General features: G+C 41.2%; 1 protein-coding gene and 1 pseudogene across 5 annotated transcripts; both read right to left on the reverse strand.

The window, feature by feature from the left end:
• Positions 1 to 33,644: 33,644 nt before the first annotated feature.
• On the reverse strand, positions 33,645 to 38,712 carry LOC147900865 (electron transfer flavoprotein subunit beta, mitochondrial-like; annotated as a pseudogene). The gene is made up of 5 exons (XR_015541157.1): positions 38,615 to 38,712; positions 38,172 to 38,456; positions 37,915 to 37,998; positions 37,502 to 37,593; positions 33,645 to 33,976 (listed from the first exon to the last, which is right to left on the reverse strand). The product of XR_015541157.1 is annotated as an electron transfer flavoprotein subunit beta, mitochondrial-like (transcript).
• A 6,242-nt stretch (positions 38,713 to 44,954) lies between these two features.
• On the reverse strand, positions 44,955 to 97,850 carry LOC147900866 (putative calcium-transporting ATPase 11, plasma membrane-type). Of its 4 annotated transcripts, XM_087375561.1 has the most exons (8): positions 97,247 to 97,696; positions 96,340 to 96,403; positions 95,947 to 96,261; positions 94,385 to 95,619; positions 70,067 to 70,222; positions 46,151 to 46,322; positions 45,720 to 46,018; positions 44,955 to 45,598 (listed from the first exon to the last, which is right to left on the reverse strand). In XM_087375561.1, exons 1-8 carry the CDS (start codon positions 97,373 to 97,375, stop codon positions 45,251 to 45,253), a joined length of 2,718 nt encoding a protein of 905 aa, XP_087231687.1. In that variant the 5' UTR covers positions 97,376 to 97,696; the 3' UTR covers positions 44,955 to 45,250. The 4 variants fall into 4 exon arrangements, with proteins under 4 accessions (XP_087231687.1, XP_087231684.1, XP_087231683.1 ...); XM_087375558.1 differs by lacking the exon at positions 97,247 to 97,696 and adding an exon at positions 97,709 to 97,850 and having other exon boundaries at positions 94,385 to 96,261; XM_087375557.1 differs by having other exon boundaries at positions 94,385 to 96,261.
• Between the last annotated feature and the right edge of the window lie 46,329 nt (positions 97,851 to 144,179).

Raw genomic sequence — 144,179 nt, forward strand, 5'->3', positions numbered from 1 at the left:
AGCACAATGCATGTGTACTTGTTATTTCTTAATGTTATTCAATTGTTATCTTTCCATGTTCTTTACATATACTATACAATAGCAAAATCATATGTTATATTTTTGTTTTTGCTATGTGCTATGTTCATGTGCTATATAAAACAACTTCCACATAAATTTTGTCTCTTGTCTATGTTGTATAGCACAATGCATGTTTAGTTGTTATCTCCTAATATCATTCAATTGCTATATTTTTATGTTCTTTATCTATGCTATATAGCAAATAACATATCATATCCTAATATTATTCAATTGTTATCTTTTTATGTTCTTTGTCCATGCTATATAGCAAATTATATATCATATCCTATGTTCATGTGCTAGACAGCACAATATTTCACATGTATTTCTGTTCTTGTCTGTGGTATATAGCACAATGCATGCTCAATTGTCTCTTAATGTTATTCAATTGTTATCTTTTCATGGTCTTTGTCTATGTTAGGTAGCAAATCATATCTTATGTACTATGTTTATGTGCTATGCTGCAAATCTTTCACATGGACTTTTTTTCTTGACTATGCTATATAGCACAATCCATGTTCATTAGTTATCTCTTGATGTTGTGCATTTGTTATTTTTTCATGCTCTTTGTATGTGCTATATAGCGCAATGCATGTTCAATTGTTATCTTTTTATTAAGTTTTGATCCTTTTAGTGTTTGCAGCAGTGGTGGTTCAAATCTTGGCATTTTAATGGTTGTAGTTGTGGTTCTTTTTAGCTCTCCCTGGCTCCCTTTTCTCACTTGCTATCCCTTGGTATTGCTTCAAAAAGGATATCCATGTAATTGATTTCCAAGATTCCTTAGCTCTCTGGCTATTTGTGCAATACTTTACGATAATGCTGATGTTCAAGTTGTTTTATGATTATGAGATTGGGATAAGTTCATGGCTATTTTGTGCTTGGTCTTCTTCAGAAAAGAAGATGAAATGAAGTAGGAGGATGAGAATACTATGTTAATCCTATCGAGAATATAATTTTTTGGTTTCATTTTCTATAAAAAATGAAGACAAGTTACTCACTTTGCTCTTTTGAAGAAGATTGAAGAGAACAGTAGAACAAAACATGTCAAATTATAGTCAAAGACAAAAAATGAGAAGAGAGAATATATTGCACAACCATATGAACCATGTGCACTTATTGGGATTGGTTGCTAAAGAAAATGTTCATAAATCATGTTTGGCACACATTCAAGCCCCATTTAGGCATTGCACTACAAGACATGGGCCACATTTTGACACCAATGCCAACACCAAATACGAAGAATTTTTTTTGAAGAAGTGAAGAGTGTTAGAATATACATTAGTGTGTATGGAGTGTGTACGTTGCAAAGAAAGTGTCGGTGTCGATGTCAATAAGTTAAGACTAGTCAATGTCAGTATCCTTATCGATGTCAGTGTTGGTACATACCAACACTGCAGTGTCAATATATAGGACTATTAAGGAAATAAAACTTATTGAATTTCTCTCTTTGCTCATCTTTCTTTCAACCCCTTTGCCTTGGGAAACCTCTGCAATGACACGATCATCGTCCTTGATGTTTCAAGCATGTGGCATATTGGGATCCATGGATGTAAGAAATGCTATGATGTATACTAATGACTCTTGCACAAGCCATCCCTTTGCCATGCTTGCTTTGGGTCTAGCTCTTTGCCTTAAAAATCCCTTCAAAGTTTTCGAGGAAAAACATCCAACGACCATGAATGGTTCCTGCAATGGTGACCTCATCAGCTATGTGTACAAACAAGTGCACCTGAGTTGTCATAATTCTTGAGGGAAAGTGCTTCTCAAGCAAGAACCCAACTTCAATGGATTCCACCTTAGCCCTCTTAATGCTTAATACAAAGATCTCTCTCTGACAGATCCACCTATTCCACATGCACCCGTAAGATTCAATAAGGTCTGTCGATCCTTTAAAATTATATGAAATATAATGAAGGTGATATGATAGTAACCATATCTGACAATGCCACTGATATGATAGTAAGCATACCTGACAATGCCACTGATCTTGTAGATAGCTTTTTTAACATCTTCTGCTAAGCACCATCTCATTGTGATTGGGAGGATAAACTACCGAAGCAGCAAAGGAGTTATGACAACATATCACAATCATATAAGTTACATGAAAGCATCACAATCTTAGCTCTACTAATCATTCAAGCTAACATGTAGAATACTTGTAAGACCTTGTGCCAATCATGGGACTTGAGGCCACTAAGCTTATTGTCCATTGTAAATGCTCCCCTAAGGCAATGCATGTGTCTTGTGGGTGTCTAAAAAGATGCAATGTATGCCTTTACCCTTGCCTCCTCTACCTTGGAAAGGATCCATGTTGCCTTCGACAGAACGATTCTAGGAGGACGCTCTTGGGTTACTGAACCACCCGCTTGAGTTGTAGAACCACTCTAGATTCTATGCACACGCTCTTGGGGCCACAAATGAGGCATTCTACTCATCTTGTGCAAGTCTTTTGAACCCCCCTTGTGTCTTTGTCACCGACCACGTGTGCCTAAATAGAAGACCCCACATTCTTGCTCGGGGGGGTCACTATGTATAAACCCTCTATACCACGTGCGTTCAAGGCATATTTCTAAAATCCCTTATCTATAAATTTTTCATTAATAAAATGTACCCCTTTTCTAGACAAATCTGTAAATTTTTTCCAAAACTATTTAAAATAGTCCCTTATGTATATTTATTTATGTAAATTTTAGAAATAAAAAATATCCTTCTGTTGAACTCACGTGATAGGGTTACATATGATGAGTGACCCCCCCGAGCATTCTTGAAGATATGCATGGGATCCAATAGATGATTGATTTGTAACTCACCCCCATATGGAAGCTCATGAAACATCAACAGCCATTCCATACCAAGAGGAGGCTCCTCACCATTAGCTCTCCAATCCCAAATCTAGTCACTTGCCTTCCTATGGACCAATGGTGGATCAAGTTGACCTTCACGTGCACGATGATCAATCAGTAGGTATTGACCATGACCTTCATAAACCATCTTCCTCATATGTTTGTAGTGTCATGCATTCAAACTAGGGCCACAAATACGACAACTTGTGTTTTAAGTCCTATAATATGCATGCATAAATAGCTCATTAGACATGCATAGATCACACCATAATAAAGCATAAACTTATGAGTACGCATGCACTGAAATGTACCTGTGCATTCCCATATCCAAGATATTCATTCATGGTCCACATCAAAATTCCCCTGACGGAAATGTTTGTGGCCCCTCTCGTGACTCCAGAAATATCAAAGACACATATGTTCCTCCATAGGGTCTGCATCTCCTTGATCAAGGGTGCCATGTACACGTCCATATTTTTTGCCTCGTACTTCCTCGACACAAGTAGGGCAAGCATGAGACCTGTCCCTTCTTTATTGTTAGCCATGGCAAGATATTGTAGTTCACCAAGACTATGGGTCATGTCGGCCAAGATGTCGAGCTAATGTGAAAGGTTTTATGCCATCCATTGCGATCTTGAGATGTAACTTACGTGGCTTCCTTACAAAGTCTGGCCACATGTTGTCCCAAGAAGCACAATTTGCAGGGATCCTCAAAGTGTCATCGATGGATCAGTGTGCAGCATGCCACATCATTAGCTCCACAATGGACTTGCATCTGAACATGTGCGGTATTCTAGGTGTGTACCATGTTTGAGCATGATCATAAAAAGAGTTGGTATGCCAACAAGCACACCACAACAAATGCAAACTCGGTGACTCAAGAAGCCAAGACAAAGAACAAGTCCGAGGAAGAGGAAAATGACAAAGTGACAAAGGTTAATGCCAAAACTGAGGCCCACCCAAGATCAGATGTTTCTTTGTGAAAAAGATGGTCATACTAAGGCAAAATGTAAGCTATATCTAGAACCCATTAATATGCTTAAGATTAATTTTGGAAGATAAGAATTAGGCCTAGAGTGTGGAGTCTTTCTCGATGAGGTGTTAGGGACAATTAATGTCAATGCACTCACTTGGCCTATACATTTAGTTTCTAGTTTTGAGAAGGCACCACACCCAACCAGTGTCACTAATTAGAACAAGGAAATCTAGATGACCTTCAAAGTGGCTAAACAATTGAAGGGAAAGGACCCCATATTTGAGCTTTTGACTGAGTCGATTCTAGCCTCAAAAATGGTTACCAAGCTAGGCAAAGCATCAACAAGTACATTAAAGCCTAAACTAACCTAAGCTGATGGCCTAAGTTTTGAGGTCACAGAAGCATGGGAAACATTCCAAAAAATGAAAATAATGTTGATAATGGGTGATCATTATAGTTGGCCTCTTACTGGCAAGAATTTTTTGCCAACTAGCTCATCCCACAATACTAGGGAAAGGCCCAAGTGGTTTCAATCCTAGTCACCAGGAAAGATTAAGAAGCATTATAGGTGTCATTGTGGATGGAGGTTTAGGAGTAATTATCATCCCAAAATATTTGGTAAAACACTTAAATCTCAAGAATTTGAAGCCTCTCAAATTTGAGTATGTATGGCAAATCAAAGACCATAAGATCCCAAAGATGTGCACTTTGATGTGGTGAGTACCATTGGAGGGCTCTACTATCATCAATTTGATAGTCATTGCTATGGAAGAAAATGCCTGGACATATCGATAGCAAAACCTTCATTAAAAAGTGCAAAGTTACTACATGTTTAAGGTCCAAAAAATATGACAATTAAGACCAAGGACTCTGAGGTGAGAATTGCAACCTATGGGAGAAAAGTTCCAAAGCTACCAACCCAGGAGGTTGCTGACCAATTTCCATAGGGCATTGGACCTCTCATAATGAGGATACATCTTGCCTATTAGTGAGATTGACTATGTCAAAGTGTCTATTGAGTTAAAAAGGTCACAAAGGTTTAGCTTAAGGAACAGCAACATTTTTATCTCAAGCATTTCACTATAGACTTCACAAGAGAACAAGAGCTAGACAAGCATAAAGCAACAATCAGTTGTCTTGGTGAGCCTCAAATTTTGGTTCTCAAACAAATCTAGAAGTTGAACTTTAACTTTGGTACGATAGAAGATCCATGTAGAGTATTGGTAAGGAAGAATTATGTTGATGATCAACTCATTGCTATTAAATGTCTCTTCATGCAGTATAGGGATGCCTTTTCTTAGAGCTATACTGATCTCCAAGGAGTGCCACTAGCGATATCTCAACACTAGATCCTATTGATACCCAAAACCAATTCATCACTAGAGTTATTAGATGAATCCGAGTTATGCCAGGCCATTTCATCAATACAGGTACTGGATGAATCTGAGTTATGCCAAGTAGGTAAATCCAAGTTTAATCAATTGATCAAGGCCAAATACATCTATGCAATCAATTGGAGTGATTGGCTATTTTCCATCATGGTGGTACCCCAAAAAAATGGAAAGCTCCAGGTGTGAGTGGAATACTAGAAGCTAAATGCTTAGAGGAATATATCTCAACCTAGCTGAGTTTGTCCTTTGTGTTGGATTATGGGGACATTATTTCCAAGGAAGGGATCCAAATTGAGCCTTATAAGATTTGAGCAATAGAGCAAATGCTAGAACCCAAGAATTTGAAATAGCTTAGGTAATTTCTAGATTAACTAGCTTCTATAGGAGGCTTGTGAAGGCATTTGTCCAAATTGCAACACCTATTTATAAGATTACCAAGAAAGTTACCAAGAATTTCTACTAGAACGAGGAGGGAAGTAGCTTTTCCAAGATCTTAAGTAATGAACAACCATGACACCAATTCTGGGTATGTGAAATTCATGAGATGAGTCTTGAATCATCCTTTTTGCTTCAAAGAACCTTCAAAATGCCTCCAAAATGCTCAACAAAGTCCACATCCAGCTAATGGTCACACCCATGAGGTTCTCATGTGAGAAATCGGCTCACCCAGACAAAAAATTCATCACAGGCTCCAAAATTACCCAAATTTTCATTTTTGCTTAAAAAACCACTCAAAGCTTGGAAAAACCACTCGAGAGACTTGCAAAACCACCAACGGCGGGCTTCCACAAGGTTCAAATACCATTTGGGCAACTCAAACAAGCACCCACAAGCTTGCTCCACCCTCTCAAGAAGCTACAATAATAGGCTTTGGGCTCTAGGCACACACATAGGCTTAGCTAGACCACCCACACTCTGATACCAATTGAGAGATCTCAATAACGAAAGTAGAATGGAAGAAGATAAGAGAGAGGGAGAGCCACACAAGTTTTGCTAGATGCAGAACAACCTAATCTTCTATTATCCATATATATATATGTTCCTTCAACTTCACAAAAAATGGCTACATTGAGCATGCATTAGTCTCTCTCTCTCTCTCTCTCTCTCTCTCTCTCTCTCTCTCTCTCTCTCTCTCTCTCTCTCTCTCTCTCTCTCCAATCCTCCAACATTAAGAAGGATAATCGTAATTGATTATAAAATTGAGATCTATGTGGATGCTAAGCCTAGTCGTTTAGGGTTTTGAACTGGTTGAAACAAGCTTCATTATTCTAAGTATAGAGAATGTTGATCAGGTGTTTCTGGTAGTCGCTTCAAGGAAAATTGACAAATGGACCATGTGCATCAGTTAAAAAAAGTAAATGTCACAACCAAGCAAGATCATTTTCCACTCTCTTTCTAGGGCCATGAGATGTATATTGGGATGCACCTTTTGGTTTATATCAAACCACATTGAAGAAGATAACATCATGAGGACAAATTTTACCACACTTTGGGGCAAATTTTTCTTTAAGTTCATGCCATTAGGACTCATCAATGTCCTCACCATGTTCCTAGGCTAAAAAATAAATTATGAAAGAGCAACAGATGTGAAAACACTTTAAAAATGGAGTTGCCGATGTGCAGCTCTAAAAATTGCATGTAGCTTGTAGAATGGTTATGGAGTCTCAAGAAAACATGATGTGTGTTGTTGTTGAAGCTTCAATAAACTCTCTCTCTCTCTCTCTCTCTCTCTCTCACACACACACTCATACACAAACATAAAAGATTAAAACTTGAAGGAGGAGAGCGTAGACACCATTTTGTACTATAAACAAAAATGAATATATATATATATATATATACAAGTGCTATTCACACCTAGATAGTCGTCAAAGGAATCCTTTTTATTTATTCATTTTTATACACAGAAAGTGGGTGTTGTGTTGCTCTTCTTGAGTCAAATAAGGATCACTATAAATGGTCATCCTCTAATGGGATTAGGGGAACGCCTTGATGACCCTTGGGTTTGAGTTAAGGGAGGGCATTAGAACTAGTGAGAGGGATAAAGGTGTTAGAGGAGAGTAAGCATATGTACCTCTAGCCAAGCTAACTCCCACCCACACTCTTCAATGCCCCTTGACATTCTCAAACTTTGGTTTGGCTTCTAGCTTATTCTTGGTATAACCCAGTCAAAATCTAGCCAAGAATCCTCCTTCAAGGACTGTCTATGCATGTGTGGGTAAAATGCACAAAAGTTCTATTTATAAACATTTATCAACTAGTATGCTTAGGTAGCGGCTAGCCTACTTGAAGCCTATTGTGACCCCTCATTCCGTTTTGTCTCTTATCTCCATAGTTGTGACATGTATACTATTTGAACCTTTAGATCAATGCACACGAGGTCACAAAAGTGCCACTGGTGGGACTCTCAAGCCCAAGAGGTATTATTTTGTGTGAACCAAATCAATTTGTCATTAATGGATCTAATGGAGCTCGTGTGAGCTTTCAAGGCCATCAGGCAAGCTAAAGGGAGCTTTGTGTATGAGGCGCACAGTGTAGGTGGCCATTTTTCTTTGGTTGGATAGAGCAGGTTGTTACTATGTGGATTCCTGGAGGAACATTGAAGGCAATGCTCAGAGCCAGATGGCAAGTGCAGCTTGCTTGGAAGAGAAATGGCACACATATGCTAAAATTTGCACCCTCAAGAATGGAGCCGCCAATTTGAGCATTAATGGCACTTCAAGTCTACGTCAAATTTTGAGCCAATCTCCGAGGCAACCACCAATGGCACATTTCTCACCTCGTGTGGAGTGGACCTTAACAACAATGCTAGGAGAATTGATGTGATGATATTCGTGGGTGGTGATTCCTCTCACTTTCAATTAGTACATTTGACCATAAATTAATCTGGCTTCTTGTAAGAAAAAAGCACATGAAGATCGGAGGCCCCACACACTAATATATATATATATATATATATATCTCATGGCTGTATACGGTATTTTCCTTCATGTACGTTTGAGACAACTCCCGACTCGCCTCTCCAGATTCCTTTGAATGCTCCCACGACACCTGCAAAGTTGAGACCTTGATCAGTTGATGATCATCATTCATGACCGTAGCCTTCAAAGTGAACTGTGCTGGATTCTTTCTGTCCTTTCGAACTTTATGTCCCAGTAAACTTTAAAGCTACCTTCAAAAGTCCCAGTCCGGACTCGGAACTGGGCAAGTTGGCATTAAAAAAGTATGTTGGCCCTTGGCTACGAAACTTCGCCCCTTCGTTCACGTTTGCATGTTCGCCTAGGCTGGAGGCCAGAGCTTCAGAACGAAGTTTGAAGATGCTGGGCATTGCTGGCTGGCTGTAGACTCTGAAGTCTAGGGATTCGTGCTCTACATCTTGTCAACTTTCAAGCTCTGCACAGTGCATACAATCCAATGAACCCATGACCGTCAATAAAGAAATAGCATCTGCTCTACTGTTTTACTGAAGGAAGTACCACTGCTTCTGTGATCATTGGCCATCCTGAGACGCAAAACTGCAATCCGTGCACGATCGGTCACAGCAGTTTCTACCTGTCATTGAATCATCACTTTCGTTTTGAGCTCACGGATCAAATGAGGTATTTACGATGTACAAGGACAAGGAAATGCTGACGGAACGCCAGCTACATTGCGCAGGCAGTGGATCTCAGCCAGATTCTCAGGCTATCCTACAAAAGAAGACTGAACGCACCTGGTCGACTGTTTCACAGAAGAACTGGGCAAAACCAACAGACTTCCCAAAGACATAGGAGTCATAGGACCTGTTTCCACGCAGCGTGAAATGGTCCATTTCAAAGCTAGAAGGAGCAGATGGTGAGTTCCCACGTGAGAAAGGCAGTGGGCAGGAAATGGCCCATGGAGCAGACAGTGGTAGAATGGATCCACAGTTTTTCGATGGATCCTTTGGGTCTCCTGGGTGCTGCTTACATCGTAAGCTGGGCAAAGCATCCATCCAATTTGCTCGCGCAGGAGAAACAGTACAATTGCATGGAAGAACACCTTTTGCGTGTGAATTGGAAAGGGGGTGTTGGTTTGGCAACCTCATAGCCTTCGATGGTGTTGAGGGCAGGGACAAAAATTCAGCTACTCCCCTACTTGTAAGTTGAAAAATAAATTGATACACCAATTTTTCTCATGAAAAACCAAATAGAATATCCATTTTTCATTTGACAATAAAAATTATTTAATGAAAAATCCACATAAATAAATCTTTCATTGAAGAAATGTTTAGAAAAAGCACCAGCAAATAATATAGAAGTGATATATAGAAAAAGCACTAAACAAATAATATAGAAGTAAAATTGTTCACATCTTTATTTTTCTACTCTTTCCTTGCTCATTTTCCCATATATCCAAAACTCTAGACCAAGATACATTGGAAGGATCGACTTGGTTTGAAACAAGCATCATATGAGCATCTAATGTTTCCAACACTAGATTACTTCTAGCTATAGTTTTGATTTTATTTTGTCTTGAAAAGCCTCTTTCACACTCTGCTGTACTTGCTGGAATAACCCATATGGCTTGCCATAGTCGCATCAACTCTGGAAACTGCAAAAACCATTCATCCCCCCCACTGGACACACAAAATTCCCATGCTTTTGGCATCCGTTTATCAGACCCTGCTGCATATAGCTGCTCCACAAAGTCCTCTCGCTCACTAAGGCACAACTCTTTCTTTGCAACTGGGTGGTAACCGCTGCAGAATTTTTCAAGTAGCTTTCCAAGCCATTCTTGAGTCTTTGATTCTCGATCATCCACATCCTCTGGATAACTTCTGGGCTCAAAGAACTTAACAGCATTAAAAGTACCCAAATCTGTAAATCTGCTATTCAATGCATCAATTACAGCCTGTACAAATGTTCTCCCCAACAATATACTATCATCTATGCTTCCCGTATTATTATCATCATGTTGAGAAGGCACACTATGCTGCAATAGGATACCATCTTCTTGCTGCTCCTCTCCTTGAGTAGAGGTTGAGGCATTCTTTTGCTTTCTAGGGATTGGAACAAACCTTAAATTAAAAATTCTGATTGCATCATTTTTTGTATATTTCAAACCACCTGTAATTGCCATTTTCAAAAAAGGAGCTACATATGTACTCCCCTTTCCAAAAGGCTTGTTATGGCGTAAAAACATCTTCTTCAAAGTATTAATGGTGTTGTCCAGCTTGCGTCCTATTTCTGTAAGATCAACTACTTCATGTTGAAGGTTCTTACTCAGGATGTTCAATAATTCCAGCACATCTGCAAGAAGGTTAATAAGAAATTGCACTTGTTGGAATATAGTGGCTGTCTGATAGCCTTTTAAATTCTGAACTTTCCAAATTTCCAGAATTGCAGGCATAAGCTCAACAAGCCTCTTCATCACTTGACCTCTAGATAACCATCTAACATCATGGTATCGAAGTGCTTTTAACTCAACAATCTCAAAGGCATCCAACAACTCTTTGAATTCATTGTGACGCTTAGTTGACTTGCCTAACCATGTGTAAACACTTGCAGCCAGCTTATCAACCACATCCATTTGCCAAAAGCATTTGCTTGCATCCTTTATAACTAAAGCTTCCCGATGAGCTATACAATGTGTGGCCAATAGCCTTGGAAGAATACTTTGAAAGCGTGTAACAACTCCTATATTCGATCCTGTCATCACACTAGCACCATCGGTAGCAATAGAAACCATTCTCTTTATGTCAAGCTTCACTTCCTCCAAGAACTTCATCATTGCTTGAAATACAGATTCAGCATCACCATCGGACAAAAACACCAAGCGTGTAAACTTTGTGACCTGCTTATTCTTCTTTAAATATGTGATATAAATGATCAAGTGCTTCTCTAATGTGCGATCTGTACTTTCATCAACCATGACAGAAAAGAAAGAACTAGACAGCATTTCTGCACTTAATAGTTCTCGAAAGTAATTCCGAAGTGCCATCAGAAATTCTCTAGCTGAGACTGGATTTACATAAGAAGCATATTCATCCATTAATGAAATATTTGGCATTTCCATGTACGATTAAACTGGACTAGATGTGGATACTTCTCCAATGGAATATTGAAACAAGAGCAGAAATAAACACACTTCATGAGACATATAATTTGCTCCCTTGCTTTATCATGCAATGCATCAAATCGTTCCCTTATTGGACTTCTTTCTCGATCTTTCCAATCTCGAAAGCGTATCTCTGCATTTTGATGCTGCTCTGATTTAGAATGTGCCTTTAATGCACTTAACTGCAGTGATTGTGTTCCTTCCTTAGCATACACATTTTCTTTTATAAACTTTGTACAATATTCACACTTCACTAATACCTTCTCCCCTACTTGCACCTTGTATGCCCAAGGATATTGCAAGCGCCATTGACTTCGATACCTCCTAACTATCATCCCCTCTCTCTGTTGTGTTACATCATTGTGTCCCTCAAATTCTTGCATCCCATCCATTCTATCATCATGATCCTCATCTCCAAACAAATCTGCATACAACTCCCTATGTTTTTGCGACTGCTCACCATGGGTCTCATCACCTACTTTATTGAAAAAAGATAATAAATCACCCCCCTTTCCTTTCTTATTAACACTTCTAGCACTGCTTGAACCTTCCATAACAGTAAATTCGAAAGCAACCAACACCTATAGAGAAAAATATAAAACTGCATCAAAACACACTCTTTCGACTCCACAAAAGAGACACAAGTAATTGCATTAAGATTTCATAGCTTCACTCACCTTCTACATGTACACGATCTTGCCAGATCTGTTGAATGAGACTTGACAGATGTAATCGAAGACCTCCCATATGATTGCAAGTGTTGTGCACTTTGCCATTGATTTTGATATCCGCATCTGGACAGTTCATTTAATTTGAGCGATCTTAAGTGGAGTAGCATACCTCCCACGGTCCACCATTCCAGGGACTCCAGCTGCTGTCTCCAACATCATCGCTCGACACCCATACCGTTTCTGCATCCAAGATTCAACTGACTCACATACTGAAAAAGAGATCTTCAACAGCCCTGCAGCAGTAGAAAGGACATCTAGAAAAGCAGACAGGGATGGGCAGCTGGCTGAGCTTCCGCTACAAAGGGAGGAGTAGGAAGAAAGAGAGGCGGATTATGGGAAAAAGATGCAGGAGAGGACTTAGGTACGTCTGTTGCTTCAAGGTCACCATAAAATTCTGGAGTAATGATCTTCTCCAATTTTGAAGATTAACGTAAGAGTTTATTCCCCGTGTAGCACGCTACCTTTGGAAATATCCAAGCAAAAATTTCAATATGGAAAACTGGACCTATGCTTCAACCAAGACTGTACGTGTTCAAACGAGATTATTAATAAGCGTAAAAGTCGTCTGTACATATAGGGCAGCAGTGCGCAGTGAAGCGATCAGGATTCAGGCTGATCGCCAAGCGTTCATGCAGACGATACTAATTGGAGGTAGTGAATGTGACTGCTGAAAGAGACGAATGCTGCAATGGCGATATTGCGCAATGTGCATCAGATTCAATGCGACTAACTTACGGCGAGATGATGAAGAGCAAACAAATCGCGTTGCAGCTTCCACAGATGGGATGATTGTGAAATTTTCAATTCACTGGGCGAAGGACTGCGACTCCCTAAGCTTACTGAAGAGGAGAGAACGACTAACTGGCGGCTTCCATGGCCTCAAATTGAGGGACGAAGATGAGGAGTTGTAAACCGACCTAAGGTCCGAAGAATGGTTTTGACTCTGGATTCCCCTGCATTACCTTCTCGCTCCTGCAGGATCCTCTCATGCTTTCCAACAGTCATCTCCAGCGGCAACATTATAATACATATCATACCTTCCGTCAACGGACGAAAGGACAAAAGGCAAGCCACGGACGTCAATCTCACAGCTCCGTCCATCCGATTATCAACAGATTCAAGGTTCCAAAAGAAAAACATTACTCATACATGTAGTATTTCAGTCAAACAAAACAAAGGCGGCATGCCCGGGCAACCCTCGATCATCGATGACAGTGAAATACCAAAAACGACAAAGTAGAAAACCGAGATTCGAGAATCGAGACCAAAAAACACAACCTGTGAGTACCTGGAAAAACAAGTCTGTTGGCCATCGAAGCGCCTTCACTATCCACAAAGCAAACTTGTCTATCAACGTATCCGCCTCTTGAGATCGATTTTTGTGTCGGACAAGGAAGGGAGGAGGAGGAGGAGGACTCAGCAGACAAGTGAGGACTCAGGAGGAGGAGCAAGGAAGCGAAGACGAAGAAGAGAAAGGAAGCTCGGGGGGGTCACTCATCATATGTAACCCTATCACGTGAGTTCAACAGAAGGATATTTTTTATTTCTAAAATTTACAGAAATAAATATACATAAGGGACTATTTAAAATAGTTTTGGAAAAAATTTACAGATTTGTATAGAAAAGGGGTACATTTTATGAATGAAAAAATTTACAGATAAGGGATTTTAAATATAGGCCTTGAACGCACGTGATATAGAGGGTTTATACATAGTGACCCCCCTGAGAAAGGAAGAAGGCCCGATTTGGGGGCAGGGGGGGGATTCGGGAATCGATGGAGGTTTTATAGGGGGGAGGACTCCCTCCCCTTCACCCTCAAAGCCTTCAACACCTCCAGGCTCCCACCCCGATTCCTTCCTCTGCTCCCTCAATGAGGAACGCCTCCACCACCCTTTCCTCCCTACGCTGCACTGCTGCTTCCAGCACGGCTTTCACCGATTCCTCATGCTTGTATGTAATGCACCGCAGATTCTACGCTGTGGAGATTGTGCTCGCTTTGGAACACCTGCACCAGACTGGGATAATAGGAGATTGGAATGGATTGGACTGAATGATTCTAAGAGAGGGGGAAAGAGATGGATGGAAAACAGAGATAGAGGAGAGAGCTCAGAGGATATGGAGCGAAAGAACAGCAGGAGAGGTGAAAAATGCAAGCTTGGTTGGCTATGGCAGTTGGAGCCAAGGGCGGGACTAATTAAATTGGAGTGGGTGGCTCACACGAGCCACCACTCAAAATCATTCATGCTCTTTGGATTCCCTAAGATCGGAATCCGGATTTCATCTAAACATATGAAATTTTTTTTTAAAAACCAGTTTTTCATTTGACAATTAAAATAGATTGACGTTTTTCATGTGAAAATGACAAAAGCTATTTTGCATTGTCATTTGACAAAGAAATTCTAAATCAATGTGTAATTGACACAAAAAAGGGCTAATGACATAGATATCCTTGTCAAATTTTGTCCCTGGCTGAGGGGCACCTAGGTGTGGCTTTCACCCCTACGTGGAAACAGGTCGATAGACGTGAAGCATCGATCTAAAGAGACTGCAACTCTAGTACAATTGCTTGTGGCGCTGGCTGACGCTATCAAAACGGTTGCTCAGAAGCTCTAATTAACAATGTGCATGAACTTTAATGCACAATGCTCAACAACTCATTGCCCCATTATGCACCCTGCAATTCTAGGTTCCCAAAACTCGCACCTGTGCACCATTCTCAGTGACTGGAGATAGCCAATCGACCATAACTGCCTACGGGCACATGCCAGTCTCTTGGCTTATAAGCGGGTGTGCAGGAAGTACATAACCAGCACAACCGATTAGAACAGATTGAACTTTCAAAAGCCGCGTGAACAGAATAGGTTCCATTCAACATTGTCATGCAGCGCATCCAGTGCACCCTCAGACTGCACGTAGGCTGCGCTCTATCTGGTCCGTGTGCACTAACTCCCAGTGAGGTTATGAGAAGAATTTCGAATGAGTGGCCGTCCAATCCACGCACCTCGCATGGCTCCATAGCGGAGGAGTGGGCATGGGGACCCGGAATACCCCTAAGCAAGCTCACTACGAAACTAATGGATAAGCTCCTGGCCCAAAGGGAGGACTGGTTTCAAAGGCTAAATGACAAATGGCTAAGAATTGACTTGGAATTCATGAGGCAGCGCAGAGTAGCTCGGGCTTAGAAAGCTACCCCCTATAGTAAAGTGAACTTCTTCCTGTGGAGGATTGTTGGCGGGCACTTTCCAATCGACAGTCATGTTTCCTGGCTGCATGTGGACGATCGGTGCAAGATATGCAGATCATTTGCAAAAACCCTCACCCACCTGTTCTGGGGGTGCCCGTGGGTTCGAAACATTTATTATCAAATGTAGTGCTACCAACTGAAGCCAAGGACACAATGGTTGCCAACTAAATGCATGGGCCAAGAACAGACTAGATGTAATGGTTCCAATTGAAGTAACACCAGATGTACAAATTAAGAGGACCTAAGATGAGAACTTGAGGTGATGTGAGAAGAGCCTTGAGTTCCTACTGAAGTTACACTAGATGCTGAGCTTGAGAGGACTTGATATGAAAACTTAGGACTTGAGATGAGACTTGAGTTCCAACTCAAGTGACTCTAGATGCTAAGCATGGGAGGACTTGACACGAGAACTTGAGATGACTTGAGATGAGACTTGAGGTGAGAAGACAGGGTTCAAAGAACTCTCTTCCTATTTAGGCTACAAGGAAGAGAGGATGAAGAACACACTCTTGAATCTAATCTTTTTTTGCTTATTGACAAGGGTGATGGACTACCCCCGAACCTTCCAAGAACTATTATTTTGCCTGAAGGGTCTTTTGCAAGTGCTCAAGAGTGAAACAAATAAGGAGAAGAGAGAGGATCTAAGGTACAAGGAGGACCAACTTCAAACATGGTTGGGCAACCTAGTGGTGGAAGAGAGGGTATCTCCCTCATTTCCATTTTCACTTCTTGGATGCCCCAATTTTCTCAACTTGGATCTAACCATTTTCGTGTGCAAATGATGGTAGAAGCTCGAAGTTGTGTTGACCGTGTAGGTGGGGACAAGGAAGATGAGGCCCATAAAGAGGAGTTAGTTTGGCAACTCAAGGAATAAAAGAAGATAAGAAGCTGGGAACTTGCAAAAATCATGCTCTCCAAAGTTTGTTTTGGATGTGCGCTAGCGCACATCAAAATTTATCTCCTAAGAGTCCCAACTTGAGGCCACATTGAGCCAAGGGGACTCCATATTGCTTCCCATTAGGCCTCAAACAAAGGGGCTATGGGGCTTGATAGGGGTGCAAAGATTTGGCTCTCTGAATCCTGTCTTGGATGCGTGCTAGTGCACATCAAAATGGGGCTCCCAAGAGTCCAAATTTAAGGCCACTTTGTTTTGGGGGGGGACCCTAGAGTGTTCCCTATTGGGCCTTGAACAAAGGGCTTGTGGGCTTGAAGGGGGTGCAAAAATAGTGCTCTTCAAAGCCCATTTTGGATGTGCGCTAGCATACGTCAAAATGGGGCTCCTAAGAGTCCATGAATTGTTCCTCATCAGGCCTCAAACACAGGAGCCAAGAGGCTTTAGCATACATCAAAACGGAGCTCCCAAGAGTCCACAGATTGCTCCTCATGAGACCTAGAACATAGGGGCTATGAGGCTCTAAGGGGGTGCATAAACCAGGGTCTACAAAGACCATTTTGGATATGTGCTAGTGCACATCAAAACACGAATCCCAAGAGGCCCCATTTAACTTCATCACCATACCAAATGCAATGCAGCCAACTGAAATGACATTATTAAATGTAGTGATGCCAACTAAATCCAAGGACACACTGGATGCAATGCTACCAACAATTGAATCCAAGGAGACACTGGATGCAGTGCTATCAACTATAATGCATGGGTCAAGAATAGACTAGATGCAATGCTTCCAACTAAGAATTGACACTAAATGTAGATCTTCAGAGGATCTGAGATGAGAACTTGAGATGGGTGAGAAGAGACTTGAGTTTCGACTAAAGTGACACTAGACACTGATCTTGACACCGCACTCAACTAGCCATAGCCATGACTAGAGGAGTTGCAAGATGGGGAGCCAAGCTAAAGGTGCCTCTTTTGCTAGGCAGTTTTGGGGAGCCAAGCCTCCCATGGGTAGTAGAATTCTAGGCAGCCAAGCCCCATGACCCTGAACCCGGACCTCTGGCTACAATAGATGCCACTGAGAGCTTTGGCACAATAGGTCCTACTTCCCTGGGTGATCAATCCCATACAAGCTATCCTCCAGTCTAAAAAAGTATGCATCCCATTCGGGGAGACACATGCATACTATGCCGCATCACCCAGCAACCAAATCAATTCAAGTAGCCACTGTAGTAGCAATTGACATAAGGCCAACAAACTATCAAATTTCTTAATCCCCATAGCTAGCTTGCTCTTGTGTAGTGCAGTTACTCTGCTAGTGTGGAGTGCATCTACTCAAGCACTTTTGTAATGTATTGGCTCCACATAATTGAAGAAACTTATTTGGACAACAGACTCTCTCTCTCTCTCTCTCTCTCTCTCTCTCTCTCTCTCTCTCTCTCTCCCTCTCTCTCTCTCTCTCTTCCCACACACACACACACACATACAAGTTCAAAAATTAGTCACACTTAAAAATTAGTCTCACAAGTTCAAAAATTAGCAAGTTATAAACATTTGACAAATTGGCTATGTTCACATCAATCAAAAATTAGCACCAGCTAGATATTCACAAAATCTAACCCGGATTTAGTACGTGCAACGTTTGATATGAGTATTAAGTATCTATATTTTGATTACCAAACTCTATGCAGCATTTGATAAGCCAAATGAACTACATGCCACTAATCAATTTATTCATTGAGTCTATGTGCTGGCAAAGTCATGCTTTGATCTCACTTAATCTACTGTAAACTAAATGATCATTAGATTTTCATCTCTATCCTTAATTTGTGTAATTAGGTCAATATTTTTGTACAAACTTGTCAAAGTTTGGTAGTAGAATTTGTAAAAAAATTGCTTTTCTCTTCTAGCTCCACCATCACTTAATGTCATGAATCCATAGTATTTTTAAAAATGTGGAGCAGACCCATTGCTTCTTGATATTGGCCTGCCAATTCTGTGTGCTTGGCCTATGCATCATCATTTGATGCCTTCAAATTTGCTAACTCCAACTTTTTTTGTTGCTGCCAATAGTACATGAGCTCATCCAACTCATCATTAAAATCATGTGTGCCCCTAATGTCCCAGGTGTGCTCATCCTTCATGGAGAAACACTTGGGACCATGGAATTCAGTGTGTCACAATATGGTGTAGTGTCTGAGCGCAGCATCCAAGCTAGTCTCCATCAACTGCCACCAATTTGCAAAGATAGCATGCCAAGTCATAGGATTTTCAAAATAGAGCAAGTGATCTATTCCCTCACCTGGAAAAACATGCCTAGGAGCCAAAAGAAAAGGCACTTCCTATGCCAGGTAGGGCACATTTGCATCCCTTGTACAAATCATCCTCTTGCATCAAAGTAGTCCCAGTACCCGAGACTATCTAGGCCTTAGGGAGCTAGTTCACTTGCTTCACTCATTTGTGTTGGCACAATGTCCTTAAGAAGGGGCTACTCATGGGCACCCCCACGTTTATTTGCCATACGCTTTGTCTTTGCATTATCAAGAGGCTAGGTCATCAAAGAGTCCACTTTGTGTTTTGCTCCCATGGCTAATATGGGGGGGGATGGGTTAAGCAAAAGAAAAGTGATTATATTTATCTCAAAATGATATTTACAATTTCAAATTTCATATCCTTGTAGTTGTAGGGGTCCATAGTAGGACATAAATCCTCACAAAAAGGATAGCATAATACTCCCTATTTTCAGGACATACTAGTCCCTTATTGTCCATTCAAATAAATAAAAAATAGCAGAACCTGCTTGCAAGAAAAGCACTTCATAAACTCTTGTGACCATATGATGTAACCTAGAAAGAGAAGCTCTTTTCAGCCTCATCCCTAGCATCATTTCTCTGTGAGGAAGAATCTATAGCAGCTTGCATGGGAACTCCCTGCATAGGATCCAATGAGATGTCCTGAGAAAAATCCTTTAACCCTATCTATGGAGAAGGGTATTGTTCAACTCCAGTCTTAGAATCTTAGTGACCAAATCCCTCATAAGTTGGAGGTTTTCTAAGAGATAGGGTGGTATCTTAACATGTTCATCATCAATGCCACACTTGCTCGTGGATAGCCAACTCAGCACACAACCTAGAATGTTCCATATTGTAAGCAGTTATTTGGAAATCAAGCCTCCTTTTTTCATGTTCCTCCATTAAGCAAAAGGGGCATCAGTACAAATTTCAACTTCACTAGATCAGAAGCTACTCCTAGAGAACCATATAAACCGTAAAGCATGTGCCCTTATGTGAAACCAAAGCTCCTATTTATTTTTGTAAGCAACACCTAAAAGTATGGCCTTCCAATTTATTGGCTCCCCACACTCAATCTAAATATACTTCCAAACGTTCCTAGCATGTGGATAAGCAACAAACAAATGAAAGATGTCCTTCAGCACTCTTGGGCATCTTCTACACTTTCCATCCCCCTTGCTCCCCCATTGCCAATTCTAAATCCTCTAGCATTGTTCCAAACTGCTTTGTGAAGTATAAGCCATGTAAGGAAGGACATTTTCTTAGGAACCTGTTTAATCCAAAGCCTGCAAAATCTCCCATACCACTTTCTCTACTGTCTTGCAATGACCATCTTTAGGGTCTTAAATAGCTTTCCCATGTCCTCATCTAGTGTGGGAATAGGAAAAACAGATGAACTACCTATCCAGTTAAACTCTCTATGAAACAGTATCACTATACCACCCTTCCAACTGACATCTCCAATCTACTCAAAATTAAATGCTTGACTTTGGTTGTTTAGAGAAAACTCCCTCCTAATAATCTCTTGCTAGGTCTTCTGCCTAAACTGTGATCTTTGCACCATAATTGCCCCCATGTTTGCAGTCCTTTTTTAAACAGAGTGTTAGCTAGTACAAGTTGTTCCTCAGTGAGTTGGGCCTTACTATAAATAGAGGACACCCACATGGAATCTCTAGCCATAAAGGCATCTTTACCATGAAAATGTAAGAAGGCCTTGATCTCCTCAAAGGCCTTCTAGATAGATTGCTAGAGGGAACTACCCTCAGTTTTACAAGGCTCAGGATTACAAATAGCATAGAACAGAGGGTAGTTTTTCCATTTGGAAGCTCTCATTGGCCTAACATGTTTCATATTTCTTAACAAAAGTTGGGCCCAATCATTCTTTAGGTTTAGAATAGCCTTAATAACCCAAGTGGCAGAGAGCTTTCCAGCTACAATAGCTATATCAATAACTCCTAGACCTTATTTCTTAGGCTTGGTGCAATAAGACCATCGAAGCTTGGAAATTTTGGAGTGCCCTCGCCACATAAAGTATCTACATCCTCTAATGAATCTATCTACATAGGATTGGGAAGGATCCCAACAAGACAAATAAAATATGGATATAGGGTAAATGCAATGTTGAGTCCGACCTTCTCCTTGCCAGGTTTGCTTGTGATCCTCTCCACTTATCAATCTTTTTCTAAAATCTTTCCATAAACCATTCCCCCCTCTGCTTCATGGTTATTTCAAATCCCATAGGTATCACCAATATTCTAAAAATAGTACCCTTTTTTATTCTATGACAATCAAGGCTCTTTAGTACACAATGTTCCTTACTACTAAGGGTGTCATACCCTATTGTTGCATGATTAATCTTTGACCCAGATGCTTGAAAAATATGTCCAGACAATGCATTATGCATCCCACATCATGCTCAGTGTTTCTAGGGGTAAGTGTTGTGTCATCATCAAATTGTTAACACACCAAGTACTTACTAGACATTAGTTCAATCCCTCTGAGATGTCCTTCCTAGATCTAACTCTTAAGTAGCTAGCCAGCCAAGGGAATCAATAGCAATTGCAAAAGGAAGAGGGGCAAGGGGATAGCCTTGTCTAATTGACCTCCTTAGAGGAAAAGGATGGTTTATTACTCCATTAACACAAACTTTGGCTGAGGCATTTATAAGAGTAATTGAACAAAGGAGACAAAAGAAGATGCCAAGCCCATATCCTATAGAGATTATATAAGGAAGTCCCACTCAAGCCTGTCGTAAGCTTTATCAGAGTCTAGGCAAAGTCTACCTTTAGAAAGCAGATGTCTTATTTTGTCTCTTTGGCATATTCACACCCCTCCCAAATTTCTATAATGGTCTCAAGGAGATGGCGACCCTTTATGAATCTTTCTGTTCTAGCCAAGTCCAATCTTTCATCTTCCCTTGTATTCTAAGGGCTAAAGCTTTAGCAAATATTTTGCATATGAAATTAAGCATTGTGAGGGGTCTCCAATTTTTTAGTCTTCTTTTAAACCCTCCTTAGGTATGAGTTTGATAATTCCTCCATTAATATGAGAGGGTAGAGCTCCATTGTGTAGGCTTTCTTACCATGGTAAAAGAAAATAAGGCCCAACAATGTCCCAAAAAGCACTATAAAATTCCACAAGCAGCCCATCCTCTCCTGGTGTTTTCCCATTAGCCATTACTATTACCGCCTCCTTTTGTTCTTCAAGAGGTAAAGGCTTCTCAAGATAAGCCATATAAAATCCATTCACAAATCTATTTCTAACCACATGGCAAATTTCTCTATAGAGGAGACTGTAGTATGATCATCCTTCTTAAGGAGCAGGACTTCCTCATTTTCTCTCTTCCTCCTCATAGATTTAAAAGTTTCCTTAGTGGGTCTATCAATCTTTCCTGCCTATCAATCTCTGTAATACACTTTAGATTCATTTAGTCTTATCTATTCTTAAATTCTAAGATCCTTTTTAGCAATCAGAAGATCCCTTTGGGCATCTTCATCTCCTAGCCTGGCATGTTCCTCTAGTCTTTTAATTCTGACTTGGATGTTGTCCATTCTTTGAGCTCTGATTTTAGCCCTGTTCTTCGGGGTATTTTCTATTGCCAATAGTGAGTCATGAAAAATGACAACGAGTCATGAGTTGTCATTTGCAATAGGCTATTATGATTTTTCCCTAGTCTTAAATATTGATCAATTTTACAATCTTTTGGAGACATTAATGAGAACTATTTTCACAACTTTTACAAAATAAGCATAGTTTCAAACTTCTTTTGAAAAATGTACATATTGCTAATTGAAAGATGAAAAAGTTTCCACTTTTCACATCAAATGACAAATTGAAAAAAACAAGATCAATGATACAATCTAATATTCTTTGAAACTACTAATAATTCATGCATGTCTACATAAAGTATAGTACATTATTTACTTAGAATTACAAAAATGTGCTTTATCTTCTATGACAAATTCATCCCAATCATTGAAGTCCATCCTTATCATTGAATTAGAGAATATATGTGGTGTTAAGATAAGTAGGTATATGTCATCCATAGACAAAGAAGAGACTTGTTGATATAAAATTTTTCGATAGATGTAGGAAAAAAATCAAATATTTGAATGGTCAAATTTTAGACGATTGTGAGTAGTACAATTTAGTGGTTTATTTTATTTTGATCTAAGTATGAATTATGAAGATGAAAACAATTGTCCTTTTTAAAAATGATGTTTATCTAAATTCAAGAATCCACTTTGTTGTGATAAAGTTGAATGGATAAAAATTTCCGTCAATGAAACAAAATTTCCATCTGGAAAAAGGAAAATTTCTAACATGAATGAATGTAAATGTCATTCTAGTAGAAGGAAAAAAGTTTCATCACATAAAACTTTCATCGATGAAAAATTTCTTCCATAAGTATCAATTTACGAATTATCAATTTGTGGATAGCATGCTATGTACAACAAGTATTCTAGAAATGTGTACTTTATCCAATGAGGCAATGCAACTGTTACTTATGTAGAAGTCAATTCACCAATGGACTTCAAGGAACATATCATCTAGAGGTGCTTCAACAACGCAATAAAAGAAAAAAAAATGGGATTCATCGATGTGTGGACATGCTTGATTCATAGGATGTAGAAATCCTTGTATATCGATTTGAGTTTAAAATATATGGGCACTTGCATGAAAAACAATTGGTATTTTAAAGCAAAAGCTCTAACGACTCTTTTAGTAGAATGAAGGAGTTTCTTCTTCTTTGTAATTTGTCGTGTTTTTCAAATTAAAGAAGAGAACACTTTTTTCAATTGATAATACTATACATTTTTAGGTTCTCGAAGTAAAATATAAGTAATATTTAATGCATTCTTTTTTCATAAAAGTACTAGTTTTTAAAAATGTTTGACATGAAGTGTATATTTTGTCCCTCTAATTTTGACAAAATGCACATCTTTTGGGCTCTTTTCCAAAAAGGGGGAAATCTTTTGGCGAGCTTTTTAATGTGAGCTTTTTTACCATTTCCTTAGTTTTTGCGAGCTTTTTTTAGAAATCCATACATGTTTTTGTTATAAGAAAGATGGGGAGGTTAGAAAGAGGGGGAGAGAATATAGGATATGTTCATTTTCATAGCATGTGGGAGGGGTGGAAGAGTGTATACTATGCACAAGGGGGGGGAGGATATGAGTGGCAGTAGGAGGCAAAAAATTATGGAAGATATGTCCATATTCAAAGTAGAAGTATGGGAGATATGTACATTTTCAAAGTGTATAATTTGACAGATTTGACCTCATATTTGGATTCCTCGTCGAATTCCGGTCATTTTGAGTACCAACATGACCATATTCTGATAAAAATTGGAAAAATGGTGTTTTTGTCATTTTGGCCTGTTTGGGGCCTGTTTTGAGTCTGGCGCAGACTCAAAACAGGCCCCAAACAGGCCAAAATGACAAAAACACCATTTTTCCAATTTTTATCAGAATATGGTCATGTTGGTACTCAAAATGACCGGAATTCGACGAGGAATCCAAATATGAGGTCAAATCTGTCAAATTATACACTTTGAAAATAAAAAGATTTCCCACATGCTCTCCCTTCCCCTTTACATTTAGTAGATGAACATAACTTTCACATTCCTCATCCTCTCTCTTCTCCTTGCACTCCTCTTTGCATACCTTATAAGTTCCCCCTCTACGTTCTCCACTATGAGAATGAATATATGTTCCAACTCCCCTCCCCTCCCTTCTCCATGCCACCTTACCCATGCGCCCGTCCCTCCCCCTTTCCTTTATCTCCCCTCCCCCCCCTCTCTCCTCTTAACTGCAACCACAACCCAAACTTTTAACTCACCCCACTCCATGACCCCCCCCCCCTCTCTCTCTCTCAGGTGAATGAAAAGCTCGCAATATTCATGAAAATTGAAAAAAAGCTCATGACAAAAGGCTCACCAAAAAATCACACCCAAAAAAAATGGAGTTAACTTGTTGTTTGCATGATTTTGTTATCGTTTTTTATGACTTGGTGTTTGCCATAGCCCAAGCCTCTACAATAGTTCTACCCTCACCAAAAGCAACCTCCCAAATTGTTCTCACCATGCATTGTACACTCTTCATTGCAAACAATTTTGGGTCTACTTTAAACCATGAAGACACTCTATGGCCATAAGAAGGAACGGTTTGTGGTCGGAAAAAGTAAGATAGAAAAGGTTTGAGTCTTCATAGAGCTAATGTTATCCAATAGACCTTGAGAAAGATAGATTCTGTCTAATCTAGCTTCTCTTTTGAATTCTCCCATTTGACTATTGCACTAAGTAAAGTCACCATCTCAACAGGCATCCACCAACAGTTGCCATTTGTTCTTTGAGATCTTCCCAAGATGTTAACTCAGTCCCTCTAATTACATTGCCCTTTCTAGCCATCTGTCACATTTCCTTTCTACCATGTTGAAGTCCTCGATGGCAAAACAATTGCCTTCTACACACGTTAGTGAATCCCACATTAATTTTCTTTCAGCTACTATGTTTGGGGTATATAGAGAGCACACTGAAAATTCATTACCTTTGATGAGACATTTGAGTAGCACCCATCTATTCATGATATTAGTCACTACTTGAGTGACTCCTCCCTAATAATGGGAAAGTATTCCAATATCAGCCCCTCCATTCCCTTCTGCATGGGAAATAAAGTACCAAGTTCTCCTTCTGCCCTTAACCAATGAGTTATCTCCTCTCCTCTACCAAGGTTCATCAACCCTCTAACATTGAGAGTCTGGAAGGAGATATTTTTTGTCTTCTCCACTGATATCCTCCCCTTCCATTGCATCATCTATGTTAACTTCCTCTTCAAACTCCTTGGACCAACTAGCCTCTATCATCATTTGATCATCAGGATCCTGGTTGTTACTCACCTCCTTGTCCTCCTCTTGTTCTCTAAGAACTTTAAATGATTTCTTAGTTATAGGAGAGGAGGTAACAATTTCCTTCCCTTTATCCAATGTTTTTTTGGAAGTATGGACCTCCTGCTTAGAAGTATCAAGGGCAACAGGAGTCTTAAGGACCCATTTTTCATATGAAGCATCCTAATTTTGGGCTGCAAGAGCAACCTCTCTAGGCTTTCCCCTTTTCAAACGGTAGTTTTTAACCACACGTGTGGACAATTCACACAGGAAATAAAAGTTGGGCAATTTTTATACACAAAGGCTTTCTTCCTAAAGATGCTGCCATTTCTACCAAGGTCTTAGGGAGTTCTTCACAACAATGAAGAGGAATGTCTAACTTAATACACACCAAAGGATTACCTCTAGGGTTGATAAAATTTTCATGTTCTACACCCGTGACTTCTCCAAGGCACACACCAAAAGAAATTCAATTGATTATACAAAGGAAATATAAAGGAAGGTTAAGGAGCTCCACCCACATAAGAATTCTTGTGGATCTAGGGGCATCAAGATATAACTCCTTAGTCCACCATTCCAAGTACAAGGGTTGATTTCTAATGGTCCAAAGACCATATTATAAAGCTCTAGCTGCCACTTTTGGTTCCTCAAAAATAAAGGCAAAGAAGCCTTTTTTGAGAAATCTTACATTCAAAACATTCATTCCCTTTCTCACCCAGTTTGTCCTAATCTAAGTTTCAAGAAAAGCCCTGGGAGGTCTAACTCTAGGAAGGAAGCCAACTAGTGCTATCACCTACTGTGATTGTATTAACAAAAAGTGGTAAGATGGAACTAAAAAACTGACTAGAAGAGGTCTAAGTAGTCCAGGTGAAACAAGAGCCATTGCCAATGCTATTGAGAGCAAAGTCCTCGCTACTCTTGGTGAAGGAAGAAATAGAGGAAATGGCCCTACAGGAGACGTTAGACACAGCCATGGCCTAGATGGTGGGATACTCCTTGGTGAAGCAAGAATTGGTGAAGCTTGCAAGAAAACTGGAAATGGTGGGACAATAGTAGACAACTCCCCAACAAGCGAAGGAGGTGCCGATAGAAGAATCTCAAGAGAGGACTTTCTAGATGTTAGGAAGATTTCAAGCGAGCAGAGGATTCCCTCCTTCAGCAAGACAAAAGAGAAAGCTACATCTCACTTTGATCAAGGAGAAATTGAAATATCGGATTTGTGGTATTTTGATGTTTTGACACCAAAGATCTCAGGCGCACACTCTATTCATCTACATACATGTCGCTCTTTGGGTTGTTTTCCGTGAGGAGGCTGCAATGTTAGTTGTTGCAATGGTGAAAAAGGATTGGAATACTTTTGTGAGGGAGGGTTGTCAATAGGGGGAGGCAAATGTGATTCATGGATGGGAGTGGGTTAATGGGACCATAAAGTGTAGCGCTCTATAGAGGATTTGGTCCAAAGATAGAGGGGCCTTGGGTGTAGAGGAGGACTTCACAATATGCACCTCTTCATCTACGTGCTGCTCATCAGAGCCCATGACTGTTGAGCCTTCAAATCACCCAGCCAATTTTGGTGGGCAAGAGCCAAGGAGCCAGCCTTCTACTTGGAGTGTCGACCACTTCACCTCTCTTGAAAGAAATATATGCCAATTCATGTGCAAAGCGGCCTAAACTTGTAGTGTGCCTGTCCACTCTCCCAAAAGACCTAAAGTTGTGCATCAAATTGTTTCTAAAAACCCCCAAGCCATTCGATACTGACATGGTCTTTGTATGTAAAGAGGGCGTTCATGAAATAGCTATGAGGGATATATCCTATTCTCTTCTTCAACTATTGTGATGTACTCTGACAAAAATTTGAAGAAGGGATGCATATCATGTATGGCTTTGTATAAGGTACCCTATAAGTGAGAGAATGTATCTGGCTAGAAAAAACGGTCTCACAGTGGGCATTACTTGGCACCTGTGTAGTTTTGGAACTACCCATCACTACTGGAGGAAATCTAAATATTTCAGCCTAAAGCCATTTATCAAGATGAACCTGCTTATTATTGATGGTGATGTTGTATGCATCTGCATCATACACATCGAGTATTTCTTATGCGACCTTGTCATCCCAAGCTTCTTGCCATGGTAGGTTTGCAAATGGGAGTAGGTCATTCCTTTACAAAATCTTCTTTGTGGTCTATAGTACTCGATGAGGTAAGGAGACGATACCTTCAAAGTGAATTTGTGATGCTTGGTAGATCGCTCTTCACGTTGAGGACAACTACAAATGGTATGAATGATGCTCTAATCCCAAACACATGTGAAGACAAATGGTATGAGTTAGATAACAAATAGCATCCAATGTGAAGGCAATGAAACTTCATAAATAGAGGCGATGGAAATAAAGAGGACAAATGGGAATTAGAAAGCTATGGACAAAGACAAGGGTGAAAAGAGGTTGAATGTCCTAAAGTTGGGAGTACTATTTTGGACATGCAATCGGCCATTGCTAGCAGGCATGCACTATCAAACGTACTCACGTGGTTGTAAAGTACTCTCCATGTCCACTGCTTCATGACCCAGTTAAGGCGAGATTAAGAGACTTGTCCTCATGACACAGGAATCACTACTACCCATAGTTCAGGAATCAATTGTCTTGATAAGTCTAGAATCACTTGTGCCGATATCTAACTCAAAAATATTTGCTCAAATTTCTTCCACTTTATTTGATCCTAATTGGTCTATGTTTAAGTTTGAGTGGGAAAAAATATAATGTCCAATTACACTCAAAATAGGGGCTTCTCGGAGGCCCATTTTGATGTGTGCTAGTCCACATCCAAAATGGTCTTTGGGCTTTGGACTTTGAACTTCAAGGACCAATTTGATGTGCACTAATACACATCCAAAATGAGTGTCAAATTCCACTATTTTCCATTAGGCTATGATCCCATGTTGCCCTTATTTGTGCACGGATCAATTCAAGGTCCCTCCAAAATAGAGTTCCATCCAAAAAAAAATTTAAGGATCCCTATTTTCCACCCTTTGATCCCATCTCACCCTCTATTGGACAGGGGCTCTTTGGAGGCCGCACATACAAAACGAGTTTTGGAGAGCACTTGTTTGAAGCCAAAGGGGAACAAATAAGAATCGAAAAAAATCATCTAAAGAGCCACACCATTGGGCTGCTTAAAACATGTTGTACCGAGTGCCCCTCATTGTATTATCCCCTTGGCCACTCCCTCTCAACCAGGTTTGACTAACACACAAGTAGTCTACAATCTATAGCAGGTACTACTTAGATGTAAATAGATATGGGCATGGAAAGAACAAAGGATCACTAGTCTGTACCTGTAAGTACTATGCCAAATTTATGTCTCACAAAATGATTTTAGGTCTAGAATGTATCAGGCTAGAATGATCAAATGTAATAATTAGAAGGTGGGCTAGGTAGATTTAGATGGCTAAATGCCATTTTGATAATGTATTGGATATGTTAATTGATTAATATAAATGGAGCACTCACACATGTAGGTCCTAGGATAGGAATGGGTAGGAATGCATGGGTGAATTAATAAATGGTAGACATAAAGTGTCATAGGCTAAGGGTTAGAATAATGGGGTATGCCCAAGGGATGGACCCCAAGAGGCATGAGAGGTTGTGACCTCTCGTATGCATGGAATGTGTGCATGAGCCATTATGCATTCAGATGTGGTATGTGGATTGCATGAGCACGCTAGTTGTTGTCAATAGTAAAAATACACTCACATGGGCTCTCCTTCCACCCCATTTGGAGGGCCAATGCTTCTCAATTTATGCATCCTTCTTTCACACATGTGCATCCTCCAACCAATTCGTGACAAGTGGTATCAGAGCCACTTCATGACAACCAGTTCGTGTAAGTGTGAGTTTTCTTGGCAGGAGATGTTAACATTTTGATTAATTTATCGGGGAGTCCACGAGCCTATACTCTGCGCTCTAGGAGAATTGATTGCAAAATGATATGCGATGAAGCTACTTCAAATAACTAGGCAATGTTGAGGCCATCAAATAGACATGATCTATCTCAACACGGGTGCGTGTGTGTGTGTGTGTGTGTGTGTGTGTGTGTACTAAAACTATCATTGAGGCCAAAGAGAAGGAAGATTTTTTTTAGGATAGATATGTTGGAAACCAACCCCATAGTGAGAGAATGTGAACAGACATGGATGGAGACAAGAATGGATGGGTGAAGGAGATAAACAAGAAGAGGATAAATAGGAAGGAGACTGGGTATTACAAATTCCAGTGGGACCACAGCTTCAAGGCTGTACACCAATCGAAAAGGTGTATTTCCTAAACTGACCTTGAGTGTGGTTTGGTATGCTCATAAGGCTGCATTTAGTTTCTCTACCCAATCAGAACACTTTGGTTCTACTACCTTGGTGAGGACAATGCATAGAATTTTGTTGGTGGATTCGGTTGTCCATTCCCTTGAGGGTAGTAAGGAAGCATCTAAGTCAAAGGCAAGTGATGGAGAGGCCCATATGGATGATTATGTTCAAGCAACCCCAAATGAGACCATTACCATGGATAAATTGAGCAGAAAACAAGTTGCCAAAACCTACCACAGGGTGTTGGGCAAGGAAATTGAACTTGGCCTAATGCAAGATGTTTTAGCAAGATTCTTTATCCACAAACAAACACAGCCCCCTCCTAATATCACTCTACAAACTTCTCCCCCTAGGCATAAGCACAATAAGAGCCCTTTATGATCTAGAAAAATCATCAACTAGCCAGCTTAACTCTATACTATTCACACAATTTTCCAATTTACAAGCTCTATAATAATAGAAAAACATGAGCATCAAGGCTAAGGCTTGCCTTAGTATTGTAATTAATTTGCATTACAATGAGTTTTCATTGCGTTTACACAAGATGATCTTCTGTTATAGCATTTCATATTTAATAAAAATTCTTTGCTAATCTAATTCTATACTAATTGTTCAATGCAAGCTTGAGTATATCCATTTTTGGTGAGATTTAGGGCATTTATTATATATAGAATACTTGCTTGACCCATAACTTCTTGTATATAAAATACTTGCTTGACCCATAACTTCTGCATTGCCAATGGAGGTTGATATTTATTGTATATAGAATACTTGCTTGGTCCCTAACTTTTGCATTGCCAATGGAGGTTGATAAACTTGGTCTCCAAGAATTGAATATGGGACCCCAAAAATGTGGAGTTAATATTTTTAATGAGATCATTAATCATTACCAGTGCTATGTTGCATGTGAATCATGTATCCTAAACAATATATGATACAAAAATCTATTCAAAACCATTAAAGATTTATTCTACACATACATGCAACCTTTTAATCATTCAAAATTGCACTTAGTCTACTTGAGCTTCCCCTCAACCAAATGACACACCTAATTAAGAACATTTCATATGGTTCAAGGGGCCTCCAATGTTGTGCAAAAATTATGCACACCTATTCGAGGCATGCTCCATAACTTTTTTCTTGATTTGTTGAAAACCTGAAAAGTATTGAAGAAATGGAATCCAAACTTATGGAGCTAGTGCAAACGTGGTCTTAAAATTTTTAACTTTGGCCATATTGGTTATTCACCCTAGAATTGATAAATTAGAAAATATTCAATTCATGCATGTGTAGAGATCTTTGAATAAATCCAACACTATTTATTATTTTACATTGCTTCTTTTTCCATGAATTTTCTTGCTATAAGGCCCATAATCATGTCAAAGTTCACTGAATTTTATAATCCACCACGTCAAACATGCTAGCATCCCCTTTGGCATTTTTGTTTTTTTTTTTAACATTTGAGGCCATGTTGCAGTCAACATCTTCCTCAAAGGGTTGCCCAACAGCATCTACGAGGGCTGGGCAAAATTTGTCTCCAGTAGGGAGGATTTAACAAGAGGTCTTCGGGCATAGTAAGTGTCAACACTGGCAAGAAAGAGGATATTTCTCTAATTCCTCTAAGCCAAAGGTGCACCCTTAAGGGGCACATTGGTGAGATTCTTGGATTCCATTTCGCAAGCGTGTCCCTGATAGATCAGTCTCCATAGTAGTAGATTCAGTCTAAGGGAGGGTGTTGCCTTCCACACTTTGATTAGTCTCATTCTCAATATTTTCAGGTCATTGTGCGGTGCTTGCTTTATCCAACTCATTACTTGGCAGTCAATCAAGGGGAAACTATAGCTAAAAGGGCTCAAGAAATGGTGCAGAAACGAGGGAGAACAAGCTTAAGCAAAATTTGGGGCAAAAGAGGAGAGAAAATATGAAGAAGGAGAGAGATGGGAAGAAGATGATGATGTGGCAACTAGGGGGCTAAAGGACCTCGAGCTCTGATACCACATGTTGGGAAGTCGTGGGAGAGAAGAGATGCATCATGACAAGAGTTGAGAGCACAAGAAGAATCCAAAAGTGTGTTCTATTGATTGTGAGAGAGAAGCCTCTCATTTATACAGTGGGAAAGAGGGTGGCCTAGATCATAGGCACCTCTCCTACATCAAAGGCAATCAACCCTACATAATAGGGGCTTCCTAAGTCATTGGAACCTCTTGAAGAGGGCTCCTTCTACTACATCATCACCTGTGTCGTGATGGTCTTAGATAGCACTAAGTGTGCTTCACTGCATGCACACACACACACGCACACACAAACATGTGATTGCCTACTAGATGCACACATGCACCTTAGAGCAAGCCCTTGATCACAAATGTCCCAATAGAGTGGATTCAATCATTCTTCACTTGTCATGGTGGTCACTAACACACTCAAGCTCCAGTCAAGCTCCTTAGAAGCTTCCTAATTATGATAAATGCCAATTGATTATTGTTCCCTTATTTGAGCAAAAGCATACTCGAGTCTATCTCATCCACATAAATCTTTCACATGGTGTTGATTTAAGTTTCAAATCCATTTAACTCTCCAAATCAACCAAATATGGTATTTTCCCACAATTTCCAACGATTAAAGCCACTTTTCATTGATTCCCACAAAATGGCTTAAGGCCCTTGAGATGGTCAAGGACCACACAAGGTCTTTATACTCATAGGACGTGAAGGCTATTTAATTTTTTTTATCCAAATTTTCCATACAAAATGACCATATATGGTCATGTCTTATACTTTCCTGGCCTTCAAAGCAAGTATGGTAGGTAAAGGCCCTTGATTCCAACATGTATAAAAGGGTATGGAACGGATAAAGTCCCTTGCGTCCAATAATAAGCATGTGAGCGATTAACTTTTGAAGGGTTTGAGATTTTGGAAAGGCTATTCAAGTTTTCAAATTCATGTGGACCTTCAAATCAACCATATATGGTCTTGGTTCGAACTTTCCTAATGGTTGGAACCATTCAATGATTTGGATGTGTTAGAGAATGGGTAAAGCCCCTTGATTGAGGAACGAGGTCGTTTACTATGCTGAATGCATTTTTCTCTTCAAATCAAGCATTTTGTTCTTGGTTCAAACTTTCTTAGAGGTTAGAGCCATTTTTTAAGGATTAGGATTGGGGGTAGGTTCAATAAAAGGATAGGGGGAATCTTTCTAGTAGCAAAGTCCATAAATATTTATATTGACTTTCTAGTATATGTTTTGATACTTCAATCGATAGTTTTTCCATTATCCCTTGTTCTTGGTTTAAACCTTATTTCAAAGCAAGTCCTCATCTAAGGTGTTCTTTTTTATTCAAGAGTGGACATCAAATCAATTTGGAATTCATTTCTTGCCTTGCAAGTACCTTTTTAAATGTTTACATCATCCTTGGGAGTCAAATGGTGAACTTGTCCCAAGGTTGAGAGATGGTAAGAGAATACCAATGTAATGTCCATGTCGTAAGGTACGAGGCAAACATTTGACAATGGATCATATTCATAACTACAATCTATTTGAGACACTTTGAATTCCTTAATCCTCACTAAAGCAAAACTAGGCAATGTTTGATGCTTTTTGTAAACTCTTCATTCGTAAATTTGATGGACATCAAAATAAGCATTAGTAAGTTTGTTGGAACTGTATCAATATAAGCATCAAAAGTAGCTTTAGATATCAGTTCTTTTTTTGGAATAATATATCTTTCTTTTTTCTTTCTGTGCACAAAGATCACAAACAAGAGCGCGTACAATATGGTATGACAGACAAATTACAACAAATGGAAACTGAGAAGAGACTACCATAGTAAATCCATTGGGGTGCAACATAGTGTATCTTACAAGAAGTTATTTTGAATCATTTAACAAATTGTGCAATGTGAAGGGCACTGAATAGTGCAATTTTCCTTCCCTTATCAAACAAAATAATCAATGTTCCCAAACAATCAATGTATAAGCCTGTGTAAACGCTTTACAAAGATTCAAGACTACAGCACATGAGAATCATTCTTTAACTTGTCCAAAAGTTCATCAACAGAGGATAACATTACCCCAGATGTCCATTTTGGGGGTTCCACAACTTCCACAATATCTAGGTCATCTGCAATGTCCACCTGGAGTTCCTCTGGTGTAACTTTGACTATAGGTTTTTTCTTAGCCTTCATAATGTTTGGTAGTGTTGCATATCGTGGCTGATTCAATCACAGGTCAGTTCTGGAAGTTTGAAAAGCATAAACATCATTATAATCCTTCTCGTTAGATTTGAAAATAACTCCAATTAATGCATCATGCAAGAAAGAAAAAAATACATGACGCATTATTAGCTGTGTTTCAGACCTCTTTCAGGAACATACAAGAGCAGGCGTAACAGACATAAGCTCTAGCTGCTTGCCAGTTTTAGCACCAAATTGTCTATTTTTTCATTTCAAGTAACTGATGCGTAAAAGCCCAAAAAAAACTATCAAAAAGTGATTACAGCATGATTAAGCCACTGCTGATCTGAACATTCAAAAAATCAGAGAGAGAGAGACTGCTGCTTGAGACTGACTTCTAAATCTGCAGGCCCCAGGGTGGGACCTCGGGACATGAGAGAGCAGCACCTTGCCTTTTGTGGCCACTTTGGAGGTACAGGTAGCCTCCCACCACCTTGGAGAAGTTCTAGGAATACAGGTTGCTGTGACATCACTACCCTTGAGCAATGGGCTCTTCAACATCTCAAGGATTACCTATTTGCACAGGCAGCTGGACAGTGTGAAGTGGACAAAGGGGACCACATGGATGCCTAACTCACACACAGGCCAAGGAGTTTAGAGAGCAGCACATCAATTTTGATAAGATTGTGCCATACGGCTCATTTTTCTGTCTGTGATCATCTCCACGCTCTGATTGCAGGCTGTACAGATCAGCTGCACACATCCCGAGACTCCTTTTGCTGATTGTATGGTTTTCCTTGCATGAAATCCAAGGCACATTGATTGGTTGCTCAGATAGTATGGATCTGTTTGCACACATTTCGATGCTAATTGCTAGCTGAACAGCTCATTTGCACGGACCCCAACGCTCATTGCTGGCTGTATGGATCCCCCTCTCCTGCCCGTGATCATTTTCCACTCTCTCTCTCCTACTGGTGATCCTCTCCACACTGAGTTCTATCTCTCTCTCCCTCCAAGCTGCCAATTTCTCCTGCTAGCCCTTGCTTGGTGAGAGGTGTTCTAGCCTGGAACAAAGTACCTGGGAGCTAGTTTGACGCTCATGGAAGCTGATTCGATCCCGTTTGCTGCTGTTCCTTCATTTGCTCGTGACTGAGGATCATCCGTGCACTGCTGGGGGCTTGGACAAAGGGTAAGTGTGCGAGGCCAAAGCTCGTCCCTCTTCCATGGACACAGGGTATGGTCGTTCTGACCTTCGTTTGGATTCCAGTTGTCATTTTTTAGGCTTGTTGCTGCTCTTTTATTGTTCGAAGTTCTCTCTTCGCCATTCAGGCTGTGGACAGACACCCAGATACAGAGGGTGTGCCTAAATTGGTGCCAGAGGAACAGTGTTGTGGATTTCTTCTTGCCTTGAGGTCACTTGCACAGCTTGGGATTTGTGTTGTTGCATTGTCGCCCTGAGAGGCTGGACATTGGCTTGTGGGACTGCCAAACCCTCTAAAGCAAGCTGGATGCCTTGTGGAATGCATAGTCAGCTTTCAGTTAGTCACAGACACTTGGGGAATGCCTTAGCCTTGCCTTGGCAGTTGGGTCTAGTGTGTACTTGGGATGGGATGCCTATTGAAAACCAGGAATTGACTTGGACAGTGGAATTGCCAGTGAGGCAGAGTGCAAGGGTGAGCCCTTGTTGTAAAAGCATTTTCCATTGCTAGAAGAAATAAATAAATACCGAAAGGGGTGCCAAAGCATTTGGGGCCATTGTGTTCTGAGCAGGGGCGTTCTAGCCTGCATTTCAGTGTTCTTAAAGTTTGCTTCTCCGTGGTTCTCACTAAAGAAGTGGCTGAAAGTGATGCATTTGTGGTTGTGATTAATGTGGATGTTAAGTTAGTTACCAATTACTGCCCTTTAGCTTGCTAGAGACCGGTTTCATCTTGCTTCTATGCCCATATCTTAAACTGGGGGGGGGGGACGATGCTTGACGTCAATAGCAAGCCTAGAAGCCAGCCAAGGGCAAGATGGAACTTCTTTGGTACCACATCTAGGAAAGGTTGGTAGTGAGCCTCCAAGAGTGACTCCTGAGCTGCCACATCAGGATTCCACCTCAAAGGTGGCTCCTCCTTCCTCCCCAATGAGCCAGTCACTCTGCAGATCTCTCATTTTGAGGCAGCCTCCTTCCATCCCCCCTCCAGTGATGGTGATCTCTAGTCCATCTGGACCACCTGGCACCATTCACCTACCATGGTGCTCCCTATAGCCTCGACCACTCTTCCCCCATCACCCTTTAGCAGGAGCAGCTAATGCAGCAGTAGCAGATCAGCATGGATTGTGTAACATGACAATGGCCACCAGCAGCAGTGCGGCATTGGAGGAGCATATATGAGCCTCCAGAATTGTAGCAGTTTGGGGGTCTATCGTCTATTGAGCAAGTAGCCATCTAAGGAAGAAGAGAAACCCTCTTACAAAGGGGCCATCACATTGAAATTTGAATCTAATTCAACATTGTGCGCTGAAGCTTGCAGCCATTTTGGCTCCACTATGCAGTTCATCCCGTTGCATTAGTTAAGCAAGGTCAGACTGAAGTATAGGAACGCTTGTAGTCGTTCGGAACTTCCTATGCTTGTTACATCTGTAAAGCCTCTCCTGCTTATGATCACGTAATCGCTCACCCTTGACCCTTGGGAATTTTTGCATGTATAGTCTTCCGTATCTCTGAAAAATGCAGTTCTCCCCATGTCAGGGCTGAAGACCAAGACACTCCCTATTATGTGCATGCTATCATACAGACCATAGCTGGCAATCGGCATGGCATGTTCAAGAAAGGCATGCACATGACAAACACCAAGTTTGTGTGATCGCCAAGAAAACCATGGTGTTTGGCATTATGCACATAACTTGTTCGTTTCTGCTCACAAATATTCCATCCTCAACTTTGGCAGAAGAAAGGTCAGGCTTCAATTCTTAAACCCAAGGCAGATATCAGTACTACGTAGTGAATGACAGAAACCCCGAGTGCCCCAGCTTTTCTTCCATCAATTGCCCCATTAATTTCTTGAACTCCTAATCAAATTATCAACTCCATAGTCCATTGACAAGCCCTTGTCCTCGGAGGACATATGTCAAAAGACATGTGTGTGTCTTCTCAAGACTGTTGTACTGCAGAATGCTGGTTTCCACTCACAAATATTTTATCCTCATCTTTGGCAGAAGAAAGGTCAGGCTAAATTCTTAAACCGAAGGCAGATATCAGTAGTTATTGACAAGAACAGTAACCTCAAACTGTGCCCCAGCTTTTGTTCCATCGATTCCCCCATCTAATTTCTTTACCTCCTAATCAAGTTATAATCTCCATAGGCTGTTGACAGTCCTTCCTTGAAGGCCGTATCTCAAAAGACATGTGACTTCCAAATGATGGAACCCCCAAGAGTGGCTACATGAGCACTGGCACAAGCACTGAATTTCTAGTGTTTACAAGTTACCAATTAGATCGATCATCCCTATATCTGATGGCCTCTTTAATAATCATTGTTTGGCCCGCTTCATGTATTGCCCAAGCTATGTATTGACAAGAATAGCAGACAGAAATTGTTACGTTATGACAGCAGGGAGACGTAAATTCACTCTTTCGAGCCCTCCATCTACCTCCCGCTCAACCATTGCAAGTTTTTTGTCTTTCTCAACCACAACTTGCACTCATAAACAACACGTGGTGGCAATCAGGGTTGGATTCAAACCAGCCAACACAAAAAGCTCCGCTTATACTGCAAATAGACGACAATTAAGGTCCTCCAGTATTTGAGCTTGAATAATTTAGCTTAGAAATATGATATGAAAATCATCCAATTCTAAATATAATGTTTTAACTATTGTGAAGGTCTAGGGACGCCTCCATGACTTCGACAGTATAGGCACACAGGAACTTATGACAGATATGAGAGGTCGGCACGATCGCATCCTTGAGAGAAACCCGGCAGAATGGCAAAAGAAAACGGAATGACCATGTCAAACCTTTGATGCGAAGGTTCCTTGTGGCCAGCGCAATAATCCAGCGACCATTTGCCCTGTCTGGTTACAGTCATCATCTATTGCCTACAAGGATGGCACGATCACTGAACACGGCAGTTTTAGAAAATATGTTCATTTAGGAGTTTAAGTAGTTGAAGCACAATCACAAAAACAAACTGCATAACTTTTCAATCTACTTGTAACCACCTCATAATACTTTGAAACGCACACAGGTGAGATGGACAAAAAGGATAGACCTGTTTGCCCATTAGCAGAAGACCAGGTTTCTCAGAGGCCACGAGAGCTTGAGGGAGCTTGGCAACTGATAGTGGATAAAGAGACGCATCAGTCGCAACATCAACTGCACGATCGGCACCCATGGCGAGGCCGGTGCGCAGGGTGTCTGTACACTTATCACTTCACATGCTAACCACAATCACTTCAGAAGCGATACCAGAGTCGTTGATGCGCAGAGCTTCTTCCAACGCGATCTCGCAGAAAGGATTCATGGACTTCTTGACATTGGCGGTTTCCACGCCGGTCTGGTGCAAAAAAGAAAGAATTTCTTTGATCTCCATCCTAAAATTGAGCTTCCGGAGCTTGAAACGCAATTCCAAAATGCATGGAAGAACGCAGAAAAACAAAATTTTCGGAAGAGACGAAAGAATCCAGAAAAGAAAGCAGCAGATGAATGGCAAACCTTGTCGGATTTGACGCGTTTGACAGCAACAAGAATCTTCATGGGTTTTTCTGAAATCAAGCGGTGTGGAAGCCTGAATTCAAAGCTTTCCGGTCTTCTCCGATTACCACCAAACACAGGCGTGGTGCGATCACACCAGCTGTAATACACCGGATCCCATCAGAACTCCGCACTTACTCCATACCCAAGGGGTTGCCCAACTTTTGGGCAGCCAAGAAAAGCTTTGGAGAGTCTTCAATGGACACTTCCCAAGCAACAATCTTTATAAAAAGGGAGCATTTAATGGGAAATGATTCTGCATTTGAATTTGATTGGTTGAAACATTAAACTTGGGCAGCCAAAGTTGCCTACCCAAGAAATGTCTTATCATGGGCACGAGGTGGTAGCTGACTCAGCTTTTGGACTCCCATAAATTTTTGCTCTGTGTAAAGGGGGGGGCGCCCATCCACACCAATGGAGCATCTTGATTGGCTCCTCCCATTTATGATGGGCACACACTCTTTCGTGTGTGAAGGGCCTCAGTATTGGGATGGGTTACCTCCACGCACCCTTAAAAGTTTTGATGGCATAGCCGATGACTCATGACTCACTTGAGAGTAACAAGAATCTTCATGGTTTTTCTTAAATCAAGCGGTGTGGAAGCCTCTCTGGAATTTACAAATGCCTGAGCCGGTGAATGGGTAGAACGTATTAAAGAACAAGGGTGCATGTATGCACGCAAGCACTTGGCTCCAACTTGTGGGTTTTACGGGTCTTTAGATACTATCGATTGTTTAGTAAGAAATAAGGTTCTATAGTTATTTGCATGCTCTCACACTGATTGCAAAGCCACTGCCTTTGTTTTGAAAAAAACTATAATTTAAAACGAAAAGGTAAACCGGCATTATTTTTCCTTGAAGGTTTTACGAATGATATCTGCAAAGTTTTGATGTCAACTTTATGAGGCTTTTTTTTTGCTTTATTTTTATAAACAGATCCAGTAGACGACAATCTCTTCACCTGCAGGCATCAAGCCCATTAGGCAAGCATATATCCCGTTTGGCTGGCATAAAGCCCTTTCAACAGAAAAATGGATTTTTTTTTACAGGCGAACCTACTTTTCTGGCAAACGGCTTTCTAGATAGCATTTTTTTTTTCCAAGCAACAGCTTCAGCAATTAACAGGCGAATCGACTTTAGAACCTTGCTCACAAACGAACACGCGAGACCTAGATGAGCGACCGAAAAGCTGGAAGTGACTTGAAGACTTGTAGCTGGAGGAAGCCAAGGCAATCGTCTAGGGAGAGCTCAAGCATAGAGGGAGAGTGGAACCCTTGAATCGATTTATAGCCATGTTGGAGGGGGGTAAAAAGCACACACAAGCTAAAAGTTGAAAAGCCAACAACCACACACAAGCTAAAAGCTGAAAAGGCAACATCCATCTAAAAGTAGAGGTTAAGAATTTTAGAAATTTCTAATAAAAATTCCTTAAAAACTAAGAATAATCACAAAACTCCCACTCAACTCAATCATCTACGGAGAGCTCAAGCATGGAGGGAGAGTGGAGCCCCGAAATTGATTTATAGCCATGTTGGAGGGGGATAAAAAGCATACACAAGCTAAAAGCTGAAAAGCTAACAACCACACACAAGCTAAAAGCTGAAAAGGCAATAGCCATTTAAAAGTAGAGGTTAAGAATTCTAAAATTTTCTAATAAAAATTCCTAAAAAACTAAGAATAATCACAAAACTCCCACTCAACTCAATCCTAAAACACTGTCTCTAGGAGAGCCATTGCTAATAAATGAAGAGAAATATTTACAATACATTTTGAAGCGTCTTACAAAATATATAATACTCTATCTTTTGGCACCCAAAGGCCTTACAAAACTATAGAATATCATTTTGAACTAGTGAATGGGTTTTGCTTGAAACCATATGTTAAAGTCCAGTCGGGTATAATGCCATTGACCGCTTGGACCAGGTGTTTGGTTGTCATAAGACATGGCACATTTTGCCATTTTTGTTTGAATGACTATTGACACATTGGAGTTTTCAAACTAGATGTTTGAGTTTGAATGCCTTTCAAGTTCATCGTCTACTTTGATGCTGACATGTTCTCGCTTTTTCTTTTAAGGTGCAAACTATCGAATCTTCACTGCCGCTGTTGTTTGTCACGTGAGGTGCCATCAAGATGTTACTTGGTGCAAAAAATCCTAGTGACAGAGATGCTTGCAGAACTTCATCAAGTCTACAATTCCTATTAAATTCAAGAATGCAAACATAGTCGATGAGAATGGGGAAGAGGAAGGTTTCATTTTTCGTTCACAAAAATCCCATGACAGCAAGTTGATCCAACAAGTGATGAGGAGGAATACCATGGAGTAGCCATCTAAGATGGTGGCTCATGGTACTTCTATGCAATTTAAGTTCCATACGATTATTCTACTGCAAAAACTCTACTTTGGTTGGAGAGAATCGGTCTATACAAGTACAATTGTCGATCGTGGTAGATTTGCGCTATGAATATGAATGCAACAGCATAGTTTTGCAAACCTCGCATTCATAGGGGTATTTAGCTGCTAATATGTTCATTACAATGAAACTTGTTGCAAGTTTGTTGAACTGCCACTAATTTTGGATGCTCCTAATCAAGGTGCCTACCAGGTGCCTTGATGATCTCATGATCAAGGAGTTTGGTAAGCCAATGATTGCATAGACTTATTTTGTGGTAAAGAACTACGTGGATGCCAATAGAAGAAAATAGTTATGCTAGTTTTTGGAACATACTCTATTGTTGTTGAAATATGATTACATGTCCAAAGAAAATTACTCTTTGTTGTACACCATAAAACTTATAGAATATAGATGAAGTATCCTTGTCATTTTTTGTTCACTCTGTATCCATACTTTTCTATAGTTCCCTCAACAACCTAATTTGATGGAACTACATAACTTGTCAATGGCTAAGCTTTGATTGCAAAAGCTTCCACCCTTATGGTGACTAGCAAGGCTAAGCTTTGATTCCACCCTTGTGGTGATGAATATTTTTAACTAGATTTGCAGCAAGCAGACTTTCCATCTTGGAGCACATAACTACTAACTCAAAACTAGACTTGAATCCTAGGACTTTATCAAATTGTTAAAGGAAAAAAAGAGAATGAGTAAAATAGTGGACATGAGATGCAACATAGGGTCCGTTAGGACCCAATCCTCCCTACAAATGTGAAGGGAGGTGATTTATTATTGACTTTGTGATGTCCAAATTTTGCAAGCTAAACCCCAAGAAATATATGAATAAGGCAATACAATAAGTGATCTTCGTTGCAATTTTTACAATATTGTCACATGGACTACAACCATATAAATAAAGGTGTCGACATCTTTCGATCTTGCATCCAGCTTGGATTTCCTTGCTCCCTCACATCAATAACATGCATCAAAAGAGAGGAATGTTGTAAGAATTCATATTAAAAACAAGAAATTTTGAATGGACTAGTAATTGAAAATATTTATATTATAATATATAATATATAATTATCATAACCACACATAGTGTGGGCGGGGAGGCAGCGCGCTTCATTTCCCAAAGAGTTATAATCCAAGGGAACGGGCCCTTCCTTAGGTGCCGAGAATATTAATGCCGTGAATATTAACACTGATAATATTAGCGCAGAGGATAAGTCTCGCGAATGGATAAGATATTGGCATATTACCTAAATGTTAATAGTCGTAATCCTAGTCGAACGCTGGAAAAATCACTATGAGTAGTGCGATAGGCGAAATCCAAATTCTTGTCGTATGTGTCCCTTGTTCTAAGGAAACATGAGAGGAGATCGAAGATGAGAAGAAGAATAGCACACGCCATCACCAAGAGTTTGGTTGCCACAAGCAAATTTTTGCTTCAAGCTCCATCATTCTTCAATTCCTCCTTGCATGCCACAAATCCTTGGGTCCCCTTCATCTCTCCCATCAACGCCTGTCGATTTAAAGCTACCTTGGCTTTACTCCGTGATCCATCCTGCAATTCCAAACATGCCACCAACATTGGCCTTCTCACGTAAGCCTGTTGTCATGACTCACCCTACTTTCTGAGACGACTCACCCAGCTTTCTCTTGCCACCGCGGACCCTTTCTACTGCTATTGCTCTTCCATCACATCCCACAACACACAGGTTTCATCTTATTCTCTATAGCTTTTCGTTGATTGCCCTATACCCTCCTCTTGTTTTTACAACTTCTAGAAGTCCAAGTTGCGACCTTTCGAAGAACGGGCTTCGAAGAATCTTTCAGTGTGAAAGTGCATGGATTCCATACTTTGTTACCTACAGTGCACTGCATTTGCACCCTTTGAGTGGACCTTCTTCTTCAACCTCACAGTCTCCGGCCCCCTCCATCAAATGCCTACTTTTTGAAAGAATGGGTTTGGCTACATGGAAGCTCCAAGCTCCGGTGTCCTCATCTCTCGGTTAGTGAAATAGCAATTGTCAAAAAGTGTAGGTATAAACCCAATGTTGCCAAAAAGGACAAGCAACTACTACTTCAACTGAGCTACTCATGGGCCACAAGAAGCTACAATGGGAAAGCATAAGTCTATCAAAATAGGATGGAGAGACTAGAGCTTGAGAATATAGACTTTACATGGTTAGAATTTTTTTAGTGTTGTGCAAATATAACAAGTTAGTTCTGTCGATGTAAGAAGTTCCTGCACCAATCTCCAACTGGCCTTCTTCACGTCTCTAACAGAGTAGAGGAAAGATGTTCAAACTTCGAGGAGATTCGGCAAATTTCTAAAGCCTAGCGCTGAGAATGAAAACATAGCCGGGGATTACCGATCCAAAGATAGAAAGAAAACCTTATTAGGTAAGCTCATCTCATGTGCTTTGACTCCAAATAAAAAAACCTGGAAGCGATTGCTAGAGCGCAACATTCTCCGAGATATTAATACCCTATGGGAATACTTGATAGTCCTCATTCAAATGGATCTTATCATAGCTTCCAATAGAATCACACCCAAATCATAATGAGGGGGTGACTTGATAATCCTCATTCAAATGGACCTTATCATAGCTTCCCATATGATCATCCCTTGCTGCAAATCATAATGAGGATTTGGCTATGCCTACAATGTGTCTTTCAAGCCAACCCAAGAGATTCCCTCCTTTCGCATCCGCAGGTTCAAGATCCAATAGAGATATGATTAGAAGCTTGTAAATATATTAATTAGGCTCACTTGGATGCATAGGCCGATTACTTCTTTGGTGCCAAACTATGATAGCCAAGATTAAGACACCCTTCTTGGCTGCATGGTGACAAGAGCCTCCAATGAATCTGCACCCTTGTGATGGTAAAGCAACTCTCTCAAAAAAATCTCGGAGTGGGATGTACCTTTTCCTTTCTACTCATGTGGGCCTACCTATTGACCCTTGGTTGGAGCAAATGAGACAAGAAACCGCTTGCAACTGCTGCACTAGTAGCTATCAAACTAACATCTAACATGCCTTTAGAGCTACCACGAAATCTCATGACACAACCAAGGGATCCCTGCTCAGTTGTGCAAGAACAATTGTCCAATACTCCTAAGGAGTGACATGGGGGGGGCCGTGAGTGACAGGGAAATTTAAATAGAGCAAGTTTCTAATTTGAGGCCATGGGTAGCCCCACGACTTACGTTATCTAGGATGCCTCTATGATCTAGCATGTCAATGGAAAGCCTACTTTCTCCCTAGGGATACTATCTAGGAGACCATACCTGGTATCTTTGCCTGGCCTATCTGGGTCGCCTGCTGCAATCTTGTGATGGGTAATCAACAGACTTGACCTACGGCCATCTAGGTTGACGTGACCTATCCCTTGTAGACTATCTAGGAGCATATTTAAGTGCACAAGGCATCCTCAAGGCATCTTTTACAATACCAGACACACAGGTTATATAGTCCTCAACTCGCTCCTTGCAGCTGCACATCAATTCTTACGGACAAGGAACCGAAAGTCTTGTGAAGCAGCTGGAAGGGCACTGATCCGCACAGCGCTCACATGAACAGCTGATTTGTATCTCTTTTCAGAGCTTAATAAAGAGTTCTTATTCAATAAAAAAGAGATGTGTACCAATATAACCTCCCTATGGAGAATGCTAAATAGCAGATTGCACATGTGCCTTTTTTCCATGTCTTGCTACAGATCGCTGTTTGAGAATAGCAACCTTTCCAACAAATTCTATGTGGTGTTGAGTAAACACCTTTGTCACTTTTGTTATAGACTTAATATGCTTTCTAAGCACATTCACAAATGTTTGCTAGCCATACAGTTTGGTGCTGAGGCATTCTGTTTAAGATAGAAGTTTATATGATCAACCTTTGTCACTTCTGTTAAAAACTTAATATGCTTTCTAAGCACATTCACAAATGTTTGCTAGCAATACCGTTTGAAACTTCCATTTTTGGGGGCTGAGGCATTCTGTTTAAGGTAGAAGTTTATACGATCACTAAACTTCAAAATCCTTGAATCCATAATCATCAAGAATGTATTTGTTACATGCAGAGCGATATCCATCAGCTTTTTACATGCAAAGCCCGGAGACAACTTAGTTGTATTTGTAGACGCTGCTAAGTGTATTTTCACATGCATCCTTCTTTGATTTTCTTCCTGCTAGTTGTCTCTCAGTAATTCCTCTTTTCTGGTTGTGATCCCAATTGTTCATAGCCATCACTAAATCCATTTTCTCCCCTGTTGTTCCCCTTAGAGAAAATTTCGATGAAAGGCCTTGATGGCACGGGTATCAGCTTCACAGGAATTGCTACAAAGAGACTGAAAAACCCTATCATGACACTGATTGCCCATTGCTCAGCACTGAGGGGTACAGTATCAGCTAGCTCCCCAAGAAACTCTACCATAATAATTTGAAACACGACTGTGAACAAAAGGACTGACATAAAAACTTTGTTGTTCAGAATATTCTTGAATACGTTCAGCTTATCCATCTCTCTTGAGTTGATCTCGTTGAAAACCTGTCATAAGTCAGCCAAGGCACTTAGAAACAAAGATATAAACAAAAAAGTAGGAGTCAAATTCCAACCAGACCATATATTTTTAATAAGTTTTCAAAATATGACACTCTGCTAGTCTAACCTGTAGGAAAACAAAAGAATTGAAAATGAGTGTATTCAGCACAGCATCTGCATCATCACCCGTGAGACGCAACACTTTTTCTCCTTGAAATTGCAGGATCCAAAGAGCAATTAATTGATACACTGCCTGACCCACAATATTCCTCCACATCACATTCGTAATAAAACTGCCTTTCCGCCCCACGGGTTGCTTTTCCATTAAGGCATCATGTGGAGGTTCAGTTGCTAGTGCCAATGCTCCCAATGTGTCCATGATAAGATTAACCCAAAGTAATTGGACTGCAGTAAGTGGTGCATCACCTATGCGCAAAGAGAGAGATCAACTAAACAATGCCCAAAAAACTTTCAAAATAATGACAAAACCTCTTCCTTGGATAGAGATCACAACAGAATTGAAAATGCAGAGGGTTTTGAAGAGATTATAAGGGATACCTGTAATGCAGGCAGAAAAAAAATTTATGGTCAAAGCTACAAGATTCACTGTGAGTTGAAACTGCACAAACTTCTGGATATTGGTGTATACAGAACGGCCCCACTTAACAATATTGACAATTGTTGAGAAGTTGTCATCCAAAATTATTGCATCGGCACTTGATTTAGCGACCTGCATTTTGAAAGAGGGCCCATTTGGAGAAGTAGGCTCAATCAACTCATAATCATCATCATGAAATTCTTATCAGTTCCTATATGACAGCGTGAAAGCATGCAGGTATACAGGAATTGGGGCCAAACATTCTTCCAAATAGAAACTTGATAGCAAATTCTAAGCCAGGTCAAGTCACAAATTCTTCATTCCAACGGAAATCATTGAGAGAAAAAAAAATGCTGCACTGTGAACAATTTATCACTCCATAAGGAGTCATCATGTGTGAAGAGTGTCAAACACCTACTCCTGAGAAATTGTGCAATATTTTCATGTCTTAGAGATGCCTGAAAGTCCTATTCCTTAGTAAACGCCCCATAGGTTAAAAACAGCAAAAGTAAGAGTGGACACACACTAGAATATTACATTTAACTACACAAGGGAAACTATAATTATTTATCCTTCTTGCGTTGACAGAATGGCATCATATGGTAGTTCATTTGCATGCGTGACCTGCATCCTGATGATGCATATCTCAGAACATGACTAAATCTTCTGAATTACATATATGTCTTTATATGCTAGAATCTATCTAGCTAATAAATTGAGAACACACGTTCTTAAATCTCTAAGTTGTTCTAATTATGTTTGAAGCCTGCAAATGCACATGACGACCTTTTGCAAACCAAAAAGTCACAGAGGTCCTTGAAAAATCAACAGAAGAAAATTATGCTGGTGAGATTTGTGTTAGAAGTCCTTTTGTTTTGTAATCTTCGACAACAGGTGGTGGGGAGAACTGTGAGATAAGCCCTTTATTTTCTGAGCATCGTAAAGGCATTAGGTGAGGATAGCTACAACATATCTTCCCAAAGGGCTATACATTTTGTGAGAAAGTCTCCATTTCTTCAGTTTGACATCAACACAATGTTGGTGAAGATTCTATCATAGACCTTGTGTATGAAGAACAGCTAAGAAAACTGCAAAGCAATCTAGACCGCACCATTGGAGTGCAAGATGCACTAAAGCCAAGAATCGACCACAACCATAGCAGACGAGCCAAAGAAAATCTACTTCCTTGATATAATAATGATTTTGAATAAGCAAGCCTCTCCAATCTCTATATCTGAGTCGGCTCTATGCCGTGCATTGAAAAAAGAGCAAGTTGACTTCGAAGACCGAATCCAAGACCTCAAACAAATAGCAGACATGGGGACATCTCATTGTTCTCTCTTTGATAAAGCTTTTTGCTTTACAATTTCTGAAAAAATATCATTTTATAATGACGAGTCCAGAGAGACAAAGAATATCTTCTGAGAGTGAGGAAAGGGCAAGGAAAGGAAAGGCTAGTTTTGCAAATTACAATAGGATACACATGAGGAGACCGGTGATTACGGAATTTCTTATCGCAATTCACAAAACTAGAGAAATCGAATGCGAAATATAGAAACTCGGTTGGAGTCTATTAGTGAGACTCACTAAGAACTTTAACTAAAGCCATATCTAGGTTATCTGATTAGCGATCACTAGCTCCTATTATAAAATCACCAAATGCTCCATGTCAATTTCAGGTGTCTACCTCTCCACTTCGGGAATGAATATTTTGAAGGACTTAAAGCCACCACTATACAATGGGGAAGAAAAAAGAAAGAAAGAAGGATGCTGTAAACACATTCTTGCAAAAATTTGAAAACTTCTATCGATTCAAAAATACCCTTCGTGAAAATCAAATCATGGAAGCCGGTCGTTCCCTTGGAAATAAAGCATATAAATGGTGGATGAGCCTTAGAGAAACTGACAAAAGTATTGCAATAAGGTCGAATAAGCTTTTCTAAAAGAGTTTTTTCCTAAAATAAATTAGAAAGGACAAAGAAAGCTTAGGATAATTTTAATATGGGTAAAACTACTTTAATCCAATACATACCCAACTATAGGGAGGTCTTCCTTAAGTTAAAGGGGATTGATGAGTTCCAAAAATGAAGAGGATCATGAGGGATTTCAAAGACAATTGAGCTCGAGGTGGAAAGAAATTCTCCCAAAACCTTTGAAAAAACTATCAAGTATGCCTACGATACAACGGAAATATCCAGAGTTGAACTTCAAAACAAACCAGTTTTGTTCTGAGATTCGATAATTTTTCAATTTAAAATAAAAGGGGTAATTTAAGGAGGAGGCTTCTCAAGCACATCCCAATAAACTTCAAACAAAAAGATATCATCTTTTAAAAAGAGAGGATTATGAGAAGGCTAAGCAAGAAAATCCTTGCTTTTAATATTTACGTAAAAATCATTCTGCTTGGAACTGTCCTAGAAATAAATAGGTGGGAGCTAAAGCCCCAAATAAACCTCCATAAAAACAAGTACATGCGATACATGTATTATCGTTTAAAGGTACTAAAAAGTATAACAAAGTAGAGGTTTATCATGAGGATAGCACCCATATATATTGCCTATCATCGACGATGGCAAAAAGTAAGGATTATGGTCGATGATAGCATCAGACAGTTTTTCTTAAACTATTCGTTAGTTAAGAAATTGAAGTTGCCCTGAGAGTCCAAGCGTCCATAAATATGTGGTCTCTCTCGCAAAGGGCAATGATAGGAAAGTTTGGGACACCATCGGTGTAGAGGTAGATATTCAAGGCTATCAGGATGCCTTCGATTTTCAAATTATGCATCCTGATAGAACACATGTTGTACTTGGTCAAGAATGATTATATAGACTTGGGCACAACATGCAATGGATTTATTTAATTAATCCATCATTTTCGAAAAACATGGTAAAGGCTTTTAGGAACATGATGTACAGAATTTTCACTTACTGTTTCAATGGAATTGGAACGAGTTCTGCAACAATAAGAATGCAAGGTATATATTCGTGAACTTACTTTTGTTGGTGATTTTATTTTTTGTCGACAAGCATAAAGCTTCTCTCTTTTTGTTAAAGAATCCAAGTGTGAATTCTTTGCAAAAGAAGTGAGGTACTTGAGACAGATTATATTCCAAGAAAGGATTCGTATGGATCCCAATAAGGTGAGGACCATATTGGAATGGCCACATCCTACAAACCTATAAGAATTACATATATTCTTAGGTTTGTCTAGATTTTAGAGGAAACTCATCCAAGGCTATGCTAAAATTGCTATTCTAATGACAGATCAGCTTAACGAAAATGGAAGCACCTTCATATGGGATGAGTTTCAAAAAAGTTAAAAGTAGCTATAGCGGCAGCTCTTGTCTAGTGAATCCTATTGAACCATTCGTGACTGAAAAAAATGCCAGTGATTTGCTGCTGGGACGATACTTTTACAAAAGGGTCGACCAATGGTTTTTGAAAGCAAAAAGTTAGACGGTGCTCAATGGATTTACTGGGCATATGATAAGGATCCATATGCTATGGTTTGTGCTTTAAAGAAATGGAGTTTGAGATTATTTTTTATCAAGAAAGTATCAAGTGGATTTGCAATTAGCCAGAGCTTAAAGGAAGGAAAGCCAAGTGGGCTGAAATTTAAACCTCCATCATTATCAAATGAACCAGAAATTTTTTAGAAAGACAAGAAAAAGAACAAGGTATACGATATATCAAGAATTCTAGCTAAGTGAAAACATAACCTGAAAAGAGTTTAATATGGAAAAACGGTAAGTAATCACTAGAGGAGGACTGAATTCTGTTTTCAAGGGTGTAAACCATTCTTAAGAGGAAGGGAATGCTATGTAAGCCATAATTACAAAAGCCTATGGCCTGGTTATGATGAGCGGGAGATCGGAGGGCTTCACAGTGCTTGCACAATCGAGGGCTAAGACCTAGGGGGATCCTATGTCTAGACATTGATGTAAGGGTACATTGATAGGCCCATGAGAGGGGCTAAGAACATAAGGTCCTTCATAGGACATATGGCACCATGGGAGAAAGCACTAGGCTTGGAAGGAGAAAGAAAGAAACAAACAAAATTTAGCAAAGTCTTCGAAAGACCGATGGGTCTATGAGACTGTAAGAAATCTGGTACAATAAGCTGAAAGGGTGGAGCTAGTAGACCAACATCATCACCCATGCTAAATGCTAAGTACTACATAGTCTTAACATCATCATCATCATCATCATATCAAATCAGATCCATTGTCAAGTCTGGTTAGATACATCAAAGGCCCCAAGAAGGGTGGGATATCATGGTGGATCCGGTGGTGGATGGAGACTATGCTAGCATGAGGTTAGAGATAGAATGCTAGCAGCTCGCTATGGATGTGATCCGTTGTGGCTTCCTAGCAATGGCTCTATGTCTGACAAGAGCCACAGTAACCCCTGTCGATCGTGCTCCAGTCGTGGATATGGATGGGATGTCCCCAAGCGTGATCTATGTGTCCGTCATTTGTCGAGTGTGTCATGTCACTGGCTCTGGATCTCTAGCTCACCAATCACTCGTGGTCTATATGCTCTGACTGAAAGAAATATGTGGTCACACTCTGAGATGAGTCTGTCTGAGTGTCCTATCCCTGTCATTGTGATTTGAGTAAGCCTTCTCTGTGCAAACTGCCTCATGGATGAAGGTGACTAGGCATCTCTGATCTAGATAGGAGAAAAATCGGGAGAGGATTCTGAATCATCTCTAAAGAGACAATGATAGCGGCCTCAGATCTCATGGTATACAGAGCATTTGAAGGTAACGTGCTCCTCTAACTCGACCTCCAGTTGGTCGCACAAGGTGTAGATGCATCTCTCCCTACTATTCCCTCATCTCGTCGAGGATTACCAAAAAGCGAGCGAGAAAAAGTGAGCGAATAAAAAAAGCGAGCGAGAAAAAGCAAGTCAACCAAAAAAAACAAGCAAAAAAAAACAATAATAGATTGACAAATCCCCTATTTCAGTAGCAAAAATATCTAAGTTCTTCAAAAGTCCATGAGAGAGTTGGACCTATGTCATTTCCAGGGCATCATTAGTAAAGACACCCTATCTTGGCTCACTTTTCCTCGCGCGGTTTTTGGTAATCCTCCATAATCAAGTTCTTTCTCTCCACCAACGTAAGTGAGATCAGCAAAAATGAAACCTTTTGCACATGTCAAAAGTTTCCTAGGACTCCTTGAATGGAATAGTCCACATTACATGCATGTGCAAATGCTTGGTTTTTGACACTCTATTCACTCTTGAAACAAAACCCATGTTTTTGTGTTCTTGCAAAAACATCCCTCCCCAATGACTCACTCTTACATCCCACCAATCCAAAAAAATCTAAAGAGTAAGTACATCCCTTTCTTTAAAATGAATTAAATTCCAAAACAAATCAATCTTTGCTTAGAAATCAATAGTAGAAGAAAAAATAGACAACATATCGACATGGTCCCTATCAGGTACTTTTCTCTAGATCTGATGCAACAAATTTGCCAAATTTTTATTAAATCCACATTTTGGCGCCCTATTTTGACCCAAAAATGAGAATTTCGACGTCCTGCATCTTTTGATTTACAAATCCAAATGTGATCATGTTACATATCAAATCGAATGGCAAGGCATGATTTAGATTATTATCATGATCTTTTGTACCATTTAGTAAAATTTCATTCATCAAATGTGAATTAATAAAAATTTTGCCAGTTTCTTGCACCAGATTCAGAGGAAGGCTGCCCGTAGTAGGAAGCATGTTAAAACTCTATCTGTATATTGGGCCAAAAACAATCAAATCTTTTCTATGCAAGCTCATCTAATGAAAATATATAGAACACTTTCACCAAGGTAGACTTTCAATATTATGTTATGATCGTGTTCAATGTTGAAGTTTTTATTGAATGATGCACTTCAACTATATACTAGTTGTTGGTAGCCAAACCATTTCTATGCAAGTTCATCTCATGAGAATAAATAACACTATCACTTATGTAGACTTGCAATCTTATGTTATGATCATTTTCAAAATTGTGGTGGTACTATAAATCTTTATTAACGATGAGTACATACATATAGTGAGGTTATGTTTTTATCAAATGATACACTTCAACTATATGGGACATGTTGATATTCTATTCAAGTTCATCTCATGAGAATATAGAACACTATCAGCAATGTACACTTGCAATATTATGTTATATTCATGTTCAATGTTGAGGAAGCACTGTAAATATTTATTAATGAGATTATGTGTTGGTAGCCCAACCATTTCTTCTTTACTTGCTTTTTCTCGCTCGCTACATACATACAATGGGATTATGTGTTGGTAGCCCAACCATTTCTGCTTCACTCATTTTTTCTCGCTCACTAGTTTGGTCCTGCTTGCTCAACATTGCTCGCTTGATCGACTACCTCTAGCTCTTTCACTCTCAATGCCGAGTCGATGCGATGAGATACGGAACTATCCAATAGAGATCCTCAGTGAGTGTGGGAGGTGGATCCAGGTATACCCTGGAGGATCGAGGAAGTCCTCAGAGATGCACAAGCAATGATCCTTGTAGAAGCCGCGCTTCATTGGGAGGTCGCTTGGTGCCAACCAAGTCCTAAATGTGAGAGTTCCTCGCATGTGACTTGGTTGACCTCCTGATATCTAAGTGGGAGAGATGGCGCCTCAATGCTGTACTAAAAGGGGGTAATATGTTCATGTGGAGTCCCAATCTCTCAACCACTTGCATGTGTGCACATACCATCATGTCTGACCACCCTCAACTGCTAGGGCCATAGAGCAGGATAGAGCTAGCCATGGTAATCTCGTCACCATAAGGTGCAGTCACCATATCCTCTGACACAGTATAGATATGTGATGAACCGGAATGCCACATCAAGCTACAGCGGAGATGACCCAAACATAGCCTGAATGCTCTGGTGGGGCACTGATGGCTTATTGCGTATCATCCGCGATAACATGAGAACCTGTACTCACTGTACCCTAGCCCAGTCTACATCTGAGAGATCCGGCCCCCAACAAGGGCTACCATACATGCCTGCTGGCCGGGCCAAGGAGTCGAAAAGAAGAACCTTGGTCCGAGGGTCTTGCAAGTGTGATTGGAAGCACTATCTCTCCAGCCAGGCTAACAAGGCGTATCCTCTACTCGAATGGGCTTGCATCACCGGTCTCATCGTGAAAATAGAGCCAGAGAAGATAACTCCTAAATAAGTGTATGGTGAAACAATCTTCATTGGTTATCCATCAAAAGTGAACCGCCCTCTATGCATGGCTATTTGAAGATCATAACCTTAGTCTTACTAAGGTTGACTCTCAAATCGTACAACTTACAAAACTCCTGTAATGCATCTAGGTGTCACGAAAGGCCCTCTATAGGAAAAGATAATAGCACCACGTCATCTACGTATAACAAGATCTGAATCGAGAACCAACCAGAGACCATCTAGTCTACATAAAAGTCTTGAGCTCGTCTATGTAAAGGCCAAGCAAGGTTGGTGATAGTGGGCACCCTTGTTTGACCCCAATAGTGCTCATGATCTCCTTTGTTGATCCAACTCCTATCCGAACTCTGCATGAAACCTCGCATAGAGTGCCATAATAGCCCATATGATCTCTTGGTTGCAACCCAGCTCTTGTAGTTGTCTAATAAGGTGGGCCTTCAATATTGTATCGAAGGCTTTACGGAAATCCACAAAGCAACAATATACCTCCACCTCCGTGTTTTTGGCTCCTCGATGACACTCCCTAGTGTGAGTACGTGGTCCATGGTCCCGTGTTTACGTTAGAAACCAGCCTATCCCTCAACTTTAAGTCCCTGCATCTGTGCAAATCGAGATCTTTGTATCAAGTCTTGATGCATATATCTTAGACATGACATGTCTTATCATGATGGTCCAAGGCTCATGAGGTCCCCTACCTTGTGAATGGGTGCTATGGTGTTAAAAGTCTAGGTGTGTGGAAAGCCAAGACATACAGCATCATTGAAGAGCTTCGTTAAGATCAGGGCTAGGATGTTTGTCCCATATGCTATAAACTCTATGCATAGTCCCTCATGATCTTTTGCTCAGTCGTAATGGATCTTTAATCATAGTTAAGAGAAACGGAAACGGGGAAACGGGAAACTAAAACATTTCAGGATTTTTGGGAGGGCTGAAGTTGGGAAACGCCACATCATCAAGGGGGGTTTAGATGGAAGGGAGTGGACGATGGAGGGGGGCTGAAGCAGCCTGCAAGAAAGAAAGGACTCCCAAGGAGTGAATGGGGCTGAAGGAGGGCTAGAAAACCCTTAAAAGTCCAAGAGTGTAAGGCTGAAGGGGTGGAGGGAGTGAAAGACTGCAAGTGGAGGCCAAAACGAAAACACAGACAGAGAAAAAACTTTCGTGGGAATCACGAAATAGAGCAAGGGGGGTGTTACTTGAAATGGACCATTTCAGCCCTCTAAAACACCTTTCAGCCAGCTGTTTCCGGGGTCTGAAACATTTCAACCCTTCAACACCATTTCTAATTGGGGCCTTTCCTAAAATAGGTTTCAGGACCCAATGCGTTTCCTGAAATTGGGCCCTGCAACGCATTTCAACCCAACTATGGCTTCAATACTACGTCTTTGACACCACCATTGGTGAAAAGAGTGCTGGAGATAGGACAAGTGCGAGAGGTCGGGGCAGGTTGGTGGGAATGTCATATAAGTGTGTGCATAGGTGTGCCAGATCTGCGTGTTAGTGAGGTGTGAGGAGGATTGCCGCTCAAGGAATTTCCGCCAAAATTCCTTGGAGTTGTTGATAAATAAAATCTTTATTAACTCCTCGTTTGGACGGACAAAGGCCTACTTCTTTCGGCGAACCATTCGATGGTACTCATGCATCGTCTTTGGTACGCTCGGAAGGTTATACTTATGAGTTGGCAGCCAAGAGCCTTACACTCATCATCGTACCAGCTATTGCAGGGTACAAAGCCTAGGAGCCGAGGGCGGATGGTGTAGGGGAAGAAGCTTCATGAAGTGAACAAGTAATTAGAGCAGCTTGATCCTCTAGTAGTGGTACATGGTCAATGTATGTCATGGTAACTCAGACATAGATGTAAGCCGATATTAGGAACAAAAGCCTATATATTTGGATGGAAGAACGTAAAGGCAAAAAGTCAACAAGGAATCTCTAATCCTGCAAAGTTGGAGTTATAGACCATGAAATTGAACTCCATGAACCGGCAACACCAATCTCAAACAATCCATGAGCAAGACTCCACTGAAGCAAGCCATCGGAGAGATGAAAGCAACACAAAAATGGTTCATCGTTATGAACCAAGATCCCAGAGGGCAAGAGATTAAAGAAAGGCAGGTTGTTTTGCTTTTGTACTTCCTCCTAAAGCTAAATATCAGAGAAAAACGAAAGTGTCTATGAAAAGTCACTTTGTTTTTCTATTGCCTCCTAAAGCTGAATATTAGAGAAAAACAAAACTATCTAAGGGAAGCCTTCCACAGGTGGGCAGTGGAAGAAATATGTTCTTGCTACTATGTAAAGTTTCCCAAATGTTGGGTGATGAGGTAGAAAGAGACACATGATTGGAAATCGTAAATCCCGCAAAGCTAAAAGCAGAAGAACATGATCTCCTTAAACCAGTTGCAAACCACAAGCTTGAACTCCACTATGCCAGTGACTGATACAAGGCAGTAAACAACAAGTGCAATACAAAACTATACATAGCAAACAACAAAGAGAAAGCACTGATGCTGACGGACCATTACTTACAAAATGTTTTTTATAAGTAAATTTGAACACATAATCAAGATAGAGGTGAAGATTAACCAAAGCGATGAGAAAGCATCAACGAATACATAAAGCAAATCTACAATATAAAAATTCAAACGAAAGGTGCCAAAGCAAGGTCATACTTAAAAGACAAGAATAAAGCACAAACGATGACGAGATGTGATGAAGAGTAATCCTCAAAAGCAAGTAAGAATATCATGGCACTAAACGTTGTCTACGTGCTTTGCACTGATCATAATAGCAGCTATTTTGAGAAACAAACCCTTCCTTTGGCTTCCCCATGGGATGAGCTAGGGTAAGGATAGGTGGAAAGAGATATGAGATTGGTCAGCCCTTGGCAAACTGTGAAGCCAAAAATCTGTGCTGTGAAAGCAAGAGACCCAATGACATAATCAATAACACTATGGCCACACCCCTGGGGGCTAACATGTGTATCTCTTTGATCCATGCACCTCTGCAAGCCATTATATATAATCAGCTCATGGACCATGCACATACCTAATAAGTACTTGTTAGATGTGTGCAAGCCATTATACATGGTCAGCTTGTGGCCTGTGCACATATCTAACAAGTACTAACCATACTATGCGACAATTGCCTACTCATGTTTCCTCAAATGTGTGGTCAAAATCCTACACGGTATCTACCTATGGGAGCTAGATGGCATCTCCCATAGCCTGAGTTGGCCTCACATCGGAGGGATGCTAATGTGTGTGGGAATTGTGTGACTAAAGATCCAAAATGTGCATTTAATGTGATTTGGGGGAAATGTCTTGAGAGTGGTAAAATGTCACTGATGAGGTGGCAAATTATGCTGAGGTGGCTGGACTGATTGGGAAGGCATCCTGCTCATGCAAAGGTGGCTACGTGATGGATGAAGGGGAGCTTCTAGGCTGTGAGCTGGAGCTACGTGCAGATGACGGCTGGGAGCTGATTCGGTTTTACGCTGGAAGGATCTACGATGCAAGAAGGGCTCCGAGAAGAGGAGGCTGAACGATGAAAAATGGAGGGGGCTCTCGTAGATGAAAGAGGGTGTGTGCACTGAGAAGACCTTGGCGCTGGGGATCTCCAGAGATTACGAGCTGTTGTTCGTTGGCTGAGCATAGCTACTACGTAGGTAGGACAGTCATTGTTTGCACGTAAGCTGATGCAGAGAATCGTGGTCTAGCTGAGATCATATGGAAGGGCTCTGTTTTTTCTAATTGAGGAAGCTACGTGGCTGTGCGGGTGATGCTATAAATGTGAGCTAGTCTCTCCGTGAGAAATGAAGGCTGCAAGGCTATTGCTGGAAGTGTCTTCCGTTGGGTTTGTGCATAGTTGGTGATGATCTATGGATTAGCACAGCTTAAGGCATAGCTGTGTATCGTTGTCTGCTAGCTGAAGGATTTTGGGCGACAGAGACTCCATGAACTCCGTATGCAAAGAGATAGAGGGACCAAGGAATTGCAGGCTAAGGCGCAATGGATCGTGACCTGCATCAATGATGGTTGTCCTAAAGGAGTTAGGCAATTGATGCTTGCTGCAGATGTTCGTCAATCACTGATCTTCTGCTTTGTGAGGGAAGAGAAGTTATCCTAAAGGAATCGAAAGCCTCTTTGACATGGTTGTGATCTTATGTTGATTTAATCGCGGGAGATTTTTGAATACTGATAGAGAGGGAGAGGAGGAGGCACTGTTGCAGCTTTGCTGAGCTGTTGTTCTTGATGGAAGCTTAGGAGTGTGGGCTGTGGGTTCATAGTATTCTGAGGCTGACTATTTTCTGAGTTTTAGGGGGAAGTTCAGTTCTAAGTTCAGTCTGTTTCGGGCTGTGTAGTCTTTTGGTTCTCTCTGAGTCTGTGTGATCTATGTTCACTCAGTTTTTGTGGGGGGTTTGTCCCGGTGCCTAATATAAAGACACCTGCTCTGAAACCTGGTTCATAAGCTCATCATCTACGAGCCCACATTGCAGCTGATCCCTATGAAGTCTCAGCTATCTGACGTGGTGATGGCTATCTTTCCTTTTTTTCCTTATCATCTTTTGGCGATCCTGCTGGGGACAAGAGGAGTTTTGAATTGAGATTGGGTACTCAAGACAAAACGGCCCAGAAGAATTGGCTGGGGAATGTTGCTTGAATTTCTATGTGGTTAGGGATTGAAACTATGAAGACAAAGCCTCGCATGAGAGTGATTCATTGTGAGTTATATGGGGAGTGTGGACACAGGAGAGATAGATGCCTTGATGTTGAACTTCAGGTGATACGTCTCCGTGCTAAGGTTCAAAAGGCTTTGAAAGTGGTTGCTCTTAGGAAGAAGAATGCCAGTCACATGCAGGGTAAGTTATCTTCAGTAGAGTGATTATTTTTGCTTTCTTCCCATAAGAGGTTGGGTGGTATTTCTGGTTGGAAGTGTGTCTGAGATAAATTAGTCTCAAGAGGAGAGATGGCTCATGAATTTCCTCGATTTCACGAGTTGCCCACCAATGAAGACCCAGAGAGGTTTTTAGAGTGCTTGGAGTTCACAGCTCTTATTAAAGACAGGAATGCTCCAGAAGTCCTTCAGATTCTATCCTTTTGTCTGTTGGGAGAAGCGAGAACTTGGCTGCAGACTTTCTCTGCAAGGATGCGTATGAACAGGGTGCTCACAGAAACCCGAATTATCCAGAGGTGAGGACAACTTTCCTGGATAGGTTTGTATGTGTTAGAGATCCTGATGGCATTTGGAGAGAGCTATGTTTATTGCAGCAACAGCCGACTCAATTAGTGGATGAGTATGTCGATAAGTTCATTGTGTTGTGGAATAAATGGCAGGTGGCCTTATTACCTGAAGTTCCTCCCAGAGTCATAACAAAGGATAGGTTTGTTGCTGGTCTGAAGCCAGAGATTAGGATAAAGATTGAATGTAAAGAGCTGGTCACTTATGAGGATGCTCTCAGGGTAGCAAAGACAAAATTGATTTGCATTGTCTTGTTCAAAGGGTGTGCGCTGGTCCTTTTGAGTGGTTGGATTAATATGTTCTAACTTTAGGTAAGAAATTTATGGTTGTTTCTTTTCCCTGCCTACTGTCAATGAATTGGTAGAAGTCGTCTTTGGATAGAAAGATGAATAGCCATGACTAGAGATGACTTAACCTTAAGGCATAAGGATAGTAAAGATTCATATTCTTATATAATTAATGATATTTAAAGTAATAGTAGCATCATATGATTTCAAGAATGGAAGTTGTATGAAAATTGCAACCCGGATGTCACTCTCCTAAGCAAAAGAACATGGCTATTTGGAAGAAAGCAACAAGAGTAAATTACGAATTGAGAGCTGGAGATGAAACAAGGATAAATAGCTACATGATATGCATGCTATTGCTTCAATGCATCTCTTGATACATCTTTTATTCTTCTTCTTTGCTTTACTTAATTGCTTTTCTTAAGTTGCATATGATGAGGTCACTATGAAAGAGAGGCTCTGCAAGGAATCTCTTTTGAACCACAAAGTTATTAGACCGACAATTGAATGGGAAGCAAAATAAAGTTTATTGGGGCTCAACCAAGCAAGAAAAGATTTGGAAGGACAAAGGAGATACGTATCTATTCTCATATTTTTGTTTTCCTATATTTTCATTTTTCTTACTCTCATAGAAATACTCATATAAAGATAAGAAATAATGGTATGATGACGTAAGGGAATGGTCGAATTTGAAGAAGAGTGATACATCAAATTAAAATAGCATGAAAAAGAGAATAAAATATGATATCCTATATGGGATCTAGGATAATCTAGGTGAGCTAAGAGTCTATCATGGTTAAATACGCATGATTATGTGAGCTAAGAGTTTGCTATGATTAAATAAGCATGATTATGTGCATTAATAAGAATAAGAAGACGTATATCTTGTGGTATGTATGAAATAAGAAATACAATTACTAAGAGGTCATGTATCCTCATAGCTTGCTTGAGTAGATGCCAATCCTAGCTTAATTATAGATAACAAATCTATTATTGTGCGATACATATGGTATGCTTTGTTAAAGTGTTCTATTAATGTAAACTAAATTGAAGAAAATTAAAGAGAAGAAAAAGCATATGACATTTTTTGCTAAGTAAGAGAAGGAGAGAAAGCAGATAAGATTGTCACAAATGATGCAAGAGATGCCAATGGTTCAGCTCTCATGTGAAGCCAAAAATACAGAAGCCAGAAGTCAGGGAGGAGAATATAAAAGAAGAAATTCATGAAATGTCGGACCTTATGAAGAGTTTTGAGTTTGAATTTGATGAACGGTAGGGGAAGAGGTAGATCATCGGGTGGTTATGGCAGAGGCAGCATGCCTTCTTCAAATAATTCAGGCCCGTGGCAGGCAGGACGAGGTCAAGGGTCATTTGCACCTTGTGTCCAGTGCTTTAATTGTGGAGAGTGGGGACATTACAGCACACATTGTGATAAGCCTCCTCGTGCTGGAGGTGATATTTATCCATTGCCAACAGGGTTAAATAATAGGGTGAATGATCATAGTGTAGAAGTAAAAGATGCAGGTCAGCCTAGTACCTCTGGAATCCATAAAGCCACTGCAGAAGAGAAAGGGAAAGGTAAGGCAGTTACATTTGGCTTGTTGGAGTTGGAGGAAGTTAAAGATGTCATGCCATTAGGGAAGAGAGATAGAGAAGAGGAGGTTGGTCCTAGTGCAAAGCGGAAGCATTCTGAGGAGATGATGATCTACCAAAAGAAGAGCAGCAGGAAGCCCAGAAGGAAGTACAGAACTACAGATTATCCCATGGGGAAGGAGCAGGGAGATTTGGTGGAAGATCTTTCAGCAAGGAAGCCGGACATTACATTTGCTCAAATGATTGGTCTATGCCCAAAGCTTAAAAAAGAATGGAGGCGGGCTGTAAATCCAGCAAAGAAGAACTCTCATAAAGGTACAATTAAGCTGATGTCTGTCTCAGAGTTGCCAGATCTTTTACCTGCTGTAGAAGCCTGGCATAAAGGAAAGGGTTTTGGAGAGGCCTATATAGATGGAGGTGCACAGATTTGTGTGATTACCCAGGCTTGTGTGGAGAGATTAGGACTTAAGATATCCCGCTCCTCTAGTTATCGCATCAGAATGGCAAACCACTCCCAGGTGAAGACTTTAGGGATAGTACCTGATCTGGAGGTTGAGGCATTCAGTGTTTCATGTCGAGTGGATTGTCATGTGATGCCTGCAGGGTTGGGAGCCTATCCTTTGATTCTTGCAAGGCCGTGGTTGAGGAAGGTAGGTGCAATTCAGAATTGGCAGAAAGGAATCTTTTCTGTACATACGAATGGGAAGAAATGGAATTTCGATATGGTAAGCAGGGCTGAAGTTTCAGATTCAGCAAGTGAAGAGGAAGAGAGAAGTGAAACCAGCAGTGAGGATGAGAGCTCGGTGACTTCAAAAAGTGATGAAGGAACAATAGCATTGGTGGATTTGGTAGATGAGGATTCACAGGTGGATTTTGTGGGGGCAGCAGGGTTCGGTGAGGAAGAGGTGGATAGGTTTGAGGTTATCGAGGATTTAATGCAGCCCAAATGTTCTCAAGAATCAACCCAAGTGTTGATTGAGCAATCATTGAATCCTGATCTCAATGTTGAGGAGAAAGAAGAATATTTGAAGATGTTGCAGAAATACCCCAATTTGTTTATCACCTCTTATGAAGAGATCACTGGATTTAAAGGGAATCCTTTGACGATTGAGCTGAAGGAAGGTGCCGAACCTGTTTTTCAGAAAATAAGAAGATTACGCCCGGAACAGAGAGATGTCCTGAAGGAAGAGGTAGATAAGCTTCTCAAGGCAGGAATAATTTATCATGTAGTTCACTTTGATTGGATAAGTCCTATGGTCATAGTGCCAAAAGGTGTGGACAAATGGAGAGTCTGTGTTGATTACAAACCTCTCAATGTAGTGACAAAGAGAAACCACTATCCTTTGCCTATTCTGGATGATATTCTTGATAAAGTGGCGGGTCATGAAATGTACAGCTTGTGTGACAGATATTCAGGGTACTTCTAGATAGCCATAGCCAAGGAAGATCAAATCAAGACTACCTTCATTACCCCCTGGGGCTGTTTTTGTTATAGGAAAATGCCTTTTGGAGTTACCAACGGCCCCTCGCACTATCAGGAGAATTCAGATCTGATTTTATCACCCTTCCTGGATAAATTTTGTAAAGTGTTTATTGATGACATCTATGTGTACAGTGGAAGAAGGGAGCACTGTGGAAAGCTGGATCAGGTATTTTATGAGATTGATAATAATGGTGGTCAATTAAATCCTAAGAAGACTCAGTTAGCTCAGACCAGCATTAAAATATTGGGGCATATTGTATCTGAGAATGGAATTGAGCCAAATCCAGGTAAAGTAAAAGCTTTAGTTATGCCGTCCTCTCCCGAGAATACAAAGTAGTTGCATACCTTTCTCCAGAAGGTGAAGTATCTATCGAGATTTATTCATATGTTATCTCAGATTTTGTATCCTCTTCAGCAGGTGGTAAAATCTGAGCCTCTGAAATGGACGACAGAGAGTGAAGAGGTGTTTGAGGCAGTTAAGGAATCCTTGACTCATATTTCAAGTGTAAAGCCACCAGATTATTCCAAGACTTTTTATGTGAATCCGTCTATAGGACCAGATGCTATTGGTGCTATTCTTTTGCAACAGGGAGAGGGTTCCAGATATATGAGGCCAGTCTATTATGCCAGCAGGGTGAAGAGTGAAGTAGAAAAGAAGTATTCAGCGGCTAAATTGGTCCTGGCTAGCCTCATGTATGCTTGTAGGAGATTTTGGTCTTATCTATTGTCCAGACCTTTTGTGGTTCTCACCTCATGTTCACTACTGCCTCATATGTTAAATAGTACAAACATCTCCAGGAGCATGATTAAATGGATAGTAGAGTTACGGGAGTACTCTTTTACCTTCTTGGTTGAGAACTCTACCACAGCTTCCTTGGCTAATCTCCTCACCTATAAGAAAGGACCTATTTTAGTTGAAGATGTGGAGAAGAACACTAACATGAATGAAGAAAAAGTACTAGAGGATGCATTTGTTTTACACTTTGATGGATCTTACAAAAAAAGTTTAAATAAAAGTACAGGAGGAATTGTCATTTATGATCCTATAGGAAATGAGATTCGGAAAATGGGAATTCAGCTCGAAGCTAGCAGTAATAATGAAGCTGAATATGCAGCCCTCTTCGAAGGTTTGAAAGTATGCATTAGTCTGGGGATAAAAAGACTTATGATTAAGGGAGATGCTCTGCTGGTTGTGAAGCAAATTTTAGGTGTCTAGAAGGTTAAGCATGTTCATTTGAAGAGATGGATAAGCGCGGTGAAGAAACTGTTAAATCAATTGGATGCCTAGACACTCCAACATATTGAAAGAGGTAAGAATGTAAATGCACATGATGCTACACAGGAAATTAGAGCAGCTTATGTTGATGCAATAGGAGTGCAGGAGCCCTTATACAAAGGAAGGGAGACATTAGCTTGTGAGGAAAGCTTCCTGTTAATTGGTAAAGTGCCTGAAGAAGGTCCGAAACAAAGAAAATACAGATTTATTAAAAGCTGTACTTATTATTGTCTAATAGGTGATGTTCTTTACATGAGGAGCCCTTATACAAAGGAAGGGAGACATTAGCTTGTGAGGAAAGCTTCCTGTTAATTGGTAAAGTGCCTGAAGAAGGTCCGAAACAAAGAAAATACAGATTTATTAAAAGCTGTACTTATTATTGTCTAATAGGTGATGTTCTTTACATGAAAGGGGCTGATCTGGTGCTCAGAAGAATTCCCTGCCATGAGGAAGTTTTTCATATTCTACAAGTTACTCATGAGGGAGTATGTGGAGGACATTTTGCTTTCAAAATCATGCTGAGGAAAATACTTACAGAAGGATATGTGTGGCCATCCCTCCAGAGAGACATAAGACATTGGTGTAGGTCATGCCTACAGTGTCAACAAATGAGTAAGAGGATCTTACATCCAGAACTCAGAAATATCATGCTTGCTTATAATATTTTTGAGAAATGGGGAATAGATGCCATCGGTCCTCTACCCATGACAGCCACGGGAAATTGTTATGTGCTGACAGCTGTGGATTATTTGACGAGATGGGATGAAGCACGAGCAGTACGGGCTGTCAATGCAAAATCTGTATGTAAATTTGTGTGTGAGGATATCTGCTGTAGATTTGGTGTACCACTGGAGTTGCTTTCTGATAGAGGTCCGGGTTTCAGGAGTGAACTGATGGATTTATTAGGTGGAAAGCTGAAGATTAAGCACATATATGCAACTTCCTATTATCCCCAATGTAATGGGATGAATGAAAAATTTAATGGTGTGTGTACTAATGTCATGGGAAAGATCATGAGAACACATGAGAAGGAGTGGGACCTTGCTTTGCACTGGGCTTTATGGGCTTACAGAGTTGCAATAAAAGAAGGCACCCAGTTTTCACCATTTCATCTTGTTTACGGGAAAGAAGCTCTATTACCCTTAGAAGTAGAAATTCCTGCATTACATATGTTAATGAAGATAAATGAGGATTCAAATTCTACTTTCCAGAACCGGTTATTGGATTTGCAAGAAACACAACTAGATAGACAAAAGGCGGTGGAACATTATGCTTTAATTCAAGAGGAGAATCAGAAGAGAGCAAACAGGAAATTCAGGGATAAGAAAATCAAGGAGGGTGATCTAGTTTTGAGATACAACAGTAGTCTGGATTCTACCTTCAAGAAGAAATTTGTGACTAAATGGGATGGACCTTTTCGTGTGACGAAGAAATCCAAAAATGGGTCATATCAACTTGAGGATTTGGATGGTCATCATCATAAGAATAGAGTCAATGGCTTCAGACTAAAGAAATACTTCCATAGGATCATGAGTGTAGGCAGCTGTGGACCTACTGTGATGAAACCAGACAAGCCGGAAGACCTCATGGATGAGGATATCTCTGAAGAAATGCAAATCTTATATACACCTATCTGCAAGACATAAATGTCTGCAAACTGGGGATGGGCAAAATGATAGGACAAATCTGTATCAAGTTTTTGAGCACTGTATATAGCTGTGGGTAGGCACATAGCTGTACACATTTAGGGTATGTGTGGGCTTTTGGCATTTGTAGATTTTTCTTTCACAAGCATGATGGACTGATGTATAGTTTTTTTTGAGACAATAAAGTGTGTTTTGCAGGGACTTCATGGGAAATAATGAAATGCAATGTGGTTGTACCAAACTTCCAGAGCAAGGGTGTCCAGTGTGTGATCAAGCGAAATGTTTTTAGGGTCATGTAAAGTCAAGTCATGAAGGATTTTTTTATATTTTCCTGAGTCAATGTGCACTTGCATGTTACGGGAATTTGATATGTTTTGGTGCCCATGTCAAGGGGCTTTTCATGTGTGTGTGCGGGGGTGCATGCAAGCTTTAATGTGCATGCTAATGTGTGGGGGAATTGTGTGACTAAAGGTCCAAAATGCGCATTTAATGTGATTTGGGGCAAATGTCTTGAGAGTGGTAAAATGTCACTGACGAGGTGGCAAATTAGGCTGAGGTGGCTGGACTGATTGGGAAGGCATCCTGCTCATGCAAAGGTGGCTACGTGATGGATGAAGGGGAGCTTCTAGGCTGTGAGCTGGAGCTGCGTGGAGATGATGGCTGGGAGTTTACACTGGAAGGATCTACGATGCAAGGGGGGCTCCGAGAAGAGGAGGCTGAATGACGAAAAATGGAGGAGGCTCTCGTAGATGAAAGAGGGTGTGTGCGCTGAGAAGACCTTGGCGCTGGGGATCTCCAGAGATTACGAGCTGTTGTTCGTTGGCTGAGCATAGCTACTACGTAGGTAGGACAGTCGTTGTTTGCACGTAAGCTGATGCAGAGAATTGTGGTCTGGCTGAGATCATATGGAAGGGCTCTGTTTTTTTCTGATTGAGGAAGCTACGTGGCTGTGCGGGTGACGCTATAAATGTGAGCTAGTCTCTCCGTGAGAAATGAAGGCAGCAGGGCTATTGCTGGAAGTGTCTTCCATTGGGTTTGTGCATAGTTGGTGATGATCTATGGATTAGCACAGCTTAAGGCATAGCTGTGTATCGTTGTCTGCTAGCTGAAGGATTTTGGGTGACAGAGACTCCATGAACTCCATATGCAAAGAGATAGAGGGACCAAGGAATTGCAGGCTAAGGCGCAATGGATCGTGACCTGCATCAATGATGGTTGTCCTAAAGGAGTTAGGCAATTGATGCTTGCTGCAGATGTTCGTCAATCACTGATCTTCTGCTTTGTGAGGGAAGAGAAATTATCCTGTGATGTGTAGGATACTCTAGATTGGTTGTGTTGACAGATCTTTTGCTCGGTTTTCCAAGAGGTACTTCCACTAGATATCTTAGCTGTCAAGTCGGGATTGGTGTGTCTCCAACCCAACAATTTGAACCTGTGTTGGAGCGTATACGAAGGAATTTAATATATTGAAACACTGCTAGACTTTTCTTGGCTGGTCAAGCACTGATGCTCAACCAGGTGCTTCTAGCTACCATGTGGTATGTGGCCTCTTGTTGGTGTTTCTGTGCAAACAGCATTAAATGAAGAGGTTGCTCAAGAAATTCATATGGAGTGGAGTGCTTAGAGTTTGCCTCTTTTTTGGATACTAGAGCGAGGGTGTCTTGGGACACTACGACTGTTTCTTCCTCACACAGGGTGGACTAGGGATTCTTGATCTAAAGCTTCAGAGCACACTCCTAGTCAAACTTCTTGTTAGAGTCTTCACCCAAAGGGACCAGCCATGGAAGCAATTCTTTCTTCATGGCATTCTTCAGGCTTCAGTGTACACCACGAGCAGCTGGGCAATCGCCAGAGAGTGTCAGCTGGATGTTTAGGGTGGGAGTGTCAGCTGGATGTTTAGGGTGGACCATCATTGGCAGCTCTTCCCTGATTGTGAGAAGACTTGTCCAGATTTGGGATAATATCGTTTGGCTCTCATCCAAGCAGTACCATCCACCAGAGAGGAATTATCCAGGCAGCACACTTTTTCTTAATCCTCTAGTGCAATATCAAGGTGTCACCCTTGGCAATGAGTAGAGAACAATATCGGCACAATGGCACTCCCAGGGTTTTTCTAGTATTGGTGACTGGTTCAGTGCATGTCGTGAGATATAGAGAAGATCATCAATCACAGATATGGACCACTTGCTCAAGTTGCCGGCATAACTCCAAGTCATGAGAGCCATTCTACAGGCTTGGAGAGAGACCTTATTAATTCTCATACCCTCAAACTGAGTTGAGATGGTATGGGTATTTCAGCAACTAGGGCACATGTTTAGGATTAACAGGACTAGCACCTTTATCATACCTTACCTCAGACACATCTCACAGACCCACATTTACCCAATCGTTGAATGAGAAGGTTTCACACTCGCAAAGGATCAGAGTGGGTAGTATTTGGTCATTAGACCGTCCCATACTACAATTGCAGCTGAGCCCAGACGGAGGCTTTGGATTTTCTCAGGGTAGCCCTGTTGTTGAGTTGGACTAGGATGCAAGGGAGTGGCCTTGGCCAACTTCCACTGCTCCAGATCCTCCTGTTCCATTCTTTCAGTATTCCACAAGGATTGGATGCACAATTCAGCAAAGAACCACCCATCATCTACCCATAGCTGTTCAGTACTGGTAGACATAGGGTATTTCAGAGCACCATCTGTCGAGGTCTTGGTCTCATTCTTGGAGGATCAGTAGGGACAACAGATATAAGCACCATGGAGCCTCAGGATTTGTTCTTACTTCCCATCCCAGCTTAGGACCCACTACCTTCATCATGGGGCTCAGCTTGGGAGGTGTTTCCAGCATTACTTTATGGTGGATATGGAGTTCGAGTATGCTCAGGTCATTGGCGGGCATCCACTGCCGCTGATGTATTGGCTTCCATTTGGACTGATCTCATTTTTACTATCCAAAGTCAGTGGGAAAGATACACTGGGACCTCTGCAGCCACTTTGATAGTGTTCATGAGGACCTGGGATTGTTCCCTGTTTTTTCATGCTACTCCACTCGGGATGATGTGGCATTATAGACGACCCTTATGGTTTTTTATTCATATTATAGAGGCCAAGGATCGAGTTTTCACTCTCCCACCTCTGGTTTAATTTGTTTTGAATGAACTAAATTACCTCTAAATTTAAATGGCATCTCTCTGGAAGTCTAAGATCTCTGCCTGCATGATACATGTCCTAGCATTAAAATCCCCCAACATCAGAACCTCTCCTTGCTGCCCATGTCTCTAAACGCCCTCATATAATGGCAAATAAGATTTATCAGGGGGAAAGTAGCATGCTGCAATGATATATCTCTAGTGGAAGGTCTCCGAAGATGAACCCATATGTACTTGGCATGCTCGTCTGTACTCAGCATACTGACATAGGATTGCAGGTGTGAGTGAAACAAAATCACCCCTCCACCTAACCATGTACTCATCCATCTGTGTGTGCTCCATCCAGGACAATGATAACCATGTATACCCATATACCATAGGTAATCTTTAGACTCTGATATGTTTCTGTGTAGACCACAAGATCCATCCCCTGGAATGTCTCCTGAAGGAGTCCCACATTAACGTTCCAGAGTGTAAATGGTCTCAGAGGCCTCATACCCCTATAGGAGGGAGAGAGAGGGAGGTCGGGTGTCGTCTTCTCCTGGATAATGGCAACCCATTTCTGCATACTGCATACATTGAGATCCCTCTGTCTATCTGCTTTCTGTATTAGAAAATGATTTTTGAATTGATATTGTTGGCATTTAACTCAATCCTTGAATTTCTTCTTCTCTTGAAGTGTCATTAGTTCAAGTTCTGCCTCTGTAGCCTATTTACTGGGCAGACTTGCACATATATTAGGCCGGAAAAATCACGTAAGTGTTAGTTATTAAAAAGGACAACAACAGTGGTAGATATAATCTGCAGCAACAGCAACAGTACACAGATCATCTGCAAGCCACATGGCCCATTGGGGCTTCCCCTCTCACAGAGCTCTTGCTTTTGGAAGTTGAAGTATGAGGCACATGTTTATGTAAAGATTACCTTGACTTCTTATATGTACGTGAACTAGGAGGAGACTTGTGGCGTCTTGAGAAGAAAAGAGGCTATATCTAAATGCTATAATGTATCCTATAAAGAATATTCTGAAAAGTCTTTGTTGGGTGCCTTTAAGACATTATTTTTTAGGTTTTCAAACATTATTATTCATTTTTCGGAACCAGCTATACTTGTAACTTTTTCCATCCTATATGTTGAGTCTTAATTCGTCGGCTCTGGCCTGGCAGTTGGATTATTCAAGGATTTCTAGGACTATGGCTACGTCATCAAATTCTTTATTAACAGATGCAAAGCTGAATAGCACAAACTATGCAGCTTGGGAGTTTGGAAATACATAAGTTCTGGCATTTTGTTTTGTGAAATTGAGAAGAGACGAGCTGAAAATAACAAGACATATGACAAGTGCATTGAAAAGAATGATGAGACACTAGAAATGTTAGTGAAGAATATCACTCATGGAGAATTTTAAAGGAATATTTTCAACTTGCTAATGAAGGCACCGAGTGGGCATTAAGAAATCAGTTGAATTCCTTTTGCATGAAAGATGAAGAGATGTTACTGATATATTACTAATTATCTAATGATGATCAAGGATATACAAGCTCAGCTGATGGATATTGGAGACAAGTTATGAGATGATTAATCTTACAATTCAAGGTCTACCTAAGTCTTGTAATTAGTTTGTGACTATACCCACTCTACAAGGATTGTATAATTCAAATTTCGATGCATTCAAACAAACATGAAGAGCATGATATGCAGAAGTTGATAGATACTTCTTATCACTTGATTTTAGAAGACTTGGAGCAGATCATACACTTTGTGTTTTGAACAATGGCACGTCAATTGTGATTGCTATTCTCGACCAGCTAGTTTTCTCCACATGGTTTATTCGTGCCTCAACAAAATTTGTAAATCTCGAAAGCATTAAAACATGAAACAAGAGGAGTGAGACCAACGTCAAGTTCTTAAAAATACTTAGGTCTTTATTTCTTGGCACCATGCTTGAAACAACGTCTCAGCATCTTATATGCCCAAAAAACTTGAGCTTGTCTTATCCAAACCTCAGTTCCAACAATTCCCATGGCGAGTCCAATATCTGCTTTCTGTAAAGCTGGTGCATCATTGGTACCATCACCGGTAACAGCCACTACTTCATGCTGACTTTTTAGGTATTCTACCAGCGCTAATTTATCTTGAGGAGAGGACCTTGCCATTACCTGCATTCTCAATACATGTAAATTTATAGACTTGCTTAAGCATTCAAGTAGAACAAAAGTTAAGACAATATATACAAATGCTACTAAAACATAGTCCAAGTAAAACTAATTGGATAAGTCTCTCATCTATCCTCTTCAACAATCTAATGAAGACTCGCTTTCAAATGCTATCTTCCATATGTTTTAAACATTTGCTGTTGATAGAGCTTTGAATCACATTGAGAAAGTAAATTTATTTAAGAACACACAAATAAAGTAAGCAAAAAAATGTCACTTCTATCAAGCTTTGTTCAAGGTGGAACCAAACATTAGGTACCGTATGTATAGCATGAATATTGGTACATGTGCCGTATGGAGAAATAAGTTAACGCACATATGGTAAGTTCCCTCCGTAAATTATTATTATTCCTGAAGGAGTGGGGAAGGAGAAAGAAAGAAAGAAAGAAAGTTTATTGAAGTCTTCCAAAGACCAATGGGTCTATGAGATTGTGAAAAACCTGATACAATGAGCTGTGGTAGTGGAGCTACTAAACGAGCATCCACACCAATGCAGAATGTAAAAAATGCAAAATGACAGTACTAAGTCCTAAGTACAACATAGTTATGTCGATAGTCGACTATATATCAATCTCAGCATCATCGTTATCATCAACATCATCATAATCATCATCATCCTCATCATCAACAGCAGGACATCAGGATGGATGAGGCAGTGGAGGCATGAGGTCAGCAATAGAGCGTTGTCGACCCCTCAAGGGTGCAGTCCTAGTACGTCTCCTGGTCGTAGCTCTACGTCTAACCAGGTCCACTGTGACCCCCCGTCAGTCGGGCTCCGATCCTAAACAAGGAAGGGATGTCCCCAAGTACGAGGCCTCGACATGACCGTGACCCGACAGCTCAGATAGAGGGTCGACACACAGATTACACTTGGAGCCATCCCCTCCTTGTTTAGAGTCAGAGCCCGACTAACGGGGGTCACAGTAGCCCTGGTTAGACGCAGAGCTACGACCAGGAGACGTGCCAGGACCGCACCTCTGAGTGGCCGACAGCACTCTATTGCCGACTTCATGCCTCCACTTCCTCATCCATCCTAATATATGATGATATTGATGATGATGCTGAGATTGATATATAGTCGACCATCGACATGACTATGTTGTACTTAGGACTTAGTACTGACATTCTGCATTTTTTGCATTTTTTGCATTTTGCATTTTGCATTGGTATCGATGCTCGTTTAGTAGCTCCACTACCACAGCTCGTTGTATCACGATTTTCACCGTCTCATAGACCCATCGATCTTCCGAAGACTTTAATAAACTTTCTTTCTTTCTTTCTTTCTTTTTCTTTCTTTCTGTCTGAGCTGTCAGGTCACAGGCTCTAGGTCACGGTCATGTCAAGAGCTCTCATCTCGTGGGGGTCTATGTGATCTGGTTGAAAGAAGTCCGTGATAGAGCTCTGAGAGGTATCAGTTGAGGAAGAAGTTTGCTCCTGTCTCCGTGCTTGGAGTATCCTCTTGCGGCGTCTAAGCACCTCATGAATGAAACCAGCCAAACACCGCTGGTCTGTGTAGGAGAGGAGACGGGCCAAAACCCAATAACTATCTCTAAAGAGGCAGTAGAAACGCCCTCAGATCTCATAGTAAACAAGACACATGAAGATGAAATGCTCCTCTTTCTCAACCTCCTGCATGTCACACAATGTGCATATGCACCTCTCCCTGGGTAACCGCTCTGCTCTACCGCTCTCGATACGAAGTCTGTGTAAAGAGACCCGGAACTGCCCAAGAGAGATCCTCAACAAGTGGGGTAGGTGAATCTACGTGTATCCTAGTGGATCAATGAAACCCTCCACTGTGATATGTAAGAAGTAAGCTCTGTAGAAGCCCAGCTTCACTGGAAGATCACTCGGGCCCAACCAAGTCCGAAATGTGCGTAGTTGTAGTAGATCCTCACGGATAACCTAGTTGACCTCGTGTGATAGGAGGGGAGAAAACGTAGCATCCATGCTGTACTGGAATGGAGGTAGTTTGTTCATGTGGAGCTCTAGTCCCTTAAACCATCTCTCTGTGCATGCATACCAGCACCTCTAGTCTCCCCCTGCTGCAAGTGCCATAGAAGAGGACAGTGCTAACCATGGTATCCTGCTACGCCCAAAGGTGTAATCCCTATACTCCCTGACTTGGTACAGATACGTGATGACCTGAAATGCAGCATCTAGCTGTAATGGGGGTAACCCAAACTCCGCCCAAATGATCTAGTGAGGAACGGATGGCTTACCATGAATCATCCGTGATAACATGAGAACATGTAGCCGCTCCACCCTGACCAACTCTGTATCCGACAAGTCTGCCCCCCAGCATGGACTGCCATACATCCCTGTTGGGCGAACCAAGGAGTCAAAAAGCAACCCTTTGGTTCGTGGATCCTGAAAGGGAGAGCGGAAACACTGCCTCTCTAGTCTAGCCAATGAAGCATATCATCTGCTCAGACGTGCATGCATCGCGGGTCTCATAGTGAAGATGGGTCCGGAAAAGACGACCCCAAGATAAGTGTATGATGAAACTATCTCAACAGGGGACCCATCAAATGCGAACTGCTCCTGGCGCATGATGGCTTGAGACATATTGAAGATCATAACCTTGGTTTTACCCAGGTTGATCTTCAAATCATGAGACTCACAAAAGGATTGTAGTGCGTCAAGGTGTCTCTAGAGCCCCTCTGCTAAGGAAGACAAGAGAGCCATGTCATCTACGTAAAGCAGTATCTGGATCAGCGTGCCCGCGAGAGAGCAACCTACCCCCCCTGTGTTTGCATCACTGTCTCGAGCTCGTCAATGTAGAGGCCAAACAAGGTAGGTGATAATCGACACCCTTGTTTGATCCCGATAGTGCTCGTGATCTCGTCTGTCCATCCAAATCTTGTCCGGACTCTGCCTAAAACTCGCTCATAAAGTGTCATGACAGCCCAAATGATCTCTTGGTCGTAACCCAAATCATGTAGGTGTCATATGAGACGGGCTCTCGAAACCGTGTCAAATGCCTTGCGGAAATCCACAAAGCAACAATAAACCCTCTACTTGCGTATCCTCACCTCCTCGATGATACATCTGAGTGCGAGAAAGTGGTCCATGGTCCCATGATCCCGCCTGAAACCGGCATGTCCTGCTACTCTAAGTCCTCAACACTCCGCAAATCTGCTAGCCTCATAATCAAGTATTGATGCATAAATCTTGGACATGACATATCCAATCATAATGGTCTTATAGCAAGGGATCCCATGATGTAGTCCACAACACTGAAGCCTCCCCCATGTGGAAAGCGCGTGAAGCCACCTGATGCGGGTCATCTGTCAAGACCATTATAAATAATGAGATCACACATCCTGCCGAGGTCTAATAGGGCCTACCCATAAGATGTGAACGGTCCTCGTCTGTCAGCCGAAACTCATAACATACTTGCCTCCTCAAGGTCAATGTCTGGCAGTAGAGTGGAATCATCCCTGAAGTCGAGGAGTGGTACCTGACAAGCGCCTGTCCTCGCTTTGAAGTCCCCAACTAGGAGGACTTCTCCGCGGCTAGAGAAGTCAACAATGGACTGATAAAGAGCAGCAAATGGGGATGTCTCATCCTCCCCTCAAATATCTCTGGCTAAGCGGGAGGTCTCGGGGGGGAAGTAGCAAACTGCAATAAACAGATCTCAGCTGTCCATGTGCCGAATCCGGATCCAAAGAAACCTGGAATGTGTATCTCTCTGCTCCACTGAGATGGCTCCCAAAAGTGTGGATCTGTAAAGGAAAGTGACTCCTCCTGACCCTCGAACCCCTCCAGTATACCTGCTGACTATTGATAGTGGGCGCTCTAGACTCTGATGTGTCTCTGTATAAAAGACTATGTCGTGACCTGTATAGGATTCCGAGAAGTTCCCTGGTTCTGACCATAAGGTAGAGGTGGGTGCCTGACGAGGGCCTGTAAGGAGTCGTCCATCTCGTACTACTGCCCACCTCCCCTCCTTGCGGGCTTGGTCCCGCTGCTGCAACAAAAAGCACCTCTCCTCAACCTATAGTGGAGTGAGGTCCTGGAGATCGCTGGCTGGTCTCGTAAGGCTGACCTATGACGTGAAGCCGAAAGTCGTGCCTGGGCATCATGGAACCGTATGATAAGGGACTGCTCTCAGTTGGGGTCCCTCCCAACCTGCCATGCTCTCTCAATTCTATGCTCAGTCGCCCCTAGAGTAGTGGCCACGAAGGCCGTCGCATCTGCCATCGCTGTAGCCTTAGTCCGTGGGATCCCACGTACTCTGATGTTGAGAGCCTTGCTGGCTCTCTCCTACTGCTCGAGGAGGGTAGCCGGAACGGTTACCCTTGCAGGTTCCTGTTTGGCTACGTCGACCCGTCTGGACGTCTCCTCGATGGCATATTGCATGCTCGCAATCTATGCCTCCACAACTGGGGTGCTCCCTGGGACTGTACGTATAGCAATGACCTCCTATCAGAGCTGTGAAATCTCCTGTCTGAGCCCTTGAATAAGATCAGCCTAGTCTTGCATAGCCTGAGACTGCTCCTGTATGAGACGCGCTGTATGAGACGCGCCTGCTCCTGGGTGAAGCATGTTTGCTCCTGTGCGAAGTGTGAGAGCTCCCTCTCGCGCTCTCAGATGCTATGAGCCTCCATCAGCAAGTTCTCCCAAGCCTTAGCGGAAACTAAAAGGATTGTGGCATGAAAGTGTGAGGATGAGACTGGAGGCTGGGTGATGATTGGGTGAGATGGGTGCGGTATGGAGATGATAGTGGCCTGGAGGAGGCAATCCCAACAGGGTGTGGGAACGTGGGTTGCCTGAGAGGTAGAGGGGAGAAAAAGGTCGAGTAGTGCAGAAAAGTGTATGACCCCTCCAAAGTAGGTGTCATAATCGGAGAGAGAACTGTAGCAGGAGAAGAAGGGAGAGATGGAAGAGATGGTGTCAGTGACAAACCCTCTATCTTAGGGGAGGGTGGAGCAATAGATGTCAGGGGTAGGGGTATATCAGAGCCAGTAGATGTAACTGTAGAGGATGTGGACAGATGTGGAGCTGAAAGTGGAGCTGAAACTCGAACTGGATCTGACGCTAAGACTGGCGTTGAAGCTGAGGATGAGGATGTAGCTGAGACCAAAGCTGAGACTGAAGCTGGAACTGAAGTTGAAGCTGAGACTGAAGCTGAGGCAGAGGTGGACCCCACCTTTGCTTTGATGTCAACTCTGAGTCCACTACGGTTGTAGCGTGTGTTCACATCCTCAAGTTTTAGCTGAGTTTGTTTCTTGGCTTTGTTGTCATCTTTATTGGTGGATTTATCCGTATCTTTGCCACCTTTCCCCATTTCGCTTGACTAACCCGTGTTCGGTGCAGGTCTTAGTGCAGGAGCGAGAGTGGGAGCCGGAGCATGAGCGCCCCCCCCCCATGATGGGAGGTACCCCAAGGGGGCTGAAAAAAGGCGAGAAGCGGGAGAGCTCAATGGAGGGGGCAGAAGGCCAGGCTCGGGGCTGTAGGTTGGGGCGGAGGAGAATGGGTGAATGCAGAGGGGAATGGAGGATGATTTTCTCTGATTTTTCTGTTGTTTTCTGACGGGTACAGATTGCCTTTGACAAACAGAAAATGACAGGTGACACTCCCTTTTTTTTTTTTTTTGGGGGGGGGGGGGGGAGGTGGGGTGGAGTAACTAGGTGAGTGACTGTCTGGTTACACTAACCAAACTAATTGGTGTTAGTCTAGTTAGCATGTAACTAGCCTACTAACTAGAGTTAGTCTAACCAAGCTGAGCGGAGGCTGAGCGATGGCATAGGCGTAGGCGTGTAGGTTGAGCGTAGGCGTGTAGGGGGAGTCGTAGGCTGCGTGTAGAGAGGCTAGCGGGAGAGAATAGGGGAGCGTAGGCTGAGAGGCTGGTAGGAGAGCATAGGCTAGCGGGAGAGCGTAGGATAGCAATGGCTAGCGGGGAGCGATGGCTAGCGCGTGAGAGTGCGCGCGCGCGAGAGAGAGAGAGAGAGAGAGAGAGAGAGAGGGGGGGGGGGGGGGGGATAATATACTAGTGACTTCAGTTTACAAACTCATCAAAACAAAGTCCATAGTAGAATGAATATGATCTCAATCAACAATCTAGTATGATGTAAGGAAATCATCGTCAACCAATAATCTAGTATTTGATGATTATGCAATAAACCTACACCTTTTTCTTGATTATATTTATGGATTATAGTTGAATATCCTACCTTCATTTTCTTTTCTTATGATCATATGTTTACTGAACACAAGTGAGAGTTTTCTTTGTGTGAGTCCTTGTGATAGGACTTCACACCCCGGCCAGTTATCTTCTACAAATCCCGTGCGCCATGTTACTTTTAGTTAAGAGCATGCTCTTCTCATGGCTGATCACCATGTATACTATCTTCAGTTTGCTCTTGTCACCTTCAATGTGACCATAGCATTTTCAGTGCTATCTTCAGTATAACCTATGGCAACTTCAATGTGACCATGTCACCTTCAGAGTGACTCTATCGCCTTCAATGTGATTTGTCATCTTCAATATGACTTCACCATCTGGAGTATGGTTTACTTTTACTGTCTTCAATACGGTCTTGTTTACACCATCTAGAGTATGGTGATAGATCTTCAATATCAATGATAGTCACATTGAATGACACGATGTTGGAAGCTAGTTCATGAGATGGACTTCACATCAGTGGACTTACAACTCATTTGAGTATTTTCTTCCGGACCTCCCTCCACCTAATATTGCGATATCAACATGGTGTATGAGACAGATGATGCTTCGCACATCCACAAGGGTTTGCATCTTGATCACTCACATGCACATTCGTTAGGGCACATCAACATCCAAAAGATGGCTTCACTTTGGGTTGATTATGAGTTGTCTAGGTCAAGTTGGGAGCCTAGCAAACCTTGCTCTAGGCCTACTTGTTTAATTGATTGTGTGCATGGGTAGAGGGGTCATGGTAGAAGATTTTGTTAAAATATCTAATTAAAACATTGAACTACTCATTAAATACTATTTTAATCTAGAATGACTAATTAAATAATAAGGCCAGAAACCAATACATTAGAAATCATGTTTTTAAACTTTCTTTGCTTTTAAGGCTTTTGGCTTCCTAGTTAGGGGGTACACGAAATGTGCGATTGACTTTGGGCATTGTAGTTGGGCTCTCTTGCAATTTCGCTTCCTCTTCTTGCTGCTTTCCTGCTCTCTCTTTGCTCCAGTGCTGCTCTCTTGTTTCCCAAGCCTTGTTCTCACATCCAAGAGGCTCCTACCTTGATTGCAATTCATCTAAGAGCAGCCAAGATCAGGTTTGAAACTGTTGTTTGCACAGCAAGGAAGGAGGTTGGAAATCAATTTGCAACAGCAACGTGCCTCCCAGCTCAATTTTTATTCTCTTGTGGCCCAGCTTTAAAATTGTGGGTTCACTTCTACTTGCCTGCCCACTTCTAAAACTGCTTTCCTTTTTCTAATCTAACGATTTGCTGCCATCTCCCTCAAATTCTGCTTCAGACCACCTTGGATAAGCCAAGAGATAGTGTGATTTACATATTCAGCCTATTTCTGAAATTGCAATTTCACTTCAGTTTGTTTTCCTTCGTCCAACATTTCGTTTTTCATCTCTGGGCACCTCTGAAAGTGCATTTACTTATTTCGAACCTATTTTTTCTGAATTCTAATAATTTTTGGCTTGAGAACATTAACTCTTAGGGATTTTCTAACTAGAGTTTCTAACACAATTGTTTCTAAGCTATATTTCATGTGTTTCAAAGAGAGAAACATAGATAGGTGCCAATATAGTGATTCTAAAAATCTTGGCCCTGAATGTTTTGTTGAGATTGGGCTCTACTCAAAGGAATTTTGGGCCTTTCTTCACCCAGATATCTCCTGGGGTTGGCAATGGCTACTTTTATTTTCCATTACTTTCTACATTTTTCTATTACTTTGGATTCACATCTCCCATTTTCGTTCCTTGGGGAGACCATTGTAATACTTTGGGACATATATATTTATGTTTTAGGACTTCTAGGTCTCCTGGGGTTCTGTCCGCAGAACTGAATTGCTGTTCCATTGTACTAAAGAAATATATCTGAGATCAGCCCAGGTAGAGGGTGTATCCTTGTTGGAATTTCAAATGATATGTGTGATTGTTAATTTCTGAGTAATGGCTATTTGAGATTCCAAATTTATTAAGTTATTTAACTGGAAATTGTGCGTCTGCCTAAGCACGACTCTGGCAAGTATAGAAGCATGGTTTCCTTTCCAGTTGAAGAGCTTCATAGAACTTGGAACATAGCCTTAGGTCAGGTTAGGAATCATCGTGTGCATGATTGTGTGTTGTGTGGGAGTACATGCCTACCCCAAGCTTCATCATGGTGAAGACCAAGAGAACCAAAGGGGGGGTCAACAAAGAAAGCATCCCTTGCAGCCAAGAAGATTGTGCCTATGAAGCAGTGGAAGACTCAAAGGCAATTTGACTGGATGCAACCATTCACTCGGAGACAGAGGACGAGGAGACACAGAGGACGAGGAGACTCCCATGACATAGGAGATCGGACGAGAGCCCGCTGCCCGTTAGAGACGAGATGGCACTAGATATCTTTCAGCTTTTTGACCCCTTTAAAGCTGAATAGAGACAGACTAAGAAGAAGCTTCCAACCATGAACACTGCACTTTAGGACTCATGGGAGAGATCAGTACGAGAGAAGTGGGGAAGCAAACGACCAAGGAGAAGCATACAGCCAAGGATGTGGATGGAAGAGGGCTTAAAGAGATCAGCCCAATAATAAGGAAAGAAGATGCAGTCCCATTGGTTTTACATGTGTAGAGAATGTTGCGGGATCATGATGATGAAGGGGAAGAGGAGTATCAACTTCACAATGTGATGAGAGATGATCCATCAAGGAGGCATTAAATGAGTCATGTGAGACATCGGACTCCTCTTGGGATACATATAGACGCCGCCAAGACACAAGATTAAGTTGGGACAAAGCATGTGCAAATGTCACAGTATGACGGAGACTGTAAGCTCGAGGTTTTGGTCCGGACTCCAATGGATTAGGACTTTGCCACTTTGCTTGTCAATGGATCAGCTGCTCTTTAGCACCAGGCTTTACAGACACTGGATATGATGCCAAAGACTTGGCTAGAATTTAAAAGACATTATAAGAGCACTTCCTATCGTCTGAGTTTGAGATGGAGATATTCACAGAGTGGGGCAACTTTAGGCAAAGAGGAGGAGAGTCTATTCAGGAGTACACAGATCAATTCTAGACAACACTCTTGAAGGTACAATACCTTAGTGGCTTGTATAGAACTTTTCAAACTGAGATAAAATGTTTCAACCGTAAGGCTTACGTGATAGATTGGAATTTGGAGTTTAGAAAGAAGAACGGATTCCAAATGAATAAACCAATTTTTCCACTGGTAGAGGAGGCTTTAGACCAAATCAGCCACAAAACGCAGCACCCGGTAGGAGGGAGATGGATCAACGAACTATCACAAGGTATAAGAGAGGGCTTGTGCATTAGGTATGATGGAGACACAAGTTTGGAGTGTCCTTTGTGGAAAGGAAGGGAACAAAGACCAAGACAGCCTGTAGCAGAAAAGGAGGCAGCAAAAGTAAAAGTGATTTTGGAAGAAGAGGAGGTAGCAGATGGACCAAAACTAAAATTTAAAAGGCATGGGGATGTGTGGGAGATAAATCAGCCTTATTTCTTGTTTAATAAGGGCTCTGCTCATAATATCATTTCAACCCAAGTTGGCATCATGTTTGGGGATTGTTCCAGATCTCGACCATGGAAGGAAGCCAATGGGAGCATTCCATGACATCCGTGAATTTGCTTGTACCCGTTGGCAGCCAGCTCAGAGTACACATCCAAGGATATCACAACCACGTGGAGTTCCTAGTTGGAAGGACAGTTGTTGGGGATGTGGTGTTGGGCCAGCCATGGCACTGTAAGATGCAGCCCATCTACGACTATAGGAAGAAGACGGTTACGGTTCTACATGGAGGGCTAGATATCACCATTCAAGCTGGAGTCTCAAGAGCTTCATTCCAATGGTGAGTCACATCCAAATACAAGAAGTATTTAAGAAATCAGTTTGAGATCATTTGATTATGTGTGAATCGAATAAAGAAGGGACTTAGAATAGTCTCTACCACGAGGAGAAGAGAGTTCCTAGGAGAGTTTTAACGAAAGATTTCTACAAGACTTGCCTAAGTCATTGCCACCCAAGAAACTAGAGGATCTCACCAAAGGCTTAATTCCGGGTAGCACACCACCTACTAGGGCATCTTATAGAGTGACTTAGACATAGAAAGAAGAGATTCAAACAAAGTTCAAGGTAATGCACTGGCCAATTTAACCGTATGATGAGCCAAATCTTCCAAAAACACTGTTCCTTTATAGGAATATTGTTTGAAGACATCATAGTGTTTAGTAGGATAAAGAGCAGCACAAAGAATATCTAAGGATTTGTGTTCGAGCTATTGCAGGATCACCAATTGTTCATAAATGCCAAAAAGAGTGAATTTCTCCTTGCAAAGATAAAGCTTTAGTTTCGAGAATGAAATTAAAATGGATCCTATTAGTTCTTGAATGGCCTGATTTGAAGACGGTGCATGAGGTAAGATCATATCTGAAATGCAAAGCACTCTCTCTCTTTTATGAATGCTTCACATTACTATTCGTTCTGTTCATTTTTCGTAAGTTACACAACAAACAGGATTGTAGGGATAGAGAAATGAATACTAGATATGGCCCTCCAATGGGAAGAGCGCCTTGGACTGGTAATTATGTTGACTCTTGCTCAAGCATGCAGCACATGTAGCGTGTGTACGGAGTGGATGTTGGTGAGGTGAGTGAATATGATAAGAAGACACACTTTTTTTTTTTTTTTTTTTTTGTGGGAAGAAATCTTTTATTTCTGTAGAATAATTACATTCATAGTTACTTCAAAAACGAAGTAGCTACTACTCAACTAAAGATCTCAGTATAAGCTGTATACACATCCTAATCAATCAAACGAGTCTGAAAACAATCGTAGAATGATTGTTGCAGAGATCGTTTGAAAAAAAGAAAGGATGAAAATAGTGGATCACCAAAGACTCTATGATTTCTATCCATCCATAAAGTCCATAGTGTCCAATAGCGCACCCTTACAAAAAACAAATCAAAACCCTGTCTCTGTGGATGAAAGCCAAACAACCAGAAAAATCTGCCAAAAGTAACAGTAGGAAATCGCTGTCGAAGCCTCTGTCTGATGAGAGCAATGAGATCAAAGGGAGAATAGAATCTGAAACCTATATGCATATACCTCCTCTGGTTCCCAAGGCAGGAAGCCAAAAAGTCCGGCCTGAAAGCAGCTCACCTGACTTGGAGCAATCTCTGACATCCAATTTGTGTTCTTGAAGAAAAAGAATGTCTAGGGAACCACCTGAAACACCTGGATGGAGCTGATTCCTGATCAGCTGTCTGCGACGGCGATGAGGGATGCTGCCCAATCCATGTATATTCCAACTGGCTATCCTCATCGGTAGGAGGAAGCGGGTTGGAATACCTTACCCAACCTGGTGGCGGAAAAAGAACCCTCCGCCGGAGCTGACCTCCTGCCATACACATGAGGTCCAAGGGGAGGAAAGTCCACAGGTGAGAGAGAGAAGGATTTCTCACAAGGGATTCCTATAACTAGCTCTCCGAAAGTAGAAGGTACAAAATCATCATCTAGGAGTTCAGAGAGGTCTTCCAAAGCGGAAAAGGAGTTCCGCTGAGCCAGTCCTGGGGAGGGTGCACGAAGGATTCCTACCGAAGCAAGGATAGAATGTAAGACCCCCTTCCCTCTATCCAAAGGAGGAGACACCTGTACTGGATCCTGATCAAGAAGTGCTGCGGACAAGGTGCCAACGACCTGGGTTGCTGAGGAAGGTACAGCCTGATCCAGGGATGGGGTCGAACAAGGCTCCTGAACACTAGTCTCCTCCCGAGGCTCCAAGGGAGTAGCCTCCGAAGCGGTGGAAGTGTGATCTGAAGTAGAGGGCCTAACAGCGAACGGAACCCACCATGGGCCAGGGATGGTGCAAGGTGCAGGAGGGACTCGGGTAGCCCTAGGAGGGGGGGGAGCCCGTGTCTGAGTCGGTGCCTGTGGAGCGGTAGGTCCTGCTCCAACTCTCTGTCGTAAGCTAGTCCGCGCTGGTTGCTTTCTGGGCCTCTTTTTCTTCTTTGGGCAAACTCTCGCGAAGTAACCCGAGGATCTGCAAATCTTGCACTGGTCCTGCCGACCTGCAACCTCAAATCTCTCACGGAAGAAGGCCATCGGGTCACTATAGCATGATGTGGTCATCTGAAATATTGGGGTCCTGGACAATGGCCCTAACCCTAGGTACCCCATCCATCCTGACTGCCTCAGCGGCCGAAGAGGGTTCGCTAGGAAGAGGGGGGATCTCTACTAGCACACCAAACCTCTCGCCAATAACTAAAAGTAGCCGGTGATAAACTGAGGGAAGTCCAAGGAATCTGATGAAAACAGAAACTCCCTGCTTGTCCTCTTCAACTGGGTCAAAGCTCAGTTGAAAGGGAAACAAAAAAATCCTCCTGTAGCCTAGAAAAAGAAAACCGGCCTGCAGCAGGTCTCTCGTGACATCCGGGGAATCTAGGCACACCTGAAAGAAACCTCATCCCAACAAACAAACATCCTTAAGGTGGGGGGCGAGCTCCTCGGGAAGTGCCGCAAGCATCCAATCTCTAGCTTGTGACCTGGAGGGGTAGGAGCCATGGATGCGTGCGAAGAGAGTCGTGGAACACTCATGCTCCAAATCCAAGTGACGGTTCTCGCGGCCGGTGTGGGCGGTAAAGGATTGACTGAATGGGAACCCATTCGTCAATCGAGGTGGGAAAGGCCGATTCAAAACCAAAAAAAGAACTCCGTCCGCTTTCCTGAAGCCTAGGAGACCCCTAACAAAAATAGGGATTCTGCAAATGAGGGGAGAGGGTGAAAGGAAGGAGAGAGAGAGAGGAATGAGCAAGGAGAGGAGTCAGCAAGAGGGGAGGATAGAGGAGAGGAAGAAGAGGGGGCAGCAAAGGGAGAGGAAGAAGGAAGAGGAGGGGAGGAAAGAGGAGGGAGGAGTAGAGAAGAGGGAGGGGGAGGGGCTGGCAGCAGCAAGGGGGGGCTGAAGCAACGCAGGGGGGGGCTGGCAGCAGCGGGGGGGGGGGCAGGGGGGCGGGGGGGGGGGGGGGGGGGGGTGCTGCAGCAGCGCAGGGGGGAGCAGCAGGCAAGGGGGAGGCGAGGGAGGAGGCAGCGCGCAGGGGGGAGGCAGCACACAGGGGGGAGCAGCAGGCAAGGGGGAGGGGAGGGAGGAGGCAGCGCGCAGGGGGGAGGCAGCACGCAGGGGGGAGGAGATAGCGCGCAAGGGGGAGGCAGCGCGCAGGGGGGAGGAGGCAGCACGCAGGGGGGGCTGCAGCGCGCAGGGGGGAGGAGGTAGCGCGCAAGGGGGAGGCAGCACGCAGGGGGGGCTGCAGCAGCGGAAGAGGAGGGGAGTCGAGGGTAGGGGGGAGGGAGGAAGCAGCAAGGAGGGGAGGGAGGGAGCAGCGAGGAGGGCAGCAGGAGGGAGCGGGGAGCAGCAGCAGCTAGGCAACCACCATTGGCATCAGCTTGAACTAGAGGATTTCTTCAAGTGAGGCACCTATCTTCGTATGCCTCACTTGAAGAAATCCTCTAGTTCAAGCTGATGCCAATGGTGGTTGCACTAGAGCCAATATTCTACAAGAGGGACATGTAGTAACGAGGCTGAGCTGAAATATGATGTTTATGAGAAAGAACTTCTTGCAGTGATCCATTCTTTACAAGTCTAGAAGCACTATCTTTTGGGTGTTGATTTTTTTATTTAGGCTGACCACCAAAGTGTCCATTACTTTCTTACGCAGCCACTATGAGGCAAAAGGACATGAGGTGGGCCAATTTCTTAGCTGCATTTGATTTTCAGATTCAGCATACTCCATGAAAGGAGAACATGGTGGCCGTCACCTTGTCTCGAAGACCACAGGTTCAGAAAGCTCATCACAAATTGTGAGCCTAGCAAACCTAGGACTGTATTTATTTCTGGACCTACTTGTTTAATTGATTGTGTGCATAGGTAGACAGGTCATGGGGAATTTTCTCCTAAAAGACCTAATTAAAATATTAAACTAATTGTTAAACACTATTTTAATCTAGAATAACTCATTAAATATTAAGGTGAGAAACTAATACATTAGAAATGCTTTTAACAACTTTCTACAATTATCTGAACCTGCTTTATCGATTGTCTCAACTTTTAGGGATTTTTGCTTCCTAATTAGGCGGTAAACGAAACCTGTGATTGATTTTGGGCATTGTAACTGGGCTCTCTTGCAGTGTCACTTCATCTTCTTGCTGCTCTCTTGCTGTCTCCTTGCTCCAGTGCTGCCCTTTTGTTTCCCAAGCCCTATTCTCCCATCCAAGAGGCTCCTACGTTGATTGCAAGCCATCGAGGAGCAGCCAAGATCAGGTATGAACCTGCCCAAGCCTGTAAACAGTGTTTCCACAGCAAGCTAGGAGGCTGGAAATAAATTCACAGCAGCAACGTGCCTCCCAGATCAATTGTGACTGGTTTTTCTTCTCTTGTGCCCAGGCTTGACCTTGTGGGTTCAATTGTACTTGCATATCCAGTTCTAAATCTGCTCTTCCTTCTCTAATCGGACGATTTGCTGCAATCTCCCTTGAATTCTGCTTCGGCCTACTGTTTTCCTACTTTCCAAGCCTTGGACTATTTAATTTTGTTTTCCACAGTCCAGGAATTTCACTTTTCATCTGTGGGCATTTCTGAAAGTGACTTAACTTATTTTTAACCTATTTTCTCTGAATATTAAGAATTACGGTCAAGTTAGGTACGAGAACGTCGACTCCGAGGGATTTCCAACTAGAATTTCTAGCACTAACTGTTCAATCTGAATTTTCTGTGTTTCAGAGCTTGAGAGATAAGGTTGGTGCCAATACAGTAATTCCAAAGATCTCAACCCTAAAGTTTTGCTGAGATTGGGCTCTACTCGGAGGTGCTTTTTGCCTTTCTTCACCCGGATATCTACCAGTGGCTACTTTCTATTACTTTCAGTTACTTTCCACAATTTTCAAATACTTTGTAGTCACACCTCCCATTTTCATTTCTTGGGGACAACATTGTAATACATCAGGATTTTTTTATTTTTTTTGTTTTTAGGGCTTCCTTGGGTTCTGTCCGAGGATCAAAATTGCTAGTGTAATTGAAGCCTTGCATCATTGTAATAAAGAAATACACCTAGGAGTAGCCTAGGTAGGGGGTGTATCTCATTCAGATCTGTGCAGTTGGATTCTAATGGTATGCTAAGTCTAGACGAAATCAATATACGCAAGCCATAGGTCCCATTGGAAAATCTGAGCAAGTCATTTATGAAAAATTATTCACGATGATGTGGTAATGTCCATAAAAGACATCTTCATCGGCATGTAGGAGAAATGGCATTGCATGCTCAATGCAATCCATATAAGCACATCAACAAGGCAGGAAAAAGGTCTCCAAGTCCTTCCTCTTTTTCCAGTTCCACTTCTTCATCTTCTTCTTCTAGAACATCCACTCATAGGACCAGCAAGAAGAGAGCATCCAAAGGAAGGCATGCAAAGCCTCGGGAATTTAAGGAAGGTGGAAAGACTATAAAGTTTGCAATTTTCAATGGCCAGTATGGTCATATTGAAAAGGCAATGCAATTCATAAGGCAGGTTGATGCTTCCTTTGGCAGCACAAAGAACTTCCATGAGTCATCAAAATTGTGTATGGTCAGCCTACATCTGATAGGTACAGCTAGTGTATGGTGGAGTTCACAGACCACAGATGGTTTAGCTCCCAGGCATTGGAAGGGCTTCAAGAAAGCTTTTTATAAGCAATTTATGCAAAGCAATTCAAGGACCATGCCCTCCTCAGTTGGGAGAGTCTACACATGGATGACAGGGATTTAATGGAGACTTATAATTAGAAGTTATGGGATGCATATCTGTAGATTGCACCTTTTAAGAAGGTCCCCAAGAAGACCCAACTCAAGAAATATAGGGCTGGCCTGACTCCCAAGACCCAAGCTGTGGTAAATACCCAGCATAACAAGAGCATTCAGGGCATAATGCATTCAGCCTCTGTGGCCAGCTTAATGCATATACAGAATCCCACCACTGTGCTTTCCTTACAGACCGGGGCAACAAAGAAGAAGTCAGCCACTCCCCAATTTGAAAAAAGGGAGTTTCCCAAGGCTCAAAAAAGGTAGTTTTAGCCTCAAAAGCCGAGGGGAAACCGAGGGCAAAAAGCCTATAAAGGGAGCCGAACTTTACTCCTGAACAGATTGCCATCATGCAAAAAGAGGGCGGATCCTTCAGGTGTGGCAAAGAGGGGCATGTGGCTGCCCAAAGCCCTGAGAGACCTTCGGGATCAAAGGAGCAAAGTAAGCCCCAAGTACCGCCCAGGCCGGTAGCAAGTGGAATTCCTGATGATTTGGGAAGAGTGTCCAATCCAAAGGAGAGAGAGCTATTGCTTTCATGGGGCAAGATAAGATACCAGCAAGCACTTATTGTGTTTGATCCAAAGGCTACTGGTAACTTCATATCAAAAGACTTGGCCCTGAGGTTGGGAATAAAGACCGAAGAGTTGGGCAGGGCCCTAGATGCCAATTAGATGTTCCATGGGGACCCTGTGCCTATTTGTTACATGCACCCCTGCACTTGGGTGCAAAGTGACACACTGGCTACATCGACAAGTGTGTAATAGTTCCCCAATAGGAGATTTTGTCGTATGCTATGACCCCTTTGTGAGCCCTTGTCCAGGGACAGCAGTCAAGCACAAGCTACGTAAGTCAATCTCTCAGCCTTAGGTCAAGTCGGAAGATCAGTCCTTGTTCACTAGTACCCACTGGAGAACCGTAGGGTAGTGTTTCAATTTTAGGTTTAGGGATAGGTTTACATCTAGCCTAGGATAGGAGCCCTTCTGGGGCCCCCTCAGGGCTGGAACAAGTGAAGAGAATGGCAAGAGAAGGGCTGCCTTTATAGGCTACCCTGCACCCCTCCCTAGGGCTGCCTTTATGAGGCCTAGGGCTGCATTTATGGGGCCTAGGGCTGCCTTTATGGGGCCAGCCAAACAGCCCCAAAAGCCCTATAAATAGGGGGCCTCCAGGCCCTCTTTCCTCATACTGTTCTCCCAGCACTTCAGCCTCCTAGCCCTTGGTTGTTACGGTGCCCCTCGACTCGCAACATGTGAATTACAATTCGAAGCAAGGCTCAACATCTGAACAATTCTAAGGGAGCTCACTACACAATCACCTAGCAAGCAGCCCCAACCTAGAAAACCCCACAGACAAGGTTGCCCAGCCTTTTCTTGCATAGAATCAACTCAAAAACACAACCACCAGCCTTCTACTGCCCAGCATGTAACATGCAATGGTAATTTGATCGTGTAATCACAGCAAGACCTTCTTTAAATCTTTAGCGAGGAATTAGAATTATGCACCATAGAGAGAGAAAGGAGATGAGGGTAGAGAGAGAATGGAGTCGACAACCGATTGGGTCCCTGTACCCACTGAGGGGCCCCTCCCCCAATCAGGGGAGGACGGTTTTCTTTATACTTGGAAAACTGAAAGATACAAATAAAACTCTTCAAGAGAGCACGGAAATGCGCTTCTAAATGTTACATTGTGCACACGTATTGAAAACCCAAAGACCTGAGAGGCAACGCCAACCAATAACGAGACCTTGATGCTGTCCACATTGACAATGTAGAGCACTTCTACAAAGAAAGGAAGAGGCTTGTGCTGTCCACCGGGATGCAGGGTTACTGTGAGAGAGAGAGAGTGAAAGCTAGGAGTAATAGATTCTAAAAGAGAGCTGAGAGATGACTGAAATATAAAGCTGAGAAGTAGGCTGTGCAAAACTGTAAAGAGCTGCTGAAACAGTACCCAAACCTTACTCCGTTTGTGGTCCGATCTGTAAGAGGGGTTTAAGAACCCATCCATATGCGAGCTGTAGGCTTGACACAAACCACAAAGGACCTTTTCAGCATTGTTGAGCCTTCTGTTGTAATATGCCGTGGGCCTATCCTCTTGCTGTAAAACTGCCCCGATGGTGACATTGTTTGCATCTATGATCACCAGATATGAATCATCCTAAGAGGCAATCTTCGTGACTGGTGCTGTTGTGGCCAACCTTTGCAAATCATGAAAGGCTTGCAAAGCTTTACCAATGACTTGAATCTTCTATCTGCGTGTCTTTATCCCCTTTAATAAATCTGTAAGAGGGGTTTGAGAACCCATCCATATGCGAGCTGTAGGCTTGACACAAACCACAAAGGACCGGATCTCTTGAGCCGTCATAGGGACAGCCCAATTGGTAATAGCTTAAAATCTTCTCTGAATCTAATCAAATCCCTTGAGGACTAATGATGTATCCTAGATACTGGATTTTCAGCAACCCAAACTCACTTTTCTTTGTATTGAGGTGGCGTAATAACTATAGGGCACATCACACATCCTTAATATGCTGCTCTGCTGTAGCGGAAAAGATAAGGATATCATCGAGATAAATGAACAGGCACTTTCCAATATTATCTGCAAATACCCAAGACATCATCTTGTTGAATGTGGGCGGTGCATTCTTCGGGCCAAATGGCATGATGACGAACTCGTAATGAGCTCGCTCTATTCGAAAAGCTGTCTTTGGGATGTCAGCTTTAAAAAATTCAGACTTGGTGGTAGCCACTCTTGAGATTGATTTTTGAGAAAAACTATGCACCATTGAGTCTTTCCAAGATATACTCGATGCGGGGCATAGGAAACTTGTTACTTACTGTAAGTTTGTTAATTGCTCTAAAGTCCATACATAATCGTGCAGACTTATCCTTCTATGCCACAAACAAAATAGGCGCAGTGAATGGCGAAGATGACGGTCTTATAAACCCTACGCGCAGTAACTGAGACAACTGCTGCTCCAACTCTCCCTCCATAGACTTGGAAAGTCGGTAAGGAAACTTACTTGGAGGTGTGGAGTCCAGAATCAGATTGATGTGATGGTCTTCCGGTCTGTGTCATCCCGAAGCATATTGTCTTGGAACTCCTAGAGTAGATCCACCATTGCTTGCCCCATCGAAGGAGCGGCTTGAACCAAAGTGATCTGGTACTGGACATAAACAAGTGCACACATTGCACCCTTGTGGACGGCACGACTTGCTTGGATATGAGAAATTTACGGAATCCCTGGTATGCTCCAATCACTGTGTATCACGGTGGACTCAAGTAAACCTTCCACAATCGTGAAGATGTCCTGCTGCTAATCAGGCATCGGTACATGCTCACGGAACCACTGAATCCCAAGGATCATGTCGCACCCCATCAAACATATCACTACAAAATCCCGCATAAAAATGGCCTTTTGAACTGAAAAAGTAAAATGGATGGCCTTATGCGTTATGTGTGTGCACAAGCCAGGTGTGAACCCGTCCACTGCAAGCTCGTGAGGCACCAAAGTGCACCCCACTATCTTGGCAAGCTGAGGGGAGATGGCATCTTCTGAACTCCCCATATTAAACAGGACAATGAACTGATGCCCGTTAGCTTTGCCATATGCTCGAATAAGAGCCTTCTTTTGGTCTGAGAGGTCGTCCTCCTTAACTTGAAAGACCATTGAGGGAACGGCATTCAAAGCAGGGAAGACGCCATTTGTAGCTAAGACTAGTGGCGGAACTGGAACAACCAATACATTGGCAACGGAAGAAGTAGGCGCTTTTGCAACCTTTTTGACAGGCCACTTAGGACAATCCTTCTTGCCGTGTCCAACGATGTGGTGGCAATGAAAGCAATGATATTTTTAGTGGTACCGCTTCTTTTCGTCGGGCTATAGATAGCCTCCCATAATGCCTACTTTCATCTTCTCATCTGGAATCATCTTGGACTTGGACTCCTTTTGACCAGAAGTCTGGCCGTCTTTCTTTTGGTACTGGTTGTCCTTCTTCTGATCCTTACCCGCTGTGTTGTTTCACTGCTGCAGGGCTTTGGAATCCTTTTGGACTTGCTTGGGCTTTCCCCCGTTCAACTTCCTTTCTTGATTCTGGACGAGAGTCAACGCCCACTCATAATCGGACGAGTCGAACCGCTGTGTTGTTTGACTGCTGCAGGGCTTTGGAATCCTTTTGGACCTGCTTGGGCTTTCCTCCATTCAACTTCCTTTCTTGATTCTGGACGAGAGTCAACGCCCACTCGTAATCGGACGGGTCGAAGTTCCGGACAGGAAAACAGATGTTAGTGTCCAATCCTTGAATGAATTGCTTCATCTTATCGCTTTTAGACATGACCAACTGCTGTGCCAGTGTGACGACAATACAAGGAAACCATTTTGAAAGAGACGAGAAAACTCCTCCTCTAGGTTAAGCGTATACTGCGGCGGTAGAAAATGGGCTTGAGATCGGTGGCAAACGCTGCCCAGACGAAATTCGTCTTAAAAGTTGTTGGGTCAATATGCTTACTAGCCCATGTTGCCACCAAGTAACCGCCTCACCGCCGGGAAGATGAGAGGCTTTTAGGTAGACTTTATCTTGCTCATCTTGAATCCGCACTAACGGAAAATGAGCGACGAACTGATGAATAAATTGAAGGACAGTCACTCTTACCATCATACTTAACAAAATTTGGTATGGACCGGGTGAGTAGTGTTACCTTTGTCGATGACGAAGCTGTGGCGGTGACTGCTGTTGCGATCAAACTAGCCTGCATAGTGGATAACATCTGTTTGTGTTGGAGAAGCATCACCTCTTCGTCTAGCTTTTGTTGCCTCTCTGCCTAAGCGAGCTCTACGCGTCGCAGTGCCTCCTCATTTTAGCGTTCCTCGCACATCACAAGAGCAATTTTTCAAAATCTATGGTTCCTCTTTCTTTCCGCTTTTATTCCATAAGTTGTTTTGTCTGGTCCAACTATCTTCTACTTTCTTCTAGCTGGGTTGAATGTTCTTCGAGTTGCTATAGGAGGACCCAATTCTGCTCCAAAAGATTAGCCATCATTTCTTGAGCACTTGGCGGAAGCGTATCATTTTGACTATCTTTCTCCTCTTCATAGTCTTAAAATCTGACATCTTTCCCCGAATCTTCCATGGCGTTTGAATGTGTCCTTTTCGGATCTCAACACAACCATACAATCGCGGTAGTCAAGCTGGATACAGACCGAAGCGCTGATACCATGTAACATGAATTAGCGTTATGCACCATAGAGAGGAAAGGAGATGAGGGTAGAGAGAGAATGGAGTTGACAACCGATTGGGTCCTGTACCCACTGAGGGCCCACTCCTCCAATCAAGGGAGAATTTGCTTAATACATGGAGAACTGAAAGATACAAATAACACCTTTCAAGAGAGCATGGAAACGCGCTTCTGAAAGTACACTATGCATGCATACATATTGTAGACCCAAAGACAGGCAATGCCAACCAATACCGAGACCTTGATGCTGTCCACACTGTCAATGTAGGGCACTTCTACAAGGCAAGGAAGAGGCTTGTGTTGTCCACTGGGATGCAGGGTTACTACGTGAGAGAGAGTGAAAGCTAGGAGTAATAGATTCTAAAAGAGAGCTAAGAGATGACTGAAATATAGAGCTGAGAAGTGAGCTGTGCAAAACTGTAAAAGAGCTGCTGAAACAGTACCCAAACCTTACTCCATTTGCTGGTCCGAATCCCCGACTGTTGCGCTGCGTAGACACCTTACAGGAGGGCTGAACTGAGGCCAAAACCTGAGGCTGATCAGAGGCCAAACTCTGGAAGTGCCAGGGCTGCACAGGAGGGGTTGGAGGGGAGCTGTTGGGAGTGCTGAAGGCTGGGAGGCTGAATATTTATAGGGCTGGAGGGCTGAGCCAACCTGCCCAAACTGACCGACTTTTCAGTTGGCTTTTTGGGACTGGTTGGTTGGGCTCTTGGTCCCATAAAACAGTGGCCTAGGGAGGGGTGCAGGACAGCCTATAAAGGCAGCCCTTCCCCAGCCCATTTCCTTCACTTGCTCCAGCCTTGAGGGGGCCCAAAAGGGCTCCTATCGTAGGCTGGACCTAGACCTATCTCTAATCATAAGATGGAAACACTACCCTACTGTTCTCCAGACAAGGGGTCATGCAAATCCCTAATCTGTGGCTCGCAAAGGGGTCACAGCATACAACAAAATCTCCAATTAGGGCACCATAACGCAGTTGTCGATGTAGCCAATGTGTCACATTGCACCCAAGTGCAAGGGTGCATGTGACATAGCAATAGACCAACCACAGCATCCACAGCCCGGTCTCTGTTAGAAATCAGTGAAAGAAAGGCCAGCCAGCAAAACCACGGCCCGGAAGGTCCTAGCCCTTTGCCGTTGTTCTAATGCCCCTGGTCCCATGTTAGCATTTGTTCCTTAATGCCAGGGCTCCTAACCCTGCTGGATTAAGTCCATCAACATCCAAGGAAGATACATAACAGGATCGTTTGTGGTGCACCATCATGGTTGCAATTGCCGAAAGGCTACCTGTGTATCTGAGTGCTAAGTGCTGGAGGACTAATTGTGTGGTAGGATTGGGTTGTAGGATAGCACATAGGCTAATCTGCAATCATCTGGGCAAGATTGTGCGATCAGTTCGGGGAGTATATTGTCACGAGGATGTGATTTTATTTGTGAATTCTAACGTAATTGAATTTACATGTGAATACCTTGGGCCTTGGTGGCACGGGAATTCCAAGGGTTATATTACGTGTATCAGGCTCAGTATTCCTAGAGACCCTAGGCAAATTATGCACTTGTTGGTGTACTAATTGTGGCTTGGGGTAGTTTTCTGGTGACCCAAAAGAGTGGTAGAAATCCATTTACTATTTTGGGATTATAATCTGCCAATTGTGTCTAGAGGCAAGGAACAGCCAAATTCAGGTGCACCCAGGCCAAAGGAGGCAATTGCAAGCTTGCACGCGTCCAAAGGAGAGATTCGCCCAATTTGTGTGAGCAGGAGGCTGTGAGGTTGTGAGGCGATTTGAATTTTGCTGTCCACAGGCTGATCCTGGGCAGTTCTAGCCAGGGCGGGAGGTGTGCTAGCTGTTCCGGAGTAGTATCTGCCAGGGCGAATTCATCTGGAGCGGTATTCTGCTGATTTCAGGCCAAGGAAGCAGCTCTTGGGACTGATTCATGCTGATTCAGGTGCCAAGGGAGCAGAGCGATTTCATCTGGAGTTGATTCCTGCTTATTTTCAGGCCAACAAGCAAAGCGATTTGATCCTGGGGCTGCGCATGTGGTTCCAGAGTGTGCTAGAGCAGGGGCAAATTGATTCGTGGCAGTTTTGAGCTATTCCGAGACTCCTACAGGCTGGACGATTTACTTTTGGTTGGCTATATTTAGCCAGGATGCTTTCTAGAAGGCGGGATGCTCTTCTATATAAGGTTGGCCAAGGCTATTGGAATGGCATTCAGTATGTTGACACAACTGCTCTGAATCATAAGCTTAGACTCACGCCTCTACATGACGGATCACAAGAACTATGCTAAAGGTTCCTAGTGTGGACAGTTCCGGTGGTATGGGACACTGCTGCCATAGGCATAGCCTTGTGCGAGTCTGATCTCTAGCCCACGTGCTCAGGGGCAACTGGGAGGTGAGTCGCCTGCTGATCTATATTGGGTTTTGATGACTTAACTTGGACTGTGTTTAAGGTTCGATCCTAACAGGGATGTTTCAGATCTGCCGGCATACAAGTCTGCAAACGCTTGTGGAATGATACTCTTAATTTCAAAGCAGGATTCAGTTTATTTGGGGAAAACTGGCAAGAACCAATTTGGCAATCACCTCGGTAAAATAGAAGACATGGTCGTTGCACCAGTGTTGGTCTTGATGGGCTGATTGAGCTGTCATGAGGTTCAAGTCATAGTTCAAAGAGGTGGCCAATGACAATAGCAAACCAACAATAAACCACTAAAACCTGGTCAAATCCACCATCCATTCATCTTTAATCAATTTGACACTCAAAACCAAAATTACTACTTATAAGGCTTGCCTAGCAAGACCCACACGTCTTACTTATTTCACCTGTAAAGAATAGATGAACAAAAACAAACATTGACCAAAAAGATTAGCCCACCTGTACTTTGGGGACTCTTTCCATCTTTTCTGCTGGGCTCCAATGGCGAAAATCAGGACCCGCTACAGACAAACCATCTCCCGTCAGGATGTTCAACTCGCGAGCTATGGCCTCTGCCGTTTGTTTATTATCACCTGTAAGCATCCGCACCTTTATTCCAGCTTGGAAGCAAAGGTTTACTGCATCCTTTACTCCAGGTCGTACCGGATCCTTGATTCCAACAATGGCAATAAAAGTAAGACCTGTCTGTGGGAGCTCTCCTCTTTGAGGCACACTTTCTAAGTCAATATAGGCAAAACATAAAGTGCGAAGAGCTTCCCGAGCAAATGCGTCAATCACATCCTGTAACCGCTGAATTTCCACAGAATCCAAAGGGATAGACACTCCACTTTGATCCATTCTAGAGTTGCACATTCCCAAGACAATCTCTGAAGCACCTTTGCAATGAGACCTAAACTTGCCATCCTTCAGCCTTACTAGCACAGACATTTTCTTGTTGGCTGAGCTGAAGGGCTCAATTTGAAGAATTTGACTTTTCGATCTTACTTCAGAACACTGTCCACCCAAAGACAAACCCAGCTCTAAAATTGAACGTTCAGTAGGAGAACCAAGTACCTCACGATGGTCACTGTACTCCACCACATCTGCACTTGTATTTTGGAAAATTCCCTCCAGAAAGAGCTCCAAAGCTTTCTCAGAGAGACTTGAACCGTTTTTTCCAGCAATATCTACAAGTCCAGTACACCACACTTTTACAACAGTCATATGGTTGGTTGTCAAAGTTCCTGTCTTGTCACTACAAATGCATGTAGCAGAACCCATTGTCTCACATGCTGACAGATTGCGAACAAGAGCCTTCTCCTCCATCATTTGCTTCATGGCATAAGCAAGGCTCAACGTCACAGCAAGTGGAAGTCCCTCTGGAACGGCCACCACTAGTATAGTAACTGCAACTGCAAAGTAATTTACAATTTGCAGATAATAATCTGTTCTCCAATGATTGAAACCCTCTTCAAATCGCAATATCAAGAATCGTATCATTAGAACAGAAAAGGTGAGAACAGCGAACACCAGGCCAATTTTTCCCACTACAGTTGCCACTCCATTAAGCCGGACCTGCAATGGTGTCTCATTATGGCCACCTTGAATAAGTGTAGACATGAGCTTTCCCCATTCCGTCCTCATTCCAACAGCTGTCACTAGCATCCTTCCAGTCCCATTTTGAACCATACTTCCTGCCAATAGAAAAGGCATATCTTTGCTTGGATACACAGGATCACTCTCACCTGTCAAACTAGACTGGTCAACAGACAAAGAAGAGCCAAAAGTAAAAATGCCATCAGCAGGAACTTGATCACCAGTTGAAAGATGCACTAAATCTCCCACGACAATATCATAGATAAAAACAGTCATCCTAGCACCACCACGAACCACTTGGACGTTTATATTCTTCTTTTCTTTCTCTAAGGCTTGGAACTGGAGAGATTGCCTGTAGTCACTGACTGCCGTGACAAACACGACAATAGCTAGGCTGACAAGAATCCCCACACCATCGTACCAACCTTCGCTTAAGCCTTCAGTCGGAATGCCAACAGCGAGGGAGATTACTGCACATATTGCTAGAATGAATAGTGTCAAGTCTTGGAACGCATCCCAAACATACAATAAAAACCCCCGTGGAGGTTTCTCGTCGTACTTATTTGAACCAAACTCCTTGCTTCTTTCCTTGATATCTGCGTCACTACCCCTGATTCCCTGTTCCAAAGAATGGACGTCAAGCTTTGCAGCGATACCTTCTACACCACCCAGTCTTTTATAGAGATCAGGTTTGTCTTGGATGGCTTCCAATTGCTCTGCAGTAACAGCAAATCTTTTTCCTACAAAGAGTTCGAGCGTATAAGTGAGTGGGAGGTTAAATTGAACTTAAGTTTGGGCACTGTTAAGAGAAGAGTCACCTATAAAAAGGAGGGCTGCCCGTGTTGCTAGAACAGCGATCTTAAAATCCCTCATTTCCTTTGCCTACAGACACAGTATGATAGTCAGCTTAATAAATAAACCAGTAGTCCCAAATATGCCAAAAAAATCAAGTATCAGACATTCAAGATAGATGTAAACAGCAAATTGTTCTTATAAACAGCCATTACACATTGACTCTATATTCCTCATAGACGTACACAACATCAAACGCATCAAAGTGGCATCAGTAAAGAGCAAGCCCTTGGGACCAGCACAAACAACAACAATTCTAAGATTAACCAACTTCACAATCAACCCCATCAAGCCAAGCAGGGGTAAGCTATTGTTACATCCCCATCGACTTTGTCACCAGCTCAATGGGTGCATCCTGTTATGAACATATGTTCTCATACATCATAGTGAGTTTCTATCAGAGATTCATAGATGAACAGCTGAGGTATTCTTTCTTTCTTTATTTACTTAATATCTGCTTGTTCGTTCGTTGATTCTCTATTATTTATTTACTTATCTGCTCTTTACTCATTTCTTATATTCATGCACACGCACACACCTGCACATGCACTCATACATATGCGTGCATACGCACACAAAGATGCAAACACACCCCACCTACCCCACACGGGCAGACACGTGTGCACACGCGCGCGCTCGCACACACGTTGTGACCCTCCGTCCCTCCCCCCCCCCCCCCCTCTCTCTCTCTCTCTCTCTCTCTCTCTCTCTCTCTCTCTCTAGCATATCGTCGTCTATAGCATATAGCCAGAGGGCCTCGCAACAGACAACAGTGACGCTAGTAGAGAACGAGGTCTTTTTGAAAACAAGTATAGAACATGTCTCAAGCATCTGATCGGTGAGCACACGTCGCACAATATGATGGTTCCCTACCTCACGCCTCTTTTCCAGGTTAGCAGTGTGGCGGAATCGCCGAACTGCATTGAGAGCCCACACATTCTTCCTCCATTGCGTGAGCGCATCCAAGGAAGGCTCTTTGTGAGGGATGTCGAAGGGGTCCATTTACTCAAGACCCAGCTGCTATCAGCTCTGATCACAATGGCAAGAGTCAAGCGCTAGTGGAGCAAAGTGAGGCAAGCCCACGAAGCGCAAGGCCAATTCGAAGGGCAATGCATAGGAAGCGAGGGTCGAGGAGTTGGTGACAGCAGGGAGCAGTCGAAGTTGTAGCATTTGAAAAACGGTTCGTGCAAGGCACGATTGACGAGTTATAAAGCTCGTATGTTCGAAGTTCCATCAATCACGAGGCAATGAGTGCATGCACAATATCAAGTAGTCTGAGGAGTCAGGTGCGATGAGGAGAAGCAAGAGATACGTGCCCAATTACATGCAACTTACAAGCACGCGACCCAGGCAACTTGTGTGTGTGTCTCTCTCTCTCTCCCTCGCTCGTCGATCCAAAGCTCTAAACACTCTCTCCCTCCCGTCGATCCAAAGCTCTAAAAACGTGCTCGCTTAACACTACATGATTTGCTTTGAATGCTTGCCAGCCTACAAAAGATATGCATACATACATACATACATATAGGTTGCATACACACACCTCCCGAGTTTGCACCAAGACATCCTCTCTCTCTCTCTCTCGTACACAGACGGACGTCACAGCAGCTTCTGCAGTGGTGATTGCTTGAATGAATCGAGTGGATGGGCCACCACGACCTGCCCCTCCATGGGCAGAACTCAATTCCGATTCACATTTTACGAAAGAGAAAAATCTGCGGTCTGGACTTCCTTTTCGGGGCTTATTCAGCTATTTTTTCGGGAGATCTTCCGCAAAATTAGTGTTGTCAACAGCAGCGCGTCATTTCCTTCTTAGGCATCCCTTCATCTACCACCCTCCCTCTTCGCTTTCTTCAGTCTCACCCTTCATGCCCAAAGAAACAGGAGCTTCTTGCCCCTATAGTGCTCTCATCTGAACGTGTGTATCCTCTCTCTCTCTCTCTCTCTCTCTCTCTCTCTCTCTATATATATATATATAGAGAGAGAGAGAGAGACTCATATATATATCACAATAGACATACATACATGCATATATGTATATGTATACACGCACGCACACTTTTTTTGTGTGCAATCCATGTATAACACACACACACACACACACACACTTAATATACACGTGGGTGTGTGTGTGTGTAGGACGAGACTACATGGAAGCAATTGTGATCATAAGGAGGATATATGTATGGAAACGTTTGATTTAGATTTGCACAAAAATCAAGGTGCATGGAATCACCACGTTAAAGTTGGACATGTTTAATTCCATTGGCGTTATAAATGATGAACCACACATGGTGTTAATGGCATGCAATATTTCTAATGTTGTGGTCGCGACCAAGTTAATGTGGTCATGAACCTTGTATAATATACAAAGTTAGACTAATAGGATCATTGAAGGCAATATAACTATTATTGGTCCACAAGAAACTGCATTCTGTGCACACGGCTTAAGGTCATAAGATAAAGGCTTAAGGTCATAGCAACCAAACTTAGATTTCCTCATTGTCTCCAAAGATGATAGAGGAGAAGGGACATGCAAAATCAAACATGGTAGATCAACATACATCACTTATAGCATGTGGTGGCTTACAACATGTATAGAGTGGGGTTTTGCTTAGTCTTAGATGTTCTATTGTCTGTACTTTTCACACCAGTGGCATCATCATATAATCTTAGAGTAATCACAACTTAGAATGAGGAAGAGTCATGGAGGACGTTTAAAACATAGCTTTGGTTTGATATTATGGTGTGGGGCCTTTCCATATCCTTCAATGTAGATTTGCCTGGCATTTTTCCAAATCCATTTGTATAGGCAATTGGCTATCTTCCATCTCCTGTGCTAGCCCAAATCTTGGGTTAGGGTGCTTCCATCTCCCTCTCTTCTTCTGCGTCTCCTTGCCTAGCTACCTTAGGCTACCTCTTCATCGACCTATTAGGGCCAAATTGCCAAAATCTCTTGTTCGGAGACTAGGTTGTTTACTTCTTTCCATTGCATGCCTACAAAACCAACATCCATGGTGTTTATTGCTAGTTTGTCATAGATACTTATTGACAATATCTTCAGACAAAAATTGAGTTCTTAAACATAAAAACCTCCAAGTTGAGCATACATGGATGTACATGAAATAGTCTAGAACATGCTCAGGTGGTGTGCCGGCTACCCTACATAGCCACTTGAACTATAAGCATTGATGTTCGACATGTCGAGCCTCCTCTTGCATCAATGGATGCTTGCCTACTCTTCTGGAGACTTCATCCTCCCTGTATGGAGTAGGAGTATCATCTCCATGTGACATTTTTGGATAGTGTATTCAAATAGTGTAGTACAGATAAATGCTCAGAGTGTAATAGTATGCAAAGTCTACATGCATCAAATTCAATATTTGTGAGTTCAAGATGTGTGACCTGGGACACAAGATGAAAATGTCACATGTAGCCTACAAAGGCTGGGTTGCACTTTTGCACTGCTAGTTGAGCAGTGCATTACTATAAGCTCAACCTTGGCTTCCACGTGAGGAAGCCCTCTTACTCTAGTTAACTTGTTCAATCCCCTTAGTCCAGCATCCTCACCCAACCCTAGCCTTTCATGGGGCTACAACACTATCCTACTAGTGGTTAGCACCACTACCCTATGTGGGGAAGTGCTTTAATAATGGTGACCTCACTGTGGTTCTCTTAAAGAGCTGAGGAGGGTGGTTGCTAGGCTCCTACAAAGATGGGTGTTTTACGTGCCATACATGGTAGTGAGTGGAACTGCTTTCCTCGATATAAGTTGCGCAAGAGTATGTTTGTGGAAGGCAACACCCTCCCTTAGATTGAATCTACCTGTGGAGACTGATCTGTCAGGGACAGGCTTACGAAATGGAATCCAAGAGTCATTTTGGGAGTGCACGTCGACACACGATGTGTGGAGGAAAGTCAGATATAAATGGCTAACTGATCATTCGATTCACATTCAGCTATCTTGGAACATTACGGTTCTAGGGGATAAGAGCACAATCAATGATGGGGAGTACACAGTTTGGCAGCTAATTAGAGCAAAGGTAATCGATTGCGCATGTTTGGAAGAGGCGCAATAAGGTGATTTTGACAGAGGAGTTTATGGCCGGACTTTACTGTTCAAGACATTTTTAATGATGTTTCAAGCACCTTGAGATACTTTGGTAAAATGCCTGCTTAGAGTCATATGGCTATGATTGTAAGCTGATTATGAAGTCACTTTTGGTTTCTGAACCTGTGGTCGTTCTCCTTTTTCTTTGTAACTTTCCTTGTTAATAGAATTTTGATCCTTTTTTAATAAAATTTTGGGATTGGGAAAAAAAAAGTTGGCTTTGAATGTGGAGCTCAAGAGAGTGTGAATTATATAATGCATATACATATATACACATATATACACTCACATACTTTTTTTTTGTGAAATTATATATAGTATATACACACCCCTACATATAAGAGTCCAATTCGAACTTGAAAACGAACACATTTGGGATGAGAGAGACATACTCGATCAAATTCAAAAAGGAAGGCCAATGTTATCGGGACGTACTCGATCGATTCAAGAAAGGAAGGGTATTTTTCCTTTGGCATCGTGCAAGGCGTGGAATTCGATGCATACTTGGACAATATGAATAGCCAAGATTTTGTAAGAAGGTTCCAAGAAGTTTCTCCTCAAAAATCTGAATATCAAGAGGTTGTCAACCTCTTGGTATGTCACCAAGAGGTTGACAACCTGAATATCCGGGAGGACGAAATTTCGAGGAAGCTGCGGAGCGTGCGGCCAAAACGAGAGAAAATATCTGACCATCGAAAGCAATAGCATTGTCAATTGAGCAAGATGGGTTTTGCTTCGGAAACATCCGGGAAGCTGCGCGAATGCATCAAAGTTTTGTCCGCCAATAAAATTTTTGAAGGTATCGCTCGTTTTGGATGAGCATATTACTGTTCAAACTTGAACTATCCTGATTTCTTTACCATATGCAACCTGAACTGTGCAGGACGGAACTCGTGTTTGGAATGTGGGTTGCTGTAAAAGTTGTACTGTTTTTTTTGTTTTACGAAATTACGAACTGTTGGCCCGTGAGAGAGCACGGTTCGTGGAATCCCTGCCCCCCTGTGCAGGTCCTGTCGTTTGGTACTTGGGTCTGAGGGACGCTGTCAACTCTGAAAAAGTTAGATGTAGCTCTCTTGTACTCCGAGCTTGTAACCTTCAAGCTGCCACCGTCTTTCAGTCTTGTCTTCCCGAATCCCGATGATGTAAGTCGTTTACAGTCCTCACCGTGGTGTACTTCTAGCGTAGACTCCAAACTCCAAAGGAGAAAGCATCTCCAGAGTCCAAACTCCAAAGGAGCCATGCACACGTAGCCCAAAGTGCGCAGCTGGATGTGCTCCATTTTGCTCAATTTCGCGCACCGGGAGTTCCATTTCGTGCTATTTAGTGTCCACCGAGTCTTCGGATGGGAATCCGCCACCAATGGAGGCTGGCTCCAAGAGCGCCACTGATGCTAAAACCCGCACCTCCATTTTGGAAGATGTAGATTTGAGCATTGGGGCTCAATTTCGCGTCCAACCAATCCCGGATTGCCACTAGAGCCTCTTCCCAGCCAATAAAAACGTTGCAGCACCTTGGAGGGTCATCAGCTCTGCAACAATGCAGCTCTCTGTAGGTAGTCAGCATGCATTAAATACTTTCCCTCCTTTGTTCACATGTAAAAACTCACTGAAGCTCAAAAAGCGCACCAAATGCGCATTTTTGGCCTCGTGGGCACAAACTCTGAGTGCAGCATGCTATCCCTCACAAATGACCTATGCAGAGTGGGATAGAGGGTCCAGAGAGGAGGCAAACAAGGACAGTCAGTCGTCATGGATAGCAATGGAGTCCTCCTGCGTGAACCAAAATACTCCATGAAATTCCATTTGCAACAACGACTGAATAGTGTGCAGCCAATGCACAGCCCAGTTGCGCATTTGTTGGCTCGTGTGCAATGGCTCTTAGAGTTACTATACACGCTGTGAAGAATGTGTGGCTGGTGCGAATCTTAAGCTCTATTTGGAATTTTGGGTCCAAAATTTGCCATTCACTTGACGTCAAACCTTGATTTTTCGTGAACATTGCTCCAAAGCACCTACCTTCATGTTTAGGAGCACTGTTCATTACTTTTTGCAATGCTCCTTCTAAATGTAAAAGTTAATGGCAATGCTCCCTTTAAATGTAAAATGAATTAGGGATGTTCTTATTGAGAGCGAAAATTCCACCTTTGCTGGAGCATTGCTAGTTGCTTTTACATTTAGAAGCATTGCAAGTTCATTTTAATTACAAGTTACTTGTACATTTAGAAGGAGCATTGCTGTAATTATACTTTACCATTAGCAGAGTCACATATGATCAATGCTTTTAAATGACTAAACAAAAATCCCAATTTCCTACCTTTGGTGTCAATAGGAAAATTGTTACTTCATTTTACATGTAAAAGAAGCATTGCTAATTAGTTTTATGTTTAGAAGGAGCATTGTAAGTTGATTGATTGAGCATTGCTAGGAAATTTTAGTGTCATTTGATTTTTTGAAAATGAGGTTTTGAAAAGGTAATAGTAGGAAATGTGTCGGTCTATATTTTTTGGTTTTAATCCCACATACAAATGGTTAATTGATTATGGAGCCCATATATATGATGGAAGTATAATGCTATATTCAATGATAGGGTAGAAGCATACTCTAGAATAGGTCTCAAGTTATGTGAATCTCATGTATCTTCCATGTGTGAAACCGTGGTTCAAATGGGGTTCAATTTCAATGGAACACGGCCAAAATATGTGCTTTGAAAATAGAGCAAAATTTGGGGGTAAATCAACCAACTAAGGCACTTTTTGTCATATGGTTACAGTGACCAAGTGTGATAACCATTAGTTGAATTTTTTGCAGTTCATCTCTCGATTGGCTTAGAGATAATGCTAGCCCCAATGGATCTAATAAAATAAAAGGTGTGCATAAAGAAATGATGATGTAGATCTTTAGGTGCACATGAAAGTATATATGCATCCAATTTATAAACACATAAGGATACCAACCTTTAGAACAAAACGCTACCATAGATATCTAGCATCATCTACTCCCATAGAAGGTTAGTTTCAGCTTGAAACCACTCAACCTTTGTCAAAGCTATCTGGTGCATGAATTGATGCACTCCATCATTGAATTCAAACAAAACAATGAGCACAAAGTATATGGGCATGCTGGGCATGTTAGGATTCTTTCATTCTTTCCTTTGTCTGAAGTCAAGACATGTTCAATGCAAAAACTTTGAAATTGTGATGGAGTGTGTCTAACCCTTGGCAAGTGAACCAATTGTGCGAGCATGAAATGCATGCACCTCATTGGAAATAATAATGATCTCTCTTAAAACCTCTCCATTCTATGTCATTGCTGCTTGTATCCTCTAGAGAGGGATTCTTTTTTTAATTTAGTTCTTCATGTCACCAACTTTCCATCTCAACAAGATGATCAAACATGGCTTGGTGCATTAATTTGTTGCATATGAGAGGGGTGTTCCATGATTGCATTGGCATCATTAGTCTCAATTCAAACTTTGCTTGCATCAAGCCATCTTGTTTACCTAAAGTCGATGATGTCCCAAATGTGACCTTCCACACACTTGGAGAGTTTCCAAGAACACCTTGAACGGTACAGTCTACATTCCATGTATGTGTTGTTGTACTATTGCATAACCACACAAGTTGCTCTATTATGCCATTGGAAAGTTGCCTTCTCCCCTTCAAGCATGGGCATATACACCATGGCCAGCACTCTTGCCCAATTCATTGATCATAGCCCCACATCTTCTATGAGTATTCGCCAAGCATCCAAAGCATGTGAGAATAATATGGGGTTCAAAGTTCTCATGATTGCTCAATTTGCATCATGGATGCTTATTTCTCTACAAACAGCTTGGCTTCATGGACATATAAAAATTGTCTACCTTCTTTTACTTGTTGCTCTACTTGTAATGACTTTTCTCATGACTTTTGTGAACTCTGGTTGATGACTATCTTGCTCATAATTGTCATGGCAACTTGTGAAGTTTTTTTTCTACTCATTGATAATGGCTCTATCATTGGTCTGTTCATCTCTAGTAATTGTATCCCAACCTCTTTGATTATCACATCCATTAGATCAAACAAACTTATTTCTATCTCCATTACTAGACCCGCCATCACAAATTCTTTGTCGCAAAGCTTCCAAAGTCAAATGATCTCCCAAGTGTTGCTCAAACAAATGGGCATTGTAATGAGCACTCTGAAGTACAGTCATTGCAAGATCTACCACACAAGCATCATATGCCTTGCATATCCATGGGCTGCCCCCATGCTCAAGTGTTTGGTTTTTGTAAGATTCAAATTAGAAACATAGCTAGAGTTTTTCTCTTGATTTTCTCTTGATGTAAAAGCATTCTTCCCCACTGGTTGATGCTAACATCCCACCAAACCACCCACATCTTAAGTGTAGGAGGCTCTCCTCCTCTTGCATGTTTATTGAAGGCAAAAATTGCATTAATCTTTCCTTGCAGTGCTTTGCAAAAGCAGTTATTGTTGCTACCTTCCATTTTCTACACAACAACTTATGCTCTTCTTGGAATTGAGACTTAATACATCGTCTAGTATGCTCAACCATGCTAATCTCCCAATGGAAACCACAAGGCTCTTTTGTGCCCTTTATTTCATTTTGTGGCCCAACATTGTAACTATACGTATAGCTAGCCAATTTGCTCTAGCTGCATTTGCCAATTTGCTCTACTACATTCACCATAAACCCTCAAATTCTAGATTTGCATACCCATCCTTTTGCATTTGATCAGTTAATAGATTCCAAAATTCACTTGAGCATGAGTGGCTTCCACTTTGAATTCACAAGCAACGATTGTCAAAAGTTCCCTTATGTAAGGGTCATATGCAAGAGACCCATGGTGACCACCCTTGAGCTGCTTACAAAGTAGAAATCCCAAGTTTGGATCAAGTGGCCCTGGCATTAGAGGTCTTCTAATCTTTTCCCCTTCCATTGCATGTGATTTAGAATCCCTATTCTTTCTAGATAAGGATAGTGAACATTACAACATCATCAATAGCCAGAACATTTACTCATTCTAACAACTCCATTGAAAAAATTATGTGTACAAGTTGAGTACTTTGTCCAAACATGACCATCTGCATGTTGGTCCATTCCATACATTTGGGAGAACCATTGGGCATCAAGGGGAACTTAAAGACAACATAACCATCATAGCTTCAAGGATGTTTAGTGACTATCTGCACCCGCACTATGGAAGTTGGTGCAACATGGTTCAATTGCATCTTCTCAATAAGTGAAATTACACTCACCTCTTCTATAGTTTGCAAGTAATTATGAACATCTCTTCTTGTTGTGGTACTTCAACTTTGAAAGATGTGTGTTATCTGCTATCAATCTTGTAACATTTATTACCATCTTTTGACTCCACTAGTGGATGCACATGTGTAATGCCATCCACTCCAATATCTTGGTGAAGATTAATATCCCTGCCTACAATATTGAAGTGCTCCCTCAAATCCTAAAGACATACCTCCAATATGGGGGTGTCATAACAAATAGATAATGTGTGTACTTCCCCATATCGGAGAACATAGAAGCAAGCATGTTCAGTGAAAAACAATAATGTAGCAAATTCTAGAGAATGAGAAGATGGTGGAGGCAACAAGAAGAAGTAGCCAAAGGAGAGCAAGAATGAAAAAATGATAGAAAGTAGATAAGTAGTAAGGGAGTACCATAAAATGACACTAAAACACGTAGATGAGACCATGACCAAGCCAAGCCATTTTAGAACCATACGAGATGTCTTTGCTACAATAACATCTATGTATGCAAGAGTATCTATTAGCATGCAAGAGTGTATTCATACATCGAGCTCCATTTACTCATGTTTGCAAAGAGCTTGCACTTAGATCTTTGCATGAAGTCACAACATTGAGCTAGTTAGCACATAAATCTCATAGTATTGATCCTTTTAGACATTGATCTCACATTATCATGCCATTAAGCATGGCCCTCGAGCTAGTTGCCATTTTCTCTCCATCTCCCTTGCTATGCGTCCTCCTCCCTTGGAATAGCTTAGAAGCTTCAAGACTCCTTTCCATAGGTCTCTTTAACCTCCAATTGCTTTGCCTCTCTTATCCCTCTACATTCCTCAATGACTCACCTAGCTTCACTTCTTCAAACGACAGGCAGTTAAGGATAGTTGGTGGGGGAAACATATTCATCTCGACATCTTCAAATGATACATCATAGATCTCCCAAAGGCACCTAATCTCCTTTTTTAGCCCACCAAATCACCAATCATTTTTTTAAAATTTTGAAGTCTTATACACTTCATGTTAAAGTTCATCCCCTACAACTACAAAAATATGGTCACTTCATACAAATAATCATTGTGTATTAATGCATAAGCCTTCTATTGTTCTAGCCAATTTCTATGTTTTCATTGGCCGATGGGTGAAGGAGGAATTGTGAGACTTCAAATTGTTTGCAACAACCTTAGGGCTGAGTTTGTTCAGTGGATGGGGTGTCTTTGAGCAATTTGTTGGCTGAAATTTTTGAGATGAAGCTATACTTTGTCATGGTTTCTTGGGGGGTGAAATTGTCAGCAACAACACTTGTCGACGTGTCTTGCTTTCGGTTCAGGTGAGGGGAGAAATTCTTTTATCAATTTTTCAAGGAGCCAAATGTTGGGGAGGCAAGGGTGAAGATTGCAAGTTTTTTGTGTTGCCAGTAGACAAGACTAAAATGCAAAAGTATGGAACTAGGCATTGTGCACAACCATACTGTTGTAGATGGGAGCTTGTTGTGGCATTTTAAAGTCGTGTGGAGTGTGAGGGTGGACTATATTTTGGTGAGGCTAGTGCATGGGGAGTGCATTAGTGAGAGATATTGAAGGTCAAGAAACCATCAAATGAGGAGGTAGGGATAGACATGGAAGACGTCAAAGACAAAAACATTGAGAGTATTTAAGAAGCAGAGAAAGCCCAAAAGGTCTTCATTTTTCCCAAAGAGAGATTTTGTAGAGGTAGTCTTCCCCCTTATCTATGATACCTTCTAGCGTAACATATCTCACCATTTCAGAAAAACATATGATAGGCCCCATCCCATCTTCTCTTGGCCATCTATCATGCCTTTGGCATCACCACGTTGATGGCAATTAGTTCAAGAAGGGCCAGTCGGCGAGATATCTAGATTGGCAGGCGGTTATTGGGGTAAGATTAAGGTGCCAGTTGGCAGGATATCTAGATTGGTGGGTTACGAATATGGCGATAGGCGTGGGGATAGCAATATGGCAACGGTCTCGGGGGTAAGCTCAAGGCGTCGATCGGTGGGATATCTAGATCGGTGGGTTACAAATATGGTCACGAGTGTGGGGATAGCAATATGGCAACAATCACGGGGGTAAGCTTAAGACACCAGTCGGCAAGATACCTAGATCGACGGGTTATGAATATGGCGACGGGCGTGGGGAAAGATTTGTGGTCTATCTAGAGTGTGCAAGAAATCATTGTGCACCAATGCACAAGTATTTTTGCTATCAAACCTATCATTTTAGAGGGCTTAAAAGCAACAAATATATGGGAACGACCAAGTATTCACTGCACATTGTGTTAACATGCAGTGGTTTTTAGTCTCAAAACCATACTTTTTCCCACCTTCTATGTGGAGGCCCTTGAATGGCTTTCCCATATTTTGGAGAGCTTAAACACTTTTGAATGAATGTGGGAGCGGTTAATGATTTCCAGATTACAAGTGCATGTATAAGACCTCTAAAAGGGCACACTCTAGCTGAAACTTTAATTATGTATTTTTTGGACTACCCCAGAGGTATCCCGACGGGCTTGGGGATAGGACTATGGCAACAATCGTAGGGATAGTGCTAAGGTGATGGTCGTAGGGATGGCTAGTGCGATGTGTCAGTGGGATAGGACGTTGGAGGTATCCCCTTGTCATAGGGATGAGCTAAGACTATGAGTGGAGGGATGATGAGATTGGTAGGATAATGGTATGGCCATGGGCGTGGGGATAGCAATATGGCAACAGTCTCGGGGGTAAGGTGGAAACACACTATAATAATTTGGAAGCCGCTTAAGTGACACATGTGGATGGCTCGTGCCTTGCATTGCTCTCACAAGGAGTAGCTTGGAGTGGAGGCTCCATCGGCATTCCTTCAAGATCCCCATGACACATGAGTCACCGTCGAGACTACACATTTTTGGCACCACTATTGGGGAGTTCAAGGTATTTTTTTGCATTGCATTTGCTTTCTTTCATAATCTACCCATTGCACATGGCTTCAAGCTTAACTTGGAGATTTGTTAGTGGAGTTTTAGTAGAGGAATGAGGAAGGAAGTGTGAGTTGGACGGAAAAGAGAAGGAAAACTGTCATTTTCTGTTGGAAAGCCTTTTTGAGTTTAGGAAGCTTATTTTTGAGGTTTGTTAGTGTTTTGAAATGATAGGATGGTAGTTTCTGATATTGCTAAGGTGTGTATGATAGGATGGTAGTTTTTGAGATTGCTAACGTGCGTGGTAGTTTCTAAGATTGCTAAGGTGTGTATGATGTCAAAACTCACAAAAAACAACCAAGAATGATGAATCATGCTGAAAATCGAAATGCTTTTGAGTGTTGACAGTCACCTCTCTAAGAAATGTCTCATTTTGCACTCAAATATTGTCTTTCTTTCTTGTTTTTTGCATTGAGTAGGTAGACTAGGTAGTTTAGCATCCTTTCATCACAAAAAACCTTGAATAGAAACTCCAAAACTATTAGGAATCATAAAAAATCAGTCGATGACATAGCGCATTCCTATCCCCACGGGTTGACATCTTAGCACTATCCCCACGACCGTCGCCATAGCACTATCCTACCGGTCAAACTTTGTTGACCCGTGGTCTTAACCCTTATCCGCATGACCTAATTTCTAAATGTCGTTTGACCCACCAGCCTAATTAATGCATGTTAGAATCAGGTATCTTGTCGGAGTGATTGGCGTTGATTCGTGGCCTTAGCGCTATCCTCACGACCATCGCCATTGATCTCATTCCAATGCCTGTCACCATATTCATAACCCATCGATCTAGATATCCCGCCGACCAGCACCTTAAGCTTACCCCATCAAGTTTTAGATTCAAATCAATACAGTATCCCTTGTCTTGGACCTACTGAGTACCTACTTAGCCCATCTTATGTTCTAGATGCAACACTACTTGCTTTATTTTATCAATACACAATAATCAGTAGGGATCTCATTGGTACTTTTTTCCATTTTATTCTTCGAACGTTGAAAAAAAAATTGAATTGAAGAAATCCATGGACAACATGGCAAGTAGGGTGCAATGAAGAAGTTAAAAAAGAAAGCAGCATTGCATGACTCTCAAGAGGACTTCAGAAGATAGGTTGGGCAAGGTAATTTTTGTGCATTTTTTAGAGGCTTCATTTTTGTACATTAGCTTTGAATCTTGACACTAATTACCATCAATTATTTTAGAATATTAAATTTTATTGACCCTAAAGTTGGTAATATGTGGAAGTCAAAGGTTTTTGCTCATTGTTATGATGATCATGACATAGCTATAACATTACGAAAACATAAGGCCATAGCCTTGGCAAAATTGAGGATAGAGAAAAACCTCATGTTCTTATCATTACTAGAGTCAAATAGGGTCACAAGGATATGTACCATGTACATGTTTTGATCCTTCATTAAGAATTCACTTGTTCGAGCACTTACTTCAAACGTAGAAAAACTACCTTGCTATCATTGACTTTGCTTTTGTGTGTGACATATATGGCTTGCAAGATAGGTGCTTCTTGAGAGGATTGAGGCCTAGTCATTGTTACTTATTGAGGACTTGTGTATAGTGTCAAGCATGATTCATCCAATAGCTATACTTGAGGATTCTACATTGTAACACTACTTGTGTATAGTGTCAAGCATGCTTCATCCAATAGCTACATGAGGATTCTACATTGCAACACTACTTGGAAGATATTAAACTTGTGGGGGGAGAAAGTGCATTTTCTCCGCATTGAGAGAAAATGATGGTAAAGCAGATCTGACGGTGGGAAGAAGAGGAGATAGCACTCCTCAGAATTTGTCAAATCTTGATCTTATGGCACATAGGGTGGTCTTTAGGTAAGCCCGTAGAGTCCTTGTTCTTAATGTGTCTATGCTGTGATTTTGTTGGCTACTTAAAATCATGCAAATCCTCTTAGTACTTCTTACATTGTTGTTGATTGCATTATTTTATGAAATTTATAGTTCTTACATGATTCTAATTTTCTTTGCATAATTGCTCTTAAGGTATCTCCTTCGGTTGGTGAAAGAGAAAAGGATATTTGAGATACCAAAACAATGCAAGAGATGTCAAAAATTGCAAATTAACCATCTTGCATGTATCCAACTACTGTGCATCCATTATCACCATGGGAGCTCACAACCTTCCCATGGAGGATAGACTTCACTATTGGACAATTGCTAAGAAGGTAGAGGGATAATTATATGGAATTTGCCTTCAAGAAAACTATGATCGAGGCTACCCTGAGAAACAATGTGACAAATAATGGCATCAACTCAAAAAGCTATTTTGTGTCGATATGTTCATATTTACTTCTTTTTAATATGTTTTGTTTGCTTTGGATAGTTTTGCACAGATCACGGTGCTCAATAATATTTTTTAAGATGATCAAACGACCTTGTATATACACTTTGGTACTATCACTTTATTTTAGTTTGTAATATTTTAGATAGCATTATCTCAAATTATTTTATCCTTATTTTATGGCATATAAAATCAAAGTAGGAATGATGGTCACCCATTATGTATACTACTCCCCATCATTTATAGACACCATGGTGGTTCATGGTTCTAATTTTGCATGTGGATGTTTAGTTGGAGATTTTATCTCTATGGGATTCGACTTTGTAGATGGCAAGAGGAATTCATTGTACTCCAAACTACATGACTTCTTCTTGTTAGTGGCTTCCAATAATTGTTTTTTCTTGAGGATGGGTAAAGAAATTAAGTTGGCTTCGAACTTTGTGATTTTGGAATTTCCAACAAGATTGAACATAGAGGGTGATGTGGAAGTCCATACATGGAATGCATTGACAGAAGAGCATGTGAAGCATGGCTTGGCTATAGCAGTCACTATCTTGGTCAATAGTGGATGGGTGGCTCTCATCTATCTTGTTGCTTCATAATTGAATGTTGTTAATAGACTTTTATGGTTATGGGCAACAAAAGAGTTAAGTCTGCTTCATAATTGAATGTTGTCTGTTTAGCAAAAGAGGCAGTCCAAAGATTTTGAATTTGATCTTGCACACTTTTTAATTCAAATAGGATTGGTTCAGTTGTGAACTAAGAAGGGTATCTCTTGGTAGAACCAAATCATAACTCATAAAAACTAGTTTGTGGTCTGAAAGCAATAGGAAGGAGTGGACTTGAGCATGAATTTAAAGGGTTTGACTTAGCAAGTCTTGGGACAAGTAGTGCCTACCAAGTCTTGCGTTTTCTCTATTGTTCCTTGTTTGTCTATTACTACAAGTGAAAGAACCAGGCCCACTTAAGTCAACCAATTGGAGAGAATCCTTTATCTCCTCCCAAGCTCGTAATTCTATAACCGAGCCTTTTCCTAGCCATCAAGTATGATTTTTCTTCGAGTTGAAACCCATGAGCTTAGAGTTTCGAGCTTACTTCCTATGAGATTTCACAACACACCCTTTCTTGGGGAAATAGTACAAGATTTCATAGTATTTTTCCAAGTATGTCAAAGATTAACAACACTAGTTCATGATCACGAAGCTAAAGTTGCATGCAAGTCATAGAGCGATCCAAATAGTAACATAGACTATGTTGTCAAAAACATACATAGTGCAAAAAACTTAGCATAGAAGTTATGCGTATATAGCATGTTGTAAAATCATACATTATATTACATAAAGCTTATAAGATTCACAATAAGACATCATGTACCACAAATGAACTATGAACAACATGACTCATATACATGACTAAAAAAGAAATTCAAGCACTACATGTCCATATCATGATCTCATGTTTACTGTGATTGATATATATATGGCAAAAGATAATTAATATTACTTTAGCATGTCCATATCATGCTAACATATAGCACAAGAAAATTATGTCCATAGCACATGAAACATAATTACTTTATGTTTCATGAAACATAATTACCTTAGCATGTCTATATCATGCTAACATATAGCACAAGAAAATTATGTCCATAGCACATGAAACATAATCAAATAACATGTAGAACAAGTGAACTATGTGCACCATGACTAGTACATCTAATTACAAAAGTATGCAATTGCATGCCCATATCATTATCTCATGTCCCCTACAACCAATGGAGTGGGAAAAAAAAACTAATACAAACTTCGCGTGTCCATATCATGCCACAATATAGTGCAAGCAAACAATGTCCATAGAAAGGTAGAGCCCTACATGTCGCTCTCTTGAGCCATATCATCAAATATGAGATGGAAAATGTCATGAACCACTTAAAATCATAAAAAATCCCAAGATATCATGTTCTTAAACCAAAACAAGCATAAGTTCCACATGTAGACTAAACTAGTGAATGCCTATGTGTCATGGCTCTCCTCAGCCATGTTATCTACAAAAATTAACCGAAATGGTCGTTGCCTTTGCCCAAGTAGATTGGAAGTGGAATCAAAGATTGGAGTTTGCTCCATGTGTGCAGCCATGTCCTCTGCATAACAAGGAAGAGTGCTATTTTCAATATACTAAAAAAGCTTACCTTGGGGTGATTTGTGGAGCTCAAAGCAAAGAATATAAAAAACTACTCACTAGTTCAAAGGAGCATGGAATGCCAACTCAATAGCATCATCTATGTCCACTTTGACAGATATGTTACTAGGCATAAGTCCGTATACAAAAAACAAATGTTTAGAAACAAAGAGCACTAAGATGCAAACAATTTTGAGATAATATTTCTCACCTCCATCCTCTCAAGCACTTCTCACATATAAATGGGTCATTCCCCATAGACAAACAAGCATGCCTAGACTTGAGTGCTACTCTCATGCATGGCTCGGTACCCACCACTCCATAGACAAACAAGCATGCCTAGACTTGAGTGCTACTCTCACGCATGGCTCGGTACCCACTCCAGACTCCATAACAACACCCCCTCTAGGACACGTAAACTCCATAAAGCATAACAAAAAAGATGGGCTTTTCTCAAGCCCCACACGCCATGCATCTTTGCCTTCCTTTTTCACTAAATCTGCTGATGGCAAGTAATGAGAAAGCACGTAGTCACTAAGACTCAATCATAACTTGGAGCACACACCATTTACTGTTTAGGAAAATGCACGTGCCTTGTGGCCAACACATTGCAATCCATGACATGAAAAGTTGTAACCTGCAAAAGTGAGGCGAAAGTGCATTCCTACTTATTTAACAAAACCAAATAATCAACATCATCTAACCATAATCATGTTGTTTGAAGCCAATAGGATACCATCATTTAAAGGTTTCCCACTTTTGCATAGCAATCGGCATCACCAATATCAACCATCCATCTCATGCACACCTCTATTCTCACCAGCATGGCAACTCGCTCCGCCATGGAAATGGCCACCATAGGAGAGCACATGACTAACACCCAACCATAGTCATCAACTATAGCTGCAGAGACATTGAGGGATTATGTGATATGATCTTCTGTGAGAATGTTCCATGGGGGAATATCATTTGATTGGAAAGACAACCCTATCCATGTAAGGAGATCCAGAACACAAAGATCCACACTCCAAGCACACGTGTTGGAGTTCCGCTACTTTCAAGGCTACCCCAAAGAGGAAAAGAATTGCCTACCCACCTCAAACTTCCCTTTGTAGTTTCCTTGTAGAACTTGCCATCCTAGAACAATGTAATCACCAATCCACACCTTCATTGCATCTTTACCAAGAGGACCATAGGACTCCAAAGCCATTGTAGACAATGGTAGGTGAACCATCTCCAAACTCTTAGTTTTTCTTCTCTCCAAGAGCATATACCCACCACAACCATCCCCAGCACCACCAAAATCTGCAAATCACAACTCATTTACTTAAAATTTATCTCTATAAGGATGAATTATAGATAGTTTTGCGGGGTATACATATATGTCTGCATTTATGTATATATATCATATAATTTTAGGCATGTACACATATATCAGTGTAGGTGTATGTGTTTTCACATGTGTTTGTGCATATTCAGATGCTTTTGTAGGTATAGCTTTATATACTTATGTGTGTACCTATATGTATATACATGTGTATCCCTACAAGAACAAATAATGCAATTGAATGATAACTAATTTACATGAAGGAGTTGGACTCACCAAGAAAATCAAGAAGTGGTTGTTTTGGTTGACCAACTTTTCCTACTCCATGTTTAGCCATGCTCTCTTGATGTTGTTTTTCAGCCAAAGATAATTCCAATTCAAGTTCTTTCCTTCTTTCTTCCTCACCTGCATTACCATAAGATCCCAAATTTGACTTGCAATCCCCACTCGCATGCTTCTCATAGACATCCTTCTCCTTCTCAATGAATGTAACAGGCTTCATGTGTATCCACCACAGGCAGTTCTTGCACTCCTAATCTATCAATGTTATCTTACCTTTTGGATCTTTATTATCTCAAAACAAAGGAGATGTGTACAGACAAAAAGTAGGTGGACTAAGCATTTTCCATGCCTTGCAAACATGGGGCACATTCTCCACATGGTTTAAGCCAAAAGGGACAACAAGAATCTATAAAATAAGAGGACACAAAGTCCAATTATCACATGAACATACACGAGTGTAAACTTAATTAAACTATGTGAAAGTGCGGATCATGCTCTCCTAGTGTAACATGGAATTAGCAAAAGATCAAGGGGGATCAAACCATAGAAGAAACTCCATGAGCTTGAGACATACGATAGGTAATACTACATCTATTGCAATGTGTATTTGCAATACAAAAGATAGGCTTCTTATATAGAGAGAGCCTTTAGAATAGTCAGCACATGTGGGATCCTCTCATCCACATTTCTCCTTGTGGATATCCTTGATCCACATCTCCACATCATGTACTCCACATCCTAGGGTGGATACTTAATTCTTTCCTATACCATACCTTAGCCTCTAATATGTGCACATGGCACCATATCTCAACACCTCCCCTTGGTGCCATGATCCATTGGCTACCGCAAGGTGGTTAGATGTGAGTTTACATTCCATCACCTCCCCTTAATGCATACCTTGCTACATAAGGTGGTCAAGTGTGGCTTTTACATGTCAATACCTCCCCTGAGTGTTGACATGGCTACTTGCAGGTGGTCAGGCTTGATTTACAAGAATATAGGCTAAAGGTGGAAAGGCTTTTGCTTTTCAATACATATGTCGATGGCGTCCTCTTCTTTGCTTGATGTAGCTTTATGCATGATGCTTTGTACCTTAATGATTTATGTTTGGATACCATGCTTTGTACTATGGTCATCTCATACACTTGTGTATTTGGCAAGCTTTTTGCATTCATACGTTGCTTTACCATTTGTTGCGCAAAGGTCTTACCATGAGCTTTGTTTTTCTTCAATGGTAGTGTCTAATTGATAGGAGTGTATAGCTCAAAAAGGCGATCACTTTTCCTTTTTGGAGTGTGCAAATTCTTCCTGGATTGGAAGTTACGATTTGTCAAAGTTTTATGAAGAAGAGGCCTTTGATGATGATGTGGCACAGGGGTTCATATGCTATACACACATTGTGCTTCATAAGGGACTCTGTGCTTATGTGGCACTTTGCCATGTGGCAGTCTTTTAACCCAATTGAGTTAACCCAAGGAAGCAAACTTAACCATGGTTCATTGTGGGTTGAGTTGGTCCTATCTGCCACATGTCAATTTGTTGACCATGAATAGACCCTAACCTAGCCTCACCTCTATGGGTTGACTTGACTAACCCTATCTGCTACGTGTCTTGTCAAGGGACTGACACATGTCCTAAGGTGCAAAAGAAGATTAAAGTTTTGCAAGGGATGTCAAAGCGGCGATGGAAGAGGCTTTAGCGTCTTTGCTATTTTGTCCTTCGTGGAGATCAAGAATACCACCTTCATTTCTATGCTCGTTATTGGTTGGAATTACAGCACTGCTTCTCTATCAGCCTACCTCAACCTTTGCCTATCCAACTACTCGTGCTACCATCTTCTACCAGCCGTTCGCTACTGCTACTACTGTTTGGAGGCGTTGAAACCAAGAGCGTGTCTTGTGGCTGACCATGAGCCTGTAGAAGCCTTGGTTGCTGAGAGCTTCCTATATGGGAGTATGTACAGAGAATCTATGCCTGCTAGTTTAGTGACCTGTCATGTCCAAATGGGCACTTGATGAAAGTCACACATATGCGATTTTGGCAATGGAAACATTGGCTATAGTAGCTGAGAGTTTGCGGCTCCAAAGACATCGTCTGTGCATGCGGCTGCTTTACAATGTGGCTGTTGCACTGAGCTTTAGGTGTTGGCTGAAGATAACTTGGTTGCACTGAGGCATAGAAGGAAGTTGAGCTTGCAGAGAAGGTTGTTTGTTCGATTTGAGGAGTCGCCTTCAAGTGATGTTGTGGTGGCTATTGGCATAGGTAGTGAGCGACTTGTGGATGAAAGCTCATGAGAAGTCCTTTAGAACCCAACTAGTTAGGATTCTCTAAAGTAGGATACCTTGGTCAGTGACATCACAAGCAAACTTGAACGTGTGAAGTCAGATGGCTATTATTGAGGTGCTGTGAAGAGGCTGTTGCATATGCCTTTAAGCTTTAGAGAAGTCATTTGTGTGGCATGAGGTAGCCTTTGGTCGCAGGCGCGACTGCTCCTTGGTTCATGCTTTGCTCCTATAAGGAATTGGCCATCGCTGTAGAATCCATCTTTGCTTGAGTCTACCTTGACTACCCATGTAGAATAGTCTGAGTCACTTGTGGATTTCTCTCTATCTCCTTTCTCCTGAAGTACAATAGGTACCTCTAAGTCTATTTATCTATGAGAAGAGAATGAGCAAAAATAAGTAGCCAGAGATCTCTCAATGGAGGTGAATGGAGATCACTCACAATTACTCAATAACAATATAAAAGTAATCTGAACAAGCCACATCACCCGTCTATGATGGGTTAGAGACCCGCTCCGCTGGGTCTCAAGGTGGGATCTTAAAATGTCAATAAACAAAAATTCAAGTTTCATATAACCCAAATTTCTCAACATATGCAATTCAATTTATTAGGGGAGCTCTATGTAGATGTATTGTATCCTTTTGAATTTGTTGTCTTTGTTCTATACTCAACAAACACAATTCAACTGATTAGGAGAGCTCTCTCATACCATACATACATGTGAGCATGTGTGCGCATATGTGATACACAAATGTACATATACACACATAGATTCATATGCATATAGCAAGTACCCCCCCCCTTGTGAACACACACAGACACGCACACACATAAAGAGAGAGAGAGAGAGAGAGAGAGAGAGAAAGAGAGAGAGAGAGAGAGAGAAAGAGAGAGAGAGAGAGAGAGAGAGAGAGAGAGAGAGAGAGAGAGAGAGAGAGAGAGAGAGAGGCTCCTTTTGGCACATGCATTCTTAAATTGCTAATCAATTCACCTTGCATGCTTGGATTGGCTTTTGAAATGTTGGCTTTAGCTTAACCCATGGCTCTGAGACCTTCCATCTCCTCCTTTCATTCTATTGACATTCCATCTCCTCCTTCCTCCACTTCCATCTCCTCCATTCCATTGACCTTTTATCTCCTTCTTCCTCCCAAAGCTGCCTGTTGTCTTTCCACCTCTTGCCGACTCAAAGACCGCCTCCTCTTGTCTTTCCACTTCCTTTCCTCTCCAAGCCTGCATCCAAGAGCTTCTTCTTTGTGACACATGGCAAGCTCTTCTCCTCTAAGCTGCCATGTGTCCTCTCTTTTTTTTCTAGTGTTTGCGGTTAATAGGTTAAAAAGAAGAGCTAGACCTATGCTCTGATACCATGTGAAAGTGAGGATCGTGCTCTCTTAGTGCAACATATTATTAGCAAAAGATCAAGGGGGATCAAACCATAGAAGAAACTCCATGAGCTCGAGACATACGGGTAACGGTAGGCAATACTCAATCTATTGCAATGTGTATTTGCAATACAAGAGATAGGCTTCTTATATAGAGAGAGCCTTTAGAATAGTCAACACATGTGGGATCCTCTCATCCACATTTCTCCTTGTGGATATCCTTGATCCACATCTTCACATAATGTAGTCCACATCTTAGGGTGGCTACTTTAATTCTTTCCTATACCATACCTTAGCCTCTAATATGTGCATATGGCACCATATCTCAACAAACTATTCATCTTCAAAGTACTCATTATTCCTAAACAAAGAAAGATAGTATACCAATAAACCACTCTTTTAGCTCAATTGAACATATCCACTTTCTTTGATGGTGGTGCACTCACTGCCATAAACTCATTCAAAGGTCGAAATATATCTTGTCTATGTCATGTGACAATATCTTCAAAATACTCTTTCAAAGTTGGATGACCTGGCAAAACAACTTGAGTACTACTCATTGAAGCATCAATGACTTATTGAAGTAGACATTTGCTCTCTTCCAAAAGTTGCACTATCCAAACTTCCTTTGCCATCCATGCAATGAATGTACGATCACCATATGGAATACCATTTGAGTCACGAATGTTCTTATCGTGGCACCAAGAAGACTAAGAACCAAACTTTTTTCTTGATGGAGTAGCATGAAATAGAGACTTGGTAAAGCTTGTCTAATGTTACAATTGGCCTCTTTCCCTCGTAGGGAAAGCACCACAAAACCCTAAACCATGCCTCTCTATTCTTGGATTCACTATGGAGAGAAGCCGCACATAAATGCCATACAAGCTTATTGTGTAATATTTATTATTTGTATGCAATATTTCATGAATTATAAAAGAGACACTTTACCCATTGCATCTTCCAAGCTTGACCCACAACCTTCCTAGCATCAGCCACACGAGTTGTGTAAGATTCCTTTGGAAGCCCACTTGGAATCTCCTTGCACTTTTTCTCAAAGTCCATCTTCCATTTCCCCTTTGATGACAACATAGTTTAGGTAGCAACAAAGATCCAACATTAGATATTATTCACTTTCTAGAAAGAGTAAGGAAGAAAAAATCAATTGGAAAAACCTCACTCGCATAAAATATCATGGAGTCCCAAAATTGTTCGTGTTAAGGGATACCATGGCCTTTGACCTTGCGAAATCTCCATTTGACGTGACTTTTCCAAGATCTTTTTCTCCTCCTCAGAAAAACTATCAATGAATTGCTCATGATCACAAGCACACATGGTGCTATGATGCCATAATATATCTTTAAGATTGGTAGTCACAATTGCATCCTCATTCATCCTATCAAGTCATGAGAAAGAATAATGAAGATTAATTTTTTCTTAATGATGAAAATCTTCAAGAGCCTTAACTAAAATATGAAAGTACTCTCATATTAAACCTTTAAAGCATAGCCAACAACTTGATTTCATCTTTTTTTGTAGGTGATATGATTTGAACTCTTATGTGCCTTGCCTTCACTCCTTTTTTGAAGAGCTCTTCAATACTCTTCATTCATGAAGATATGCGATGATTCCCTTCCCATACAAAACACATGTGATTGCTTAAAAACTCCCAATCCTTATCCTCAGCTATTTCCCTTTCAAATTCTTCATTGACTTTAACCCAATATCTATCCCAGCTTGCCTTGATTTGATCATCATCCATTCTTGTCTCACCATTTGGTAATTTTATAGATAGGATGAAAGAACCCTTAGTAGGTAAATAACCCTCACTCTCAAAAGCAAGATTCAAGTTAGAGAGGTCATTTCGAAGCTCTCTAACCTTATTATTTGTAATACATCTTTGACTTATTTATGGTCAAGATTAAAGTTAGAATTTTGGGTACCACCTTTGACTTATTTATGGTCAAACCCTCTAGAATGTCACTACCATGAGGCATTTCTATGCAATCTGAGATGACCTTTGAAGCTTATTCTTGCCCACTCTTTTGTACCTCTATTAGAATATTGGAGGTTAAAGAAACAATGGCAAGTGGATAAGCTTCATTAACATTCTCTTCAATAAGCTCTTCCACAACTTGGTTTTGCTAAACTCTTGATGCTTTCTATCTTTTTCCTCTTCCCCTTCCTGTAGACGACAATTGCCTTTTGGTTTCTGCACATCCATGAAGAATATATATTTGTTATGTATCAAAAAGTATATCAATATTAATTAATCTAGGGAATGTATACAAACAATAATCTATTATATATTATCCCCAATAAGTATATGAAGATGGATAAACCAACCAAATAAATGCAAGAGATTACCAAACCCATTTGAATCAGTGAAAAATAGTGAATCTGTAAAAAGAGGAAAAACAATGAATCATCAAAAACTGAATATGATCACCTCTAAAGGGAATTGCAATGACAAATAAATACACGATTGTTTGAAGAATTATTTAATAGCGTGTATTATGAAGTATATATATGTTTGAAGAATTATTTAATAGCGTGTATTATGAAATATATGTTTGTATCATGAAGTATTTGTGATGGTGCTTGAAACTGTGTCTGTAATCAAGTGTATATATTTATTTTGAGTTTAAGAGCAAATAAACTTCATTTGCTACTAGTCTAATAACATATTGCTTGTTGTATGCATAACTTTGGCTCAAATCAAAAGCATTGTTCTTTACAGATTATCTCATGTGACAGCTCTTTGTAGATACATGGATGCTCATTGTTGGCTCGATTCCATGAAATCTTTAGACAATCAAGCAAGGTAGACTCTCAAGTGGGAAACATATTAAGCAACTCTCAAGAACCTTTCACCAATGAAAGGGTCCAAAGGGATGAAATTTTAGCTTTCATCATGTAGTGTTCGAAAGGACGATGAGAAAATCTCACGAGAGGTCCGACCTGCATTTTAGATAGCACAATTTCCTTCTTTCGATCAAGGCTCATCCCTCTCATAGCACCTTCTAGCTATTGGAGGCATCTCGTGAAGGATCCCGACTTTCAATCGTTTAGAAGCTTTTGGGACCCTTTCGCCAGTGAAAAGGTCTAGACATTGCATCACCCATCTTCATTAACATAGAAACTCTAAGTCATTCATCATCATCCCAACTCGAATTGGAAGGAAATCTCTAGTACATTCAAGAACCATTTCTCTAGCGAAAGGGCTTAGACATTGCATTTTCATCTTCGTTGACATAGAATTTTCAGCTAAATCATCATCATCCCAGCTCAAACTTGAAAGCCTTAGAGTCTTAATCAGCCTCTTCCTCAATAAAGAGGGACCTAGCATTTCTTCTAATACACCCCTTGAGTTACGTTTGTGCAGAAGCTCCTAGACCCTCTCGCTAGGGAAAGGGTACAAACATAGCTTCATCTATCTATCAATAGACATACTCCATTCACCCATTCGCACTCTTTTGTTGCTTTGTTAATCCAACTTAGAATGCATACAATGACATGCAAGAGGATGCATATTTGAGCAAGAGAGATTTCATTTCATGCCTTTACCTTTTGTATGAGCCCTAGGACCCTTCCGTTGGCGATAGGGTCCTCAAGGGTGTTATTACTTCCAAAACATGGGAGAGATGAGACGTAGAAAATCAAGTTACCTAGAATTCCGTCCTCTAAGGGTGTTATTACTTTCAAAACATGGGAGAGATGAGACGTAGAAAATCAAGTTACCTAGAATAACAAACACTTGCTTTTGTGTATTTTGAGATTTGTAAAGTGGATATCAATGGAGAAATTAGGGTGCCATAGGGGATGGCGAGATAAGAGGAGACCCGAACGCCAAATGTTGAGCTTTTGAGTTTGTAGGGGACCATCACGATCTCCACTGATGAGTATCATGAACACTTCATGATTTTTTTTATTTACAACTATTCGTACCGTCAACACACGACTATTGATCCATCTTTGATCATGAAATTTGCATACTCGAAACTATTTATACCTTCAGAACACGACTATTACATCGATCCAATCCACAAGACAATTTCAGTTGAGACTTTGAAATGAATCTCATTGGCACATTGACATTTTGCTAAGATTGTAGAAGCTTTGAAACCAATAACAAAAGCAATTAGAAAGACCAGAGATCATCGATATGGCTTCACTGCATGCTCTGTATGGCTAGCAGGTGTCGTCCAGGATGTGAGGAGAAGAAAATCTCTATACACACAGTGAGAGAGGAAAGATAGTAATTTCTATGAATTTCGATTGATCGAATGCACCCAACAGACGTTGCATGCAGCTACAAAGACGCAGAGATAGGAAAGGTGGCACTCTGGCTGTCCATTCTTAGCATTGTGTGTTTGGAGGTCGTTCTGGCGCTGATGGATGGGTTGTGCCAAACCAGCGCAGGTGCAGTTCTGCGATTTTGAACAAGCGCTACTCGCAGTGCGGTGCGGATCTGTCCGAGGAGGGACTAGAAAATGAAAAGCAAGATAAACCAGATGGGGTCATGAACAATTTTCGATACCGCTGAAGATAATTCCGAAAACACCTTCGTGGACTTTTGCTTAGCCTTGGCGAGTTGAAAAAAAATGACTACTAGCGTTACTTCGGAAGCTTGAAGGAGGAGAACTTCAAAACATTTAAGAAGAGGTCCAAGAGCACCGTCCTTCCTTCGAACTATGTGGCTCTTCAATATTAATGGTTGCATTGCTGCTGTGATTCCATGTTCGAAGCTTTCGAGTAGGTTAGTATGCTAGGTGCGTGGGCTGTGTATGTGCGAGCTTTAGACCAAGGATAGGACTATGTGTATGTGCGTGTTCATGGACTATGCTGATAAGTGCACTTGGAGCAAGAGTCCTTCTCAACCTGCTCTGGTGAATCGCTTCGACATAGTAATCCGTGTGAGCTCAACGATGTCAATCGATAAGTGCTTCCTGTGATCTCATTGTAGAATACTCTTCTCGCTCTGCTGCTGCAAATTGGGTTTAAGTGTTTGCTCCTATCGATTCATGCTTAGGAGTTGCGCTCTATTGGATTATTCATTTTGGGGAGTTACGCTTAGAGCAGGTCGCAATTGGATTATCCGTTCCAGGGAGGTACGCTTAGAGCAGGTCTCATTAATAGGTTGCAGGTTGCATAAGCTAAAAGCGGCATCAATCCTCCATTTGGGATCTATTTTATGGTTCATTAATCATCTGCAGCTGTACGTAAAGAGGAGCCAATGGGAAAAAATGAATCGCCATGATTACAGAGTGGGTGGCTTTTTTGCAACCTGTTCTTTTGAATATAGAGCGGAATGTATTAGCCAAAAGCCTGGAAATGAGCTCGGAGTTGGAGGAATTTATCCACAACCTACTCGCCATGAGCTCCATATGGGGACAAAGGATCTGCGGAGGTCTGACAGGAACTTTGCTAAAGCCTGAGCACGGGTTCATCAATTTAGCTATGTCCATGTACACCTTACGGTTAAGGTTGCAAGTCTTAGTCCTATGTGCCACAATGTCGAAAAGACAACAAAGACACCCCGATATCTTCCGCTCAAATATTCCATGATTTTTTGGCAATCGACTACCACAGGCTCTCATTCTAAGCAGTAATTTTTTGGTATGTCAAAAAATCCTGCCAAGTAAATGAGACAACGTCCATTGCAAGCTAGTCTCACCATTCATTTGCTGAGCTAGTATGACATAAAAGCTTGCCAGAGTATGACAACGTCCTTATTTGAATATCGAGGGAGTATAATGGAAAGATACACCAAGATATATATCGAGATAAAGGGGGAATAATTATGATGAGCAGTCAAGGTGAGAAATTAGCGGCACAGAGGTGTGCTAGTAGGATGAGGAGGATATGGTGCAGAGTATGAAGAGCAGGTAGTGCTTGCCTAGGACCTCTTTTTATTTATATTTTAGCCTCTCCCAGAAGACCCCTTTTTAATAAGCCTCCCTAATTTTCTTTAGCCCCTCAAGGGAATCGCTCCAAGTGTCTAGAGTGGTGGGTTGATCAATTGTTTGGGTTAGCTTTCAAAAGTGCCACCAACTATTTGCTTCTTGTGGCAAAGTGTGGCCTAGCAATGAATACCACGAGCATCCACATTAGTTGTGAAAGTCCTACAAACCACCTTTCTCGAACCATCTAAGGAATGATCAGACAAGGAAGGAGGAACTAACTATTTTCACTTTGTTTCTAAGGAGAGCTCTACACTGAACATCTTGGGAATCGGAAGGAGGAGATTGTAGCCAATGCAATCTTGACCATTTGACCATCAACATTTGAAGCATTTTACTTTGTTTCTATGGAGAGATCTTCCTTGGAACCATTGCATATTTCTATACTTAAGGATGAAAGAGGTTTGAGAACTTTAAGGTAGCTTACTCAAAATAGTATTTGTGTTATCGGCATTAAAGAGATTTCTTCTTACTTTGGCTTTGACAGTGTGACTATAAGACTCCATCAATTATTTCATGAATCCAGTGAGGACATTTCATTTGAATTTCCTTCTAGTTTGAGGGGGGGTGAGAAGGAGTTCATCCTAGATGTTCAATTTGGGCATTAATTTAAGGTTACTCGTCTTGCAACAAGAAGCCCTTCTATTGAGACTACATCAATATTTCCTAAATCTTACACTGAGGAAAAGTCTTTCTTGAGTGTGATTGATCTGATCAAAGAATTACCTTCTAAAAGCACATTGTATACTTCTTTTCAAATGGTATATACAATTCAAAATGTCATTGAACTTCCTAGCTTGTATAGCGATGGCAATATTCTTTTCGAGTTTCCATTGCATATGCAGATGTGAGGACAAAAGGAATGGAGCTAAAATTTGATGGCCATGTTTGGAGTGAAGCGGTGATAGCTGATATTTTGGTATTTAATGGTGTTGTGAGATTAAGGAGGTGTGGGGTTCATTTGGTGTGCAAGAACAAGCTTTATTCTTTTTTTGTTCGATCTAGCATAGAAAATGATCGTCAATGGAAGGGTTGGCTTTATGAAGTGGTTGGTAATGGCCAAGGTACATAAGAATTTGGAGCTTTGCAATGTTACCATTGTGGAAAAATCCCACAATGCATAGAATCTTGCCCATGTAAAATGTATATTTGTTACCTGAATGACATAGATGGAAGAAAGGTAGCAAGATGCATAATTCATATTGGATATCATTTACATGCTATCATAGAGGGTGCATCTAGAAAGGTGATGGAGGACATAAAATCCAAGGTTATTGCTTTTGTGAAAAGTGTTGGTCAAATGAGACCCAAATATATCCAAAAAAGAATGGCCAAAGATATTATACTTGAGGCAGTCATTCCTAACAGTGATGTTCCTAGTATTGAAAGAATGAGTGAGGTGGAACTTGATGCCTTATTGACAAAGGTTTCTCCATTATTAGACACAAAGAGCTAAAACACTTTCTCTAGTTTGACTCCAAAGTGGTATGTTTCCTAAGTAGAGTGAGTTTTTTTTGTAGGATATCTAAGTGGAAGAAGGATGCATTGCAAGATGGTGGAGGCATGGAAACTAGCTTTGACAAAATTTTGCACTTAAAGATAAAGAGCAAGTATGATTACTTCCAAAGCCTTGTGTTCCTAGGGCAATTAACTTTTTCTTCTTTCAATAGGTGTCATGTGTTTAAGATGTCAACCCAAGGTCTAGGTTCAGGTACAAGATGTGCCCTGGGGGGGAGCTTGAGGGTTGTTGGGTTTGTTTTGATTTTGTGAAAAGGATTCGTGATTGGGAAACAATGGCATGTCATGTTTACAATCCATTTACTCTGGAACTTGAAATCATAGCTACATGTGATTTTAAAGTTGAAGATACTAATGCTCAAGTGCTTTTTTGGACTCTCCTTAATAAAGTCATGGGGGAAAGAGAAGGATATGGCATGTCAGAGTTTAATGGCTTTTGGGGTGATGAAGGACAAGCAAACTAGAGGGCAAAAAGGACTGTTTTCAATGGTGGTCTAGATAATGTGATGGAAACCAAGGAGAGGTCTTGCTTTGTGACATTGGCAGGATAATCTAGAGAATAATTCTAGGAAGTGTGTGTCATCTCATGATAAAAAAGAATTCAAGATGAGATGTCGATGTTGGAAAAGTGCTTCTTCAAAATCAACTATTGAGGTGGAATTCAAGTCTTTATGATGAGGGTCATGTGCTGAACGAAAGGGTGAGGATGATAGAAACATAATTGGCTTGGTGGCATGCAAGGGTTTCTCATTGGAGTGAATATATGCTTAAGGTAAGTATTGCCTTACTCTTTACATTGGATATTTCAATATGAATTATGTTTAACAGCATTAAACCAAGATAGAAGATACTACCTCCGATGGTGTGATACTAACTACAAAATATCTTCTATAGGGTATGGATAAAGATGAAAGATATCTTATTCCAAGAACTAATAAATTAGTAGAGTCTGTCCATGGTAGTTGGCTAGCTTCAAATAATGGTGTTAAGTATATGTCACTATATGAGGCATGTACATCAGATTTGACAAGTGCGGTATTGCAAAGCACAAAGCATGCATCTTACTTTGAGAGGCAAGCATATTGGAAAGGGCCCATGTGTTGAGAAGTTGATGCACAAAGATACTATAAGAACCGTGGATTGTAGTAGCACATGAGAATTCACTAACTTGACAAATGATGTGGCTGAGAAGATCAGGGTTGAAAAACCATGTGGAGATGAAATGGGCAATGAAAAGACCTCCAGAAAGAAACAACCAAAGTCCATGTTAGATATGATTCATGAGAATGACTCATATCACCCAGAGTTTCAAAGAGTAGCTATAGAAGCTCAGCAAAGATCCTCCTTGCCAGGTGGAGTGGGATCTCGTGTTTTAGTTACAAGTGAAAATGAATGTGTGGTGGAAGATTTTCAATTTGATCTTCAATAAACAAAGTGGGTGATCCGTCACACAAACCTTGGTAGTAAAGTAAGGTGCCAGAGTTACATAGAGAGCAGACGATGCAAGTGTGACAAGTTGATAGACCTTAAAGGGAGGTCTAGATCATTTGGTGTCCCTACCCCTAGCTTCTATGGAAGGATAAATGCTCCAATTGGTGTTCAAAGTTAAATGCTATGGTCTTGTGGAGATACTGTGGACCATTTTTGGAACTCCACAAAGGCTATTGAGGGTTTGTAGGCCCAGGCCCCTACTAGATGGCTAGTGAGTAGAGGGACATCACTAAGTAAAGATGAGCTACAAGTGCTTCAAGTTGGTGGTTTTGTGATTGATGGTTTGATATCTCAATCCCAAGCTCGATGGCAACCACAAGTTTGGCATGAAGTGTTGGGGAGACCAGCTTTGAGAGATGGACAAAAGGTTTGTTGGAGAAGGAAAATAACAAAACAAATACAAAATCGTATAGACCCCTCTACAATCATGGTATGTGATGTACTAAATATCAATGTTGTTAGAACAAGAGATCATGTGGAGTTTTTTGTGTCCACAAGAGGGTCGTAGTCAAAAGACCTACAATATGTCGTCACCATTTGTGTCTTTCGACTTGATTGCTACATGGCGTGCAAGCACCTATACTACATATTCTTGAAACATTTGGTGCTAGACTTGGATAAACATCCATTTGTACACTAGGCTGCATTGACAAAGCAGGAGCTCTTAGAGGCACTATAACATGTGGGCTTACAATGAGTGTCGGCTTCATGGACTACTCGTGTTTTACTCTCTTCTTCTTTTGGCAATTTTATTGTAGTTTGCAATGTAACAAAAATCCATGTGGGCTATGTGGGTTAGGAACCTTCATTAGGGTGGAGGTTTAGAAGATTTTTGCAAGGTATAAGAAATAGCCGAAGTGCTATGGGATTACTTTGCAATTGGGTAGTGTTGATAGTGTGCATTATGCAAAATTGGGACTATGTTTTGATTTGCAATCTTCAGTATACCATTCCTACGTTGTCATCCTCTAGCTTTGTGGTCAATGTTTGGTATTGGATATTTGTCCAAATATGTTTCACCTTTTCTATTTTTTTTGGTGATTTATTATAGTTTGCAATGTATTGAGTAGCCATGTGGGCTATTGGGGTTAGGGGACCTTCATTATGACTATGGATTTTGGGTAGAGTTTAGAAGATCATTTGTTCAACTTATTAGAAATAGACAAAGTGTTATGGGATTACTTTGCAATTGGGTATTCTTGACATTTTGTGTTCTATAAAATTGAGATTTCTTTTGTTTTGAGATGCTCCAAGATGCCATTCCTAGTTTCATGGTTGCCATTGTGTAGCTTTATGATTGATGTTTGGTATTTGATGTTGGGCTAAATATATTTCACCATTTCTTTGAGAAAGGGTGGTTTGGGTTGGTTCCTTCATGATCAAAGGTCCTCAGTGATGAGGGCTTTATGTTGTGAATATATGGTGCAAATGCTTGTTTATGTACACATTGAGCTCATAGCTCGGGACTTTAGGCTCAAAGCTCGAGGGTCTAGTCTCAAAAAATGGCAATACCCCTAGCCACCTATTGTCCCTATATTCCCCCAATGTTGACATCCTCGATCAAAAAGGTATTACCCCCAATTTTAGAGAGTGATTCCCACATTTCAATCCTGCTTGAGTTCCTATTGAAGCAAAAACCAAAACCATGCAAAAGTAAACCTCTTTTAAAAATCATTGTACAATAATCCATTTGCCCTTGTCATCCTTCCAATTTCAGAGAATAACATTTTAACACCATATTAGAGAATTTGGGAACTTTTGAGGGGTTGTAATTATGTAACATTCAATGTTTTTCATTGATTTTTCCCATAGATTTGGCAGTCCATCCAAATCTCGCAAATGTGCATGGTTTGCATCAACATAAATAAAATGTCAAATGTTGAGGTTTCGACCAATGCATGGTATTTTTTGAGGGGTTACAATTACAATGCATTGAGTGCACTCCATTGACTTTCTCCCTGGATTTGGCCGTGTATATGAAACTCACAATTTGGAGTGTGCCTGTTCTGCATTAGCCGAGAAAAAAACATCATATGTTTGAGTTTAACGAAGCATTTTGTCTCTTCTCGAAAAAAGGTAGTGTTCAAAAACACCATTTTAGTTTAGTTCGAGAAAAAGTAAGAATACAACACTAGTCCTTGATATTTTGTCGAGTGTGCAGAACTTGCAACCACAAAGCAATGGTCTACAAAAAAAAAGATAACGAAAAAAGATCAATGTCATACCTTCCAAATATTTGTCAGTATTCAATTTAATTATTATTGTGCAAGGAAAAAAAAGTCATGCTTTTCAAGTACCTTCACTCCATTGTGGAGTCAGCATCAGAGTCGGAATCTGTTCTATGAGACAAATTGGATAAAGCTTGCTTGCATGCAATGGTTGGTATCTTCACCTTGATGGGGAGGTTGCTGCTCTTTGAGGAAACCTTCTTTGAGAGGTTACATTTTGGAACCCATGACCATACAATAGCATCAACAGATTCCCAACGTGGAGGATCACCTTTATTGCACATCCAAATCTTGTTCCAACAATCTGCATACACCTCCTCAATTTGTGCATTGTGTCTTTTGCATATAGGTGCCCAATATTGTATGAAAACCTTCTTGAAATTTTTAGATTTATTATCCTTCTGTACATCAGTTTGAGCAATGTCTAGCCAAATTGGGTAAATTTTTTCTGCTGGTCGGACCAAAAGAAAGTGTTCTTTTTGTACATCAACCATTGGATCAAATGATCGTTTTGGCTTTTTCCTTTGAGGTCCACAGTAATGATCATTCAACTCTTCAATTCCTTGAAACTCATCGTTTTCATTATCAACTACTTGCACACAATCAATATGTTGCGTCTTTGGCCAAAATCTCTCGTACATGCCCTCTACACTATTGTTTGGTTTATTAAGCTCATCAATCATGTTCTTCCAGTACTTCACTACTGGCTTGTAAAACTTTGTGAAAGATGCTTCTGGACCTTGCAGGTGTGCCCATTTTTCCCAAAAGCGTACATACTCCTTGATACCAACTATCACATCTAAGTGATCCTTCACATACTTGAACATGGTTACATAAGGCGGCTCTCCACTTGGTAGCATTGGATGACCATCCGGATGTCTCTTCCACAACTCAATGCCACCTTCACTTGGTTGCCAATATAATGATCATGGATGCACTTTATATTGCATGATAGGAACTTCATTTCGCAAAAAGAACCGAAATTGGAGAGGCTTTGAGTGTCCCACTAAAGAATCTTTCCCATCGCATAGGCATCCATCAACATAGCTTTTGAAATCAGGGACTTCCATTACCAAAAATGGCATTGGGGAAGACTCCTCACATTGTCTAAAAGTATCCATGAGATGTGCAAAAGTCAATGTTTGGCTAGTTCTTAACCTCTCTGAAAACCTGCTAAACATTGCATCAATATCCTCATGTGTATGCCCAACCATCAAGAATCCCAATTGAATTGACTTGAAAATCCCTCGAGCAACAAGTAATGATAGGTATGCAAACAAGTACCTATTCTTGTTTTTAGAACCACAATTATCCAACTGCAACAATAGGAGTTCGGGTAGTTTCTTATAAGGATTTTCTTGATGGGAACTTCCAAGTCCAAGGTCTTTGAATGTTCCACCCACTGCTCCAAGATGAAGTTGTTGCTTGCCATTAGAAACATAGTGAGAATCCAATGCTTCTCTTGAGGTTAGTGCATTTAGCAGAGCGTTGTCAGACCTTGGCATCCCATCATGTACCAAATCTCCAAGTGCATGGTTATCAAATCTTTCAAGATTTCTCAAACACAAAGCCAATGAACCAATTGTGAAGTTAGGATCCGACGGCCACAAGGATAAAGAAAAGTGACCATAACGTCCTTGACCATGTCCATGTGTTATCATGCCAGTCAAAGCCACTGGGAGCTGAAAGGATTTCTTTGTGTCCTTTGAACGATTGTGTAATCTAGGGATGGCTGTCTTCTTTTGGTCCATCTTATCATGGATAATGCACAAATATGTCTGAGGATACATTTCAGAAAATCTGTGCCAAGTGTACTACACATTTCTACAACTCTTTTGTTGTAACATGTGCTTTCTTCTATCTTCCATCAACTTATTACGTTCATTTTGGCATTTTGTCGCTGCAAGCTGAGCTTTGATTGCACTACATAAACCACACTTAGAGAATTCACTTGTTTTTGACAAAGTTACATGCTTGAATTCAGAGTTCCATATGCGGTTGAATGTGGAAGTTGACATCTCCTTACAACCCAAACTATGCTTTAATTGCATGTTAACTTCATAGAGAATATCAACCTGCTGGTATCACCAACTGTGTTTCCCTTGATCCATCCTAAAGTGTTCTACTTTTGTGTGGCATACGCTTAGAATTTTTATCCACAAAATCTTGGATTATGGCTCTACCTAGTTCTGTGTGGTCCCAACCTCTCTGCACGATTCCTTTATTACCATGTATGCACCTTCGTATACCAATTTCAAATCCTGTATCGATAAAATGTTGTTTTTGGAATACCATGCATTTCATACCATGCTCTACAACAAACTTGAATACCATTCAATGAAAAGACATATTTGAACTGCGCATTGTCATCTTTTCGACAAGAAACCCCAAGAGTGTCATATACATAATTGGTGCGAGCCTCCAAACTTTGGCCCCAATACTCTATGCGTAATTTGGATATCATTTGACGATCGGCAAATTGACAACAATTTTGTTTACAACAATCAATCATAGATACTTTTATGACTGCATCCCTTGTGAGTCTACATGATGCTAATGGCATGCCATTTTTTTAGCTTTTCTCTTTATCATGTAGTAACGCCTCTTTTTTGTGGATTTTTCCATTGGGTCCTCATCTTCCATGTGCTTTTTCCTAGAACCACTTGAAGAATTCATGGTGTCATCGATTCTTAATGAAGTTCCATCTAAAAAGGTTATTTGTGCAATGGGCCATTTTATTAAGTGGATGGTATCGATGCCTCATACATCACTATGATACTTTTCAATTCCCACACCTAGATTACCTTCACCAAGCATCTCAAAATTTATAGGTTCAAATGGGTAGACATACAAAACAACACCCTCTACAATGCTCTTGGATTTTTGCTCATCCCATATTAAGACTTTCTTGTCCTTCCATGATTCTCGAATGGAAAACTCATCAACATCACATAGAGGTTCAACGTCAATGGTATCTGCTGTTATATCATTCATTGGTACAATAGCTCCATTGACATTGTCCACACAACTCATTGATCGTGCTTTCCAACAAACAACACTACCCAAAGCCTCATAGACTAAGAATGCATCCATTGTAGGAAATGGAAGAAGTGCACTTTCATCCATACAAATATCGATTGCCATCGATACATTGTTTTCTACCAAGGGCACACCTTGGCACATGTCATCATGTGATGTAGAGAATATTGTCCCTTTCAATGTGGCACCTGCATAGTACATAGCATTTGTTATAGTTCAATATTGATATCTGATGGTGTGACTTAGGATGAAAATGCATTACAAGATTTCATTGCAAGACCAAATCTTCTTAAACCTTGGTGCTTTGAATTTTAGGCAGCAAAATTTGGCTACATGGCCAAATCTTCATAGACCATGGTGCTTTGAAAGGGAGATAGCAAGATTTGTCCACACAACCAAATCTCCCGAGACGCTGGTGCTTTCAAGAAGCCATCAAGATTTATCCACACATCCAAATCTACTTAGACCTTGGTGCTTTGAAAGAAGCCCACAAGATTTGGCCACATGGTCAAATCTTCCTAGACCCTGGTGCTTTGAAAGGAGCCAACAAGATTTGGCCACATGGCCAAATCTCCTAAGATACTAGTGCTTTGAAAGAAGCAATAAGATTTGGCCACACGGCCAAATCTGCTTAGACCTTGGTGCTTTCAAAGAAGTTGGCAAGATTTGGATGCACGACCAAATCCTTCGAGACCTTGGTGACTTCTTTTAAAGCACTGAGAAGATTTCGTTGTGGCGTTCTTTCACACTTGGGGAGATTTGGTCATGTGGCAAAATCTTGTAGGCTTCTTTCAAAGCACTAGGGTATGGAGAGTTTTGGCCGTGCAACCTCCTCTTGCATGCTTCTTTCAAATCACCAGGTTTTGGGAGATTTGGCCGTGTGGCCAAATCTTTCAAAGCATTAGAATTTGGGAAGATTTTGCCGTGCTACTAAATGTTGCTAGCTTCTTTCAAATCACTAGGAAGATTTGGCCACATGGCCAAATCTTCTTTCAAATAACTAGGAAGATTTGGCCACATGGACAAATCTTCAAACGTTAAATTTAAAAATTAAAAATCCAGATTTTAAAATTTAAAATTTAAAGTTCAAAATTCAAAATTCAAAATTTAAAATAAAAAATTCAAATTTCAAGTTTCAAGTTTCAAATTTTGAAATTCAAATCTAGAGATCCTACTTTCAAAAAAATCGTACATGCTTTTCATGATTCACGCTATTACACTTTAAAATCATACTATTACTTTAAAAGCAAACTAGAAAATCTAAAACTATTAAAAAACCAAAACTTTAAAAGGCAAAGCTAAATGAACCTTTTAAACCAAGCATAAAAAGTAAACCTATGAGAAGGAATTGAATTCGTCTTCATGGGGGATCAAGTGCTAGGCTCACCTTATTCTCTCCCTTCCTAGATCTCCAATGTGTACCTAGGGTGGTTTGAGAGCTTTAGGACAACGTCTTAGATGGGGTAGTTCTTGGAAAACACTCCTCCACCCTTGTTTAGCTAATTGCAAGCAAAAAAGTTCAAAACTATGTCAAAATAAAAGGTCTTGGGAGGCTCCCCATCCTAGTTTTGTCCTAACAATGTGTACTTAACTATGTAGGTTTTAAACTTCCATTACCAATTCAACTCTCCATAGATTCCACACACAATAGTTGGATTAGAAAGAGGTCTTTTTTTTTTTTTTGCTCTACATGCTTTTGGGGGGATTGCTCCTTCCCTCCAAAGCATGCTTTTTTTAGGGGATTGCTTCTTCCCCCCAAAGCATGCTTGTTTCGGGATCTCTTCTTTCTCGGGATCTCTCCTCCATGGCAACGCTGCTCCTTCCTCCTCCACATCTTGATAGCGCTACTCGGGATCTCTCCTCCACGACGCTGCTCCTTTCCTCTGTGCTGTTTCGTTAAGACCTGCACTACTTCGTCTTCCCTCAGGGGGGTCACTATGTATAAACCCTCTATATCACGTGCGTTCAAGGCCTATATTTAAAATCCCTTATCTGTCAAAGAAGCTATAAAGATTTGGCATCACAACTAAATCTTCCTAAACCTTGGTGCTTTGAAAAGATTTGGCCACACAACCAAATCTTCCTCGACACTCATGATTGGAAAGAAGATAGCAAGATTTGGCCGCATGGCCAAATCTCCCTAGACCCTCGTGATTAGAAAGAAGCTAGCAAGATTTGCCACATGGCCAAATCTCCTTTGACCCAGGTGATTTAAAAGAAGCTAGAAAGATTTGGCATCACAACCAAATCTCCCCAAATCCTGCTGCTTTGAAAAGATTTGGCCGCACGGCCAAATCTCCCTAGACCCTTGTGATTAAAAAGAAGCTAGCAAGATTTGGCCACACAATCAAATCTCCCTAAACCCTCGTGACTTATAAAAAGCTAGAAAGATTTCGCATTGTAGCCAAATCTCCCCAAACCTTAGTGCTTTGAAAAGATTTGGCTGCATGGCCAAATCTCCCCAAACCTGGTGCTTTGAAAAGATGTGCAGCCAAATCTCCCCAAACCTGGTGCTTTGAAAAGATTTGGCTGCACGGCCAAATCTCCCCAAACCTGGTGCTTTGAAAAGAATTGGCCGCACGGCCAAATCTCCATAGACCCTTATGATTAGAAAGAAGCTAGCAAGATTTGATCGCACACAAATCTCCCCAAACCCTGGTGCTTTGAAAAGATTTGGCTGCATGGCCAAATCTCCATAGACCCTCGTGATTAGAAAGAAGCTAGCAAGATTTGGCTACATGGCCAAATCTCCCTAAACCTGGTGCTTTGAAAAGATTTGGCTGCACGGCCAAATCTCCCTAAACCTGGTGCTTTGAAAAGAATTGGCCGCACGGCCAAATCTCCATAGACCCTTGTGATTAGAAAGAAGCTAGCAAGATTTGACTGCACACAAATCTCCCCAAACCCTGGTGCTTTGAAAAGATTTGGCCGCACGGCCAAATCTCCATAGACCCTCGTGATTAGAAAGAAGCTAGCAAGATTTGGCCGTGCGGCCAAATCCCCCTAAACCCAAGTGATTTAAAAGAAGCTAGAAAGATTTGACTGATTTGAAAGAAGCTAGCAAGATTTGGTTGCACAGCCAATCTCTCCAGACCCTAGTGCTTTGAAAGAAGCCCACAAGATTTGGCCACAAGGCCAAATCTCCCCAAACTTTGGTGCTTTGAAAGAAGCCCATATGATTTCGCCACACATCCAAACCTCCCCTTCCAGTGCTTTAAAAGAAGCCCATAAGATTTGGCCGCATGGCCAAATCTCCCTAGTGCGGCCAAATCGGCCAAATCTCCCTAGTGCGGCCAAATCTCCCTAGAATCTAGTGCTTTCTCAAATCTACTACTATGTCTAGTGTTAATTCTAGACTCTATTTTAGATATGTTTATCGATAATGTGTTTTGTCTAACATTAAAGATTATAAAGATGATAGTTTATATATTGCTTGGGTTTTTTACAGGAAAGACACAAATGTGAAGAAGGTTGAGAAAGTTGTGAGTGGATTTGCAGAAAAAAGCATACCTTGGTACTTTGACATATATAGTATTAAGGGAGCATAGTTGACATGAGTTCACTTATTTGTTTTGTTACCTAATAAAAGTGCATACACTTGTGTTGGATTGGTACATCAAATCATTGAAGATGTGGTTGGAAAAGAGGGAGATATTGGATTGTTGATCATTATAAATCAAAATAAGAAGTTTCTCTTGGATCCCAGTGATTATGAAGCATCTCGTATGAAGTCTGATGTAGATGACAACATGCACTCAAGAGGCTGGATAAGTGTTGAATCAATTGATGGAAATGAAATTCACACAGTGACAACAATCATTGAATCATATCGCAAAGTTTCAGCAAGATTAAAGAAGCGTAAGAGTGGGGAAGATAGTGGGGAAGGAACAAAGAAAGGAAAATCGACTATGGTTAAGCACCAGGTGGTAGCGGAGAAGGGGCAAAGAAAGGAAAGCTAACTATAGTTGATGTACCACAAGAAGGAACACCTCCAGAGGGTATGCTAGCAGTTGTGGAAAGAAGCAGTGGTAGTGAATTGGAGCCAAGTGAAAAGGTCATAGGAAAAAAAGGGCAAAAGAAACCATCAGGCTTGGTGGAATATGAAAAATACTACCCATTCGGGTTGCATGCAACATTTTCAATTCCAATTGCAAGATGTCAAAAAGCTCCTCCAAGCTATGTATATAGAGGGTTGAACAAAGAGCATGTGGAGAAGCTTGCTGTAGACTTCGGTTATAACTCTAGGCCTCCTGCTGCTGTAGCGGCGGATTTAATGCCTTTCAATCCTGAAACAAAGCAGCCCCTGGAAAGGGTAGATAAAAAGGATTTAACCAAGTGCCACTACTGGATACTATCTGGACAACATTCAATATATGCTGCTAAAATATTCACATCTAATGATGATAACAACACGGCCCAAAGAAAGAACTACTACCGCACCCGCCAGGCGAGGATTGTAGTGAATTGTCCCGCATGCTTTTGTGTGGAGATATCAAAGATGGCAAACCTAGAGTCTCAAAATACCTTGAGACAATCTCCATACATTGATATACTTAAGTAGGTGAGGGGACAATGGATTCTCTTTAACAGACCCAAGAAAGCACAACAAGGGCTTGCAAAAGGACATCCAGATTGTGAGAATTGGGATGTAAGTATAGCTTTTAATTATGAATCATTTTTTACAAGTTGGTTTTCTTAATTATTGCATTCTAATGGATTCATATATTTTGCAGGCTTTCATTGACACTGGCAAGGTAACCTTGGGCAATAGCTTTGCCACGAAGGATGTACATATAATAATCACAAGCGATGCCATTTATGATGGTTGGATCTCCATCCTTGAGGATTACATTGCAGGCAAATATTCACAAGATGGAAAATGCCGTAGGCAACCCACAGTCTCAATGTTTAGATGCTTGCGTGGATTGAGTGATGATCAAATTGGTCAAATTCAAAATGACATTAAGGAAGGTAGAGTAGTCATAGCTAAAACAAAGACTGATGCCATGATTCTTGATATTGAAGGACGAGCTATGTAGATCAAGAGAGATGCTGCACTACAAGAAGAACTTTATCTGTTTATATCGGCAGAACGGCCTTCTTTAATGTTAAAAAATTGGGATGAGTGCAGATTACATTTTAAAATTACTCTAGAATTGTATCATGGATTCGTGGTTGCTCTGACTCATGGTTAAAAGTGAAGCTTCAACAGGGCAAGGAAACTCCACCATTGCCTGATGCTGCAAAGGGGTATCTGAGGTGGATTATGGGACAAAGTGAAGGTGCAAGTCATGGACCAAATTCCACCCGGCCTTGGAGGTTCTACACAGTCGATTCAAACATGGAGGGAATGGAATTTATACATAATGTGTACCAAGAGCCAATGGCAATAGGGGTTGCCTTTTTAGATGTAATGTATGGACCAAGTAGAAGTAGAAATTGGAATGAGGATCGCTTTGAGTGTTTGTTGAAAAGCTTGATGACAATCGCTTCTCCCCCAGTGCAATTCCTTCTTGTGGTGCTCTTGACCATGGATCATGTATCATGTTTGAAGAATGCATTAAATAAGACATGCAGACAATACAAAATACACTTCAGTTGCCTTAATTTTGAAACTGCAGATATATTTGTCACTGGATCTATGGATGGCTTAATTGCCTGTGTACTGGTAAGCAAGGAAAAGCATTTCAAAGATATTGAGCACTATACCAATGCACAATGTAAGCCATCAATATATGTTGCAGATGAAAAATATGAAAAATCAAGTGGTGCAAAAGAATCAGGTGATGAGGATGATGATGACGAGGATGATGATGATGAATTTGACATTGAATTGTCCTTGAAAAGAAAACATTCAAGTATCATGAAAGACATGATCATGGGTTTCTGTCGAGAAGATGAGTATGTATTAGACTTGTTCTCTGAGGGGCTTGCTGCAATAGAGTCTCTTTCTTGTAAGAGGCGTGTTGTTTCAGTTGTTGAGACTTATGAGGAGTTGGCAAAGGTTGAAATTATATGTTGCACGCATGCTTACAGTAATCATGAAATTCGACAATGGGCTGGCTTGCAAGAACCAATATTGGCAATAAAGGGGGTACCAAAAGAAGATGATACAATTGAAGGTGGAGGGGATAAAGAAATTGATACCATACCAGGAAAAAAAGAGCTTCAACCCTTCAATGAAGAGTAGCGTGAGCATTTACAAAAACATGCTTGAAAGTTTGGGGAAACAGAAGAGGAAGCAACAAGTCCTTGAAATTGTCCTTTTATATGGTGTTCGTGTTTTCCATATGTTATCTTGCTATATTCTCCATATGATGTATTAATTTTGTTCCAAAGATCTTTTAATATTACTTGGAAATTTCTTCTATCTCATTGCCATAATTCAAACATTCATATGTATTCTTGAATATGTTTAATTTTCTATATTTCATGAAAAGATGTGTTTGCATGTTGTAATACCTTCGGAGTGTGATACACATCCAAATTTATTTATGAGTTCATAAATGTTAAAAAGTGTGTTGAGTCTTGATCGTGATGAATGAATTAGTGTAAATTGTTGTTTCTATCCTTATTCACTTTATATGAATGCTCAAATATGTTTTGGCCGCTTGGCCAAATCTTTTCTTAGTGGGAACACTCAAGCAATGCTAGATAATGTTGGACTCCACTCTATCTATTATGCAAAGGTTTTTGGCATTGTAAAGATATCTAGTTTTGGGGATTAAAATAACTTGAAAGGGTATAGATTCAACAACTTTAGGGGGTATACTAAGCATATGAACATGAATGCTTTCTTTTTTTTAGTATTCCAATTTTGTTTTGAAAAAGAAAAACATGAATGCTTTCACACAAACAAATTGCATTGAGAGCACACAACCTAAAGTTTGACAATTTGGTTTTCCATCTCAATCTTCAGTTTGTTTCTACTTATGAATTTCATTTCCTTGTTTATCGACAGATATTGGCCATCTCAATTTCACATCGCTAGAAGCATTACCTGTACATGTGACACCTGATCCAATGATTCATTATGTGCCTAATTTGAACATTAGCATCTAAGTTCCAAGCTCAACATGGTTGATTGAAAATGTTGAGGATGTAATGTCTGGAGTTAATGTTCCATTGACAAATGTGAATGCAAGCTTAGAAGGTAAAGGAGAAGATGCAATGTCATTGTATGAAGCCAAGGTGCAGGAAGAAATCTTAGAAGGTAAAGGAGAAGACATAATGTCACCCTCAGAAATAATGTCAAAAGAGGTGATAACAAAAATAAGACTAGCAGTGATAATAGATTTGAAAGGGTTATTGCTCGAGCATTGTTTTTCGAAGTCAAATAAACATATGAGCTTGCACAATGGGAAGCATTGGCTTGTTCTCCATCCTGGATGTTTAGAGTTTCTATAATGGTTGCTCGATCACTACCATGTTGGCATTTGGTCCACTGGAGGAGAAAAGGGCATGGTGCAACACATGCTGGACACTTTGGAGCATCATGTTAACAGAAAGTTACATTTCTTCATGGTTTGGGGTGCGATGGCATGCCACAAGCATACAAAGAGTAGAATCATTCGATCAAATAGGATGAATGTGGAAGCGGAGTTTAAACCATTAATGAGAGTGTGGTGTTGTTTTAAAGAGGAATGCAAACCAGCAAGAACAGTGTTCATTAATGTTTCGCCTTACACGGGTTGTGTTAATCTAGCAGAAAATTGCATTTTTCCTACAAAATTTGATATAGATTGTGGTGATTCTATTTTGCTTCATGAGTTATTACTGTACCTATAGATGCTAGATGATGCAGTAGATGTGCACAGTGCCATCTCTTCTAACAGATTTGGTCAAGCTCCGATTGTCGAAGGGCATGATATGTTCTATTATTTTCAACCAGTGATCCTTGAATTCAAAGAAAAAAACAAAGAAGTTCTTGAAAGGATGAATGTCGAATCTCATATGTCTACTCGTAGTTCAAAAAAAGACATAGAGAAAGGTATTACTTTACCTATAACCAAAACTAGAGTGAGAGGGACTTGTCCTACTACAAGAAGTATGGTGCATGCTCAACATGTTACATTGAATGAAGAGGAAGAATGCATGCTAGGAAAAACTGCCAAAATGGGGCCATTGAAAGATAGTGAGGCAAAACGCTTTGCTATGGTTCTTGGATGCAAGGAAAGGGGAATCACTGCCGATGCTGCAAGGGCATTCTTAGCCAACTTGATTCGATTTTATTGCATAGACAACCCTTAGGGAATGTGAGTGATCTTGTTAATTAGAGTTGCAGACACAAATGCTCAACTAAAACATTTGTACCTACATTCTGATTTATATTTTGACACTATTTGGTTAGATTCGATTTGATCTACCACTTTTTTAACTTCTATCTGTAAGACATTTATGTGCATGAGCCTGGTCCTAGAGCCTGGGCCTATGATAGCTTTGTAATACTTTGCTTGGCATCCTTCTCCAATTCTATATTTTTCTCAAGTATAATTACCTTTCTCACATGATGGTAACTAATGGCAAACAACTCGAGAAAAATTTTGAACATTTCTTGAAATTCATGATCTACAAATGGAACTTATCTCTTATTGTAACTAGGCTTCTAATTGGTGGAGCTTGCTCCTTCTCTTGTTTCTTACCAAGATCGAGGACTTCCATATTTGAATCCTCAAAATGTGATTCTCCTAAGAGATTTACTTATGGGATATTAAAGCATTCTTGGCAGTAGTAGCATTCCTTTTGACACCCATGTCAAACCATATTAGCTCATCATATGGGGTCTAGACACTTGGTTCTTGATCCCCCACCATCTCTAGTCAAAGCTCCTAGGCTATTAGGCTATCAAGAAGTGCAAACACATGATCCACATGTTGAAATATTGTCTCACTTTCTTCCTACCTCAACTTAGCCACATCCCAATACACATTGATGGGGCCTTCAACCATCCCAAATGCTTCTTTAGTGTTTTAGGCTAAAAAAGACCAACTTTGCTTCACAGTGTTAGGCTAATTATAAATATTGGTAGCACCACCTACCACTTATATTTGTCAAAAATTTAAGGACATAAAGCCTTTTGAAGAGAGCCAATAGTCTTGTGTGTTTTCATCCATACATCCACAAAAATAAGTATCGTAGTCATTTCGTGTATGGGAAGGATAGTATAAGAAGAGAAAAGATCACAGTGCTCAAGAATGAAATTTATTGTTAGGGGCTCTTTGCTCGATGGTGCATCAAGTTGTTCGTGAGAGAAAAGAGGAATTACAATACCAAAGCCAAGATATGTATCATATACCACCTTACAAGAAGATTTTATATTAACACTAGAATCCAAACATCTTGTCTTTTACTAATTGAGAATAGGTAGAATTAAAGAATGGGGAGAAGTTATAATCGTTGTAAGCCATATGGATTCAAATAGACTCACATTGCAGTATTGGTAATTTAGTTTCCTTCTAAATATAATAATGACATGCATCTCATACTGTCATAGAAAAAGTTAGCATGGAGGAAAAGAAGTCCGTTTTTGAAACGTACAATACTAAAGACATTCATTAAAAGCTATTGATGGTAGTGTGGAAAAGTCCATTTCAATTGGCAAGCATAAAATTTTGACCATTTCTCCTTTTATATCATGGTGTGACAAAAAAATTTGATATTGTTATCACTTTTATCTATGTTCGATAAAGAATGTGAGGCCTAAATGGTAGCCTAGTGGCTATTAATTTATTTTTATTTATTATGAGGGTTTTAGATAGGAAGAGTGAGCCATATAAAGAAAGGGGTTTCATGTGATAGAGAGAAGTGGGTCTCATGTCCATGTATGCTAATAATGTAAGAAAGATCACATGCCAAGTGTGTAGAAGGAATGTGGAGGAGTGTAGAAGAATGTGGAATCAAGGGGAATCATTCTAGAATTCCTATGTGGAATATTAAGCATTTAGGTATATGGAAATCAAAGCATCCCTATGGGCTCCATGTAAGAAGACCCTTGCATTTTCTTATTTTAAAAGAGTTATGAGGCTCTTGTGGTGGGACACATGTCAAGAGTAGCCAACAAGGACATGGATGGTGGCAAATGGGCTTATGTGATTCATGGGGTAAGGAATCTATAGGCAAAATTTGTGATGGTGGCAAATGGGCTTATGTGATTAAGAAATCTATAGGCAACAATTGTTATTGGGTGAAAGAGGGTCACAAACTATCTATAAAATAAGCCATCCTTTCCCTTGTTCACAAATTCTTCCACCATTAGGCCACATGCTATTGTAGCTCTTCTCTCCTCAAGCCTCTTCTATAAGCCTTCTCTCTTCCTCTTGTATATGTTCCCTTGTATAGAGTTTAGAGTCTAAATTTTCTCTAGTTCAACTTTCTTCTATGAGTAGTCTTGAAGTTTTTCTTTCTCTTTTCCTCTTCCTTAGGAAACGTCTACTTTGCTCATGATATGAGCTACATGAGTTGTAGTTTCATTTCCTATAAGATTCAAAATCAATTCAAGCCATTTCTCTTGAGTCTTCCTTTTTTTCCTCTCTATCTATGCTGCTGGGTTTCTTGCCAAAGAACCATCTTTCTTTGAAGGCTCATTGTAACCACATGGGTAAATCTTTTCTAAAGTTATGAGAATATATCCTCTACTTCTAGTTAAAACCCATGGGCCTTGGATCTTTGTGAAGGTGGAGCATTGAGGATGTGTTCTGTTCATGCAAATTTAGCATAATTGGAGGGCAATTTATATGATAGTTTGACCTCCTAAAGATTGTATCAACACAAATCTCTCTTTAAGGTTCATCTTTATTTGTATTCAATTTGTATATCAAGTATCAAAAGAAAGAGTTACGAGTCTTTGTGTTTGACTATCTATTTTTATGATATTTTTTACCTCCTTCTAGTAAATTATTCATAACTCTCTAGCCGCTTCTTTGTTTTGCATAAAACTTATATCATTGTGAAGGCTATTTTAAGCCACATCCTTGTTATTGTATTGAATTTTTAGGATGATCTCTCTATAAAAATCTATAGACCTTTGTGTCTGACAATAGTTGCATGATGATCTTGAACTCTTCCAAGGGCCATTCATGAAGTATATGCCATGTTTCCCCAGAATTTTCTCGTCCAACTAGATCACTCTCTTCATCCCTCTTGGTATATGTCAATTCATGTAATGTTGAGTAAAAAAATATTCTTTCAATAACACATTGCTCTTTTTTTTGGGCTGCAAATTGACTTGGTGAGATCATTGCATCCCATGATACCTCTCTTCTCCCTATATGCAACTTGGCATGCTAGCACCTTTATCCTTATCTTAGAGAAGTGAGGAAAGATATGCAATTATGCATAAAAAATTACCTTTTATCTCTCTTTCCACATGATAAGAATCTCTACTGTTGAGTTTGAAAGAATCAGGGAGGTAAGAAGTGCATGAAGTTTCATTAACCCTAACTTCATGTCATATCTTTTGAT

Source organism: Dipteris shenzhenensis, chromosome 6 (genome assembly GCF_047967505.1).
Source record: "Dipteris shenzhenensis isolate YYH24624 ecotype China chromosome 6, Dip_SZ_1.0, whole genome shotgun sequence".
NCBI classification, from domain to species: domain Eukaryota; kingdom Viridiplantae; phylum Streptophyta; class Polypodiopsida; order Gleicheniales; family Dipteridaceae; genus Dipteris; species Dipteris shenzhenensis.

Excerpts from the sequence above, each read along its gene's own strand:
- LOC147900866 (XM_087375557.1), bottom strand. The coding sequence starts at position 97,375 with ATGGACCCCTTCGACATCCCTCACAAAGAGCCTTCCTTGGATGCGCTC. Across the intron at positions 70,223-94,384 it reads AAAGAGTCCCCAAAGTACAG|GTAATGGCAAGGTCCTCTCC; the intron begins GTGGGCTAATCT and ends TTGAGAATGCAG. Across the intron at positions 45,599-45,719 it reads ATTCTTTTGTTTTCCTACAG|GTTTTCAACGAGATCAACTC; the intron begins GTTAGACTAGCA and ends GACTTATGACAG.